This window comes from Juglans microcarpa x Juglans regia, chromosome 2S (assembly GCF_004785595.1).
Source record: "Juglans microcarpa x Juglans regia isolate MS1-56 chromosome 2S, Jm3101_v1.0, whole genome shotgun sequence".
NCBI classification, from domain to species: Eukaryota; Viridiplantae; Streptophyta; class Magnoliopsida; order Fagales; family Juglandaceae; genus Juglans; species Juglans microcarpa x Juglans regia.
This window is the reverse complement of record NC_054597.1, coordinates 14,283,737-14,427,915: the sequence shown is the minus strand read 5'-3', so window position 1 is coordinate 14,427,915 and position 144,179 is coordinate 14,283,737. Positions and strand designations below refer to the sequence as shown.

At 37.5% G+C, this 144,179-nt stretch overlaps 5 protein-coding genes across 5 annotated transcripts in view; 2 read left to right on the top strand and 3 right to left on the bottom strand.

The window, feature by feature from the left end:
- The first annotated feature begins 5,876 nt into the window (after window positions 1–5,876).
- On the top strand, window positions 5,877–6,311 carry LOC121253392. The gene has a single exon (XM_041153410.1). The coding sequence runs from the start codon at window positions 5,877–5,879 to the stop codon at window positions 6,309–6,311; it is 435 nt and encodes a 144-aa protein (XP_041009344.1).
- A 10,242-nt stretch (window positions 6,312–16,553) lies between these two features.
- Window positions 16,554–17,725, bottom strand: LOC121251421 (MLP-like protein 423). The gene is made up of 2 exons (XM_041150673.1): window positions 17,455–17,725; window positions 16,554–16,961 (listed from the first exon to the last, which is right to left on the bottom strand). The coding sequence occupies exons 1-2, from the start codon at window positions 17,624–17,626 to the stop codon at window positions 16,678–16,680; spliced, it is 456 nt and encodes a 151-aa protein (XP_041006607.1). The 5' UTR covers window positions 17,627–17,725; the 3' UTR covers window positions 16,554–16,677.
- Window positions 17,726–77,263: 59,538 nt separating this feature from the next.
- On the bottom strand, window positions 77,264–131,204 carry LOC121251847 (two pore calcium channel protein 1A-like). Its single transcript, XM_041151233.1, has 23 exons — window positions 130,841–131,204; window positions 129,652–129,795; window positions 129,435–129,542; window positions 127,802–127,897; window positions 118,552–118,682; window positions 114,298–114,358; window positions 113,430–113,596; window positions 110,390–110,495; window positions 109,923–110,000; window positions 99,807–99,868; window positions 89,880–89,952; window positions 87,577–87,642; window positions 87,332–87,475; window positions 85,210–85,267; window positions 83,681–83,788; window positions 83,365–83,428; window positions 82,076–82,244; window positions 81,528–81,592; window positions 81,218–81,308; window positions 80,175–80,261; window positions 78,983–79,057; window positions 77,615–77,652; window positions 77,264–77,523 (listed from the first exon to the last, which is right to left on the bottom strand). Exons 1-23 carry the CDS (start codon window positions 130,964–130,966, stop codon window positions 77,436–77,438), a joined length of 2,205 nt encoding a protein of 734 aa, XP_041007167.1. The 5' UTR covers window positions 130,967–131,204; the 3' UTR covers window positions 77,264–77,435.
- Window positions 131,205–134,999: 3,795 nt separating this feature from the next.
- LOC121253391 lies at window positions 135,000–137,378 on the top strand. The gene is made up of 4 exons (XM_041153409.1): window positions 135,000–136,418; window positions 136,536–136,601; window positions 136,675–136,914; window positions 136,992–137,378. The coding sequence occupies exons 1-4, from the start codon at window positions 135,000–135,002 to the stop codon at window positions 137,376–137,378; spliced, it is 2,112 nt and encodes a 703-aa protein (XP_041009343.1).
- A 5,929-nt stretch (window positions 137,379–143,307) lies between these two features.
- LOC121253121 (callose synthase 12-like) overlaps window positions 143,308–144,179 on the bottom strand; it is an 8,725-nt gene continuing 7,853 nt past the window's right edge. Inside the window, exon 2 of the mRNA XM_041153044.1 lies at window positions 143,308–143,739. The gene's annotated coding sequence lies outside the window, so the exon portion shown is untranslated. The remainder of the gene's footprint in view (window positions 143,740–144,179) is intronic.

Here is a 144,179-nt window from a genome sequence, read left to right as displayed (position 1 = left end):
ATTTTAACACGAAACAATACTATTACGATATTTGATTTTCTATGATCCACAATAATAAATAATAATAGTTAAAAAACGTACCTCACTGCACATAAGTTTGATAAAGAATCTGATTTGACTATGAAAGAATGATCACCCTACCAACTTTACCTTCGAGTGTCTCCTGATGGCTAGAGGCACAAATTATATTGTAGGTGAGAACCCTTAACCCCTCAGTACTATTTATAGACTTCTGACAATTATGAAATCTAGAGACATTCGTATCTCACCATGACTAGAATAGAGGTATTCGTGTCCCACTATGACTCATTAATTAAGTGAGAATATTTGAACTAGTTTAAACCCATTAGGATATAGGTATGTGAGACATAGAGTTTTAATAAAATTCTTACATTTTGCCACTTGACTCATATGCCTATAAAATAACTTATTTCATTCATGGATTTATTACAGGAAATTAATCATATTGCGCACGTTTATTTCTAGAAAACTTTCATAGCTCAAATCCAGTACATGAGTTCCGTAATATCAATGTTAAATTAGCTACCATGCGAGTCATGGCGGTCCTCTGTTATATAACCAACAAATTTCATTTCGTGTACCACAACAGTAGTAACTTAATTTAACATGACTTTAATTTGGACAATTAAGGCTAATATTGTAATGCCTTGGATTCTAATTCATGCCTATTTTAGACATTATCTTGTCATCATTCCTGCACATCATTCAATGTAGATATAAAGTGGAAGACAAGACAACAAAAATAACTATAATAGATATCTCTCAATGTCCAGTAACAAAATACTCAATATATCAATGATCTTTTTAACATGTTCACATCATGGGTTGTATAAGCATAAGACTCATATTTTCAATATGTTCTTTAAGGTATAATCATTAACGCAATATTGATATGGACATTATTTGTTTATGTACTTTCTCCATAACAGTTAGGTATTTAAAATTTAATTAAATACTCATCATTCGGAGAAAAATATTTTGAGAAATTCCTGTTATACATTCTTAGTAGCTTGGCTATAAAGTTGACAATTCCAAGTCCTAAGATAAGTTTCATCAGTCATATACCATACACGTGGCCCCAAAGCATACCATAAACTCAGCTTGTATTGCACATGAAGCAGTAAGAGATTTGTTTCATACTTTTCCATAAAATAACTCTACTAGATAGCAAAATACATAACCATAACTATATTTTCTATCATTAATGCAATCATGCCAAATAGAGCTTGAATATCCAATTAGCTAGAGAGTATTAGTTCTTCTAAAGGCTACAATATATTCTTTAATTTCTCGCGAATAACTTTGCACTTTTTTCACAGCTTTTAGGTTAAACATCATTAGGTTATTTTGGCAACAACCAAGTATGTCAACTGTAAAATTGACGTCCGACCTTATACAAGTTGTGCAACCATCAAGTTCCTTATAACCATGGTAAAAAAAATTTATTTAACAACTTAATCAATTTGAGGATACTGTAAAATACTAAGCATGTCGCATTTTATTTTTAAAGCAACTATTGACCAACAATTCTTCATGCAAATCTTTCAAAAATCTATGCAATTATATTGAGACAATACTAACAGTCTTCGTCTTGATCTTAAAATTCAATCCCAATTAGGAATGATGTCTCATTCATAAATTTCATTTTTAAAGTTCTTTAGATACATAACTTTAATGTCATACTACAAACCATACTCGCCAAAAAGTCATATATATGCATGATCATAAATACAAATATGCTCACACTGACCTTCGAGAATATACATTAACAATAAATATTTTTCTTAAATCCACAGTATTGTTAGTATCAAAATTTCAGATATTAGTTTCCAAAAAATCTTTTATCGTTTCTAAGTAATCCTTTTATTCGTATCTTGTAAACTTCAAACTTTCACTCTACAATTGTTTCCACATCCATTTGATATAACTCTAGACCATAATGAGCTACTAATGCCATAGTGATCCTTAATTAGTTCTTTTAGGTTTATTAGAAAATCTCTCTCTGATCAATGCTCATTTATGTGTAAAATCATTGATTACAAGTTTGGCTTTATATTGTTCAACATTGCCTTTAAAGTTAGGGTTTTGTCTCCAAGACCCATTTATATTTGACTTTTTATACTTTTAAGATAATTAGATGAAATTATAGACATTACATTAATTCATAGATTTCAATCACTCTTTTATGTATCGATCTTTTATATAATCACTTATTTCTATAACTTGAGAAAACATATGTAAACTTTTATTTGTTTCTATGTCAAATCCAAATTTTGAATATACACCATGTAGCCTATCCAAATAGAAAATCAAGAAGATTATATGAGGTTACCTGTTTTGATGTCTCCATGGCCAATTTTCTGCGGTATTTCTCTAATTAGGTGCATAATCATTTGCTTGTTGTTCCATATTATCATTGAGATAATTAGAAAAAATGAACTATAAACATTTTTGAAGGTACAAAAATGCATTTCACGACAATCACATCTATAGTTTCTATGCTCCCACTGATTTTGCCTACTTTAAGGAATTTGACATTCTAATTTCCTCAAAATTCAAACTATGAATAGAAACAATACAGCGTAAATAATTTGAATCTCATTGAGTAATCAATAATGTACCCATTAACTGTTATACAATCAAACTTCTTTTCACTTGGATTGTAAAGTCTTATTTTAGATTGACTATTCATACATATATATGCCTTAAATCGGGTATCATATCACTTCACAATTCAAAATGAGTCTCTGAGATTACTTACTAGGAATACAATATAAAATATACATCATTGTCTTTAAGAATTTTACTGCACATTTGTTTCAAGAAGTTAATGAAATAGGTCAAGGTTATGGCCCAACTTTTAATATTTTTCATAACACTACTTCAATTCAATTTGATGATTTTCACTTTTCTATCTAGCTGTATTTCCTCTCCATGAGAAGTACCTCAAGAATTACCAATGATTTGAAACCTCTCATGTAACAGATAGATACAACCATATTATAAAAATCATCTACGGAAGTAATGAAATACTCATATCTATAAAACATTATTGAGAAAAAGGTTTAAATGCATGTGTCTATATATATGCATTATCTCAAGAAACTCTATATTTATTGTGGCATATTTTCTTGATATGTTTGATTTGTTTTTATTTAATATAAATCGACACACAACCTGAGATTAGAAAATCTAAATGCGGAAAATATTTTCTTTGCTCACCTCTGCAACTTTTCTTGGAGATATTCTCCAAACTTTTATTCCACAAATTATGTTTCAAATTCTATGCCACAAATTGTAAAAGTTTTTCATAAATCATTTTTCCTTTGGTTCCAATATATGCCTCATGAGTTAAAAACTTTTAACAAAAACATTATTAAAAAAGTATGATAAATAATGATTTTATTGGAAGGAAAAAATGGAACCAACATAAATGACAGTTTGAAACAAGTTAAAACATGAACATTTGTGCTCAAGTTCAACCTTAAGTATAAACATTTATAAGATTTGATTCGAAAGTTATAAAAAAAAAAAAAAATTTACCCTTCCCTTCGAATCAAGTCTTATGCTTAGGGCACCTAAACTTTTATGTGTTCTTGTTTCTTTCAAAATTAAATTGATACAATTCTTAAATTATCATGACTACAATTTCCTTCATTTTCCAAAATATACAATTATTTTTCAATATAAATTAACAAAATAAATGCGTACCAATCTAAAAACTATGCTATCAACTCGTTCATATTTCATTACTTCAATGAAATAATAATACATCTGGAATAAACCATTATATACAAAATAAGAGGATTTCATTATTACATTTCTAAAGTTCAAAGTTTGATATGTAGTAATTAATTTCATCTTCTTAAACATTGTGCCTTTCTGACCCTTACCACTATTTTCAATAATAATTGATTTTAGACTTAAAATAAGTAAACCAGGGTTGAGAAGTAAAGTCATTTCCAAACGAGGCCTTAGTGAAAATCTGACATGCTCATATTTCTCTATACTAGAGTCATTATGTACAGGAAATCATGTAATGATATTCATATACTTATTGCAAGAAAAAGCATTTTGATCACATTAATGTTTTGAGTTTGACACTCATAAATAATAAGAGGATTTAACTTATTGTGTATGAATTTAAACCATAATGAATGAACTTAGTGCCATTGAGACCCCTCATTTGGGAGTAAATCCCATTACACAAAATGGTCTCTCCATTTTTAAATTATGTAGATAAAATAATTGTATCATCAGAATTCTTTTTTGGGAGTGAACTCTAACATATAAAGTGTTCCCTCCAATTTTAAATTATGTGCATGAACCAGCTGAATTATCATAATTCTCCTTTGGGAGTAAACTCTTACATACAAATTGTTCCCTCCAACCTTATTTTGATGGATGAACTAGTAGTGTAATCAAGATCTTCTTTTGGGAGTAGGTCTTGACATACAAATTATTCACTCCAAATTTACTTTAATGGATGACCTAATATTGTCATTAATATCCTCCTTTGAGAGTAGATCTTGACAGACAAGTTGTTCACTCCATTATATCCACATTTACTATGGAGTTTAATGGTTTTTCCATCAAAATTAAGAAAAATCTTATACCTTTGGGCAACCAATTTTTTCCTTAATTTTGGTGCAAACCATTTACCCCATATGGGATAAAAAATTATATATGTATGGCCAACCAAACAATAAAAATCATAAAACCAATAATTGAGAATTTTATAACTAATAGCTATAATTCAAGTCCAAGTAATTCATACATTTATTTGACTTACAAATCAATAAAATTGATAGAAAAAAATAATTAAGAATTTTATAACATATAGCCATAATTCAAGTGCAAATAATTCATATATTTATCTTGCCTACCATAGAATAAGATTCATAAAAAACAATAATTAAGATTGTTATAACTAATAGCCATAATTCATACATTTTTTAAACAATCAAGCACATGCTTTGAGAGAGAAGAGAAAGAAAGAATTATTTTTTGGATTTTTTTTTATTTAGTTTTACTTTCGGACCCTTATTACCATTAATTTCCTTGGACTGGGCCAAAGCCAACAACCCAAACCCTTATGGCATTGTTGAAAACCATACATGCCTCTTGTTTCTTTCTTCTTTAGTACTGAACTGTCGTCGCATGAGATTGTTTTCAATCTTCCTTCGCTCGATGAGGAGAGGCCGGCATGGCATCCCCTGCCTCCTCCCACCGTCGACGCCCACCTCCTTTCTCTGTTCTCCATTTTTTTTTTCTTTTTGATTTTACAAAAACCCATCTCACACTCAGGCCACCAACCAAAGAGGGTCTTCACGGTGGCGACAATGGTTTTCCATCCCTGGGTACCAACAAGGGCACTTTGACCACCTTGGGCCGCCCCCTCCCGTCCCCACTCAGTGGCGCCATCTCATTGTTCTCTCTCTTCAACCCAGTACAAACAAAAGGGGAGAAGAATAAGGTAAACTCAAGTAAAAATCGAAACAGAGGCATGAATATCACTTCGAAGTTCTTCATATGAGAACCTAAAACAGTCACTTAAAATTCTCAAATACAACGTAAATCTATTTCTCAGACCAAAAAGAGGACACTGTGTTTTCAATCAACCAAAACATATTAACAAGCCGAAAGAAACACACAGAAAATAAAATAGGCATTTATTCCATCTTTACGAGATATTTTATTAAGATCATAAAATATCTACAACCTGGCTTTGATACTACATCTTAAATATTTTAACATGAATGAATTTAATGGTCCTCTCCTTGGTGGTTGAGGTTTTCTCTCTAGCATAGAGGAGAGTTTCTTAGGCTAGTCTTGGCTAGCTTGAAGAGGGTGTTATGGAGGAAGAATTGGCAAGGCAGTGGGAGGGGTTAAGTCTCATAGAACAAGAAAGAAATGAGGTGGTTATACCATTTATTACCATGGAAAAGGCAGTGCAACAAGGGCAGTTATGTTTGTTGGCCTTGATTATAGCAGAAAAGGTTGTTAACAAAGAAGCATTCAAGAATACAATGACTAAGATATGGAGGATTGAGAGATGGATCCAATTTTATGAAGTAGGCTTCAACATGTTTCTTATAGAATTCAATAAGGAGGAGGATAGGCAATGTGTGATCAATGGCAGGCCATGGTCTTTTGATAGATGGCTCCTGTGCCTACATGTCTTTGAAGGTAACATGCCTATCAACGAGGGTCAATTCAATAAGAAGGCATTCTGGCTTCAAGTCCATAATATGCCATTTGCTTGCATGACTCAAGAAGTGGGATATTAGATTGGAGGATGTGTGGGGAAGGTGTTGAAAGTTCATGCAGATAGGAGAGGGATTGGCTCAGGGAAGTTTATGAGAATAAGAGTGGAAGTTGACATCACAAAAGCACTTATGAAGGGCACATTTCTAGCTATGGATGGCAAGAAATCTTGGGTTCAGTTTAAATATGAGAGATTGCCTACTTTCTGTCTCAAGTGTGGAGTAATTAAACATCCTCAAAAGACTTGCTCTTATGCATCGAACGAAGTAGGACAACAACTATATAGAGTTTGGTTAAGAGCCCCTACAGCAAAAGATAGTGAAATTAGTCAAAAGAGGTATGATGATGTGGAAAGTCAGCAGGCCAAAGATGATAACCAGTCATGGAAGAATGATGGAGAGGATAGGGATGAAGTCAAAAAAAGGTAATGTTGATTTTTAAGAGAAGATTCAGGATCCTGTTAAAGGAAGTGAGGAATTTTTGGATAGGGTATCTAAGATGGAAGGAATGCAGTTTTTAAGAGAAACTGAAGGTCAAAAACTTGTGTCTAAAAAGGAAGGGGAAGTATATACCCTAAAGGAAGTTGCCATGAATAATTATGTAAAGGAGGGGACGTGTAAGATACTTCCTCAAAAAGGAAAGGAACTGTCACAAGCCAAACATGATCTGGTCAGATTACGCATCACAGCTTGGAAAAGGGTCTTAAGGTTGAATTTGATCTAATGGCTCAGATTATCGCTCTTGATCAATTCCTTACTAATCAATTCAGGTTTTGGAACATTCTAAAAAAGGGCCAACTGGAAAAGAAGAGCTAGGGACAAATGCTTCGTTACTTTAGTTAATGATTCAAGGGAGATATGTGCAGGGACTAAAATAAGCAAAAATAGGAAGTGGACATTAGTCTAATAGAGGGAACTTTAATACAGTGGCAAAGAAATCCAAAATTGAGAACATGAAAATCATGGACTCACACACAGAAGAGATGGTGGTGGCTGGTGCACAGCCCCACCATATGCAATGAGTTGTCTAAGTTGGAACTGCTAAGGGCTTGGGAACCCTCAGACAGTTAATGATCTGCATCGTATGGTGCAAAATAAGATCCCATCCTTTTATTTTCTTGATGGAAATAAAGTGTAAAAAGAATAAGGTAGAACTTGTCAAAAGGAGACTAAAATTTGAAAACAACTTTGTGATTGATTGTAAAGGCCAAATGGAGGGATCACTTTCCTATGGGGATGAGGTAGAGTCTGAAGTGAGCTCATATACACAGAATCATATTTCCCTTCTTGTTAAGGGTGTTAAAGATGGGAAGAATTGGATCCAAACAGGGTTCTATGGAAATCCTAACATACCTAAGAGACAAAAAAGTTGGCAGTTGCTCCAGGCTTTAAAACCTGAGGATTCTAAGGGGTGGTTATGTGTAGGGAATTTCAATGAGATCCTTAATCATGGAGAGAAGCATGGTGGTGCTATGAGAACCTACAAACAGATAAAGGCATTTTGAGAAACTATGTATAAGTGTGGTCTTAGTGACATAGGGTTTGTTGGGAGCAAATACACTTGGTCAAATGGGAGGTTTGGTGAGGCCTTTACCAAAGAAAAGCTTGATCAAGCCTTTAGTAACAATGTTTGGTCAGAGGTTTTCCCTAGCTCTAGAGTTCATATTCTCCCAGCTCATAGCTTAGGCCGTAGTCCCATTCACATTACTATGGAGCAGAATCTTTTTGAGATGGCCAGAAATGCAAAACCCTTCAGGTTTGAGGCGAGCTGGTCACTAAGGGATGATTGTTATAAGATAGTGGAGGAAGAATGGAGTAAACCCAAAATGGCTGATAACAAGCTGAGCTACACTATTGAAGGCCTAAATAAATGTCAGGTGTAGTTGGTGCAATGAAGTAAAATGAAGATTGGAAACTCAAAGAAAGATATTAATTCAAAGTTGGCTCAGATTTTCCAATTTACAAAAAGCCAATAAGGGACATTTGAATGTGAATATCAAGCATCTACAAATAGAAGTGGACAAACTTCTTGAAGAAGAGTACATTAAATGGAAGCAAAGAGCTAAGTAAAGGTGGTTGAAAGAGGGAGACAAACACTAAATTTTTTCATTAATGTGCCTCTCAAAGGAGAAAGACTAATTCAAACAAAAAACTGCTTGATGATAATGACCAGGAAGTAATGTCTAGATAGGGCATAAGTGAGCTTTTTCAAAATTAATTCAAGAATCTTTTTACCTCTTCTGATTCTAGGTATATAGAAGATTGCCTAGTTGCAATGGATTCTCGAGTAACTGTAGAAATGAATCTAATGTTCACCAAGCCGTACTCTCATAAGGAGGTTGAAGATGCCCTTTTCCAATAAATGGTCTCAGCTCACCAGGCCTAAATGGCTTCCCTGCAACTTTCTACCAAAAGCACTGGAACATAGTAGGAGCACAGGTTTGTGAAGCTGCTTTATTTGTTCTTAATTCAAATGGCAGCCTTCCTGAGATTAATAATACTTTCATCACTCTTATTCCTAAGAAAAAGTCTCCCACTAAAGTGTCTGATTTTAGACTTATTTCTCTTTGTAATGTGATGTATAAGATCATATCTAAAGTAGTTGCAAGCAAATTGAAGAAAATCTTGCCACACATTGTTTCACTAACCCGATCAACTTTTGTTCCATAAAGACTAATTACTGACAATGTTATTGTGGCTTTTGAGGCAATGCATACCATGAAGTGCAAAATGATAGGCAAAGAAGGGTACATGGCTTTGAAGCTTGATATGAGCAAGACATATGACATAATCGAGTGGGGTTTTCTAAGATCAATGTTGTGCAGAATGGGGTTTAGCCTTCAATGGGTAGAGTTGGTGATGAAGTGTATTGAATCTGTCTCCTATGCAATTTTGGTTAATGGTGCTCCTCAAGAGGCTTTTCATCCAACTAGAGGCATAAGACAAGGTGACCCTCGCTCACCTTATCTATTCATTTTTTGTGTTGAGGCTTTGAGCAATTTGATTGGGAAGGCGGAATAGAGTGGGCTGATTCATGGGGTCCCAGTTGCTAGAGGACAACTAAGGATTTCTCATCTATTATTTGCGGATGATAACCTTTGATTTTGTAAGGCAAACTCTATTGAATGGGGTAGGTTGTTTAACCTACTTAGAGTTTATGAAACTACTTCCGGCCAAAGATTGAACCTTGAGAAGACCTCAATTATTTTCACTAAAAATACATCCAAGGCAGCTCAAGATTATATACTCTCTATTGCTGGGTTGAGGACTGCAATGCCTTATGAAAAGTACCTTGGTTTGCCCTCTGTAGTAGGAAGAGCTCGATACAAGTCCTTCAAATACATATTGGATAAAATCAGAATAAGTATTAGCAATCATAAAGTGAAAACTCTATATCAAGCAGGGAAGGAAATTTATATCAAAGTTGTGGTTCAAGACCTCCCCACCTACTCTATGAGTGTTTTTAAAATGCCTAACACTTTGTTGAAAGCCATCAATAATGTAATATTGAATTTTTGGTGGGGCAGCAAGATAAGGAGCATAAAATTCATTAGGTTTCATGGAGCTTGATGGGCAAGGCCAAATCTGCAGGGGGCATGTGCTTTAGCTACCTCGAATGCTTTAATAAAGCCATGCTTGCCAAGCAGTGTTGGAGGTTGATCCAACAACTTGAATCTCTAGCAGCTAAGGTGATGAAAGCCAAGTATTATCATGATACAAACTTTCAGAGTGCTAAATTGGGCTCTAAACCATTATATATCTAAAGAAGATTTCTTGCAGCCAGGCACCTCATTGAAGTAGGTTCTTATTGGAGAGTTGCTACTGGCAAGGATTTAAGTATTTGGCAAGATAAATGGCTAAACCAATCCAATCTAGTTAAGATTCTAAACCCTGTAAAGATGCTGGACAGTAATGCCAAAGTGGCAAAATTGATTGAGTCTAACTCTAAGCAATGGAAGATTGACCTGGTACAGCAGATTTTTGAACATGAGGAAGTTGAGACCATTATGAGAACTCCCATCAGTACTCTAAGCAGTAGGGACAGACTAATTTGGAAGGGTTCTCAAAATGGATGTTTTTCTGTGAGGAGTGTATATCACTTGGAGAAAACCATGGTATTGGCAGATAAAGGTCATGCCTCGAGCAACAACCACTTCAAGGAGGTTTGGCAATAGATATGGAATCTTAGAGTCACACCAATGGAACAAATTTTTTACGTGGAGGGCTTGTCTTGAAGCCCTTCCTACTCAATCCAACTTATTCAAAAAGAAAGTTGTGGAACACCCTTTATGCCCTATCTGCTACTTGGAAGAGGAAACTGATGTTCATGCTATATGGAGGTGTGTGTCTGCGAGGGATGTTTGGAGCCAATGTTCGAAAAGATTACAAAAATGTCACTCGCCACATTCTTCAATGTTGGAGCTGTTTGAGGCTTTAACAGATTCAATGGAAATTTAGGTATTGAAAGAGTTTGTAGTGGTGGCTAGGAGGATTTGGTGGAGAATGAACTGTTTTATCTTTAACAAAAAGTTCTCACATCCAAACTCTATTGTTAAGGAGGCTCAAACCACACTTGAAATGTTATCTAAGGAGGAAGTGACAAGGTGTAACAAAACTACAGCAGGAAGCACAACAATAGATATTTGGATCCCTCCCCCATCAAATTGTTTTAAATTGAACTGGAATGGGGTAGTAGACAAAATTCAAGGTATGATTGGAGTTGGTGTGGCTATGAGGGAAAGTGAGGGGTAGATCATTGCGACTATGAGACTAAGGAAAAGCATGTTTCCTAATCCTTTACTAGCTGAAGCTTTTGGAGCTCTACAGGCGATCAAATTCAGACTGGATTTAGGCCTCAGACAGGTTGTCATTGAGGGGATTCCTTGCAGGTGATCAATGCAATAAAGAATAATAAAGAGGATTGGAGCAGTGCTGGTATGTTTGTGAATGAAGCAAGACAGTGTTTGAATAATTTTGCCAAGTGGGAAGTTTCTCATGTTAGGAGAAATGGTAACATCATAGCTCACTTATTGGCAAAAGATGCTCTTTTCATTCCATATGTTATTATAACAATTGAGGATGCTCCTTCTTGTATTTCATCTTTGTTATAATGGAATGTTACAAGAGTTTCCTTCTAAAAAAAATATAAGTTAACATGAAACAATAATATTAGGATTTTCGATTTTATATGATCCACGGTAATAAATAATAATAGTTAGAAAACGTATCTCTCTCCACATCACCACATCAATTTGATAAAGAATCTGACCTGACTATGAGAGAAGGATCATCCTAACAACTTTATTTCCAAGTGTCTCCTGATGGCTAGAGACACAAATTATATTTTAGGTAAGAAACCTTAACTCCTCAGTACTATTTATAGGCTTTTGGCCATCATAAAATCTAGAGACATTCATGTCTCACTATGACTAGAATAAAGGTATTCATATCCCACTATGACTTGTTAATTAAGTGATAATATTTGAACTAGTCTAAACCCATTAAGATATGGGTGTGTGGGACAAAGAGTTTTAATAAAACTCTTACAGGCATATTCTGGATGCATTTTTTCTTTGGTTGAGATGTTGGTTGGATTTTCTTGATGCTGAATCTCAAAAGGATTATCTCTTCTACTATTGTTATTGGTGACAGAATATGACCTAGATTCCCGCATGTGTAACAAAATTCAGACAGACGCTTGTTTTTAAAAGGGATCCTAATTGTTGCTCTATTTGGACGAAAAAGATCGAAGCCTTCAAGAAAAGGGTTGTTAACATTAATCTCCACTTTTATCCTTTAGAATCTTCTCAGTGCCACCCCATAAATAGAAGCAAAATCGAGCTCTATGAGATTCCCCAAGACCTGCCCTATTTTTTCTAGTCAGAAATAAGGTTTCCTTGAAAAACTTTTATTGCTCTTCTCAATGTTGGCATAAATAGCCACTGTACATGGTAAGATCCTGAAGTTAAGGATCGTGATAGACTAATCTAGGAAAGCAATAACTACCTAAATAATTACAGAGATTCTAGTCTATTCTGTACAACTTACAACAAAGGAAAGAAATGAAGAAAGGAAATCATCTTTGATCATTAACAGAAGTACACTAGCTTGGAAATAATCACTCAAGAAATGTCAACACTCCCCCTCAAGTTGGTGCATAGATATCACTCATGCCCAACTTGTCGAGACAACTGTTAAAAGTTTGGTTGGACACTGCCTTGGTCAACACATCAGGAAGCTGGTCTTGAGACCGAACATGAGGAACTTCAATAAGTCTTGCTTCCAGCTTTTCCTTGATAAGGTGCCTTCAACCTCAACGTGTTTAGTTCAATCATGTTGGACTGGGTTGTGGGCAATATCACATGCTGCCTTGCTAACACAGTATAATTTCATAGGACTTGTCTACTCAATGTGTAGCTCTTGCATTAGATTCTTGATCCATAATAATTCACATACTTCCTTGGCCATTCCCTGTACTCAGCTTCAACCGACGATCTAGCCACCACTTCTTGTTTCTTACTTCTTCAAGTAACTAAATTTTCACCTACAAATGTTAAGTATCCAGATGTAGATCGTTGATCCTTTATTAACCCAACCCAATCAGCATCAGTATAACTTTCAATATTCAAGTTGCTTTCTTTTTTAAACAAAATTACCTTTCCTGGAGATGATTTCAAGTAGCGCAAGATACGAGTGACAACATTCATATGTTCTTCACTTGGAGAGTGCATGAACTGACTAACCACACTTAGCACATAAGCTAAATCAGGTCTGGTATGGGCAAGATACATTAACCTCCCAACTAGTCTTGGGTAACGTTCCTTGTTAGCATGGACTTGATCTGGATGTGTACCTAGTTTCATATTTTCTTCTATGGGAGTATTGACTGGACTACATACTATCATACCAGTTTCCTTCAACAAATCCAAAGCATATTTTTGTTGAGACAGAAAAACTCCTTTCTTTGATCTTGACACTTCAATTCCAAGGAAGTATTTTAAGTAGCCGAGATCTTTCATTTCAAACTCTCGAGCAAGATGACTCTGCAATGCTTTCTTCTCTTCAGGATCATTCTCAGTTACTATCATATCATCGACGTATATAATAAGAGCTGTGATTGTTTCTTTGTCAAATTTCAAGAAGAGAGTATGATCTGAGTTACTTTGCTTGTATCCAATAGACTTCATAAAGTTGGTGAACCTTCCAAACCACGCCCTCGGGGACTGCTTCAAACCATATAGGGACTTCCTCAGTTTACACATTTGTTTGCTTCCTTTGGTTTGCATAATACATCCAGGAGGTAATTCCATATATACTTCTTCTTGGAGATCTCCTTACAAAATTACATTTTTTTACATCAAACTGGTATAAGGGCCAGTCAAGATTCACGGCTAGAGATAGTGGAATACGAACAGTATTGATCTTGGCTACAGGTGCAAATGTCTCCATGTAATCAATCTCGTAGGTTTGAGTATATCCTTTGGTGACAATTCTTGCTTTGAACCTTTCAATGGTACCATTGACTTTGCATTTAATGGTAAATACCCACCTACATCCGACTGGTGTCTTTCCTACAGGTAAGTCAACCACTTCCCATGTTGAATTCTTTTGGAGGGACCTCATTTCTTCATTCATAGCTTCTCTCCACTTAGGATCTTTCAACCCCATTTTGCTGAGGGGTGTAAGGACAAGTAGTTAGATGAGTAATGTCATGATCATTCAGATATTGTTTCAAATCTTGATTAACAAATTCTCCACCATTGTCATTGCGGAGGACTTGTATTTTAGATTGATACTAAGTGGCTATCATTTTATGAAGATGTTTGAACAATGAACTAACTTCACTTTTTGATTTCATTAAGCAAATCCAAGTCATACGGGTGTGATCATCAATAAAGGGAACAAACTACCGTTTATCACTAAGAGAGGGGGTATTTGCTGGACCCCAGACATCAGAGTGAATAATCATAAAAGGTGCTGGACTTTTATTCATACTTATGGGAAATGGAACACGATGGCTTTTAGCCAATTCACACACATCACACTTAAATTCTGAAACAGATAATTGAGTAAAGAGTTTTGGCAACAATTTCTTTAAATATCCAAAGGATGCATGACCCCAACGTCTATGACACAACCAAATTTCAGAATCTGCAAATTTATTCACTAAGAAAGCTTGAGCTAATTGATGAGAACTTGCCGGCATTAAATTAAGGTAATAGAGCTTTCCCCTTCTAGTACCATAACCAATTTTCTTTCGAGTTCGGATGTCCTTAAAAACATAGAGGTTAGGCCAAAAAATCACAACACAATGCAGGGTGAGTTATTTGAGCAATCGACAATAAATTATGATTGAGAGTTGGAACAACTAGTACAGAATCGAGACTCAGATTTTTAGTGAGTGTGATAGAACATTCTCCAATAACAAGATAGGAGTACCGTTTGCTGTTGATACTATATGTTGTTCAGATGGTTTCATAGATTGAATATATGATTGTCAAAGGTCATGTGATTAGTAGCCCCAGAATCAATTATCCATGCACTACTACTACTAGGAGTGGAAATATGAAGAACCTTACCAGATGTAACAATTAAAGCTGAGGCATCCTTAGGAGTATTGGTGGTGGAAGGTTCTATGACTGCAACTGAGGCATGATGATTTGGTTTAGAGTTCTATTTGCGGGGTGCCTTGGCAGGATCCCACCATTCTGGATACCCAGTCAATTCATAACATCGTGACTTAGTATGCCCAGTTCCACCATAGTGAGTAAAATGCATTCCGATTTTGCTGTTCCAATCTCATAGCTACGATTCTAAGATCCTGATGACCAATTTTGATTAGTGGTAGGACCAGTTGATCGATCTGGTTTAGGCTTAGCTCAGCATGCCACCATTGCAGATGACTCAACATGATGAACTTCACCATTTAGTGTGGTTCTACGAACAGAGTCACGACGTATGTAAGCATAGGCTTCTTCAAGATCCAGTATCGGGTCCTTCCTGAGAATCTCACCTCGGACTTGTTCAAATTCTGCATCCAATCCATTCAAGAAAATGTGAACACGCAGTCTTTCAACTAATTTTATGTAGGCAATAACATCACCGGGATCTTTCATTACAATCTTATCACGATGATCCAGTTCTTGGAAAATTTCCACAAGATTACCATAATAGATTGATAGAGGGCAACTATTCTGTTTGGTAGAGAAAGCTCTCTAATTTAGTGCAAAAAGTTGTGATTCATATTATCCATCATAGAAAGCTTTGGCAAGAGCACTCCAGATTTCATGTGTGGTACGTAGTCGAATATAGCGCTTCATAATATCCGTCGACATAGAGGTTAACAACAACCCCTTGACCTTTTGATTTTCAGCATACCACTTTGCATAGGAAGCATCAGTATCCTATGGAAGTGGTTTTTTGCCCATAATATATTCAAGCTTCGTACATCCTGCAATTTGCATCTCCATGATTTGGGACCATACATCCTAGTTAACTTCAATAAGAATGACACTAGTTGTGAAACTAGAGTTTTTGGATTGAACATGAATAATTGGTGTTGATTCAGTTTTGTCATTCGACATGGTGCAAAAGAAAAAAAATATATATATGAGAGTTTAGCAGTGATCGAAAACACTCTGATACCAAGTCAGAAATAATGTTTCCTTGAAAAACTTGTATTGCTCTTCTCAATGTAGGCATAAATAGCCACTGTACATGGTAAAATCCTGAAGTTAAGGATCGTGATAGACTAATCTAGGAAAGCAGTAACTACCTAAGTAATTACAGAGATTCTAGTCTATTCAGTACAACTAACAACAAAGGAAAGAAATGAAGAAAAGAAATAATCTTTGAGCATTAACAGAGGTACACCAGCTTGGAAAGAATCACTCAAGAAATATCAACATTTCTGCCTTCATTTTTTTCAGCATCTCTAGAGGTAATCTATATATTTGTATCCAAAAGATTGAGTAATGTAAAGGGATTTATTGGATACTAAGGAGAACTCATGATCTGTAGAGAGAGTTGGAGTACTCAATAGCTAATCCTTTCACTACCACTAATCGGCTACAATAATAATTCCCATTTTTCTTTTTCCTTTTTTTTCCCTTTTCAGAAAGCCCACACATACAACTCTGTATATTTTGGGATATCAGATTCTCCAAAAATGATCACACGTATGATGAAATTGTTTATCAGCAGGCAAACATAACCAATCATGACAGGACCACATCATCGAGTACTTAATTCCCCACATGCATGGAGTGTACTTTAACATTTATAGCTTTTGATCATTAAGAAATTTTTATGATCAGAGTCGTAATATAAAACACAAAGTAGCACAGTACATGTTATAGTTCTACATGGCTCATTTATTCAAGGTGGCTAGCTAGAAGCATGGCTCAAACTTGTCAAACCACTTGAGGAAACCCAGAGCTGCATCCCTCGCCTGTTCTGGTGGAGGCGTTGCCGGCGTCAATGCCTCAAACTCAGCCCTCCACTCAGCCACGCACATCTCCTTCTCTTTTCCTTGCACTGGTATAAATGAGAAGGTAACTTTATATGGTTCATACATCCTATTTAGATCACCTCCAATTACACTATATGTTACCGACTTCCCTTTCTCCACCTTCTCTATCTTCTGAGTTGATTCTTTCACGTATTTGCTGACACCTGAAAAGTACAGAACATTTTGCGTGGTTAGTTATTAATTTCCTTTTGGAATCTCAATACCCAAAATTATGCTACTAATATTGCCATGAATGCAATGGGTTTTGTTCTTTTTTCGTTTTCTTTTTTGGCTAGATCGGTTTAAGAAATAAGGTCGATAGAATTTAGGACTTGAACTCAAGTTAGAAATTGTCATTCTAGGGAGCTTTTGATGACTGAGAGTTTGGACATCGATCCTCAACTTGGTCAAGTATTTTTTTGTTTTTTTATTTTTACCTATATGTAGAGAAGTGTTCTTGTTTGCTGAAAGACTCTAAGATTTATTATCTCTACCACTTCAATTGAGCTGGAACGAGATAGGGTAAGATATCAATCATGCCAAACGGAAGTGCATGTATATATATATATATATATATATATATATATATATATTTATATATAGAGAGAATAAAGGGTGACTCGCAGATACTCGAGCTTTGAGAGTGAAAGATACTACCAGGGCCGAGCTTGAAACGTCTAAGACTCCCGGGGCTGCCATCTCCTTTGATGTATTCAGCTTGGGCAAGCATTTCCGGATTTATTTTGCTAATAATTTCGTTGTCTGTGTACATTTCCCAGGCCTTCTCGGCAGGAACATTGAGCACCACTTCCCCTTTCATGCTTCTCATCTCTCTCTCCTCTCTCTCTCTGTGGTATGTTTCAGGATGAGAATGGGGACTTTATATACAAGGACACGGGGAAAGAGATGCTCTCTCCAGGTGGACATTTCTTTCATCGAAGGAAAATGCAATCAAGCCACGTACTATCTCTGTCTCATCTCTCTGCTTTTATTTGGTTTTTGCTTTCTTTATTTTAGAAGAGGTCTTTGAGTTGGTTGATGAAATATTTAAAATATAGGATCATGTCTGTCTATTATCATAGCATGCTTAAAATACAACAAACTGCCACTTGGAAAGCAAAGTTATCCACGCATAAATTGAATATGAACTTGCATTCAAAGAACACAATCAAGCGCTAAGATTAATCCTTGCAGTCCGCACAGTTCTAGACATCAAATCCGAAAAAAAAAAAAATTATACCCTAAAGTCCACCGGTAACCCAAAACCTCATATACTATAGTCTGCAAAACCTCAAATCTAAGGCTCTGATACCAACTGAAATGCCCCGTCCCCATGGGTCCGGAGAGTTAGCTCATGTTACCTAAAATCATCTCTAATAACACATTAAAAATAATCCAGAGACTCCATAAAATTTTAACTTATTTGTTCAACACAAATATCTATGTTCCTCCATAAAGACACAAAAAAAGTACCTCAATAAAATACATTAAAATCTAAACAAAGACTCAAAAATATCCATGGCTCAAAATATCAAAGCAACATAAAATAATAACACTAACAATTAAGACTCTCCAAAAACAAAGTCCTTATACCCTATGGCACTTAATCTTCTATGATCATCAAAACTTGCTAGTACTCCATATTCTTGACTTCTAGCTGATGCATCAAAATTATCTTAAAAATGTTGTAGAGATAAGGGGTGACTTATCAACAACTCAGTAAGTAAAGAACATATACTAGTGTGTAAATATGAGCATTTATAGAGCTCAAAATGTAGAACAAAATATAATTATTTTTAGAATGCAGAATCAAAACATGATATCAAAAATAACAGAGCGAAAGTTCAAAAATATTCTTATTTAAAATTCTTTTGGCACATTATAACTGGAACATCACATCAGAACATAATTCTATGTTTAACTCCCGTGATAGGGTTGTCCAAACCTAGGCGGCCAACCGAGCAGAAACAGAATGTGAAATCTTCTCCTTATTATTCTCGGCGCCCCGAGTGTACACATAGAAAAAATCACGCATAAAACCACTTTGCTTCCAAAGTGGATGCACCTGAAATAGAAAAGTTGATACCAACCCAAACAGAGGCCACAGTTTTACACTCATGGTAAGGTCAAAACGGAATAGAAACAGAATGTCATGCAAGAAGTTTCAGAAATTATATCATATCATATCAGAGTACAGAACATCTTCAAAAAATAACATAACCAAATCACAAAGATATAATTTATGCACAAATTTTCATATTCGCTCTCTTTTGCACAGTTCAAAAATAAAATGTCAAAATAGCTCATGTCTGCATCAATCATGCTAGAAAATACTTTATTCTTATACAGAATTTCATGAGTAATGCCGAACAAATAACTGAGGTTGTTTCAAATTTATTTTCATAACAAAACAAGCATATCTTCCAAAATTTACTCCAGTTCATTTCTTTGATGCAAAGTTTATCATAGGAACTCCACTTACCTGGACTTCTTAACTTTTTCATAATTTTTTCACAACAGTGCCGAGCAAATATTAATCGTCATCTATAAAATAGTCACATAGCTTTTGTAAATTTTTTATCGAACGTATTTCGATACTTAAACCTGAAATTCTAAAATAAGCTATTTTTCCTAAATATCTAAAATTCTCTTAACCCTAAAATATTATTACTTCCCAAAGAAATCAACATACACTTGATTTCTCCATCTAACACCCTAAACTCTAAATGATTTTCTGAAGAAATAGATTGTATGGCTAACATATTCATTCCATTAAAAGTAAGCTGGCCACGTGCAAAGACACATCCAACTTAATATTTACTTTACATGATCATAACGAAGTCTATTATAGTAAACAACAATGCTTCATTTAATATAAAAATTAGACTTAATCATATTTACAATGTAAAAAATAAAATAAAATTAAACATTTACTTTTGAAAATTTATTTATAAAAATTCTAATACTAAGTAATATAATTTAAAATCCTAAATATCTTCTGTAATATTATTTATACTTAAAGCGAATCCTTCACAGAGTAAATGAAAACCAAGCCCAACGTATCACCAGCCTGCTTACAAGGGTATTTTGGGAATATATATAAGTATGCTTGGGTTGTTTGGGAAAACTAAGATAAGCCATGACTCAATACACACTCAACCCAAACTGTGTACCAAAAAAGTGTCCATACTCATCGAGAGGGAAGGAGAGTCGCGACGGGCAGTGAGATGGGTGGAGGTCGAAGTTGGTCGACATGGCGGCATGGGACTAAGAGAGAGATAAAGTGATGAGAGAGAGAGAGAGAGAGAGATGAGCGAGAGAGGGAGAGGACACGGTGAGAGAAAAAGGCGTGAGGGGGAGAAACAGAGAAGATGACAATAGCTTACCATGAGGAGGAGGATGGACTTGAGGTGGAAACGGTTGGCAATTTCTGTGGGGTTTTCGAGGTGGTTGGGCTCTCGGTAATAGTGGTTTGCAGGGGCTCATAGTGGAGAGTGGGTCCTCTATGTTTTGGTGCAAGAAACAGAGGCTTTTGGTGTTGGTTCCTGGTTGCTGGCCAAGGTCCTCACTCTGTGGGTTTACAACAGTGCAGTTGGCTATGGTGGTGCTCTGGTGAGGGGCAGCGACTAGGGTGAATTAAGAGAGAGCCATGCTCTATTTTGAATGTGGAAAAATAAGGGCTTTTTGGTTGTTTCCGACGTGTAGTGTGCTATGGAGGAGCAAGGGAGGTGGTGGTGGTGGTGGTGGTGGTGGTGATGTGGGTGCGTGGGTTCTACGGTTTATAGGGAAAAAGTTAAGGTGGTAGCCGGTTTTCACATGGGCTGGGCAGTGGGCTAGTGGCTTTTGTCAGCACCTACTTGGAAGAGTTGTTTCACCAAAAACCCAGGCGGTGGCAACCCTAGCATAGGTTGAAGATGATTTATGTAAGGTGTGTGAGTGAAATGTATAGCATGCGTTTGTGTCTCTGTGTGTGTGTGTGTGTGTATATATATATATATATATATATCAGGTGATTGAAAACCCTAGAGAAAGAGGAGACATGCATGGTGTGGAGACTAAACCTTGGTTCACCCGGCATGGGTTTTGGGCATACTAGGTTTGGGCTTTCTCAGTGAGTTATAGGCCTCGACTTAACCTCTAAAAATAATACAACTTATCCTATAAAAAATTTTCAGGCCAATTCTCACTTGGCCCATTAAAAGATTTTAATCTAATTATCAAGCCTAATAAAAAAAAATTTGATACCTGCAAAAAAATAAAATAAAATAAAATTGGGCCCATAATCTTTTTAAAAAAAGTTTCTCGTTAGTATCAAATGGGCTTTTCATACACATAAACCCAAAAATATTTAAAAAGCAGACTCAGGCTTGGCCTGGGTGTTACAGATTTGAATTGAATTGAAGTTGAAAATTGACCGAAATTTCAAGTCACAATAAGTAAGTTACACATCCATGATCAGATGTAGAATTGATCAAGGCTTCTGCAAAGATTTCACTAGACAACTTGTGAGATGTTTGATCGAGTAAAAGCTATATATTTTTGTTCGCTAGACACGTGATAAAAAATCATTTGAAACTCTACGGGGTGTTTCATTAGACACGTGAAAGATGTCCCAATCAAGAAAAACGACTTGTTAGAGTGCATGAGATATATGTCTTTGTCGAGCAAACTTATATATTGGAAAATGATGGTGATGATCATGATCTCCATGATCATCAGCTGATGTCCACTGATTCAATTGGTGATGAACTCATTTTACAAGATGGCCCTCGACTCAGCTTACAAGATGAAGACTAGCCATAGGCTTTTATGTATTTTTGTTTTGTTAGTTTGTTTGTTTGTCCTTTGCTGAGCTATTTGATGAGGTGTGTAGTTTTAGTGGTAGAGTTTGTTATGTACAGAGCTGTGAATATTCATTTTGCTCGAGAGGTAGGTTGTACAGAGTACTCCTTATATCCATTCTTTTGTAACCAATTCATTCATTCAATCATTCAAAAAGAATATTCAAAATTCTTCTCAAATCTGAATTTTTCTTCTTTTGAATGTTTCTTACTACTTTCTTACAAACTAGGCTAGCTCAAAATTTTAATAGTTTCTGAAATCCTTAACTCTGATTTAAGCCATATATTCCAACAGTACGGATGAGTCTAGAATGATCTAGCCCGAATTAGATCTAAAATTTTGGACGGTCCAAATCAACAAGAGCAGCAGGCTATCTGGCACGTGTGATGCATGTGCGGGGGCAAGGGCGAGGACAGCACTGTGTGCACGTGGAGGAGCTTTGGAGCATGGTGGTCACACGTTGGTCAATGCTAGGGCGCATGGGGGCACGTGGGGACGTGTGGTCACACATCTTCTTCCTCTAGAGTGCGTGGGGGCATGTGGGCGCATGTTCTGCACTCATCTTCAACCTCTGGATGACCGTTGGCACATGGATCACATGCTCCAATCTTCTCGAGGAGCATGTGGACTCCTTGTCAAGACCCCATCAAAAACCGCCCTAGGACATGGTCCTAGGCATGCATGGGCCAGCCAAGGCCACCAAGGCCAATGTCGCGAGCCCCTATGGGTTCCACACCACTATCACTTGTTTATTTATTTATTTATTTTTATTTATCAAGTGACCTATTAGGGTTTCCATTTGTATTCTCTATAAATAGGCATTTAGTTTACTTCTTTTGAACATTTGGAAAATTTCCTAAGTGGGTAGACTTGTTCTTGAGATCATCCTTCGGTGCTTAGCACTTGGGCTACTTGGGTGCAATTCATGAATCCCTAGTAGAGGATCATCACCTTGCAATTCGTGAATAGGTGTGATTCAACTTATCTTGTTCTTGCAACTTGGTGCAATTCGTGAATCCAAGTTGTTGTTATCTTTGTTACTTTCAAGTTTATCAATAAAAATGTTTATTTCATCTATGTGCAATTCGTGAATCTTAGTTGAATTGGCTATCTTTTGTTTACTTTGTTCTTGAGTGTTTATCACTTGTTCATCATGTTCTTCATTTGTCCTTGATGTTCATATCTTTTCTTGCATATCAAAATATCCATATAAACCAAAAAGAAAGTTTTCGTATTCCTTTGTTGAGTCCATTTATCCTTTGATTATACTCTTCCATCTTGTTCATTCATATTATTCATCCATTTTGTTCACCCATATTGTTCATCCATCTTGTTCATGCGTGTTCATCCATATATTTCTATTGCTCCATTCAGTCTATTCATACACTATAATTCAATCACTATAGTGTTTGCCCTAGTTGTCCATATCCAATATTTACCTTTCATCCATCATAGCCATTAGCCCTAGCCGAAATCCACTTAGCCTCCATCTTGCCATACACAAATCTTGCCTTATGTGATAACCCTAGCCTTCCATAAGGATTTCCTAAACTCTAGGAATCCTAACCCTAGCCATCTTTCATCCAATCCATTGACTTAGCCGAAATTTCCATGCCACCATCTTTCCATATTAGTCACTTACCATACCTAGCCATCCCTCAAGAGTCCCACTTGGCAACTTCCTTAATCTTAAGAAAGTTGACTCATCCCTAAAATCACTCAAACCACCCAATCCCTTGATCCTAGGAAATTTCATTCCATCTCTTATGCCTTAAATCTCTCCATCCACCTAATCACTCAATCAATCCCACAAATCACTCATCCCCTAGAATTACTCTAGTCAACTAAGACCTTCTTCACTTACCAAAACCAAAACCATACCTTTCCTTGATAGATTCCTACCACTTAGGAATCTTCCCTCAATCATCTCTATCTTTTCAAAATCTTACCAATCCCTAAATCATCTCCTACAAGTTAGGAGCTCATCTTCCATCTTCCAAGTAATCCAAATTCGAAATACAGCCATTGCCTTAGCCAATCCCTTAATTCGAGGAACTTCCCTAGAATCACTTCATCCCAAAAATCTCTCCATTCTTCCAATCCATCTAGTCAACCAAAGACTTCCAACCTCTTGCCATATTCAAATCTCATCTTCCTTATCTTATCCTAGCCAATCCCTTAATTCTAGGAACTTCCCTAGAATCACTCAATTCTTAGAATCTCCCAAGTCAATCAAAGACTAACATCATCTTGCCATATCCCAATCCTATCTTACCATATTTAAATTTCATCTCCAAATCCCTAAACTCTAGGAACAACCCTAGACTCATTCAAACACCATCCATCTTCATCCACTTACCTTATCCAAATCCTATCTTCCTCATCTTATCTTTAATCAATCCCTAAAGTCAATGAGCAACCCTAGACTCATTCAAACACCTTCCAACCCTAGCCACCAAACCCTGGCCTCATTCTTCCACATCATTCCAAACCCTAGCATCTCATCCTAGACTCCAACCCTAGTCCATCTCTTCCCAATCTCGAAATCATCCTTAGCCACCACACAAAACCCTAGCTATACTTCACCATACCAACCCTAATCATCATCCAAAAGGTCCCAATTTCAAGGGTAACCTTCAAGCCTTTCCACTTAGCATCAAACACCCATATTCATCACTTAGATCACCCGAACTCATCATCATTACCATTTTGCCATTAAACACCATACCTTCATCAGCCTAGGAACTCATCATTACCATCATACATTGCCGTTATTGTTCAAAGTTCAAGCAAGAGGGCTAAGGCAATCGGTCATCACAAGAAGAACCAAGGCGAGGAGAACCCAATGTTTAGGGACTAGACCGAGGTCCCTAACACTCCTCCAGCATCGATTTTCGATGCCGTTTACGGCAACGTGTTTGTCTTGTCGAGATGGACCTCCTAGTGTGGTCAAAAGTTGATTTCGATCAACTTGAATTTTCTAGGTAGCATGAACCGAAGCTCTGATACTAATTTATTGTGCCAGAACCACCCAGAAACACACACACAAGATAGAGACAATATTTAAGTGGTTCGGCAATTTGCCTACTCCACTGAAGTGAAAACAACTGATTTCAATCTGTTTGTACAAAATTACAAACGCTCGACAAAACAACCTCTCTATCTCTCAATTGGCCTCCAGATGAGCACAAGGCTCCTTCTTATTTCCCCATGCGTTACATTTGTCCCAGCACCTCTTGCCTTGATCACTCACCTATGTGAGGATATCTTACACCGTTGCAACTCCCTCCATTTATAGGTCAAAGCTTCACCTTTGGATGGTCTGAACACAAGCCAATTTGTTCAATATTTTGGCATACTTTTGGCTAGGTGGTTGGCAACTTTCAGTGGGAAAGTTGGCAACCCACAGTGCTTGGTTGGTTGCCCACATGGGTGTGGACCAAACCAACAACTGCTTGGAAAAATAAGTTCTAACTAATCTCAGAAAAGGCATAGGTCCTTGACAATGCAAGTGTACCTCGAATAATTTAAGAAAAAATTGTCCCCATTCAATAGTTTCAAGAGTTTGGATGGAGATGGATAAACTAGAATCATTTGAGATTCTAATTATTTGAGATTTTTGGTCATCCTGCTTAATATCTTGTGATTGGGGATGGATTCATTTTTTTTAAACCAATCAACTTTCATTGATAAAGACCACTACAAAAGAGAATGAATACACTGTGGAGTTTCCTCTGTGTCAACAATAAAATCAAGAATGTCTAAAGCATTCTTTCCCAAAGTGTGAGCAACTACATTTGATTCCCTATTGATATGTCTAGCCGACCATTGGGCATAACTTTGAAGCTTATATTTGACATCGGATATGAGCATTCCTATGCAGTTCAAATCTACCACTGATCCTGAAATAGCCTTTACCACTTTAATTGCATCTCCCTCTAGTACTATTCTCCTCAGTCCCAAATCAATGCTGAAGATTGTTGCTTGGAGGGCTGCACAATTCTTTCCTAACAGAGGATCTTGAAACAAATCTTTCTTCTTTCTCATTGTTGCCATAACATTGCCCTCCCAATCACGAACTATAATCTCAATTCCAATCTTTCAGTACTAGTGCACCCTATCTATTGCAGCATCCCAAATGATTTTGAAATTATCCCTTGGGGAGCTTTCCATCCACCTATCTGACTATTAGAAATTGTTGCCTGACTAGTAGCCTTACATTGAGAGTCTCTAAAGTCTTGCAGTAACTAGTGTATATGATGCAACAGAGAATTTGGGTGGGTGAGAACTTCGTTAAAAACATAATCATTTCTTCTTCCCTAGAGTTACCAAAGCACTACTGTCATTTCTTCCATCTCCTCCTTGTTCAACTTCTCAACATTTCTTCCATAGTTTCCTTAAGTTTGATATTGATAACTCTCATCTTTTGAATCTTCTTTGAACATTGCCCTCACACACCAGCAACACATTTCCATAATGCATGTTCAATAGATTATGGGTCTTGTAAACAGAAGGGCAGTAACTATTTTCTTTTTAAAAAAATTTAGCTTAGTAGACAACACATTTAGGCAAGCTCTCCATAAGAAAACCTTTTTTGCATTTGGGATTGTCAGCTTCCAAATCTTAGACTATCTTTCACCTTTTGTGTTGCTTTGAGAAGTTTGGCCTTGTAATTTGCTCTGCACTTCACCTTGAAGATGATATGCACTCCTAATTGTGAAGAATCCATTTTCTGTGCACCTCCACCTTATTTGGTCCGGTGTTGTGACTTATGGGAATTTGACAAATGATCTCTACTTCAGCATTTGCAAAAAATTCTTTGACCAAATTGAGATTCCAACTCTTTTGTTTGCATCGATAACTTCAACAACTTTAGTCTTTGCATCTAGAAATTTCACTGCACTCCGAGTTCTGAAAGAATTTGGTTGAGGAAACCATTTTTCTGACTCGATTCTTACATATTCTGAAAGAAAGGATCGTGCTGATAATATGCTTCTCCAAACAAAATATGGATTGCTAACTTTGCTTGAAGAAAATCAACTTTAGGGAAATATTTAAGTTTGAGAACTCGAGCAACAAGTGAATCTGGGGTTTGTAGCAACCTCCATCCTTATTTTATTAACATTGCAAGGTTAAAATTTTCAAAATCTTGCAATTCCAACCAACCTATCGACTTTGCCTTCCTTATTTAGTCTCATTTAGTCCAATGAATTCTTCTTTCCTGGCCTATTTGGTTCCCCCACTAACCTTGCATAAGTTTGTTAATTTCTTGCAGTAGGCCTTTGGGAAGTTTAAAAACTCACGTACTATAGGTAAGGATGGCCTGTGTTACTAATTTGATCAGTATCTCTTTTCTAGCTTAAGAGAGAAACTTTAGCTTCCAGTTGCTTAATCTACTCCTCAACCTGTCCAAAATACCTTTGGAAGATTTAGATCATGATCTTCCTACTAGAGCTGGTGAACCAAGATACTTTTCATAGGAACCTATGGATCAGATGCCTATAATGCTAGTGATTATGCCTTTTGTTGCTTTCCTAGTATTGAAGCTGAAGAAGATCGATGTTTTGTCTTTGTTCAATCTCTGGCTAGATGCTTGTTCATAAACTTTCAGTAGACTGAGTAGCCTACTCAATTCCAAAGATCTAGCATGGCAAAACAACAAACTGTCATCTGCACAAAAACAAGCTATTAATGTGGAGCTATCCTCTTACCAAGGTAATGCCATTAATTAGACCAATTTCTTCAGCTCTACTCAATAGTGTGCTAAGAGCTTTTGAGTATAAGATAAGCAGGTAGGATGATACAAGATCACCCTACCTAATTCCCTTTGAAGGTTTGAAAGCTCTTTGTGAAACTCTATTTAGTAATACTGGATAAGAAACAGTGGAGACACACCTCATAATGAGACCAATCCATTTATTGGCAAAACCATCCTTTCCATAATAGCTTTAAGAAAGTTCCACTCTATCCTGCCATATGCTTTACTCATATCCAATTTCAAGACCATGTATCCAACTTTTCCTTTCATTCTACTTTGCAATGTGTGCATAGATTCATAGGAAACAATCACATTATCAGATATTAATCTCCCAAGGAAAAGGCACTTTGGGTGGAGGAAATGATCATTGGCATTAAAGTTTTCAATCTATTGGCCAGCTCTTTTGCAATGATTTTGTATATGACATTGCAGAGACTTATTTGCCTGAACTTAGAGACTTTTGTGGGATCTTTTGTCTTTGGAATCATAACTATAAAAGTCTCATTTTTTTCATATGTCCATCTATTAGAGTTTAGGGATGCCAGTTCTGCATCACAAATATCTTTGCCAACTATGTTCCAATTTTCTTGGCGCAAGAGAACTTAAAGGATTCATTTTGAAAATAGCTTCTTCGATATCTGCGGCAGAAAATTCTAGAAGCAACATTTCTTTCATTTCCTCAATAACTAATGAAAGCATAAGCTGCAAGCATTCTACAATTCCTTTAGGCTCAGATGTAATGAACAACTCTTGGTAAAAATTCTGGAAAAGTTGACTTATCTCCTTTGAAGAGGTAGTTTTATTGTCATCCCCATCAGTGATACTATTGATAGTGTTTGTATGTCTTCTTTGAGAAGTATATTTGTGAAAACATTTTGTATTTCTGTCTCCCTCCTTTAGCCATCTTCTTTTAGCTCTTTGTTTCTATTTCAGATCATCTTCTTCAAGCAGAAGAGCCATTTCTTTCTGTAACTATTTTGTTTCCACAGTATGACAACCAAGGTTAGATTCTTTGAGAGATTTAATCTGTGCTAATTTAGCCTTAGTAGCTCCCTTCAAATTTCTTTGTACTTCCTTGCTCTATTTAACCAACCTAGTTTTGCACCTATTCAGACCTTTTGTAGCTGCTTTCAGATAATTATTTGACCTTGGATAGCAAACCCAAGCTTACTTCATTGATTAAATCACTACATTCCCCTCTCCTACCCTAGCTTACTTCATACCTGAAAATTCTTCTATTCCTTCTGATAGATTCCAGTCCATTTCTTATCTCAATTCCAGCCCATTTCTCATTGAGATAAGAAATGGACTATGGTCTGAGCTATAAACTACTAGAGTGCTGACACTTATTTCAATAAAGAGGTTAAGCCACTTAGAATTTCCCAATGCTATGTAAAGTCTTTCTTTGGTGAAATCATTCCCCTCTCTATTATTACTCCAAGTAACTATATCCCCTTTGTAACCCAAGTCACTTAAACCACAATCCTCCATGGCTTTTCTCAATGATTCCATCTTAGCATAAGGTCTGGCAGCTTGTCCATATTTCTCATGTTGATGAAGAATCTCATTAAAGTCCCCCGCACATAGCCATGCCCTATTATACGAGGGTTTTAACTCTCTAAGCAATTGCCAATTTCCTAGTCTTTTAGTAGTAACAGGGTTGCCATAATGTGACGCCCCCAACCTCCACATGGGATTTGACGGAGACTGAAGTATCGGAACATGCAACATATGGTTATATACTCCCGTTCATGACATATAATATGCAATGCACCTAGTATGCTTCTAGCAATATGTAATAATCGCAGTGAATTTATTTTTTGTTCAATCAATAGTTGCACCAGAATAGACTAATCCCAAAGAAAAATTCTACTCATCATCCCTACACTACACATTACACATGATTTTTTATTTTATTGTTTTATTTTTCTTTCTCTTGGCAAGTATGTGATATAGGGATGATGAGTAGAAGAACTCAATTAGTTTAGCATGAAAAAAAACAAAACAAAATAAAATAAAATAAAAACAAATGTGGTGTGTGGTGTGTGGGATGATAAGGAACAAAGCTCAATCCCAAAATACCGTTCATAACATTAATACATAAATAGGTTCATCTACCATCCAAACATAACCTTAACTCAAAGGAGACATAGTACCGGAGTATGAACTCATTAATTACGGATGACTACATAGGTTCTTAACTACTAGTTGAGCGCCTCACGCATCTCGGCTCTCAAAAGTAAAATAACGTTACAAAAATAAGAGGATAATCTCCATTAGGTCCTCCAAACTTAGCCTTTCACTAATCGATCTTGTCGAGGCTGGTTCATTTGTCTTCATGGTAACTTCATACAACTTCTACCATTCAGGGTGGGAATAGTAGTTGTGACTACCATAGTGAGATTTTACAATTTCAGCAAGTTATGTAACTAAGCTTCCGTCAGTTTACAAAGTATGCATGATAATAAACATGGTGTATATGCATGACTCACATGAGTTTGCTTTTACAAGAAAAATAACATCATCTACATTAGAGCTTCATACTTCATAACATGCTTGCTTTCTTAAAAAGATTTCGTTCATTCTTATTTTTGTTCTTACAGATGGTGGACGCCTCAAGGTTCCCCATAAACCATGTGCTCCTGGTGTTTACCGTATCACATCACAAGTTCATCCACCAGCTGGGAATACGTCAACAGAGTCTTACCTCATGGCAGTTGGAATTAACCATTACCATGAGTCTTAGCAGCACCCACCAACGTTAGGTGCCTTTGACTTCACTCTGGGAATCGTTTTAACACATTTGAAGCGTGTTGACGGTTCTTTGTCAACCTAGGAGATTCCACTCCATTTTATTCACTCCAGAGTGGATATGAGAGTTCCACTAGGATAATTCTCCATCCTAGCTTTAGGTTCAGGATTTAAACTTAATTTTATGCTTAGCTTAAAATTCGTGACAGACTCGCGTGCTTCATGACAGATGTTAATGCTATGTGACAAATATTCATGCTTATGACATATGGCATCAACGTATAACATAAATGTTTCGAACATTGAAGATAGTTTAAATAAAACATGGATCACTGAGCATGGTATTTATTATTCAGCATACTAGCATATACCGATAGTAAGTTAGAAGCTAACCTACAAAGTCCTTGCGTTTAGTAAAACAACACGAGATGAAACAAGAGATATACCAAGGTCAGTCACTATTAACGAAATTTCCAGAATCTGACACTCTTAGAGCACTATTTGCAAATAATTCCTTGGACTTTCAATAATTACAATTCAACCCAAACTTCACCAAACTTCACAAATCTCATGTGTTTTCAATCCTAAATCCATTTTTTAACTTAGAATTTAATGAATCATGCAAGTACTACAAGAAATCCACCAAGGCCGAAATACATGATACACTATATTTTCACTAACTGTGATTTAGGCCTAAGATAATATTGAAATCCCTTGATCCGCAAGTTTAACACTTAAAACATAGACTAAAACAAAGATTAACAACATGTCGGCATCCTAGGTTTTCAATCATAACCGAATCTCCATCATACAATAAAGATAACATAGTCACAAAACACAACCTGAAAGTTAACACGGTGTTCTTAGCTTTTCATTTCCAAATGAACACTAAGAACTTCAATAAACCATACATCCTAATCTCTAAAATGCTAAGTACTCATTTTTAGATGGCATTACACAACACTAAGCATCTAGTTCATGATATCAAAGAGATGGAATACAACTCATACCACAAACCCTAAAACCGAAACATGCATGTCCTTTACTCTTGAATAATTGACTAAATCTTTATATAGCATGTTGATTTTCTTGAAGTAACTCACCCATGATCATCATCGTCAAGCCTTAGCTAGGATTTAGCACCATTTTAACCATGTCATAACCAAGCTTCAAGATTAAACCAAGTCAATAGCTAAAACTTCAAAGCTGGAACCAAAATCATGTATCCATAAACATACATCACCAATTCAACTCAATCACAAGTTTCATGTTTCAAATCAAAGCTTAACACATAGATTTAACTTCCATTAAAAAGGGTTTAGAGGATCCACTCACCAAACCAAAACTTTAGAGTCAAGAAAAATCAACTAACCAAGAAAGCTCACACTAACTTTCAATTTCACTAATCCTAAGTGATTCTTGCAAACTTTTGAGTGAGAGAACATGTGTTGCAAGCTCAAACCAAGATTTGATACAAAATACAAGTCACCAACTTCATCAAAACTGAAATCAAGTAAAGCCTAAGCCTATATTGCACTCCAGTTCACAACTCCAAACAACATACAACCATGCTAGCCGAACTTGAGTACTCAAAATAGAAAAGGAAGGGATCGGGAAATGGGATTACCAAATTTGTACTTGGAGAATGAGACTTGTTCTCTATCATCCTCTCTCTCACTCACTCAATATTCCTCTTTTGGAAAGTTTGAAGTGCTTAATCTTATGTAAGTTAGGATGACCAAATAAGGATGAGTGAGGGGTGGATGTGGGAAAAAAAAAGGACTAGAGATGGGGATTGATGGCTCAGTATAGTGTAGGACAATGGGCTTTGTCACTTGTGAAATAAGACTTGTGCTAAAAAGAAATTGGTGAAGTAACAAGAGGCATGTGAGGGGCGGATTGATTAAGTGGCAAGGCGAGTTGCTAGCTGGAAAAACTTGGTACAAGGGTAGGGTATGGTGTTGTAATAAGCATGGGATAGGTTGCTTGCAAAAATATACTTGCGTGTGTGCATGTGTGTGTGAAAGAAAGCCACCTGAGTGTGTGTTGTGTTGGGTGGTTGGGATGTGAAATTCAGATCTGGAGAAGGTTATGGGAACCAGGTACAAGGCTATAAAGGCAGGGCATAGTGCTCAAAAAGTGTGTTAGGCTTTATAAGAAAAGCATGGCCTTGTCTTGTTTTACACTCAAGCTCATTACACAAATGTACCAAGCTTAATATAGGTAAATGAGGTTCAGATAGAGGGTGGTGATGATGCCATGTGTCAATGAGGTTTCCTAGTGTCTCTTGGTTGACTTGGACATCCTACAAGGCATGGTGATAGCCGGTTAATGGCATGGCATGCTAGACGCCACATGGCGCCATTCGATTGGACTTTTTGTGACTTAAAATCATGAAAACTTTTATTACAACAAAATCCTAAACAGTGCAACCCAGTCATCAGCTTCAAAATTCAAATTCCTCCTTCTGTTATTGGCATAGCTCTTATGCCGGCTTTGAGTTACCTTCATCCTTTCTCTAATCCATTGGACTTGGTCCTTTATTTCTTGTTGTGAGCCTTTGGTTCAATATAGCGGGGATCTGCACTTCCTTTCGTACAAGGCTTTGTAAGATGCCATTTGAATGGTGGCCTACAAACTATTGTTATAAGCGAATTCAGCCAGAGGTAGTTGCTTCTCCCAGTTACCCTCGTGCTCTAGGACACATGCTCTAAGCATATCCTCCAGAGTCTGTACAATTCGCTTGGTCTGTCCATCTATTTGAGGATGGTAGGCACTACTAAATTTCAAACTTGTGCCCATCAAGCTCTACAGATTTTGTCAAAACTGAGATGTAAAACGAGTTTCTCTATCTGACACAATAGTCCTTGGCACTCCGTGCAATCGTACTACTTCTAACACATACAACCTGGACAACCTTTCCATAGAGTCGATGTTCTTGATAGGTATAAAGTGAGCATTCTTAGTCAAATGATCAACTGTCACTCAAATAGAATTATTTCCAACAGCGGTTCTCAGTAATCCCATTACAAAATCCATAGAAATATATTTTTACTTCTATTGTATGATCGGTAGTGGTTGTAACACTCTTGCTACCTTCTAATGTTCTGCTTTGACAACTCTACACACCAAATACTTTGTTTATGAAATCCACCACGACTCTTTTTATTCCTTCCCACCAAAAGTGCCGCTTTAAATCCTGATACATCTTTGTGCAATCGGGATGGGCTATGTAGGGAGTATGATGAGTTTCCCTCAAACTTCCATCCCTTAACTTTAGGTCAACTAGGATCACTCTACAATCCGTATACTACAAGGTAACATCTTCTCTGATCCCAAATTCTTTTGGACCTTCTAAGTTTTCTATCTTACGTATAATCTCCAAAAGTTAATTGTCCTCCCTTTGACGATTCTTCAATTCCTCCTAGTCCAAAGTTATAGTCTCCTATACTGAGGCCAGAACATGATCCTATTGATGGTTTCCAATCATCTGACTCCTCATACTACTTAAAAGAGACTCCATCTCTGCTGATGAAACTGAAGAATTTTCAGTACGAATCTTTCGACTCAAAGCATCAGCCATGACATTTGCCTTACCCGAGTGGTACTTGATGTCACATTGTTAGTCACTAATCTTTTCAAGCCATCTTCTCTGCCTCATATTCAAATTCTTCTAACTGAAAATATATTTGAGGCTCTTGTGATCCGTTAATACTTCATACTTTTCACCATACAAGTAGTGTCCCCAAATTTTCATGACAAATACCACTGCAATTAACTCCAAATCATGAGTAGGCTAATTATGTTTGTGGATCTTCAACTGATGGGAAGTGTAAGTGACTACTCATCCTTCTTGCATCAGCACACATCCAAGGGCCACCTTAGATGTTTATAATTATATACTACATAAGGCATATGTGACTCCGGCAAAGTCAAAACTGGTGTCGTTGTCAACCTCCTCTTTAATTCAAGAAAACTTTGCTCGCATTTCTCACTCCATACAAACCTAGCATTCTTCTTGGTTAGTGCAGTAAACGGTCCGTTAGTTTGGAAAAGCCCTCTATGAATCTCATGTAGTATATGGGCAGTCCTAAGAGACTCCAGATCTCATATACATTGGTCGGCCTCTGCCAACTCATCACCGCCTGTACCTTACTAGGATCAATAGCTACTCATTCACTAGATATCATTTGTCCCATGAATTTACTTCTCCGAGCCAGATATCACATTTATTGAGTTTGGCGTACAACGCCCATTCCTTAAGTTTGGTCAGAGCAAAACCAAGGTGTCTTTGATGCTCTTCCTTGCTCTTCGAATAGATCATAATGTCATCGATGAACACGACAACAAAGCTATACAGGTATGGCCTGAATACTTTATTCATCATATCCATGAATGTCGCAGGAGCATTGGTTAACCCAAAATGCATAACCAAACACTTGTAGTGGCCGCATTTCATCCTGAAAGAATTCTTTGAAACATCTTGCTCTCTGACCTTCAGTTGATGATATCCAGATTGCAGATCTATCTTCGAGATGACTGAAACTCCTTGTAGTTAATCTAATAGGTCATCGATTCGAGGCAACGGATACTTGTTCTTTATCATCACCTTGTTCAACTCCCTATAGTCAATGCACATCCTCAATGAATCATCATTCTTCTTTAAGAACAATTCAAATGCACCAGAGGGCAAAGAACTTGAGTTGATAAACCCCTTCTCCAGCAACTCTTCTATTTGTGCCTTCAACTCCTTCAACTTCCCTAGAGCCATGTGGTATGGTGCCTTGTAAGCCGGAGCCATTATAGGCTCCAATTCTATTCCAAACTCTATCTTTTCATTTAGCAGTAACTGAGGAAATTTGTCCACAAAGACTTCAGGATAGCCCTCTACCAGAGGTATTCCCTGAACCTCTCCATTCCCAACAGACTTCTCAACGACCATCACTAAATACGCCGATGCACCTTCCGCAATGCATCTTCTAACTTGTAAGGCTAAAATTATGAGAGGGGTAGCTCTAACTAACCTTCCTGCATAACTAACCTTAATATCATTAGTCGACTCAAACGCGACTTCACTTTTTTTACAGTCTATCTTAGCATAATGTCTGAAGAACCAGTCCATCCCCAAAATCAAATGGAACTCCATTAGACAGAATACCATCAAATCAGCCTTTAATATTTTTCCTTTCACTCCTTTAGGGCACTCCTTAACTACTCAAGTACAAGAAACAGTACTCCCATCAAGAATCTTTACTTCTACTTCTTGGGGCAACATCTCAGTTTGCAAACTGCATATTTGTACAAACGTTACAGACACAAAAGACTACGACACTCCCGAATCAAACAATGCACAAGTTGTAAACATCAACAGTTTGACATTACCTAACATCAACAATAATGTAATACTACTATTAACCATAGTTCAACTAATCTAAACTAAGGTTAATGGCTAAGAGGTCTACAAAAATATCAGTGATAACTCTAGCTTCTTTAGTCTCTAGAGCGTTGGCATTCACATCTCCCAAAGTGACAACATACACTCGAGCTGTTATTTGGGCCTGCAACTTTGGTTTGTTGTCTATGTTGATGGCAGCTCCACTTTTGTGAGCATTATTGGGGCAATCTCCAATCATATCTCCTAGCCGGCCACACCTAAAATAGGCCCTCATGGCATATCTGTAATTGTTTCCATGTTAACTAGCTCTTGATAATTATCGATTCAGAAGCAGTCAACTTGGCTGCAGATTCTCAGCTATAAGCCCCCTTTTTTGCTTGCATCTTCAACGTAGAAATCAAGTGAGGTGTGAATCTCCCCAATTCCATAGATCTGGCAGCATACTGCTTAACTGACATGCTCCCCTTTATTAATGATGCAAATTCATACACCTTCTATTGCTTAACTAATTCTGGGAATAATCTATTATCAAATTCTTCCTTGAACCCTCCCTAGGTTAATGCAGCAATGTTTCCCAACTCTCTCACCAATAGTTGCCTTATGGTGTCCCACCAACTATCGACTTCATGGGTCCTTTAGTGCCCATGAAGTTTAGGTATCTATACACTAGAAACTTTTCATAGGGGCAACCTCTAGGCTATACTTGTGATGATTCCGATCAGTGCCTTTATGCTTGTTGTTCCTGCATTTGTCTCTAAAACAATTGCAACTATTCCCTCAGCATCTCCATCATTTGGCAAATAGCCTCTGCCATGGCGTGTCCTCCATCCATGAGAGGATTCTGCTCCCTTTGATCATTGTCTCTGATTGGATTTCTAGGTGGTGTACCACAGGTCATATGTCTCTTCTTGATACACATAGGTTCATGTGTAGCACATTAAAAATCCAACTCAATACTTCTGTAATTCAAGCCTATACAAGACACTAGTAATAAAACTTGGGATTTGACAGAGACTGAAGTGTCAAGACACACCACACAAGGTTACATAACCCCGTTCATGACTAGGAGTGTAAGAAAAAATCGGAAAACCAATTGAACCAAACCGAACCGGTGGGTTTGGTCCAGTTTGTAACTGGTTCGGTGCGGTACTGGTTTTCATATTGTGAAAACCAGTTTAAACTGAACTTGACCAGTACATATATATTTTTAATTTTTTATATTATATATAATTTTTATATTATTATTATATATATTATATGCTACATTTCTAATTAATATAACATGAAATTCTAATCTTATTATTCAAGTCTATTAATCTTATAACATAAATTTAATATACTAGTATAATTAGACACTAATTATACTATTTTAATCTTATTATTCAAGTTTATTAATCTCACTATTAGGTTAGACGCTACTTATATTATACTACTATAATTGAGCATTAAAGAATTAGTAATTGTTAACAATAAATGTTAAATTCTCACAATTAAGTTTAGTATTAAAAAATTATAATATTAAACATATATAGTGTCACATGTGTAAATGGTAAACCGGAACAGACAGGACCAAAATCGAAAAAATCTATAATTTCGATTTTGGTGATGAATCGATCCATATCGGTTTTAAATTTTCAAAACCGGTACACACAGTTCAGTTTTAAAATTTCTCAAAAACCGTACCCATTACACCCTTATTCATGATAGATAATACGCAATACACCTAGCATATTTCTAGCACTATGCAATAATCGCAGCAAAAATATTTTTATTTTATTTTATTTTATTTCAATCATAAGTTGCACCAGAATATACTAAATCCCAAAATACTCTTCATAACATTAATACATAAGTTGGTTCAACTTCCATCAAAACATAACCTTAAATCAAAAGAAACATAGTACTGGAGTAGGAACTCATTCGTTATAGTTGACTACATAGTTCCTAAGCTACAAATTGAGTTGTTCGCGCATCTCGTCCAATAGTAAAATGACATTAAAAATTTGAAGGATAGTCTCCATTAGATCCACCAGACTTAGCCTCTCACTAATTTATCTCGTCGAGGCTGGTTTGTCTTTCTTCATGATAATCTGGTACAAGTTCTACCATTCCAGGTGGGAATGGTAGTTGAAACAACCACAGTGAGGATTTTACACATCTCAGCAAGTTATATCACTAATCTACCATCAATTTACAAAGCATGCATGATAATAAATATGACATCTATGCATGATTGACATGAGCTTGATTTTACTAGAAAAGTAACATCATTGTCATAAGAGTTTCATACCTCATAACATGTTTGCTTTCGTAAAAAGATCTAGTTCATTATAGGTCTTGTTCTAACAGAGAGTGGAAGCCTCACAATTCCTCATGGACCGTGTGCTCTTACTGGTTACCGCACCACATTACAGGTCCTTAGACCAACTGTGAGTATGTCATTAGAGTTTTTCCTCATGATAGGTCGAATTAACCATTACCATGAGTCTTCATGAAACCCACCAGTGTTAGGTGATTTTGACTTATCTCCGGGAATCTTTTGACCTCATTCAAAACCTGTTGACAATTCTTTATCAACCTAAAGGATTCCATTCCATTTTATACACTTTCGAGTGGACAAGAGAGTTCTACTAGGATAATCCCTCATCCTAACTTTGGGTTCGTGAAAAAAAAAATTAATTTCATGCTTAACTCGAAATTCATTACATACATTCATGTTTCATGATAGATATTCATGCTTCATGACAGTTAGCCATGCTTCATCACAGATGGCAATATGATTTGACATAAATATTTTAGATACTAATCAGAACTAAAAGTAATACATGAATCACTAGCACGATATCTATTATTTAACATACTAGCATATACCGAGAGTAAGTTAGAAGTGAACTTACAAAATTCTTGAGTTTTATAAATCATCATGGGCAGAAATAAGAGATATATATCTAAGGTTAGGAATCACGTTATCAAAGGCAATTACAGAATCTAACACTCTTTGAGCACTCTTTGCATATATGCCCCTAAACTTTAACTATTTGCAATCTAGCCCCAAAATTCACAAGACTTTACAAACCCTATGTATTTTCTATTCTAAATCTATTCTTGAACTTATAATTTAATGAATCATGCAATTACTACAAGGAATTCACCAAAACTAAAACACATACTACACCATGTTTCACTAAGTGTGATTTAGTCCTAAAATCATATTGAAATCTCTTGATCTGCAAGTTTAACACTTATAATAAACTAAATCAAAGATTATCAATATTTTCGCACCCAAGGTTCATGTCATAACCAAATATCTATCACATAATATAGTCAACATAGTCACATATCACAACCCGAGACTTAGCATGATGTTCCTATCTTTTCTTTTGCAAGTTGATACTAAGAACTTCAATGAATCACATATCCTAATTTCTAACATGTTGCATACCCATTTCTAGATGGTATTACATAACACTAAGCAACTAGTTCATGATATCAAAGAGATAGAATTCAAATCATACCACTACCTACAACCCGAAACATGCATTTCCTTCACTCCTGAGTCTTTGACTAAATCCTTATGTAGCTCGCTAATTTTCTCGAAATAGCTTACTCATGATCATCATATTCAAGCTTTAGCTAGTTTTTAGCACATTTTAACTATATCATTACCAAGTTTCAAGATTAACAAAAGCAAATAGCTAAGAACCTCAAGGCTTGCACCGAGATCTTGAATCCATAAAAGTACATCACAACTCCACTTAAACACAAGTTTCATAATTTAAATTAAAGCTTAACACAGTGATCTAGCTTCCATTGAAAAGGATTTTGAGGATATACTCACCAAACCGAGACTTTAGAGTTCAAAAGAATCAATTCACAATGGAAGCTCACACTAACTTCCAATTTCACTAACCCTAATCAATTCATGCAAAGTTTTGAATGAGAGAACTTTTCTTACAAGCTCATACTAAGATTAGACTTCCCATACAAGTCACCAAACTTCATCAAAACTAAATTTATTAAGCAAATCCAAAGACTATGTGGCACTTCAAGTTAAAACTTCAATACAACATACACTCAAGCTAGCCGAATTGAGTATATCCCAAAATTATCCAAGATCAACCATTTCAGTTAAGAAAAACATACTAACATGTTCCTAACTTGAGTATCAGAAAAATAGAAAAGGAAGAGTTGAAGAAGAAGGGCTTACTAAAATTAGTTACTAAGAGAAAGGCTAGCTCCTTTCTTTCTCCTCTCTCACACTCAGCTTCTCTCTTTTGTGAGAGGTTTGATGTGCAAGTTTGTGTACAAGTGAGAGGGAATGATGGGGGACATGTAAAAAAAATAAATTGACATGAGAGGATATGAGGGAAAGGGTTTCGGTTAATGGCAGGGCATGGGTTGAAATGCTCTTGCTTGTGAAGCTAACCAAGTGATGTGATGCAAGAGTTGAAGTGAATAAAGTGACATAAGGGAAGGCAGCAGTTGGCTTGAGTGAGGAGGTGGGTTTGGTGGTTGAAAAGTTGGTACACGGCAAGGCATGGGCTGTGCATGTCATGGGATAGCTTGCTTGCAAAAGAAGCAAGCTTGTGTTGTGAAAGAAAGAGAAAATTGAGTGAGTGTAGGGGTATGCATCCAATGGAGTTGTGTTGCTCGATTTTGGGGTTCGACTTTCAAACCCAAAGATAGGGGGCTAGGCAGGTGGTACATGGCTGGAGAATGCGAAGGTCTTATCTAACGTGAAAGGGGACAGACCATTCGTGGAGTTGAAGGAAAGGTAAAAACGAGGAGCACTCCAATGGTCTTAGGAACTAGCAGCAAGAGGCACCAAGTGCAACTAGTCGAACATCTGGGCAAACAAGTGCCACGTGGGAATCTAGCTGATATGTCCAAGAGCAAGGTAGAGATGAGGAACTCGGCCACGATAGACAAGCTAGAAAATTCATCTCTCGTAAGGACGAGAACGAGGAGCTGAAGGAGTTGATGAGCTAGGCCGAGTTATAAGGTACCTACCCAAGGCGAGAAAGGACTACTCACCAAAAAGGAACTACGGACAACAACTGACACAACCAATCATGGAAATTTTTTAGGATAACACATAAGAGTTCGGTGAAGTGTCAACAACAAGTGCAGAGGCCCACACTCCATCTGAGAGGTCACATCCGGAGTGACTCTGCAATTAAAGGTGAAACCTCGACAAATCGTGTCGTCAGGACCCAGTAGTATGGCCCAATGACCAGGGTGTGCGAACCATACCCTGGTCACCTGTCTTTGTCATCCGGCAATATGACAAGACAATGAAGAAAGACTCTTATCCAAGCATATATGCAGTCAGTGATACATCAAAAAGGACATCAGACATTCCCACTCTATTTAAAGGACCTAGACGTGGGACAATATCTCACTTTTGAGACCTTATTCACTAAAGAGCTCGAGAAGGCAATACGGAAAGCAAGAAAGCAACGAGAGGACTTCCAACGTAGGATGGTAGGTTAGCTTCTAAAACAGTGCTAGGTAATATGGGGTGAATGTTGTGTGTGAGAGACATTACATCACTTCTGTAATCTTCTCTTCTCTTTCTACAAGCATAAATAAATATTTCCAGCACTATGTTTCTAGCTATATTTACTCATTAACTTATGATGCTTTCAATGTTTTTTATGCTTAAACTATTTTCTACTTTTAATGAGATGTCTTGAATGGGAACTCTAGATGCTAGTGTGTGCGTGTGAGTATCTATTGAGTCAATGAGAGTCTATAATCATGGTATGGGACAGAGAACTTCCGGGGACCATTCCATGTAGCTTTCATGTAGCATTACCATGTACATCACACGAGAAGGAGAATGCCTTGTGGAGAGTGGGGTGAAATGATGTCCTATATGGCCTCACCTAATAGTCTGGATGTAGGATCCCCCGGCGTATCACGTGCTAGTAGAGTAGCATACCTAGGGCAACAAGTTTCAGTGTGTGCCTTGAAGCAATTGAATGAATGAATGCCTATAAGCAAAGAACAATAATTTGACCCAATACTAGTTTTACAGATTTTCTATTATATGGAGATGGGCAACTCCTCGCTATAATAGTACTATTGAGTTTTCATTTATTTGCATAAAGAGAGGGCTACGTCTCGAAAGGTTGATTCCTCGCCATGCTTATATATATGTTTTGACTAAGAGGATGACTCATCGCCAGGTTTTGAGGAATGCATGTAGTTGCAAGGAGAGAGGATGATACCTCCCATGCACTTGCGTATTATTCTAGTATTTACATGAAATGCTTTCATTGCATCCCGATAACATTATCTTTCATTAAAGGACTTGTCTTAGTTGCTAATCTATCTATGGTTTCATTCTCGAGACCATAGACTTTGATGCAAGTTTAGACCCTTGCTTGAGAAAGAAGAGTCAATCACTCTTCAAATAGATAAGAATTTCATCGATGAGCATGACAACAAAACTATCCAAGTATGGCCTGAATACCCTATTCATCATATCCATGAATGTTGCAGGAGCGTTGGTTAACCCAAAGGGCATCACCAAGAACTCGTAATGGCCATATCTTGTCTTGAAAGTAGTCTTCAAAATGTCTTGCTCTCTGACCATCAGTTGATGATATCCTGATCACAGATTTATCTTTAGGAACACTGAAGCTCCTTGTAGTTGATCTAGAAGACCGTCGATTCTAGGTAATAGATACTTTTTCTTTATCATCACTTTATTCAACTCCCTATCGTCAATACACATCCTCATCAAACTGAATCTCCATCAAACAATAAAGACAACATAGTCACAAAACACAACCTGAGAATTAACATAGTGTTCTTAACTTTTCTTTTGCAAATGAACAATAAGAACTTCAATAAACCACGTATCCTTATCTCTAACATGCTAAGTAGTCATTTGTAGATGGTATTACATAACACTAAGCAACTAGTTCATGATGTTAAAGAGATAGAATACAACTCATACCAGAAACTTGAAAACCAAAATATTCATGTCCTTTACTCTTGAATAATTGACTAAATCTTTATATAATATGTTGATTTTCTTGAAGTAACTCATGTATGATCATCATAGTCAAGGCTTAGCTAGGTTTAACACCATTTTAACCATGTCATAAACATATAGCTACGATTAAATCAAGTCAATAGCTTAGACTTCAGAACTTGAACCAAAATCATGTATTCATAAACATGTATCACCAATTCAACTCAATCACAAGTCTCATGTTTAAAAATCAAACCTTAACACATAGATCTAACTTCCATTAAAAAGGGTTTAAAGGATCCACTCACCAAAACAAAACTTTAGAGTTCAAAAGAATCTCACCAAAAAAGCTCACACTAACTTTCGATTTTACTAACCCTAAGTGATTCATGCAACTTTTGAGTGAGAGAACTTGTTTTACAAGCTCAAACCAAGATAGATACACAATACAAGTCACCAACTTCATCAAAACCGAAATCATCAAGTAAAGCCTAAAACTATATGGCACTCCAATTCACAACTCCAAACAACCATGCTAGCCACTATCTACATATCCCAACATTACCAAATATCAACCCTTTCACTTAAATAAAATATTCAAACACACAAGCTATCATGCTCCTAACTTGAGTACTCAAAATAGGAGAGGAAGGGATGAGGAAAGGGGCTTCTGAATTCACTCTCTATCACTCACTCCACTCAGTTTTCCCCCTTGTGAAAAGTTTGAAGTGCTTAATCTTGTGTAAGTGAGGATAACCAAATGAGGATGAGTGAGGGGTGGATGTGGGAAAAAAAAAGGGACTAGAGATGGGGACTGATGGCTTGGTACGTGAAGGACAATGGGCTTTGTTGCTTGTGAAATGAGACTAGTGCTTAAAAGAAATTGAGGCATGTGAGGGGTAGATTGATTTTGTGTAAAGGTGAGTTGTTGGTTGGAAAATCTTGGTACAAGGGTAGGTTATGGGGTTGTAAGAGGCATGAGATAGGTTGCTTACAAAAATAAACTTGTATGTGTGTAAAAGCAAGCCACCTGTGTTGTGTTAGGCGGTTGGGAAGTGAAATTCAAATGTGGAGAGGGGTGTGTAGACATGGTACAAGGCTGAAAGGGCAGGACATGGTGCTCAAAAAGTGTGTAAGGTTTTGTAAGAATAGCATGGCCTTGTATTGTTCTACACTCAAGTTCCTTACACAAGTGTACCAAGGTTGGCATGTGTAAATGAGGTCCAAATGGAGAGTGGTAATGGTGCCATGTGTCAACGAGGTTCCCTAGTGTTTCTTGGCTGACTTGGGTGTCCTACATGGCATTGTGACAGTTGGTTGATGATGTGGCGCGCAAGACGCCACGTGGCACTCTCCGATTGGCCCATTTGGCAGTCGAAAATCATGAAAAATTTTATTGTAACATAAAATCCTAAAAGTTCTCACGAATCCAACGATGCAATCAATTTTGTCTAATTCTGATCCTAAATGCCTAAAAAATCTAAATGGCATTACATTCCCTTAGCAAATCATAACTCGACTTTCCTATTAAACCAAAAACCTAACTTGTTTTTAATCCATGAGTTTTTTCTAAATTTGCATGACATGCCCAATGTCTAGATAAAAGAAATTCTTTCCATCAAATTTATTTTGGGGCATTACACATAAAAACCAATAATTAGTCATTCCTCCCCACTTTCATTTTCAGTGACTTTAATAGAGATATGCCTTCTAGTGAAAGCATCCAATTTTACCTTCATGGTAGACTTCCAAAATTTGCTAAGCCACCACTCCATCCTCTACTATCTACCACAAAACTTTGATAAAATTCAATCTGAATTCCAAATTTTCCACTCTTTCCCTACTACTTTTTGTTTCTGTAAGAAAAACTATGACACTTTGTCTTCACCAATAGATGAAGTTCTCTATCTGTTCGAGGGTTTCCAAGCCATCAGCAGTTCTAGATTAAGTAAATAACAACAACCTCCAACATTTCATCCTTAGTTATGCTCCTTTTAGGATTGAGCTTGGTTTTGGACTTTTTTGGAGAATTGTCCAAAATAACTACTGCACAGTCAACCCTCCCTCTCTTCTTCACTAATCTATCACCACCATTTGGCTTCGTACTAGTCAAAGATATTTTATTCTAATAGGTGAGCCCCTCTTGCTCTCCTCTTCCACCCAATTTTCTTTGTAAATTTAGCAGCAATAAAGTTAAAATCCATAATAGAATTTTCAATAATACTTACTGGATCGGTGCACAAGCTGGGACTCTCAACGGGGCTTTAAGAGAGCCTGTCTTTAATCACACCAAGCTCCATGCTATCATATGGCTCCTTATCCTCCATTTCTTTTGACTGCCCTTTTACTCTGGTAGCTAAATCAGGGTGACTTACCATATCAAGATCAATACCATCTGGGGAATTGATACGATCAGCTGGAAATGATCCTTTCTTTGTATTTAGATTATTAGCCTCCTGATGCTTCTCGAGGTAATCTTCAAAATCTAGCGCAATTTCTTCCAATTGTGATCAACCTACCTCAATTGGATGGTTCCTTATTTTTTCTATTGTACACGCCCTCTCCTTATGCTTAAGGACACCATAGTGAAAATAGAAAATTGGCAACTTTTCGTGCTTGAAGTCAATCCATAGTTATTTCCCACCAATGGTTAATAGTCTCCCTCGTGTCGTGGTTTTGTAATTTCAATATGAACTTTGATCCTTAAGAATTTCCCCCGTCCAATTCCTTCCCTATCAACATCTGCTACTATAACTTCACCAATAGTAGAGCCTATCCTTTCTCCCCCTTCTTTTGTCATAGCAGCCAAGGGCATATTGTGGAGTTGGACCCAAACAAGTTGTGTGATAAACTAAATATCATTAGGAGGAGTATTACTTTCAAACTCCTAGATACATACCACATGTCTAGCAAAGGACCATGGTCTACCAAGTAGTACTCTTTCTTTATTAGCCCCTTTTCTAAAACGCCAACAAAAAAAAATTCTCCCCCACTTCATTGAAGGATAACCCTCCTCCTCTAGATTTTTGATAGGCTAGACCTGAAGGCTTCTTTATTTACACTTTTGTCCATAATAATGTGTAACAACCCGATCCTAAGATTAGGTCATAAGATAAGTTTTATGTTTTTTTTCTCATATAACTATTATTATTATTATTATTATTATTATTATTATTATTTTATCATATTTTACATTTATTAATAATTACTATTATAATTTTATTTAATTTTACTAGAGCTTTGAATTATTATTAATTCTAATAATTATTACTAGATTTTATCAAATTTTACATCCCACTAGAGTTTCGGTTTGAATTTAAACTTTATTTCTCCCTATCTCCACCCATAAGCCTCATTCCAAGTTGTCCACCATCGCCAACCACCACTGTCTAGGACACACCAGTGCCACCTCAAGGAAAACGGAACCACCCTCCGCCACAGAACACGCCGACCAGCACAACCCCATCGCACCCACCCCATCCCGGTAAGCCACGGTCGTCCGCCATTCTCTCTCTCTCTCTCTCTCTCTCTCTCTCGGTTTCGGTAAACATATATTCTCTCTCTCTAAACTCTTTCTCCCTCTCTCAATGTCGCACCACCATAGAGAAGCCTCCAGTTGTGCCGCCTTCACTCCCAGCCACCCAAAGCCGCCATCCAGCCCATCTCCGTCGTGTGCCCCTCTCGGTGAGCCCTCTGTTTCTCTCTTACGCACAGCCAATTCCTTCTTTGTTCTGTTTCCGTTTGCTTTAAATTCCCAAGAGTCTTTGATTCATAACGGGCCTTGGCCCCAAGCCCATACGACCAGTATTTTTCCTAAGACAAAGAATGTTGGGCTTACTTTTAAAAGGTCTTGTAATTTTAATTAGGCTTGGACTCTTGTGGGCTTGAATTTTTTATTTGTTGATGGGCTGGGCTTACTATTTTAAATGTGAGTTTTTACTTAAGTAAATATATTAGTCAAATGCTCATTTTTGTAAGAAAGTGTTGAAAGAATTTGAAATATATTTTAAAGTACACTATTGAGCCTAATATTTTGTTAATATTCCCTTGTCTTTTTAGCAGAATTTTAATAAAATTATTATGTTAAGAATATTTAAATAATATTAATATTTATTAGATTTCATATAAGATTGAATAATTAAGTTAAGAAAGGAAACCTATTTTAAGAATTGGGATTTTTATGACTTATTTTAAAATAGCCCAAGTATCCTACTAAATTACAATATGTTATTAGCATTTAAATAATTTAAATACCAGGATTTATTGATTATGGTGTTAAACAAAAGATTTATTTGACTATCTTTTAGATTGTAAATTTAATCAAGTAGGATATTAGTACATATTGTTCCTAGATAGATTTAGTGATAGTTAATACTGCGTATAGGTGATGAGTTGTGAAGTGATATTCAAGAAGAAGCGCAGCGAGATAAGTAATTTGATCACAAATTAGGATTATCATAGTTCAGTTTATATATAAGTATTATTCAAGCCAGTTCATTGACAGCCATTATTTATGCACCACTCGTGTCATATGCAAACATGTCATCCAGCATAACATACGATCATGTCATTCCGCATCATGTTCAAATTCAAAGATTAAAATTATGTATGTATTATGTCATGCATCTCATGTGTATTAGCACCTAAGCTATCTTAACTTTAAGTGCAAGATAAGATAAGATCAGTTAATTAGATGGTCATTCAAATGCATGGTACCAATGCAATTACAGGGTGGATGTGCAAGCCACGGACTCAAGCGTGGTCCACCATAGTATGCTAGAATACTATCAGTGGCTCCCCTTGTGGCCATCGGACATGGGGTCGGTGCACAACCTCGCACACAGGGTTAAGTGTGGTGGCTAGTCAGATCAGTTAGTTAATTCAGATAAATTAGTCAAATCAGTCAGTTAATTCAAATAAATCAAATCATGCATAGCATAAGTATCAGCATGAATAGTCATGACTTTAAGCTCTCAGCATGAAAACTTTTATGAAAACCTTATGTTCATTATGTTTATGTTGTGATGGATTTTTTGCTGAGTCTTCAACTCATTTTAGTTTATTTTCATGTTTTTAACCACTCAAGTGAGGATTATGGCGCCCCCAATCCCTCCTATAAAAATACACAGGGATCGAGACGCCAGGATGGTGACAACACGGTCACACATCCCAACGAAGTGCCAGTGTGTGTAAATGCAACAGTGTTCAAATAAAATAACGCAGCGGATAGTCAACTAAGTACCAGAATTTAATTACAATCAAACATCAGTAAAGATTTAAATAGCAGTTATACAGTCATCCATAAAATAATTTACAATAGTTTAAAGCTACAAACGAGTGATCCCAGATCACTCCTCAGGCGGAGCCGTCTCCTCAGGCTCGCCCTCCTCCTCCTCATCAGCATCAAAATCTGCGACACCACCAAAATGGTCTCGCAGGTAAGTATAACCCAAACAACAACGTAATACAAAATGCATTAAATGCAACTAACATGCATGCACATGAAAACATGCATTTTTCCACAAAACATCATTTTTCCGAAAATGATAAATTTTTCAACACACACCAAAATCTCATTTTGGTCCAAATTATCCGTAAAACATTTTCCCAGAAAATGATTTACCCAAAAATCAACTCGCACTATTTTCCCAGAAAATAGTGCATTAGTACCAAATGCACCATGCATTATTTCCATATTCACCATGGTCTCCCCTATGGACCATCCGCACGTCCTGGCTTCGCAGCGGTGCTCAGTTCCGCGCCCAGCGCGTACGTGGCCAAACACTCACACTACGCAACGAGCGATGCCCAGTTCCGCGCCCAGCGCGTACGTGGCCAGACATCCTCTAGTCCCCGCCAGCAGAAGGACCACGGAGTCGGCACGAGACCATCTCGTCCGATCCCATTGTCGCCCGGCGACAATCCAGGGGACGTTACTCAGTATATTCCGCTCCCGAGTAACCAGAGGAGCTCCACCGAGTTAATGCCCCATCTCGGCTTGGGGTCGTGATACACACGCACCAAAAATATCATCACATAAAATCATAGCTTTTCAAAGCACATGAACATGAATGCAATACACGAAAACCCAGTTTTCTTTTACAAACATGATCATGCATGAAATAATGAAATGCACATGTACCAACACAATGTCCAAACCAACAGATACCAATCCAATCAAATCCAACTAAACAACTCCAATCACAAATCCATCCGACCCCCGAACTCCTCGGACTCAGTCCGGCATGCCACAAACACAGTGAAATGGGTTAGTGCAAAAATACATTTAAATTACGAAAGTTCTTTGGAGAAATACTTACAGTGCAATATAATAATTTTCCGAGGATCGCAAAGTTGAAAAAGGCGACGTTTGAGCAACACCACAGTGTAAAATACACTGTGGCCGTGGGTCACAATTACCAACTTTTCAACGAGAACAAACGAAGACCCAAGATTGATAGGGTAGGGCCTAGGGAGGTCGGTGAAGCTAGTGGTGGTGGTGGTTTGCCGTGGGTGGCGGCGCAAGGGGTGGTTTTAGGCCAAAAAAGTGCAAATCGGAGATGGACTTGGTGGGGCTTCACCGGTGACGGATCGGAGCTGGGGTTGGGTCCAATGGGTTGCCAAGAGGCCGGGGATGAAGTGGTAGGAAGATGGTGGCCGGAGGTGGCGCGACGGCGGCGCAATGGAGGAAAATGTGCCGCGGCGTCGTGGGTTTCGTGGGCTTCGTGGAGGCTAATGGCGGCACGAACGGCGGTGATACTGGTGGGGTAGGACGGCCGGCGGCTGGGGAGTCTAATGGGCTGGGCGGTGACGACCACCGCCGGCGGACGGCGGCGCTGGGAGTGGACGAGGGAAACGGGCGGAGGAGAGGAGAGGAGAGGAGAGAGATCGCGCGGGAGAGGAAAAAGAATAAGGAGAAAAAGAAAAAAGAGGAAAAGAAAAGGAGAGGAAAGAAAAAGAGGGAAAAAGAAATGAGGTCCAATCCTCATAACTTGGGTCACAAAAATGATCCAACGAAAACGATTTTAAAACCACAAGTTAAATAAAATAATTTAAACGTAATGGTAAAGTCAATTTGAAATAATTAAATCCCACGGTAATTAATTTAAATATTAAAAGCAATTTAAATGCATAATAATAAATAAATATTTGGAAAGCACATAAAAATAATTTTCACCAAATAAAAATCATAGAAATAAACTCACTAAAATCCAACCAATTTTAAAATAAGAGAAATTATTTTAATTACATAAAAATAATTCCTTCAGTAAAAATACACTAAAATACGGGGTGTTACATCCTCCCCCCCTTAAAAAAAATTTCGTCCACGAAATTGGCAAGGTCAAATATTGCACCAAGACAAGATCAAGATTCAACCAAGAGAATACTTAGAACATACCGTCAAAATCAATCAAACAAGTATGGATATTGCTCCCTCATGTTGGCCTCTCTCTCCCAAGAGAAATCTTGAGCCAACGGATCACCCCATGCCACTTTCACCATAGGTATTACCTTGGACCTTAACTCTTGCTCTTTCCAATCTACGATCTGGGTCGGGGCAACTTCATAAGTAAGATTGGGCCGCAGTTGAATGCGTTCGGGATCCACAAAACGTGGCTCTTGCTGTCCAAAACTCCTCTTCAATGAGGACACATGAAACACGTCATGAACATCCCCAAAATAATCTGGCAAGGCAACTCTATAAGCAACAAGCCCAACCTTCTCTACGATCTGAAAAGGGCCAATATATCTTGGACTAAGCTTTCCTTTCTTACCAAAACGCTTAACCCCTTTCATAGGAGAGACTTTAAGATAAACCCAATCTCCTTCTTCAAAGGATAAGTCTCTTCTTCTTGTATCTGCATAACTTTTCTGGCGACTTTGCGCTTCAGTCATCTTCTTCCTGATAAACTGAACTTGATCCTTCATTTCTTGAATTAACTCAGGCCCAAGCAATTTGTTCTCGCCAACTTCATCCCAACATAAAGGCGATCTGCACTTCCGTCCATATAAGGCTTCATACGGGGCCATCTGGATGGAGGAATGAAAACTGTTATTATAAGAGAACTCAATAAGTGGTAAAGGATTCTCCCAACTTCCCTGGAATTCCATGACACAAGACCGCAACATATCCTCCAGAGTCTGAATAGTACGCTCTGATTGGCCGTCTGTTTGGGGGTGATACGCCGAACTAAACTTCAATTTAGTGCCTAATGCCGCCTGCAAACTCTTCCAGAAATGGGACGTGAATCGCGGGTCCCGATCTGACACAATACTCTTGGGTATTCCATGCAAACGCACTATCTCCTTGACATATAACCGAGTCAACTTACCCAACGAGTCAGTATTATTAACAGGCAAGAAATGGGCACTCTTGGTCAACCGATCCACAATCACCCAAATGGAGTTCTTCCCACTAGGAGTCCTCGGCAACCCTACCACAAAATCCATAGAAATATCATCCCACTTCCATTCCGGAATAGGGAGAGGTTGGAGTCTACCCGCAGGTCTCTGATGTTCAGCCTTCACCTGTCGGCATGTGTCACATTTCTCAATAAACAGGGCGATGTCTGACTTCATTCCTTCCCACCAGAAATTCTTCTTTAAATCCCTATACATCTTTGTGCTTCCTGGATGAACCGAATAAGGAGCTGCATGAGCTTCTGCTAAAATTCGCTCTTTAAATTCAGAGTCTCGGGGAATCACTCTACGATCCCGAAACCTAAGAATGCCATCCTTATCCAAGCTGTAATGCAAGGGTCCTCTAGACTTTCTGACTCTTTTCCTGATAGCCAACAGATTAGGGTCCTTTCTTTGAAGAGTCTTTAATTCATCAAAATCCACTACTCGGACATCCAAGACTGAAGATAATAATTCTTCTTGCTGTGAACTCTCGATAAGAAGTCTCCTCATTCCACAAAGGAGAGAGTCCACATCTGAAGATTCCGCTTCATCCACTTGTTGTGACTTCCTACTCAAGGCATCAGCGACTAAATTTGCTTTTCCTGGATGATACTTGATTTCACACTGATAGTCGCTAATTAGCTCTAACCACCGTCTCTGCCTCATGTTTAGATTCTTCTGAGTAAACAGATGCTTCAAACTCTTGTGATCAGTATAAACTTCACAGGCTTCGCCATACAGATAATGCCGCCAGATCTTAAGCGCAAAAACTATTGCCGCCAACTCCAAATCATGCGTGGGATAATTCCTTTCATGAATCTTCAGCTGACGAGATGCATAAGCAACAACCCGTCCCTCTTGCATAAGAACGCATCCCAACCCGAATTTGGATGCATCACTGAAAATCACAAATGGCTTGTGTGGCTCCGGAAGTGCCAAAATAGGTGCCGTTGTCAATCTTCTCTTCAACTCTTGAAAACTTCTCTCACATTTGTCAGACCATACAAACTCAGTATTCTTCCTAGTCAAGGCAGTGAGAGGTCCTGATAGCCGAGAAAAACCTTCCACAAATCTTCGATAGTAACCGGCAAGTCCCAAGAAACTTCGTATCTTACGAACTGTCGAAGGGCGAGGCCACGACAAAACAGCTTCTACTTTACTAGGATCTACAGCCACCCCTTCTTGAGAAATCACATGTCCAAGAAACTTAACTTCTTCTAACCAGAATTCACACTTGCTCAACTTAGCGTACAATTGATGTTCTCTTAATTTCCCAAGTGCCAGGCGAAGGTGACAAGCATGCTCTTCCAAATCTCGAGAATAAATCAAAATGTCGTCGAGAAACACCACCACAAAAGAATCCAAGAAAGGCCGAAACACCCTATTCATTAAATCCATAAAAGCAGCAGGGGCATTAGCTAAGCCAAAAGACATCACCTTAAATTCATAATGCCCATACCTCGTCCTGAAAGCAGTCTTGGGCACGTCCTTATCTCTTATTCTCAACTGATAGTACCCTGACCTCAAATCAATCTTCGAAAAGATAGCCGCTCCCTGAAGTTGGTCAAACAAATCATCAATTCTTGGTAGAGGATACTTGTTCTTAATAGTCACTTTGTTAAGCTCCCGATAATCTATACACATTCGGAGAGTACCATCTTTCTTCTTGACAAACAACACGGGCGCTCCCCACGGTGAAGTACTAGGCCGAATAAATCCCTTGTCGACCAGTTCTTGCAATTGAGTCTTCAACTCTTTTAATTCAGCCGGTGCCATGCGATAAGGTGCTTTATGCACAGGAGCCGCACCAGGTTCCAAATCAATAACAAATTCCATATCGCGAACGGGAGGCAATCCGGGCAAATCATCTACAAACACATCAGGAAACTCGCCCACAACTGGAATATCTACTAACGACTTATTCTCAGATGACGTAGACTCAACTTGGACCAAAAAAGCATCTGCTCCACGAGCTATATCTCTCCTAGCTTGAATTGCTGATATAATTGTTGGTTTTGCCTTCAACTTACTTCCCGCGAATTCCACATAATCATCATCCGAGAGTTGAAAACCAATTACCCGGCTTCTACAATCAATATTTGCTGAATATCGATATAGCCAGTCCATTCCCAAAATTATATCAAATCCCAGTAACTTGAATACAATCAAATCTGCATCCAGTGTCCTCCCTCCAAAATCCAAAGGACAGCCCAAAGCAACTTTAGAGCACCACACCATCTCACCATTTGGAAGTGCCACTACTAGAGTTTGCGATAAAGGCTCCGTGACCAGATTACACATCCGTGCAAAAGTGGCAGACACAAAAGATCGAGACGCCCCAGAATCAAACAAAGTACATGCATAGAAATCATATAGGCGAACTCTACCTGAAGCAAACACATCCACCAGACAATCCCAAATAATCCAACCATAACAAATATTAAATCAAATTAAAATGATTAAATGCATACCAGTAATAACCCCAGCATCGTGGGTCTCTGGAGCTCCGTAATCCACATCACCAGGGGTCACTGCATAAACCCGAGCTTGTACCAACTGTCTCTGGTTGCCCCTTCCAGCTCGTCGACCTCCTCGCGCTCCTCGCGCTTCTTGTCCTCCTTGAACTTGACCAGGACACTCCCGAGCAAAATGACCCGGCTGGCCACATCTAAAACACTGAATTCCTCTCTGGCCACACTCACCCTCATGGGCTCTATTGCACCTGTTACAAACTGGAGCTCGACCTCCAGCACGAACACCGGTGGTCGTCTGCGGACGAGCACTAGTCCTTTGCACGAACTTATGAGGCGACCCAGAACTACTCCCTTCGCCAAGGTAACTCCGCCTTTTCTGACCCGGAGGGGAACCTGCTCCAAAACTGTTTTCCCGCTCTGCAATGCTGGCTAAATCCACTAACTCTTGAAAGTCCTTAATCCGAAGGCAGGCCACTTGTTTACGTACCTCATGGCGCAAACCCTCCAGGAAGCGCTCGACCCGCAACTCCTCCGTAGTAATGAGGTGAGGAGCGAACCGTCCAAGCTCCATAAACTTTCTTGCATATTGCTCCACAGTCATGCCACCTTGGACCAAATTATTGAACTCCCGAGCCTTTTGCCTTCTCACTGAAGCAGGAAAGAACCGGTCATCGAACTCTTTCTTGAAACACTGCCAAGACACAGCAGCCAAGGAACCCAACTCCATTTCTAATAATGTCCGCTTGGTCTCCCACCAATTTGCCGCTTCACCTTGTAGCATATAACTTCCATATAATACCATCTGAGCCTCCGTGCATCCACAAACTTCAAATGTTCTTTCCAAATCTTGAATCCACCTCCTAGCACGCATTGGGTCCTCCTCCCCAATGAAGGCAGGGGTCCTATGCGTTAGGAAGCGCTCATAGGGACACCCCACTTGGGCTCCTCTACTTGAATCTCCCTGCGGCGGTCGGAAATTCTGTTGAAGAAATTCTGTCATTCTATTTAATGCTCTTGCCATAGCATAATTTCCATCACCTCTAGGTAACTCATCTTCAGGCACCTCAGCTTGCCTTCTTGGTCTCACCATAATCCTGTCATAGAACATTCTCCAACCCCGCTTAAATCCATATAATTTATACTCAACCAAAAATAAACAATAATTAAAGCGATAAATAAAATAATTTAAATAACAACAATTAACATAAAATGACATAGCAACAAACTCATAATATAAAATAAATAACTTAACTTACATAACTTTAAAAATTTAATAAAAATAATTTTCTGGTACTATCCTAAAGGACATGTGGTTTTACCCAGAGCCGAACTGCTCTGATACCACCTGTGGCGCCCCCAATCCCCCTTATAAAAATACACAGGGATCGAGACGCCAGGATGGTGACAACACGGTCACACATCCCAACGAAGTGCCAGTGTGTGTAAATGCAACAGTGTTCAAATAAAATAACGCAGCGGATAGTCAACTAAGTACCAGAATTTAATTACAATCAAACATCAGTAAAGATTTAAATAGCAGTTATACAGTCATCCATAAAATAATTTACAATAGTTTAAAGCTACAAACGAGTGATCCCAGATCACTCCTCAGGCGGAGCCGTCTCCTCAGGCTCGCCCTCCTCCTCCTCATCAGCATCAAAATCTGCGACACCACCAAAATGGTCTCGCAGGTAAGTATAACCCAAACAACAACGTAATACAAAATGCATTAAATGCAACTAACATGCATGCACATGAAAACATGCATTTTTCCACAAAACATCATTTTTCCGAAAATGATAAATTTTCCAACACACACCAAAATCTCATTTTGGTCCAAATTATCCGTAAAACATTTTCCCAGAAAATGATTTACCCAAAAATCAACTCGCACTATTTTCCCAGAAAATAGTGCATTAGTACCAAATGCACCATGCATTATTTCCATATGCACCATGGTCTCCCCTATGGACCATCCGCACGTCCTGGCTTCGCAGCGGTGCTCAGTTCAGCGCCCAGCGCGTACGTGGCCAAGCACTCACACTACGCAACGAGCGATGCCCAGTTCCGCGCCCAGCGCGTACGTGGCCAGACATCCTCTAGTCCCCGCCAGCAGAAGGACCACGGAGTCGGCACGAGACCATCTCGTCCGATCCCATTGTCGCCCGGCGACAATCCAGGGGACGTTACTCAGTATATTCCGCTCCCGAGTAACCAGAGGAGCTCCACCGAGTTAATGCCCCATCTCGGCTTGGGGTCGTGATACACACGCACCAAAAATATCATCACATAAAATCATAGCTTTTCAAAGCACATGAACATGAATGCAATACACGAAAACCCAGTTTTCTTTTACAAATATGATCATGCATGAAATAATGAAATGCACATGTACCAACACAATGTCCAAACCAACAGATACCAATCCAATCAAATCCAACTAAACAACTCCAATCACAAATCCATCCGACCCCCGAACTTCTCGGACTCAGTCCGGCATGCCAAAAACACAGTGAAATGGGTTAGTGCAAAAATACATTTAAATTACGAAAGTTCTTTGGAGAAATACTTACAGTGCAATATAATAATTTTCCGAGGATCGCCAAGTTGAAAAAGGCGACGTTTGAGCAACACCACAGTGTAAAATACACTGTGGCCGTGGGTCACAATTACCAACTTTTCAACGAGGACAAACGAAGACCCAAGATTGATAGGGTAGGGCCTAGGGAGGTCGGTGAAGCTAGTGGTGGTGGTGGTTTGCCGTGGGTGGCGGCGCAAAGGGTGGTTTTAGGCCAAAAAAGTGCAAATCGGAGATGGACTTGGTGGGGCTTCACCGGTGACGGATCGGAGCTGGGGTTGGGTCCAATGGGTTGCCAAGAGGCCGGGGATGAAGTGGTAGGAAGATGGTGGCCGGAGGTGGCGCGACGGCGGCGCAATGGAGGAAAATGTGCCGCGGCGTCGTGGGTTTCGTGGGCTTCGTGGAGGCTAACGGCGGCACGAACGGCGGTGATACTGGTGGGGTAGGACGGCCGGCGGCTGGGGAGTCTAATGGGCTGGGCGGTGACGACCACCGCCGGCGGACGGCGGCGCTGGGAGTGGACGAGGGAAACGGGCGGAGGAGAGGAGAGGAGAGGAGAGAGATCGCGCGGGAGAGGAAAAAGAATAAGGAGAAAAAGAAAAAAGAGGAAAAGAAAAGGAGAGGAAAGAAAAAGAGGAAAAAAGAAATGAGGTCCAATCCTCATAACTTGGGTCACAAAAATGATCCAACAGAAACGATTTTAAAACCACAAGTTAAATAAAATAATTTAAACGTAATGGTAAAGTCAATTTGAAATAATTAAATCCCACGGTAATTAATTTAAATATTAAAAGCAATTTAAATGCATAATAATAAATAAATATTTGGAAAGCACATAAAAATAATTTTCACCAAATAAAAATCATAGAAATAAACTCACTAAAATCCAACCAATTTTAAAATAAGAGAAATTATTTTAATTACATAAAAATAATTCCTTCAGTAAAAATACACTAAAATACGGGGTGTTACAAGGATGATGAATACGAGCAGGCAAGCCAGGATTAGAAAGAGCAGTTGATTTAGTTTCAGACTTTCTAGAATAAAATTTATTTTTATGACATTAATTTATTCAATTTATTCATTTAATATTTTTAGAAGACATTTTATTAGACATTTTTTTCTACAAAATAAATTCTAATTTCATTTATGAAATATGAGATCTCTTGCCATGTTTATTTTATGAGAAATATGTGGCAATCCTAGCCCATCGAATGGGGTGTTACAATTTGCTATCAAAGCCGGTCGAGAGATTCTGTAGACTGCTCGTGAATAATCGCGGTTTGTTTTTTTTATGGTTGAATACTTTATAGCTCTTACTAGTTACAACCATCATTATAGTTTTTTTTATTATTTTACATTCTTATCAAATACTAGTTAATTGTTACTATGACATCTTGACATAGATTATGGCCCCCAGCACTAGAAATCACCCAAATCGAGAGGGATCTTCTGGATCTAATCAGAATGATAACCTAGACCCTCTTGTCGTAGCTGCTACCCAATTTTTCCAATCAATGGTTAGTGGCCAATTTACAGCGTCTAAAGCTCCACAGGCCAGTTGTACCTTGGAACAATTTTCCCGCTAGCATCCCCCTACTTTCGATGGCAAATTGAATTCCTTAGATGCGGAAAGCTGGATTGAACATATGGAGCAGATTTTCAAAGCGCTCTACTGCACAAATGATCACAAGGTGAAATATGCTACTTACCATTTGACTGCATGGCAAACAAGTGGTGGAAGTTGACACGGGCATTGGTTCAATTGAAATTAGGGGAAGCCGTCCCCATTTCTTGGGAACATTTCAAGAGAACCTTTCTAGATCACCTTTTTCCCACGGACCCTTCGTGAGTCAAGAGCTCGCCAATTTATGGACCTCACTCAAGGAACAATGACGGTAGCATAATATGCTACGAATTCATGGAGCTTTTCCGTTTCACTAGTTACTTAATTCCAGATGAGGAAAATAAAGTTGAAAAATTTGAACGTGGACTGGATCGTAGGATTCAAGAACGTGTACGCATTCTAAGGATTCGGAGTTTCACGGAGCTACTCAACAGAGCTACTGTAATACCCTGCTCATTCCTTCTTACGTACGCTTCTCTCTTTCTGACGTACGTTCCCTCTTTATGACGTAAGCAAATCCTGAGGGCAGAGATTATGTGATCTGTCTGCCCCTTCCATCTAACGACTACGAGCCTTGTCATGCGTACTGAACCATGATGGTGTGTTTTAAAAGATATTAGGTGACTTCTAAGGCACGCCCAGTGTTTTAAATGTACTGAAAATATTTATAAAGAATATTTCCAGTGTTATTAAACTAAACTTGATTTTAAATATGACAATTATAATATTCTTGAAGAGCTCCAAAAATATTATAATTGTTGGAAATCATTTTAATATTAGAATTAAAATGATTTCAGCTATTTAAATTATTATGAGATTTAAATTATGTTGAAAGCTTTAATTAATTAAATGGTTTTATCATTTTAAATATATTAAATAAGACTTCATCATTTATTAATGATGAAAAATATTATTTTATAAATTAAAGTTAGTTTAAATAATATTCTACCTTAATTCCTCTAAGTGCTTTTAATTAAGTTAATGTTTACGCATTTTCAAATCAGTGTTTTAATACCTCAACGTTAGATCATTTTGAGGATCCCCAGATGAAGGGACTGGATTATAAACCCAGACCCTCTCTCTTTCTTCCTCACTTTTCCCTCCCCATTCTCTCTCCTCCCTCTCCCCAGCGTATGTGATACGCGGCCTCTCTCCCCCACCGAATGCTCCATGCCTCAGCCCAGTGCCGCCGTGCGTCAGCAGCCCTCACCACCTCACTCCGACGAGCTCAACCAGCCCAGCCTCTCTCTCTCACACTCGCTCTCTCTCCCTCATGGCAGTGCACAGCCCGAATGGGCTTGATGCACGGAGTGCCGCCGTGCGCCGCCCAATGGCGCCACCACCTCCACGACAGCTTCCTCTGCTGCCGGCCATCACTCTCCAGCGAGCTTGGCCCCCCTCCATGCAGCCACCTTTCCCGTCGCATGCATGAAGAGACCCACGCATGGCTTCACCGTGCACGACCTCTAGCACCGCCATGCACGGCACCCACGGCCACCAAGTGCCTCCCCTGGCCACCATAGCTCCTCCCCTTCCTCCTCCATGTGACCCACGACCCGTAGCCCCTTCTCCACGCACGGGCTTCCCTCCCTCTCACGCATGGGTTTGACATCCTCCACCGCCGTGCGCCGCCACCCACGCCGTGTAACCACCACCTTCGGCCTCCTCAGGCCACCATCAAGCCAACCCAACCACCCACGGCCCCGATCTGCCACCCATGCACGCACACTCTCTCTCACTCTCCCATGGCTTCTCCTCCACTATGCGGCCAGATCCGCCGCCGTGAGCCACCGTGGCGCCACCTCGACGCCACCACGAGATCCACCGCACCTCCCTTAGCAGAGCCCTAGGTTCAAACCACCACTTTATATGGTGGGTAACCACTGCACATGATGGATAGTCACTACGCGTGGCTGACTGCCACTGCACAAGGCTAGAGCCGCCATGTTATGCCCCTCACCACCATCACGAGGCCATCACGAGCCTTGCCAAGACCACACCTAGCTATCAAAATGACCAAATGATCCTCGTACGTGCGTAGCCGCCCCATACGTCCTTTCCGACATCATCAACTATGACGATCAACGGGCAACGCACGGGTTATCCCGTCGATGGTATAACTCTCTATCCCTTTTAATTATGTTAGATGTTAATTAGTGGACTAGGTTGTGGACTGTGCTGTTAGTATTAGGGGAATGACTGTGTAGTATGGAGATGTGCTGTGTAGCGAAGTGATGGGCGTTTTGTGATGTCTTGTGTTGTGAAGTGTTGGGCATATTGTGTAGTAAGCTGTGAAGTGTTGGGCGTTCTGTGTTGTGAAGTGTGCTATGAAGTGTGATTGTGGAGTTTGTGCTATAATTATGGTGTGGTTGTGCCGTGTAATGCGGTTGTGGAGTATGTGTTGTATTGGTGACGTAGCATGTGGAGTGGGAATAGTACACGCTAAGTGTACTCTGTATGTGTGTGTGTGGCGTAGTGTAGAATAAGGAGAGTATATGTAAAATATACTCTCCTGGCGTATTGTGGAATGGGAAGAGTACACGTAGAGTGTACTTTGTATGGCGTGGTGTGTGAATGGAGTACCCATGAAGTATACTCCATGTGGTGGAGTGACAGACCATATGGCAGGAATGCCATAGTGGTGATGTGGCGTAACGTGTGTGAAAAATGTACACGTGGAGTGTACTCTATGTGGTGGAGAGATGCACCATATGGCGAGTATGCCATAATGGTGATGGATCGTAGTGTGTATGAAGGGAGTACACGAGAAGTGTACTCCATGTGGTGGAGTGATGCATCGTATGGCGGGTATGTCATATTGATGATAGGTTGTAGCATGTGAAAAGGGAGTATACGTGAAGTGTACTCCATGTGGTGGAGTGATACACCATATGGCGGGTATGCCATAATGGTGATGTGGAGCAGTATGTGAATGGAGTACACGTGAAGTGTACTCCATGCGGTGGAGTGACGCATCATATGGCAGGTATGCCATAATGGTGATGTGGCGTAGTGTGTGAATGGAGTATACATGAAGTGTACTCCATGTGGTGGAGTAACGCACCATATGGCAGGTATGCCATAATGGTGATGTGGCGTAGTGTGGAATAAGGAGAGTATATGTAAAATATACCCTCCTGGCATATTGTGAAATGGGAAGAGTACATGTGGAGGGTACTTTGTGTGGCATAACGTATGTGAAGAGAGTACACATGGAGTGTACTCTATGTGGTGGAGTGATGCACCATATGGCAGGTATGCCATAATGGTGATGTGGCATAATGTGTGTGAATGGAGTACACGTGAAGTGTACTCCATGTGGCAGAATGATGCATCGTATGGCGAGTATGCCATAATGGTGTGTGGCGTAGTGTGGGATAAAGAAAGTATATGTGGCATATTGTGGAATGGGAAGAGTACACGTAGAGTGTACTCTGTATGGCATGGTGCGTGAATGGAGTACACGAGAAGTATACTCCATGTAATGGAGTGACTCACCATATGGCTGGTATGCCATCATGGTGATGTGGCGTAACGTGTGTGAAGAGAGTATACAAGAAGTGTACTCTATGTGGTGGAGAGATGCACCATATGGCGAGTATGCCATAATGGTGATGGGTTGTAGTGTGTATGAAGAGAGTAAATGTGGAGTGTACTCTATGTGATGGAGAGATGCATCATATGGCAAGTATGCCATAATGGTGTGTATGAAGAGAGTACACGTGGAGTGTACTCTATGTGGTGGAGTGATGCACCGTATGGCCAGTATGCCATAGTGGTGATGTGGCATAGTGTGTATGAAGGGAGTATACGCGGAGTGTACTCCATGTGGTAGAGTGATGCATCGTATGCCGGGTATGCCATATTGATGACAGGTTGTAGCGTGTGAAAAGGGAGTATACGTGGAGTGTACTCTGTGTGGCATAACATGTGTGAAGAGAGTACACGTGGAGTGTACTCTATGTGGTGGAGTGATGCACCGTATGGCGGGTATGCCATAGTGGTGATGTGGCATAGTGTGTATGAAGGGAGTATACGCAGAGTGTACTCCATGTGGTAGAGTGATGCATCATATGGCAGGTATGCCATATTGATGATAGGTTGTAGCATGTGGAAAGGGAGTATACGTGGAGTGTACTCCACGAGGCAGCGACACTCCATGTGGCATGTCGCAGAGAAAATGATGGTTGTGTGGTTGATGGGCGTAGAACGTGGTGAATAGTGTCGGGAACTGTGGAATAGTGTCGGGAACTGTGGAACAGTGTCCCGAAATAGTTATGGTGCAGCCTGTAGTCTGAAGTGACAAGTGTCACCGTGATGGACTTATGGCTAGGAGTATGCGTGAAGTAGCAGAATAAGTGTAAGAGTACACAGCGGAAGCATGACTGGGCAACGTTACGAAGTGACGTGGTTACTGACAGTCGTGCTTATGATGGGTGAAGAGTTATTGTAGAAATGGCGTAGCAGGAACGTGACGAGATGTCACGATGTGACGGGAGTACGTGAGGAACCGTACTCGTGATGAGTTAAGGGTTGATGTAAGAAATGACGTAGCGAGATGTCAGGAAACGTGACAAGGTCATGGTGTAGCTTGGATGTAGTCTCGAGTTATATGACATCACATGAGGCGTGGTTGTGAATGGAGCCTTCTCATGTTAAGTGTTGGGATGAACTGTCATAAGGGACGGATAGCATGAAGAGTCATGCTAACCAGGTTAAGAGAAGGTTGGTATCGGAGTATGGCCCTTATCCCTACAAGCAAGTGATCAACATATTATATGTTGATCTTAGGTGATAAAGGGGTGAGGTACATGTGTAATCTGGTTAAACACATGTGCCGGACGGATTCACCATAAGTGATGGGTAATATGTCCTGAGCGCAGTTACACAGTGCCTAAGCCTCAGAGTTGGCTTAGAGCCGTGTAGCTTGTATGGATGGGGATGAGGATTTAGTACGGGCTAAGGTGCATCGAGGTAGTGATGGGTGTATTGTTAGGATTGAGATGCGTAATTTCATCGGTCGGAATCATGCGTCGAATGTGGTTAGTAAGAAGAGTAAGACTAAGGTCTTAGTGTCTTAATCCTAAGGTGAATCATGAGTTCACTTTAGTGGATGAGCACTCAAGGCAAGACCTTGAGTTGGAAGATGTGGTGACCGTAATGGTCCCCGAAGGGTTTAACATAGTGAAGGGCACGTAAGTGCACGGGATATAAGGAGAGTGTTCTAAGTAAAGCGTAGTTCTATTTCTAGTTTAAGTTGATTATGCATTAGATAGAGAATGACGTTAAAGTTATGTGTGTGCATGTAGGTTGCCATCTGACACGCACATGAATGGACTGCATGATATGCAAGTAGCATGGAGTCCAGGTAAGTGTTACATTCATATCCTTCTAGAGTCTTTCTAAAATATATAAAGAAACGAAAATGAAACTCTTTTCTTCACAATGCTTTAAGAAAAGACGCGAAAGACGTTTTACAAAAGAAAAGGCTAATTGTTTAAAGGTATAAGTATGTACGGCCCTCCTTGGTAGCCCCTTTTTACGCAACGAAAGTATTAATTGTACGCATGTGAATGGATAACTATACACTGTATCTATTGTATGTATTTTCTAAAAAAATTCACGAACTGATAAAAATGCACGAAAAGCATGAAACTGATGCTTTTATGAATCCTACGAACCGACGCTTTCATGTGCGCCATGAGGTGATGCTCATGGGTGCCATGAAAGACGATGTTCAAGGTGATGCTTATGGATGCCACAAAAGCTGACGTTTAAGCCATGTATGTTTTTAAATGATGTTTTCCACGAACGAACTGTTAAATGAAGGATAGGACTGAAATGAACTGAAAAAGGAAAGATGATTTTCGGGCTTACGCCCCAAACGATGTTTTCTCATGAAAAGAAATGCTTTCTCATGAAAAGGAATGTTTTCTTATGAATGGACTGTTAAAAGAAAGAAAGAACTGAATGAAAGCTCCAGCTCTTTAGAGCTGACATGAATGAATGAACGAAAAACATGAAAGACATGAAAGCATGAAATGTATGAAATGTATGAAGATACGTAACGGCCACATGAATGAATGAAAGGGGTACCAATGAATGGGCAGATTGCAATGCAGGGTAAGTAGTACTGGTAGTGCACCCAGTGCTGCCCCCTGACTGAAAAGGAATTCCCAACCCATGGCCACTGGCGGAGTTCGGGTCAAAAGGAAGACCGCTAACCCCAACATACAGGGCGTAACAGTGTGTACTGGCCTATGAAAGTGATAAGAATGAATGTATGTATGCATGTATGCATGTATGCACGTAACGCACGAACTTTTAAGAAATGAAGGCACTGATGGGGGAAACGTTTTACGAAAAGAAAGTCCATTTTCAAAGGAAAACCTCGTCCAGTGATGTTTTCGAATGAACGCACGATGCAGAAATGAAGGCACTGACGGGAGACACGTTTTAAGAAAAGAAAGTCAATTTTTCAAAGGAAAACCTCATCCAGTGACATTTTCAAAAGAACGCACGTATGTACGTAAGCATGCACGTATAGTATGTATGAATAATGAATGCATGAATAAAAACCTATGTTGTTATATTTTAACTGTATAAAGTAATGCTTACAAGTCTTCGACTCATTTTAGTTTTTATGCATGTCCCTTCCCCCCTCATAGAGACGGAATGAGAAGTACGCATCAGGACAGACACGGCCAAGGGAAAGAGCACGGAAGTCTAGGCATGGGTTTTAATCGTACGAGGGACCCTTTTATTGTAAGATTAATGTTTTCCGCTGTAAACCTCTTTTATTCTAAAAGTACATTTTTATGTCATAAACGTAGAGTCTTGTACCCTGGGTATGCAAGTAAAAAGTTTTAAATCGAACGGTAATTCCCGTCGTCCTTTATCAAAATATTTTATAAAAAGTCTCACCACAAGGACGGGCATTACAACTACCATTGCTGAGGAAGACCTCCAAGATAACATTAAGTACAACAACCAAAGGAAGCGCCAGCAATAGTAGCAACAACTCCAATCAGCATTGCATAAGGACAAAAAGCCTCATATCGAGAGTCGTCAAGGGCAACCACCAGCAAGACAAACTTATCCCACGTGCACAACATGTGGGAGAAGACATATGGGAAAGTGTATGTATGGCTAGAACGTGTGTTTCAAGTGCGAGAAGTTGAACCATCTGGCCCGGGACTATCCAACAAAGAGATCCAGGGAATCAGGAAGGAGCGAAGGACAAAAGATGACAGCTACGAGAAGAGTATATTCCCTCACCCCTGTTGATGCTAAGGCTTCAAACGATGTAGTCACGAGTACCTTCCCTTATCCTAAATTTAGATATGTATATAGTACGATGAGTAAATAATATGATCCTGATAGATTTAAGTTGTTATGACATAGATTTACATATGGTATTTGGTATTTCACAATATCTGATGGAAGGTATATTATAGCTGATATGATTCTCTCGCCTAGCATAAATAGTGGACAAAAGATTTTAGTAGAAATCTCATATGTCACGAAGTTAGGTAACAATAGAGTTATAGAAAGAAATTGTGGAGTCAATAGATTTTGAGGCGCGAGAATTTAAGGTTACGAGTAGAAAATGATTTAAGTACACGTATGCCTTAGACATGCACATTAAAGTTTTAATAATTAGGTCGACATTATTAGAGAATGTCACGAGATGTCGAGGTGATCTAGAAGTTTAATTGATGTTTCTATGCTTATAATTGGAGATGTAGGCCCATAACCATAGGCACGTGATCATTGTGGTATTTCATTTTTAAGAATTTTAGAATCAAGATATTTTAGAGACTCCGAACTTAGAGAGTTGCTATTTATCTGAGGTTATTAATATATGAGGAGATTTATTTATCATTTTATGCGAAGAGTTTAATTATTATTTGGAGACAGTTACTTACTATTAGTTGGAGAAAAATAATAGTTTGAGTGATATTATCAATAGGTTTTTTATCAATCTTGTTGTCAAGGTATACACTTTAGGCTTGTGTTGTAAAGCATGTGATCATTGATAGTAAGTGCACGTGTAAAAGGATTAGGAAAATATGCGAGATTTAGGAATGAATAATTGAGGTTTAAAATTTTGAAATTTAGGCTCGACTAAATGATGGAAGATCTACAATAGAAACATGAAAAGAATGCGATGGACAAATATGTAGGTTGCTTGAGGTATTAGCAAATTCTGATGACAGAATTTTTATAAGGATGGGAGTTTGTAACAACCTGATCCTAAGATTAGGCCATAAGATAAATTTTATGTATCTTTTTTTTCATATAACTATAAATATTCTATTATTATTATTATTATTATTACGAGCCTATGACCTGCGCAATGTGCATACCATTATTTATGCTGAATTTTATAACTCTAAATGGTTCATTGATATACATAATCAATTCCACAACTATAAATAAAATGTATATCAAATATATATAAAATGGAGCGTGCACGTATAAAAGATTTACTTTACCAATAAAGATTTCACGGTTAATTTACAATATTAAAATTGCAATACATATATATATATATATATATATATATATATATATATACACATACATACTGTTGTTCAATTTAGAACAATGTAAAATAGATAGAATTAATATGAGACACGATTTTTCAATTAATATTTTTTCTTAATTTTTCTCCTCTTAGATGATGTAGCCTATGATTTATGATCATCTTCCTTTCCATTTGAGTTAACGTCGAGATCGATGTTTACAATAGATTCCTAAAATATGTATTTTAATCATTATATTTCTAGCTGTACCTATGTACCAAGACTCATTTATGGATGGTGAGCAAGATGCCCCACGAAAAGGTAGGCTCAAAGAGAGATGCCTTATGTATATGCACGTAAGATATTCTCTAGCAGAGTTCAAGGACACTAATGCGGTAATGATAATTATGAACAACATACATTGATAATTAAACTTATATGATTATCTGTAAATTTGAGGTCCAAAGACACTAATAACGTGAAAAATAGATTTACATTTATTTTCAGCTTTACTCGTACTCGAACTTCTAGAACAGCCAACAATTTCACTCTTGATTCAATCCACACTCCCTTAGTAAATAATCTCATTTTGGTGTCGATATAGTTATTGCTTACCCTTTGGAATTTATTTCTCATTTCTTTTTTTTTTTTTTTTTTTTTTTTTTTTGTGTGTTCATTGCTAGATCATTTAGTTTAATGCTTTCTTATCTTTTCAAAATTTATTGTCACCACAAACGGTAATATGTTGTCTTGCGAATATGAATTGTCTGCTTAATTCATATTGTTCCTGTGAAATCCATCTTGGGATTTACCCTTATATTACTTTGACAGCTTCTACGCTTGGAAGTCGAAATTAAAAACTGATCAATTGATAATTAAACTTATATGATTATCAGTAAATTTGAGGTCGAAAGACACTAATAACGTGAAATTAATGTTTCATTGAACACTTCTTTACACTATATATGGATCCAATATTTTCATAGTATATATATATATATATATATATATATATATATATAATCATGTCAAATCCATGGATTAATGATAATCTTTGTTGCATTAGGTTATAAAATCGTGAAGCTTGAAATTTAGGTGATCTGGAGCCACTTTCAAGTACTCGTGCTTATGTGTGTGAGCAAGTATTAAGATTTCCTAACCCGTCAAAACTGTAGTAAATATTTAGCATCATAGAATGAGTGAAAAATGCAAGAAAATAAAATACTGAATCAACATTAGGAAATGACCCCATACGAAAGTTTAGAAATTTCAAAAATTTTCAAAACTTTTCAGAAATTTTCACTGCATTTAGCCTCCCCATACGAACGTTTTGAAGGCAATTTTTCTTGCATTTTCTTTCTTCCACATTCAGTTTCAAGAGAGGAATTATGTCATAAATTATCATTTACTTTCATCAGAAATATCTTAATAAAACACATACCAAACTGCCACCCAAAACCCAAACCATTACAAACTGGAAAAGTTTTCAAGGTCGTTTATATGTTTAGAACTAATGAGCATATCAAGATCTCCCGGGTTACTATGATTGTCCCTGTTTCAAACGGTCATATACCTATCAATTTAAGACTTTCTAAGACCAAACTTGCATTGATTTAAACAAAAAAAAAAAAAATGAGACGGGTAGAATGGCTTGCATGAAAAAAAGTATGAGAGAGAGCGTAAGAAAAGAAATGTTAGGCATATGACCAGGATATACAATGCACATAAACACATCTATCAACTTGTTTGTAGAATAGGAAATACCAATGCATTTGCGGAAAACAAAAATATCATGTTGGAAAATAATAAATCACTGACCAGGATCTGAAACCAAAATTCTTGAGAGGAGGTCACGCACCTCCACAACCGAAACACGGTTGAATGCAAAAATATACAGTCGCTCGTCGTCTTGGTCGAAGTGGCATTGATTTGAGAGAGGGCGAGCGGAGAAGAAAGTGAAATAAAGAAATGTGACTTTCCAAAATATATACGATCGAAAGTGTGAAAGAAAGAGAACCGCTTCGTATTTGCCTCTTCATGTAACGGTTGCCTCTTCGGTAGCAGTTTTTTTTTTTTTTACAACGGTTGCCTCCTCCCTTAATTTTTCACGGTGCTCACTTGGTGCAACTCTCTCTTTGCAGCCTTTCAATTGTAACTCGCCTTTTATCCAAAAACCACTGCAAGTAGAAAGCTCTGCTGTTTACCCACAGAAACAAAGGATTTTCTGCACCGGATCCCAACAACGCCCGTGACCCTCCACTCCCAGAAAACTTCGGTAGCAGTTTATTTTTTGGCTTTTGTACGTGCTTCAGCTAGTAGTGAAGGACCTGCGGCTTAGAGTACTCTCGTTGGATTAGTCAAAGTTAAAAGGATATTTTTTATGAATATAAGAGAAATGTAACTTTTGGCTATTTCATTCACATAAATTTTCACATTGAAATAATTATTTTTTTATTATATAATAATAAAATAATATAAGATGAATTTGATTTTGATTATTTACATCAAATCTCCATATTAGATTATATATTGATTTATTATATAGTAATGAATAACTAATAATTTTAAAAATATTTAATTTTTTTAATTATTAATTTATTTTATTTATCATATTTTACTATTCTACCTATTATATATTAATTAATAATCATATTTTTATTAAATTAATATATCACTAATTCAAATTAATATATCAATTGTGATAAAAGATATGATAGAAAGAAAGTGAGAGAGAAATAGTTAATAAAATATATATTTGATGTATGTACAGTAACCTTCAAATTTAGAAAAACTTTTGAAAGTCACTGTAGCTAAATTTTAGAATTTGGCTAATCTAATGTGATTATATTTTACTTTCTAATAACTAAATACTCATTGAATTTAACTTTTAGCTAATCTAATGAGAGTGCTCATACACGGCTTGTTTGTTGTTGTTATTGACTCCATTTTTATTTTGTTTGTTGTTATTGTGTTTTAACACCTTCCACTTTTTTTCTTCTTTTCTTCTTTTTTTTTTTTTTTTTTATGATCTGAAGAGCATATTATATATATAGCGTTTGGAAGTACAATGCAGTGACCTCAAGTGATATTTCAATATATTGGGTGCTGCATCTGCATGTCTTTCTCCGTGACACAGTGGGGTTGCCCAGTGGTTAGGCCAGCGGCAGTATGTGCCTGATCACCCAAGTGTCTTCTTCCAGAATGGTTTCTGCATCACGTTCTACGCACATCATCACCCAAGTGGCTCTTCAGGTACGCTTTCTACTTTTGGCCTGCATTTCTGCGTCTTTTCCGGTCTTTTGCGTTGTAAACGTTAGTGGGTATTTCTCCGATTTCTAAAATATTTTCATTCTTGTGGGTAGCGTCGAAGTGTAAATTTAAGCTTTTAAGGTTAGTAGGTCTTTCGGATTTTTAAGCTTTGTTTAACTAAAGTAATTGAAGTTGCAGCGTTTCAACTGAAGTGGTAGCGTTTTAACTGAAGTGCGAGCGTCTAAATTTAACACCGATTAATGCAGTATGAATGCCAAGTCAGGAAATCAAAACTTGGCTTTTATATAATTACATAGATTATTATTATTGTTATTATTATTATTATTATTATTATTATTATTATTATTATATCAGATTTTACATTTATTAATAATTACTATTATAATTTTATTTAATTTTACTAGAGTTTTGAATTATTATTAATTCTAATAATTACTACTGGATTTTATCAGATTTTACGTCCCAGTTTTGGTTTGAATTTGTAGATGTAAAGTTTGGCTAGGACTAGGTGACTAAGTTAATAAGTTTGTATAGGATTAGGTGACTAAAATGATAGAGTTTATCTTATCAATAAGTTTGAATTTGAATGAATGTAAAATAATTATTGATTTTATTTTAAGAGGTTTGTATTCGCAATTCATCTCAACTCATTTCAACTCATCTCATTATTATTCATTATTATTCATCAACTTCAACTCACAAATCTCACTACTATTCACAACCCATCTCACTATTATTCACAACACATCTCAACTTATCACAACTCATCTTCGAATCCAAATAACACAGTTTATCTAGGAGTCTTTAAGGTTGGTTAGATAAGTCAGCAACATGAAATTCGAATTCAAAAAGATCTGCAATTATCTAGAACAGAAGTTGAATACAGTTCAGTAACTACATAGAAGAGTTATCACGACATGTCAGCAATCCGTCAGGAGACGTCTTCACGACAGATTCTGCCCGTCAGTAGAATCCTACTTCAACTTGGATTTTTTTCAGATTGTTTATTTAAATAATCATACTGGTTAGGATCCATAGAGATTCATATCTACATATTTTCTAGAGCACTTTCTAGTGCATTGTTTAGTGAGAAAATTCCTTAGTGAATTTTCATATTTGTGATCTCTCTTTGAGTGTGATCGTGCTTCGAGCATGGAGGATCGTGTGATTGGACTTCAGCCCCTAGAGTTTTAGGAGAAAAGGCAATATTTGAAGATCTCCAGAGGTTCTGGCTGCTACTGCGGTAGAAGACAAACGGGTCATTTGTCTAGGCAAGTAAGAGAGTCAAGTTGTAGAGGTTTTGTAATTGATGAGTACTTGTAATTGATTTTCAAATAATAAGATTGACTTTTCTGGGTTTGGCTGCCTCGTAGGATTTTACATTTAAAGAGTTCTTTAAAGGGTTTCCCTTCAATACCAATCTTAGTGTTATGAAATTTATTTATTTTATGTTATTGTTTAATTATTAAATTAATTGCATGATTGAATACTAACCAATTTGTTGAGTGAATTGGTAGATATTTCCGTTGCATTACAGGAGTACTTGGGTAATTTCAGAATTTAAACTTTATTTCTCCCTATCTCCACCCATAAGCCTCATTCTTATCTCTTGATGGATAATCCTAATCTCATTTCGTTCTTACCTCCTAGTTGATCATCTTAATGGGAAACCAACTTTGAAATCCTATCACCAATCATTATTTTTCCTTCTATAAAATCCTACGAAGCCCTCTTAAATAAACACAAGAAAAGCTTTTAAGCCCTCCTATCAGTCCCCTGCAAGCTACCCGTAAGCTTTGTTCTTCAGAACCACGCAGCCAGCCTACTTCACAGCCCTTGCCAACCACCGTTGAGTAGCCACCAAAAAAGCAGAGAAACCATAGCCCCACTAAGAGCTCCTCCCTTTGCCAGGAACTACCCCGGCACCAACCATCACCCACGGCCAGCTATCACAGTCCATGAATAGAATAACATAGTCCATGGGCCTTGGGCCAGTTTATCTTCATTTACTTTAATGCTACATGTTATTTAGACTACAATAGAGTTAATGGGCCTTGGGCCTTAGTTTGATTTTCTTATATGCTTTTAGTGTGTTAGTCTGGGCTCATGTAGGGGTCATCTCCTTTATGTAAGAGCCAAGGGCTCTAGGGTTCATTATCCAAAATCATTAATGAAAATCTTTTTCTATTCTCTTTTCTCTCTCTCTTGGAGGCTAGGTCAACCTCGAATCTGACCATTTTTTTTACATTTTTTCTCATATTTTCTAGTTATCCAAACACTACTTATCAGGTGTGTTACAAATGGTATCTAGAGCCGGTCTTTCCTTGGCATTAGTTTCATCGATCGGTGAAAATGGAAAATATTATCTCATCTCTACTTAATATCAAAGAGCTACTGGAACAAAATCTTCAACGCTTTGACGTTCTCCATCAACATTTGAAGGATTTTTGTGAGAGCCACAGCAAAATACACCATGTATTTCAGTCTTTGGACGAATTTGCTAACAACTTTGAGAATTTAAGCTATTTGGAGCAAGTTGGTATGATGCAGGAGAAAGAAGACGAAGAACAAGCAACAAAAAATTCCTCATCCGAGGGCATCTTTGAACAAAGCTACCTCTCTCAGATCCCGGTTAGTGACGATCCCTCTGCTAATCACCACCATATGCCTCATTTGTTATCCGAAACAACCCAAGTAGCAGCCAAACGACATCGCCCCCAGTCCCTCCAAACCAAACATTCGATAGAGGTTGATGCTAGACAAATTTTAAGCTACCAAAAATTCAAAGCAAAAGCAAAAATGGGAATCAATGAAGAATTTCTGGACGACAAGGTTAAGCGGATGAGAGATCTGTTCTCGAGATTCTCCTTCACCACCATTTGGAAAATTCAAACCCAAGCTTCAAGCTCAGATTCTCAGATTTGGAATTTTGACCCTGGAGGAGTCACCACCATTTGTTTATTCACAAGCTCCCAACTACGTAAAAGCAACCATTCCGCAGAAACGATAATACCAACACGATCATTATATTTCATTCGTAAGTCCAATTCCAGTTCTATTATGTTCGAAACAAGGTCGGCGTCCACGACGCTCACTTTTGCTTCACCTTGATTCGGAGTGAAGCCATCTGAGGAAGCTTCTTTCAGCAATGATGACAGCAAGAGCTTCGAATTAGAGCATGGGGCCTATAGTCATCTCCGCTTGGTGATATTTGACTACAATGGATTTGCACTGATTGCGATGGTGGGAAAGAACTGCTTCGCCATTGCAAGCGACTGTAGACTCGGAGTTCAGCTGCAGATCATCGCCACCAATTCCCAAAGAATTTATAAAATTAATGATCGTTTATTCCTTGGTCTCTCCGGACTCGCTACGGACACTCAGACTATGTATCAACGACTGGTGTTTCGGCACAAGCAATATTAGCTTCGTGAAGGGAGAAACATGAAGCCTGAAACTTTTGCAAGCATGATCTCTGCTGTTCTTGATGAGAAAAGTGGGTGGCTCGATAGCGAAGCAGAAGGCCCATAACAGAGGAGTTGCTAAGGGCGTCACTGACGCCTTGGTTTTCACAGCAATCAAACCGCCCCTATTGGTGGAGGCTACTAAGGCGAGCAACGCCATTCAGTTCTTCAAGGCTGCATTACAGTTGCCGAAGAATCTCCTAGAGCTCCAGCCTTTAGTGTTTAAGAGTCGGGGTGAGTGGGCTTCCCTTATTACCGGTTCTGAGGAAGGGATATGTGCTTGGGTTGTTGCAAACGGTGCCCTTGGAACTCTTGGAGGTTTTTCTCAACAGACAACTAGGATTATTGAACCAGAGGCATGGGCTCTTGATGAAAAATATCCATTCATGCGGCCAGAAGGTGGAGAAACCACCATGTCGGGCTTCTCATTCGGTGGAACAGTTATGTGGGGTTACACTTCAATGGGCGGCGCTGTGAGATTAGCCAGAGGAACTGTTGCCTGGGAGTTGTTTGATGAAAGGGATGAAGGGACCCTAGCTTATGAAGCTAGAGTTCTTTGTGCAACAATGATAGCTTCGAATCTAAGTGATGAGAACAAAAACTCGATTCAGAGGGTGGACCGCAACAAGGTTGAAGCTCTTACTGGGCCAAAGAACGCACACGTCATACCTGCAACAATCACATATATTCAGATTCAAAGCTTAACATGGCCTGGAGTTCTTACATCAATGGGCGATGTTGTGGATTGTAGGAGCAGCATCATTCAAAGTCCAGTTACATAAATTTTCTATAAAAGACGGTGCTCCCAAACATCGAAAGAGGAACATGAGAATCTAAGTTATGAAGAATTACAGTCTCTGGATGATTTTGAATTGGCAAATGTCATGATATTTGGTATGGTTGAGGTATATAAAGTCCTTTCTACCTTGCTTGTAATCTGTGGTGGAAAAATATTCATGGGTTTGTAAGTGTTAGTAGATACAAATCTTGCTCCTCAACTGCTTGATTTTTTGCCACTCAGAAGTGTTTTTTGGCCCTTTGATAGAGGAAGGGAAATAACTTCCACAGAAATTAATTGTGATGGCCTGGACGCTATTAAGATTCAGATGAACCCCTCATATGATGTGCAAGTGGCAGCACCTTGGGATTATTTAGCATTCACTCCTCTGCTACCCAATATTACATATAGTACAAAGTGTCATTTTGCTATTGTTGGTGGTGGTTCAACTAGCCTGGGGTTTTCTACAGAGCTTCATGGGAAGTTTGTTTCAGTTCACCTTGAAAATATAGGCATTGATAAGCATTCACTCAAAGCCTTCACATTCTTTGAAAATGGGAACAACGAAACCTCCAAAAGCAGTATAGGGGTTTGCAAACTTGATGGGTTGCTTAATTATCAAGCATTTGCTGTTGCTTGGGCAACTTACCAAGATGTCTCACTTGTCAGGCTAGATCAATATCTACTGAGGTATACAACAACACACATTGATGGGGTTATTATTGTGAAACGTGAAGTGGTTGTTGGTATAAAGAAAATTTTTGTTTTTGACCCAGGTGGCTGGACAAGGATACCGCATCTTGTGGACAAGGTGCTTCTATGGGGGATGGTTTGTCACAGTCCATGAATAGAATAACATAGGCCATGGGCCTTGGGCCTTAGTTTGATTTTCTTATATGCTTTTAGTGTGTTAGTCTAGGCCCATGTAGGGGTCATCTCCTTTATGTAAGAGCCAATGGCTCTAGGGTTCATTATCCAGAATCATTAATGAAAATCTTTTTCTATTCTCTTCTCTCTCTTTCTCTTGGAGGCTAGGTCAACCTCGAATCTAACCATTTTCTTTACATTTTTCTCATATTTTCTAGTTATCTAAACACTACCTATCAGGTGTGTTACACCAGCATCACCATAGCACTTCCCTTCATTCCAAGTTGTCCACCATCGCCAACCACCACTGCCCAGGACACGTTGGCGCCACCTCAAGGAAAATTGAACCACCCTTCACCACAGAACACGCTGACCAGCACAACCTCGTCACACTCACACCATCCTGGTAAGCCACGGCAGTCCGCCATTCTCTTTCTCTCTCAGTTTCGATAAACATATATTCTCTCTCTAAACTAACTCTCTCTCCCTCTCTTGGTGTCGCACTACCACAGAGAAGCCTCCAATTGAGCCGCCTTCACTCACAGCCACCCAGAGCTGCCATCCAACCTATCTTTGTCATGTGCCCCTCTCAGTGAGCCCTCTGTTTCTCTCTTATGCACAGCCAATTCCTTCTTTGTTTTGTTTCTGTGTGATTTAAATTTCCAAGAGTTTTTTATTCATAACAGGCCTTGGCCCCAAGCCCATACGGCCAGTATTTTTCCTAAGACAAATAATGATGGGCTTACTTTTAAAAGGTCTTGTAATTTTAATTGGGCTTAGACTCTTGTGGGTTTGAGTGTTTTATTTGTTGATGGGTTGAGCTTAATATTTTAAATGTGAGTTTTTACTTAAGTAAATATATTAGTCAAATGCTCATTTTTTTAAGAAAGTGTTGAAAGAATTTGAAATATATTTTAAAGTACACTATTGAGCGTAATATTTTGTTAATATTCCTTTGTCTATTTAGCATAATTTTAAAAAAATTATTATGTTAAAAATATTTAAACAATATTAATATTTATTAGATTTCTTATAAGATCGAATAATTAAGTTAAGAAAGATAACCTATTTTAAGAATTGGGATTTTTATGACTTATTTTAAAATAGCCCAAGTATCCTACTAAATTATAATATATTATTAGTATTTAAGTAATTTAAATACCAGGACTTATTGGTTATGGTGTTAAACAAAAGATTTATTTGTCTATCTTTTAGATTGTGAATTTAATTAAGTAAGATATTAGTACATATTGTTCCTAAATAGATTTAGTGATAGTTAATATTGCTTATAGGTGACGAGTTACGAAGTGATATTCAAGAAACACAGCGAGGTAAATAATTTGATCACAAATTAAGATCATCATAGTTCAGATTATATATAAGTATTATTCAAGTCAGTTCATTGACAACCATTATTTATGCACCACTCATGTCATATGCAAACATGTCATCCAGCATAGCACGCGATCATGTCATTCCGCATCATGTTCAAATTCAAAAATTATAATTATGTATGTATGATGTCATGCATCTCATGTATATAAGACACATAAGCTATCTTAACTTCAAATGCAAGATAAGATTAGATCCGTTAATCAGATGGCTATTCAGATGCATGGTACAATGCAATTTCAAGGTGGATGTGCAAGCCACGGACTCAAGCGTGGTCAACCATCATATACCAGAATATTATCAGCGGCTCCCCTCGTGGCCTCAGGGTGTGGGGCCGATGCACAACCTCGCACACAGGATTAAGTGTCTTGGCCAGTCAGATCAGTCAGTTAATTCAAATAAATCAAATCATGCATAGCATAAGCATCAGTATGAACAATCATGACTTTAAGCTCTCAACATGAAAACTTTATGTTTATTATATTTACATTGTGATAGATTTCTTGCTGAGTTTTCGACTCATTTTAGTTTATTTTCATGTTTTTAACCACCCAGGTGAGGATGATGAATACGAGCAGACAGGCCAGGATTAGGAGCAATTGATTTAGTTCCAAACTTTCTAAAATAAAATTTACTTTTATGACATAAATTTATTTAATTTATTCATTTAATGTTTTTGGAAGATATCTTATTAGACATTTTTTTCTACAAAATAAATTCTAATTTCATTTATGAAATATCCGGGTTTATTTTATGAAAAACACGTGACACTCCTAGCATATGGGAAGGGAGTGTTACATAATGAGTGATAGAAGGCATTGCTTTCCCCTTAAAATAGAATTTTTAACATCTTCTTCCGGTAAAGAAATCTCCACTCTCTTCTTCTGTGAGTTTTAGGCCTTTCCACAACTGAGATAATTCTTCCTCCATATTGAGAATCAACAATCACCTCTTCAGACGAGTCTAAGAGACAAACCTTTGCAACCCTCTAATATAACCTGTAGCGGTAGAACAAAAACTTGCAACCCAACTAAAAGAAAAGGCTCTAGAAATTGGGATAACATAGAATGTGCATGCTCACCGATTTTAAGCACCCTGCAAAAACTGGGAACAAACAAAGTCAATTATGGTGGGTCCACGGCACCCTAATTGAAGCAGTTACATGGCTCCTTCCCACAACCAGTTAGTTCCATCGATACTTTTTGCTTCACAAATCACTGAAAGCCCTAGCTGCAAATGCCTTAATTTTTTTTCTCTATAGTTTAACAAAGATAATAATGGCCAGGATAGCAATTGCAAGGGCTAGCACATACAGAAACCATGCAGTTTTGTGAAGAAGCCAGTAGCCAAAATCTAGGTTTTCAAAAGCAAATACGAGAAATTTATAAAGATCTGACTTCAAATTTACAATACCAAATCCATGGGACAACAGGATGTAGGTTTGTAAAGTCTCGTAAAGTAATTAAATCTTCTGAATCAAAGATATTAATAGGCAAATTCACTTCTAAAATTGGAATGAAGTGAAGCTATGGATTGGAGGATTGCGACAGCTCGAGCTCTGCACTCAATATATGATGAAGAAGAGCATCAACCCTCTGGCTTCGTGATTTTGTGCTGCACCAAGCCAAAAGAATGAGGCCAGGCTACTGTTAACATCCAAAATGAAACTAAACGTGAGGTTTGAGTAAATAGTTAGCAAACATACCCAACAGTTCGTCGACGGTCCTTTTCTCCATCCGCATCCTAGATTGAGGAAGTAAAAAATTATTAAGATTTAAATGATTAAATCTTGGTAGAACATCAATTTATATGCGTGTGCACGTGTATATTAGACATGACTCAAATGGAAAGAAAAACTACCACACAACAAACAAGGGTAGAAGCAAGAAAAGCTCTCATTATATCTCAAAAAGACCCTGCTCTATTTGAATAGTGGTTCGAGATCCAGGCCACTAGTAACAGAAAGTGTCTGATACCAAATACCTTATCAAAAAGAATTGCAAAAATCTAGATACAAATAGCTTTCAGAACATATACAGGTAATGCTGACAAATTTATGGCAGAACTCCATCTTAAGCTTTTCAAGAGCCTGAAGAGCTTAACCTAACATGGCCACTATTAACAGAAAGTGTCTGACTATCTCTATAAACTCTTGGCACAAGAGTAAGTCAACAATCAAAATTAACAGGACACAAAACAAGGGATGTACTTGGCTTGTGTGCACTGAAACTCAAACCCCTATAACTTTTAATGAAGTTTCAAGCTACAATGAATTTAAAGTGAAATGACAAATTTTTGTTTCTTGACATTCAAAACCAGTGTTGGTAAAAGCACTAGGCACAGTTAAGCAGAAATGCCGTCTAGTGCCTAGGCACAAAGTGCAAAGCCCGAGCAAGCGCTTGATTGAAGTAAAGCGCATATTTTGAAAAACAATGTATATCAACAAAAAAATCCATAAAATACAATAAAAAAATTTTAAAAAACAAGATGGTAATATGTTTAGCTTATTAACGTAATTTATTAGAGTATTATGTAGCATGAAAATCAAGTAATCGTCTAATTATAATAAATTTATACAGCATTTTATGTAACTCTCTTCTGCTTTACTCAATATATGCATCTATGACATTTGGTAGCAATCATCAAATTAAAATATGATGTTGAACCAAATTATGCCGAAAAGGGCATGACCAATCATTGTTGGTCATGACTTCTATGCCAGCATAAGCATCAACTAAACACTCAAGAAGGTTTGAATCATTTTCTGGGTCTGGAACAGATTATTTATTTTGTTTAAAAATATTTACAATCTTATTTATTTTCTCTCTTTAAGCTCCCCAAAAAGCGCACTTTGTAAATGCGTTCACTTTCGGTAAGCAAAGTGCTCAAGTCTTGGCACTTTGTGCTTAAGCATGCTCCTACCAACGCCGTTCAAAACCCAGCAGCATGCTCCTCAAAGAATCTTTTTATATCATAATTACGTATTAGGGAGACCCATCATGATCACTTTTTCACATATGGACCTGGCAGTATAATTTTCCATTGCAACAAAAACATCAGAAAAGCTACCAACCTTGTCCTCTTCACTTTTTCCTGAATACTCGATATCCATTTCAGCAAAGAATGCCTCTAAGACAAAAGCTACAATCTGAAATTACATGGAAAACAAATATTCAAGTTAAATTTTACCCATACAGAGCAATAAGCTTTACATTTCCAATAAAGACAAAACAACCACAGCAGTGAAGGCTGAAGAGTTCATAATCCAGACTCCTAATACAGAGACCCTTAAAAGTTATTCTCAATGACCCTGAAGACAATCACAGGTAAAATCCGGAGAGCAGAAGCAAGGATCCTGGCCTAATTAATCAAACAGAAACTAGTGGTATGGGTTATCAGTTATGGGTTGACACCCATGTCAAGTTAATTTCGACTAGTTGTACGGGTTCTCAGTTATGTGAAATCAGGCAAACAAAAATGCCGACATTTCAACTTTCTGGTTTTTAGTGCAGAAAATGTGTTTCTGCATTGTATATTTCAAGATGCAAGTCTCTCTATCCCCCAAAATTCCAAAACGGCAGGCATTATGCTGTTGCAACAAATAGATAACCAGCCATTAAGTTTTAGCTTAAATGACATCTTCGCCCCCTATATGACTTCAAATTGGTTGCATTTATGTGTAACAGCCCGCTAAATCCCACAATTGCATCACAGAAGTATGGTAGAAGTGAAATAATAATGATGCATTGACTGCCAAGTACCACATTGGTTCCTTACTAGGTATAATTGAGCTATATAATGATTATAAGAGTTTGAATTGTAACATTGACCTAGTCCCACTGGAGTATAAGCCCAAACGTAGCTTGCGTCTCGTTACAAGTGGTAGCAGCACTGACCTAGTAACACTATGTATTGCTAAGGCACTTAGTGTGGTATGGTTTATGATGGGGATATAAGAGATTTTAGTTGGGGAGTTTGTAAAGCCCCACTATGTCCCATATTGGATGGCAAGAGTATGGCAAGCAATAAAGGTACATTACGTGCCAAATCACACATATTGATTATCTTACTAGGTGAACTGGACTTTATAATGATTACAACGAATGCTAATTGTAGCATTGATTAGTCTTTTTGGAGTATAAGCCCAAATGTGATTTGGACTTTCATGGGTAATCACATTATGACTTGCAAATATAAGAAAACATACAAATAACAAAATTAAGAAAAGAAAATGAAACATCGTAGTGGTAATGAATAAAACTCACCAAATTCAAGAGCAGTAACACAGTTATTAAGTAGAAGCTGACAAAATAAGTAAGGGTCCATGAAGTTCCCGTTAAATCCTTGTAGCTCTGAAATAGTGAAGCTAAAATCAATTAATGACTCGAAAGTGTAGACTACAATTACATATCAACTTTACCAACCAAGCCATAAAATTAACAGTACACTAGCATTGATGAACTACTGAAAACAACTTAAGAATGCTTGAGCATCTTAAATATTCTGAATATCAGCTGTATGCACTACATGCAGTTCACTAACAGTTTTACCGTACAGATTCTCTCTAGAGAAGCCTGATTAAGACAATTCCTTTTTGCTAAGAAAGTAACTTCAATGAATCAAAACGGATTCTAGCCTGGTATTGGGCCTGGCAAAATGATCTAAATCCAGCCAAAAGAATAGAATGTCTAAATGATAGGGAATTCGAGTCAGGCTCAACGCTTTCCTATTATGCTTGGTGTACATGTTGTAGATGTGACAATAAAGGGTTGACTTTGTATCAAACACAAAACCGCAACTTGTATGAACCAATTGTCTGAGTGACTATGCATTGAGTAAGTTCCCACAAGATCAGGTCCCATATACTACTACTCCTGACATACAGAACTAGATTATACATTAGGTGGGCCTACATGATTCCCCTGGTCTTGATTGGGATCAGCAGCATGCATGCATGAATGGTCTAGATCCATGCATGCATGGCAGAAGATATGGTCATAGTTTTCAGACTGCCTACTAATCTTTGGGTGAGGTTGTTTAGAGTTGCCAAACTATTACCAGCTCGCTCACAAGAAGCCACCCAACACTTCCATCACTATCAGTGTAGAATAAAAAAACCCAAATGCTCATAATCACGTGTGAAAATATGTAAGACAAAAAGGTAGTAGCTAAAAAGTGCCCTGCTAGCATTTCGTGGGAACATACATCATAAGAGGACATCTACACTTAGAATACCATTTATCATGTAGAAAAAGAGGATGCACAGCATAATATTCAAAATTTATAATTAATAGCATCGCAGTCATACCTGCATCCATACTTGCCAATTTCCCATGACTAGTAGATTGAAAAGTGTCACCATCCCATTCGGATAGTCATTGAAATTGAAAAGTAGATAGCTGATTTTGTCAAGAATATTGATCAAGGAAATTGGCATTCACTCTCGAAGTAGAAACTTTGCAGGAGCATTAAACATGTCAGAAGATGATTGAAAATTGATATCTAAAAGAATTTTCCTAAATTTAGCTTTTTCGTCAATATCATACAGAGATATCACAGTTTGTACACTGAATGGACTAAATCAAAGCCAAGGAAATTCTTCAGTAAATCAAGGATACTCATTATCATAAAGATCTGTTGCTTCCAAACTAGTATTTCCAGCATTGACAATCCCACCAAATATCTAAAATCAGATGGAGAAAAATGTGATGAATGTTGTAACAATAACATAAAACGGGAAACGTTTCAGTTTTACACATGGATTTAACAATCGGCTGTCTGAAAGATATGTTGTGCTGAGTAACAAAGATCCATTAATTACAACTGTCAACGTGCAAGATGTATATGACATGGAACCTATAACACAATGACAATCAATTATCTATATAGACAGCCACCACATTGGGTTTTAACTTTAATCTGCAAAATAAATAACTAAATGCAGATTTGGGACAGTAAAACTTGAGTATTTTCAAATAGTACAGGTTAGACGAGTTTCTTATACTCCCCCAATAGGGGAGCACAAATTAACAAAAAAAGAAAAATAGTAAAAAAAAAATCATTATTCGACAATTTCTTTTATATTTTCCAAAGGGAAGCTCAAATTAATGAACAAAGAAAGATGGCCAAAAATATATCTTTAGCCAAACAGGTGAGAAACATTTACCTGTACGCCAAGAGAGCAATATATACATAGGACACAAAATACGGTCCCAAGGTATGGCATCAAACTTGGTATAAGGGTTAGGAAAGTGGCAATGAAGGCACGGTAACGCTGAACATACATCAGCAGCCTTATCAACCTTAACATTCTTGCAAGAAGAAGGTAGCGGATCCTGTTGACATTAAAGCAGAATAATTAATTGAAGAGATGTATTCATAAGTGAGCAAGTACTTAAAAAGCCGTGATAACCATAAGAGTAAACTCTAAATTTTTAACTTCACACTTAGTGCACATCAGAAGAAACCAGCATAAAGATTAATGGAACGAAGATAGTATCTAATTCTAATTGTGCTGTCAAAGCTTAAGCCAAGTCAAGTAATCTGAACGAACTCAACTAAGCTTAATCCCCATGAATAAGGATTCGTAAATCCATTTTCAACTAATTAGAGTTAACCACATTTATCTTTTCTGTCACTGTTTGCACCACGTGTAATAAAACATTAGAAAAATTAAAAAGCATAAAACATTAAAGTTTAACAAGTAAAAAATTATAAAAATCCAAAACTAAAAAAAATTAAATAAAATAAACTTAAAAATTAAAAATATATATATAAAAAAAAAAAACATCAAACTTTAAAATAGTAAACTAAAAAGACCTAATATTTTTTATAAAAAAAAAAAAAAAAAGCATATACGAAAGTTAAAATTATATATGTCAAACTATGATAGGTGCTGATGTCATGTTACCAATGGTTTAGTAATGTAATTCCGACGGATGCACCAAGTTGATCTTTCTTAAAACCACAGGGAGTGAAAAAGTCAAATAAAAACAGAAAATAATATGATTTCAAGAAAAGCCACAGGAACCATATTTGTATTTAACCCTAAATATAAACTTCGATCCAGGTGGAAAAGGTTTACCAGTATCCAGAGCACTAGTGTTCCTGTATTCAAGAAGTCTTCTTCTTTGTAAAAGTTATCCTTTGATTTTAGAATTAGAAGCTACTTTGACCCCAAAACATCAATATATCCCACACCACTTTAATACTTCCATCAGAAAATTCTAAATATCCTTGAGAAGTATCTTACGCTCAAAGCAATTTGACAACGATAATGGGAGGTAATTTATGATTATCCCTAAGAATTTTCATCATTCTATACCAAGAAACTCCTATTCTTCAAAAGATTTTAGCATCAGATAAAAAGCTTAGTAGTAAAACAATAGGGCAAATACAGCAAGGGACAATAAAGAATTTTCATGTACAGAAAACTTAAAACAAAAATTTCCCTACCATTCTCCATTGGAAAGAAATGTTAAACCTTCTGGGGACACAAAAGTTAAGGTTTCTCCAATAACTGCATAAGAACAAAAATGAAAAAAAAAATGATTTTAGAATGTAATAATCAAACAATGCTTGATTACAATAGCAAACGAAGTTTCTATAAATATTTCCATGAATCAAACAAAACTAATGAAGTTACGACTTTCAATTTTCAGCTATCGCTATTCTACTGCCTAGAAAACTGACTCAGTAATTGTTAATTTCTATGGAAAAAAGTTGTAATAAGTAGCACTAGAAAAGAGCCATGATCTTCCGATACAATTACCTATTACCCATGTCACCACAAAATCAAAGCGATTTTGGCCATCCATCCAATAATTCTCAAATCCAAATGAATATACTTTTGAAGCCATTTCCAGTACATATATCCACCCTGTGAGACCAACAAAAAAACTTATTTATTTCAGAAATAGAAACCAATGTCAACATACAATATAAAAGTTTGAGTAACTAGACCAAATGCATGCAGATCAAGGAGTTAATAAGTAAAACAGCTCTGAAGAAGTCTCATATACATGAGTGTAAAGAGTGGAACAACAAGTTGATTCAGATATATTGAGAATTATGACCTCAACTTAGCCTCTGTAACCAAAATTTTAAGAGTTTCAATCACTACTAGCTACAACACTACCTGAAACTTCAAATCATAAAACAGGCATCACTGAAGAAGACTGATGAGACATTGCTAAACATGAAAGAACAGATATTGAAAAGGAAAAAGAAGAAAAAGGGACCCAATATTTTCAGTTAATTCCCTTTCTGCCAGTATGCACCAATATGTCTACAAGTCAATCTAGCAACATAACTAACAGCCAACAGTGCCATCAAAAGTTTTGCTTAGGTAATCAAGAAGTTTATTCATAAAAGAAGGCATAGCCCAAGTACACAAGAAGTATACATGAGAAGTACCTAACTAGGGTTTACAAGTAGAAAATCATGGATATTTAGTCCATTAAAATCAATGGCCCTCACCCATAAGATCAAGGTTTTAAAAAAAGTAACTTTAAGCTCATCCATTGTCCTCTCATGATCCTTGAAGCTTCTATCATTTCTCTCCCGCCAAATGCACTTGTGGATTACATTGGAGGCCTCTCCAGCTTGCTACGAAATCTACCAGCCTAAGAGGCATGACCCATGATAATTCAATTTCCACAAAAAAAATCATCCCACCATCCCACGTGGTCCCAGCCACCTTGCAATGTAAATGCAGGTGATCAATTAATTCACCATTCTTCTTACACATGCAACACCAGTCCAACACTATTACCCGATGTTTCCTCAGATTATCTCTGTCTAATTATTGACACTAGCATTCATGTGTTCTGCTCTTCCTCCCACACAATGAATTAACCCTAAGCTACATTTTAGTGCCCGTAAACATACCAATGTTCAGGAGGGAACAGATACAATTCCAAGCATCATTGCTGATGGTTAGAACAGCAATTGACCATCTCATGAAGTATGTATTCATGGGTATGAGAGCTTCAACTCAAAATCCTTGGGCAGATCATTCCCATATCTAATCACTGACTTAAGACATTCATTCAATAAAACCTAATTAAACCATTAAGCTTAAGCATTTATTTGACATGTGGAACAGGACCATTTTAGCAGCCAACCATAACTGGTGGCAGAAAAATCTATCTTGGAAAACTAAATTGTCTGAAGATCTCCAGATATGAGAATGTTAGGCTTGAAGAAACTCAGACGCTCACCATAAACATCTCTTGACCATAACTTAGTTAATTCACATGTGTATAAATAAGGAGAGGTTAATCCTCAACAGGCACTTACCAAAGACAAACTCTACCTCTTGCCACACCTGTTGAGCAGAATTGTTTTCTATATCAAGCTGCAATAAAATAAATATCCCACATTAGCTTTACCCATCATCCAGTCAGGATACAATTTACATGAGCCGCCTGGATATCAAATGTACAGGAACCACCAGCCAAAAAAACACAAGCACAAACTTTTAGCACAACAATTATAGGGCTGATACATGTTTTGTGTGTACATTGATTGAGTACCAAAATCTTTAAGAAAGAAACTTAAATATGTCATTCTTTGTTCTTTTGGATTTTCTTATTTGTCTAGAAAGTACCATGACCACTATCTCCACTTGTGGAGCATTGACTAGAATTACTACCTCATCCCTTTCAAGACTGCAAGAGGGAAGCACCACATCTATTTTCATGACAAGAGAAGCTCTTGTCAAGAGTTAAAGGTTCCTATTTGTGGCCTCTCCTCCCTTTTGCATCATGAGAAAGAATGGTCAAAGGTATTAAAGTCTGAAATCAAATAGATTGGAGGTCAGGGGTAGATGTATCTCTAGTTTTCTCAATCTACAACCTAAGTAAAGACAATAACATGTAAAGAGGGTGCAGACAGCTGCTCTTATGGTAGGTAACTAGATCTGATATTGGATGTGCAATTAGAATTCAACAGGTCTCTTTGTAGGTTAACATGGAGAAAGAAAACTTGTCACAAGGCTTGATTGTGGTGTGGTCTGTGGTTTAATCATGCAGCATGTCTTTTGGAATATCAAACCCTACTGCATCCTTTGTATAAAAAAGGGGAAAGAGAGTGAGCTAGCACTGTAATTGTGGGTGACTCAAGCAGTGAACTTGTCACAGCCTAGCCAAAAATGATGGCACAATACAATTTATCAGACAGTTATGTGGAAAAGTGGCGATTTCATTGCTTGAAGATGCGATGTTCATTCCAAGTCATGTTTAACACTTGTTTGGACACAAAGATTCACCAACTATCCTATAAATTGAAGAACCTTTAGGATGCAATGCATTTAAGCAAAGACAATTACACATTATTTTTATGATGATATTTCTTATCACCCACGGTTATCCTGCAAATATATAAATCTGTAAATTATATATTCATGTTCATATTAATCAATTCACAAATACAATGTATATACACGTCCCCAGGACTAGATTTTGTAAGTTGACATGTCCAACATCCCATATCCATAATGAGATCAATGGTTGCATCTATCTCCACAAATTAATAATTTTTTCTCTGTCAAATTGTGCTGCTATAGATCCTGTAAGCTGCTGCTATTGATAAATGTTCTGAACTGAACTATACTATTTCATTCTCTGATTTTATAACAATTAAACGACGCCCACCAGTCATGGATTGGAGGTAGGGAACAGGGAAAAATCTAATCAAGAAACAATGGCTAGGAACAACCCAATTGATGGAAGTCGTGAAAAAAAATCCTAAACTGAAGGTGGCCGGTCTGCAGAGTAGGAACTACCAAGCTGAACTGACTTCCGACCAGGAATTCGGGTCAGAATGCAGAAAAGGCCAAAACCACTGGCTGACCTTTTTCTAGGCACAAAGAAGGGGCTTTGTGCCCCAAATGTGCACTGTTTTGCATATTATTTTAAAATTTCTCCGCATTTTATATATTTTATTTTTATTCTTTATATGTGCAGGTCGGATCGAGGCGGGTCTGTGTATGTGTGCTTCAGCCTTTCAATCTGACAGAAGTCATAAATGACCAATATCTTCTGCCATCCTAATCAGTGGTTTCGGATTCTGATTTTTCCAGTCAGCTTGGGTTGGGATGGAATTTGTACTGCCCTACAAATGACAAATCTGACACACAATTATTACCATTTGAACTTTATTTTGTTATGATGGAAAAAAGTTATGCCATAATAGCTCATCAGCTTTAACAATGAATAGCATCCAGAAATTGCATCCTCATTGAGCAAATGCAAGTAGATTTATGGCACCATACCATACAAATAGTGTTAAAAGACGAGAATATTAAAGCTGAACTTTTATTAAAAAAAAAAAAAATCAAAACAAACCTTACTTAATCAACTTTATAAGGTGATCAAAATAACAAAATTAAAACACGAAGTTCATTTAATAGAAGTCGTACCGTTGTTTCAACAATAACAGCAAACAGATTCAGTACCAGAATGCAGGATATAACATATCCAAATATGGGACTCCGTACAAAGCCTTTAAACTTTTCAGAGAAGCGTGAATGGTAGAATGATGGACATATTTCGAAGCAGGATGGCTGCAACCAAAACTCAGAGTATCAAAACTGCAGAATAAAGCTCTTCATCACTAGAAAAAAGGAGCTTCCAAATAATTCAGATCCTGACAATGTGGACTTACAGACTCCTCCTTCTGGAATTTTAGGGGAATGGCATTGCAAAGGTCAGCAAACTCGTCCATGTTGATCTAGAGGTGAAAAAGAGGACATCCGGCAGAAAAATCAGAGAAATATATATATAATGAATGATAGTAACCGCACATAAAATTCATCTGCAATATCCATTCCAAGTGAAAAAATAAAACAAAAAGCAAAAACAAAAAACATGAAAAGAAAAATCAAGATTGTCACCTTTCTCTCTAACCATCAAGTTGCATCACAAATAATCATGTTTACCATATAAGCTTTCTATATAAGAAGGAACCACAGAGACCGTGCAAATGCAACTTGTCTTTTTTCCAGCTATATTCCGCGTGACGCGCAGTAATAATATAAGATATCAAAAATAAAAATATATTTATTTCAAAATATTTATATGTTTAGAATGTTTTAAAGATGTATAAATGTTTTAGATTCATTTTATACCCTCCACTGCAAAAACAATTAAAAAAGGTAGTTGAGGAACCCATCTTTGTGAACAACCCCTTTTTCCTGCAATATCATTAGCTGATGAAGTTAGTCACATCTCTATACTCTTTCTCATATTCATTTTTCAATTTAACAGACGCATTTTGAAAACTAAAAGATTCATAATTTTCAATAAAAATTAGTAACTGGATAAATCAATTATTTTCCATTTAGAAATTTAGTTTTAAATCAAAATTATTGATTTGATTAGATGTATTATTTTTAATTAAATTTAACTTAACTGCATGTATTATTTATTTATTTTTAATAATAACGCACTTGGAAGGATGATGTGACTTTAAAAGAATAATTAATCTTAATAAAATGAGATAGTGGATGAGGTGGCTTCATTAGAGCAAGGCTAATGTGAAAAGAGAAAGAAACATTAAAAAATTCATATTTTCGTGTAGTAATTACAATTGAAGTGGAACCCGAAGGGTCTTTTGGGAATTGAAATCGAACTGTTCCTTAGAAATTGAAAGTCAAAAGGTTTTTATGCAGTAAATGATAATTTAAATAGTAGGGAGAGTATAAGAGATCTATAACTGAATGATCACAATGGGTGAAGTGGAAAGGTTAGTGTTGTAATTGAGAAAGTAATAAAATTAAGGAACCAGTGAAATAGTAAAAAAACTAAGATATTTAGAAAAGAGAAATTCTATTTACAGTCTCCACTTGGGGACTGTATATGCAGGCCCTTTATTAAATGAGAAAAAACATCATTTTAGGAGGGATAGTTTTATAATTTTAAAGATAAAATTGCCTAGGCTTGCATTGCAGTCTCCAAATGGGGACTGTACCTACCATTGCTCTTTAGAAAATTGCTGAGGTGGCTCAATGAATGAAGGAGAAGTGTTTCTGACCTTGAAATTATTTAAATTTATAGTCAGTTATTTTGAGAAGTAGAAACTAAATGGTCTTGTTAAACTAAGAACCGAATGGTCTTTTGCATTAGTAAAAGGTAAGGGAGTTATGCTATTGCAATTAATGAAACAATAAAATTTAATAAAATGACTATAGGTGAGGATTAAAAAAACTAAGAAAAAAAAATAAAAGAAAAAAAACCTAATTAAGAGGAACAAGGTTATTGGGTGTTCATTAGAGGAAATTCATGCGACTTCCTACAAATGGAGGCACGATTATCATGCTAAAAATGGCGTAAAAGATGATTATTTTGAAATACAAGAAGCAACCAATATATAGAAAATTTTGGGCTACGTGATGTCACGTCAAATTTCTATTAGATTATTAAATGGAAATTTGGCAAAGAGTTTTTATTGAAAAGATCACAAACACAAGAAGTGAAATGATAAAATTGGAACTGAGAAACAAGAAAATCATGCAAAATCCAGGAATTGTTTTTGCACCAAACCCAGAAACTAATATTGAATGCTTGTGCCTCAGCGAGTGTTGTATGTAATTGTAAGTAGGCATATCTAGAACAAAAAATACATATGACAACTTCTTCTTGTTGGTGTTTTTTTTTTTTTTTTTTTCCAAATTAAATGGCGTTGTGGCTGCAAGAGGAAGAGGGTAACAGATTCGTAGTGGTGACATTTGTTCTGTGGGAAATGGGTCCAGGGCAATTGTGCTCTCCCTAAGGGTTAAAATCATCATAATTTAGAATCATAATGATAGGATAACAATTTCTAAACCACTGACTGATATTTCAGACTGATGGCAAAGATTAGTTTTAAGTTCATAATTAAAAAGAAAATATTTATGCATGCCTGCATGTATATATGTACGTAGGTTACCAGAATTTATTCTAACCAAAAGCTTAAGCAAATCGGTATACCTTGAAGTCGTGACTATCATCAAGCTCATCAAATATCAACTCAAATTCTTCCTTTGATATTTTTGGCAAAGTCCTACATGAAATATGCATAAGAAATCCTTCAACCTTGGCAAATATATATCACAAGCTATAATTAATATAAGAACATACATTTCGTTCGTTAGAAATGCTGATATCTTGTGGAAAGAACCAAATCAATATAAAGAAAACACATTAATTGTTTCTTTCCTAGACCTACATCCAGTATTGACAAGACAATTAAAATGATGGGTGGTTCACTGAAGTTTCTGTAGACTCCATTCTAAAAATCAGGATGTCATCACCAAATAGAAAAAGCACATGGCTGTGACATTTCTGCCTTTAGGCTGCCTCCTGAACCATTTCTCAATCTAGGGTGGCCTCTCCCTCTGTCAGGGCCATTTTTATGTCCAAACTTCATGTAGCAGAATAAAAAGAGAGAAAAGAAGATTTAGTGAATGGTGAAAATATAAATCTCCTTTACAATCTAAATGGTTTAAAAAGAAGGCTTCCCAACAACAACAACTAAGAAAGCAACTAAGATGCTGCCTGAAAGTTCCCTTGAGCATATTTAATTCAAAAAGCAGCAATATGAAAGTAACAAAGGGTAATGATGACAGTGATTATTGACAATACGAAAGGATTTAAATTGAAATTTCATATTTCAGAGAAATCAGAAATAGATGACTAGGCGTAGTAAGGAAAGCAAAATTGTGCAAGAATTTCAGTCGCCACAGGCGAGTCTGCATGAATCGTTTTGAAAGTGCAGAAAAAGAAAAAGTAAAACCTCCAATAACAACTACTCAGCACTTTCTGACTTCTTGGATAAGCAAGTTACTAAGAACTACAAGTGTATAAATTCAAGTATTAATTTCTTTTTTAAAAAATAAAAAAATAAAATAAAAAAACACTGAAAAAACACTTCATAACAAGGTCTCCCGTTTTAAGAAGTATAATCTACTACTGTATTGCATTATATACTTATTGGAAACAGGGAGGTGACAATACTTACGAAAGCAAAAACCAAACAACTGTATTACATTACGATGCCACAGAGAAAGCTATTCTTTGAGGTTGCCATTGCTTCCTGAAACCCCTTTGGAGTTAAGATAGAAGGCAATCTTGCTTGGTCCCAGAAATAAATTCATAAAAGGAAAAAAAACCTCCATTCTCACAGGAGCCTTCCATACTCATCGTTCTATTCACCAGCAGGATTTTTTTAAATAGGAAAAGGGGTGAAAAGATGCATAAGTTCATAACCCCCTCAAACTACCACGTAATTCACAATTACCCCCTCTAAACTATCAATTTCGGAAATCACGGCCCAAACTACAAAAAATTGCAATTTGCCCTACGTAAAAAAGTTGATGAAAATACACTAATAAATAAAAAATTGAAAATTTTATTTTTTTCTCTTGTGGGTCACTTTTTTAATTTTCTTTTTAATTTTATAGGAATCTGTCTTTTTTAAAAATAAAAGTTGTATTTTGACTTTCTGAAGGAAAAGGGAGTACAATTACAATTTTTTGGCAGTTTGGAGGGTGATTGTCAAAATTGATAGTTTAGGAGAGTGATTGTCAGAATTAGTATTTTGGAGGATGATTGTCAAAATTATAGTTTAGCTAGTTATGTGCATTTTCCAAAAAAAACATGTCACCATGCACAATAAGGGAAAAGTAATTTGACAGTGTTTCAAAGGTTAGATTTTGAGAGAACAAAGAAGAGGGAAACTGATTTTTTTGAACATGTGTCCATTTCTTGCTGTTTATATATACTACAACATATAATTGATAATTATGCCCTCTTAACACTCCCTCACAAGTTGAGGCATACTTGTCATATAAACCCAGCCTGGAACATATAAGTATTAACAGATTATACAAGTTGATCAGCAGACTTAACAAAAGGTGTAGAAATATCACCACTCAATATCTATCTCAAATGAAGTGTCAATTAATCTCTATTTGCTTAGTCCTCTCCCGAAACATAGGATTAGAAGTAATATGCACTGGAGCTTCAGCATCACAGAATAACTAAAGAGGAACAGAAGCTTCAGCACCAATCTCTTGAAGGAAGTGTTGCAACCATGTCAACTCACTAGAAGTGTGAGCCATTACCATGTATTCAACTTCAGCACTAGAACAAGTTACTTTTGTTTGTTTCTTAATCTTCCATGTAACCAAGTTACCTCCCACAAAGGTATAGCATCCGGTAGTGGATCTTCTATTTGAAGGTGACCCTACCCAATCAGCATCTAAAAAAGCTTCAACTTTAAGGTATCCAAGTGACCTATATAACAATCCAACGCTAGGAGCTCACTTAAGATTACAAAGAATATGGATTATAGCATCCCAATGTGAGACCCTTGGTGTTTCTAGAAACTAACTCACTACACTCATTGCATAAGAGATGACAAGTCTAGTGATAGCAAGATAATTCAATTTCACATGTTGTCGATACCTACCTAGATCTTCAAACAACTCTCTTTCACCGTTCAAGAGATTACGATTCAGATCCATAAAAGTGTCAATAGGTCGTGCACCCAACAAACCAATTTCTTCCAATAGGTTGAGTACATATTTTCTCTGAGATAGACAATTACCCTTTTTAGACCTGTCAACTTCAATCCCAAGAAAATATCTAAGTTTTCCCAAATCTTTTGTGTGAAACTAATCATGCAAAAACTGCTTCATCCTACCAATCCCAGCTGAGTCACTCCCAGTAATTACAATGTCGTCCACATATACTACCAACAAAATAAAACCTACATTAGCTGTATGTCTGACATCTATGAAGACCAAATGCCAATACAGCATCAAAAAACTTTCCAAACCATGCTCGAGGGGATTGCTTCAAACCATATATTATCTTTATTAACTTGCATACAACACCTCGATTTTAGCCTTGAGTAACCAACCCAGGTGGTTGCTCCATGTAAGGGAAATCTAATATTTTTATTTACCTAATTTTTTCCTTCCCGTTGATTCCCCCGACAATCAAGCTGCACTTCTTTCTAACAAGTGGCTAGGAGTTAGCAAGCAACCTTGGCCTCTTGGCAGGAGGTTCGTTGCCCCCTTCCTTTCTGGTCCGGCAGTGGTACGACACCTGAACTCGAAGCTACGATCAGATCCGTTCAGATTCCACAGATCCAGCCGATTTGGTCTAGTCCTATTTGACCCAACCCCAAAACTTAAACGGCCGGCATGTTTTGGAAGGTAGAGCGGGGAGAGGGGAAGTTGTGCCCATTCTCTCTCCGGGCACGAGTAGAAACATAAAAATTTAAGACCAAATACGACGGAAAGACATTAAAAAATATATGATTTGATTTTATAGGTTGCCTGCATAAATAGTTTAATGACCACATAACAATTCATTCTTGTGTGTAATATCAAATCAATCGGTAGATCTCACTTCCCTTCCCCCATACCTCAACCGTAAGGGATAGCGTATCTATAGAAGAGAGAGTACGGGTCCTTACCCTTAATTTAGTTTAGATGCAGCTCGAATGCCTTTGAGTTTGGATGTAGGTTGTTCTCTATGGCTAGAGAACAGTCGTCTCAGGAATCATTTAGAGTGTTAGCAGATTGCCTTGGCGATAAAAAAAAGTGGGAAAGCCATGTAGTGATCATCCGCTCACTCTCACTAGCTGGCACCACGTTTTCATCGATCGCTTTCCTCATTTTCCTTTTGTTTGATTCATTAATGAAGTCATAGTCTCTATTCCTCAGCAAAATAAAGTTGCAATTCCAAAATTTTGGAATTGCTGCTTGGATTATCGTAGAATAAGAGGAGTCGTCTTAGGAAATTACTTAACTTAAAAGATAGATGTCGCCGCTGCGAGGCGAGGGAGTAACTTGTTTGGTCTTGTACCCACACCCGTACTTCCTCATGCAAGTCTCCATGTAAAAATGCATTTTTAACATCCAAGTAGAATAAGGGCCAGTCTAGATTAGCAGCAAAAAATATCAATACTCAAACAAAAGGTATTTTGGCAACCAGAGAGAAAGTTTCCTCATAATAAATGTCGTAAGTTTAAATATAACCCTTAGCAACCAAGCGTTCTTTCAAACATTCTACAGAACCACCAGGAAGGAACTTGACTCTGTAAGCCAATTTACGGCCAACAAGTTGTTTATTAGATGGTAGTGGAACAATATCCCATGTCCCATTATAGTGAAGTGCATCCCTTTCATTCTTCATAGTTGTCCTCCACCCCGGAGATAAAGCATCCTAGACTGCTATAGGAATAAATAGCTTTGAAATTTGAGAAGTAAAACTTTTGAAATTTGACAATAAACAAACTGGTAATTGGGTATTGAGTAACAAAAGAACAAGTACCTTTTATAAGAGCAACAAGGTGAGAATCTGATACTAGGTAATTAGGGGTTGTTTGGAAAACATAACTCATCTCATCTCATCTCAAAATTTCTCATAATTTTCTTCACAAACATCATTCAAATACAAACACTTTTTAATTTTAAATCTTCAACTTTTTCATCTAATCATTACCTAATCATTACACATTTTCCAAACTTCCAAACAAAATACAAAAACAATTCAACTTTTTCAAACCCCAAAACAAAAATAATATTCTAACAATATTTTAAATCTATAATATTTTTTATTCAACTTTTTCTCTCTTCTTTCCCAAAACCCAATAAAATCTTAACTCAAACCATTTCACTATGTTTCACAAAATTCTCATCTCATCTCATTCTCCAAGTATCCCCTAAGGATTTGAAGATGAGACAAGGTTGGTGGAGGCATGGGAGCCAGTAGTCTCAAGCGATAAGAACAAACCTATAAGGAACTGTCTAAGGTATCAATGATGAGTGGGTAAGGGTGGCTGAGGGTAATGATGGAAGCATAAAGAGTGGGTAACAAAAGACATGGGGAGGATGATGGTACAAGATCACACTCACCAATCGAAGATGTGTCCAACAAATAAAGTATTGACTAAAATAATGTGACATCGACACTAGTGAAATAGCATCGAAGAATATGATTATAGCAGCGATATCCTTTTTGAGTCCTAGAATAACCAACAAAAACGCATTTGGTAGCACATTGATCAAGTTTTCCAGAACCTAGGCCAAGGTTATGACCTTAAAAAACACAGCCAAAGATTTTAGGAGAAAGAGCAAATGCATGAGATGTAGGGAACAAAATAGAATAAGTAGAGGCGCCATGGAGGACTACTAAAAGCATGTGGTTAATAAGGTGACAAGCAATAAGGACTCCATCACTCCAAAAATGTTTAGGAAAAATATATGTGAAGTAAAAGGGCTCGTGTTACATCTAACAAATGACGATTTTTGTGTTCAGCACACCACTCTATTGGGGTATAAAAACCTGAGGTTTGATGAAAAATTCCTTTATTTCCTAAGTAGCAAGGGCACTAGATGGATATACTTTGGCATTGTCAAAACACAAAACTCAAAATTTGTGTCCAAATTGGGTTTAATTTATCCTCAAAAGATTTTCAATATGAAAAGAAGTTCATATCATGCCTTCATAAAAAAAAAACCATGTCATACAAGATTAATCATTCACAAATGTGAAAATAATGAAATTTGTTTGACTCAATATTGACCCGTCCCCATACATCAAAGTGAATCAATTCAAAAGGACTCGAGGCACAATTATCATGTCGAGATACAAAAGACACATTACGGTGTTTGCTAAGTTAATATGCTTCACAATGAAAAGAATATGCATTTCCAAGATTCCTAATCTAACATTTCAAAACAAAAAGGGAAGGATGGCCAACGCGACAATGTCATTCAAAAATTGATGATGATGAGGAGGTGAGAGCTCAAGTGGGTGAAGGCTTGAAATCAAGATAATATAGGCTACTAGTGTCACACCCTGTTCCTGGGGTAAAACCTTTTAACCTGAAATCCACAAAATATAAAACTTAGATACAATAATCCTCCAAAATAAAATACCTCCAAAATCCTTTCAAAGAAAGTAAACTTGACACTACTACATATTCTCTAAAATGTCACAAATCCACTAATGCCACCTAGCACTTATCTCACATTTCTCTTATAATTCTGTCACATACTATCTATTCCAACTGTCACAACTATCAAAGTCATTTGAAAAAAAAAATAGTGGAGATCAATGGATGAGTCCACGGACTCAGTAAGGAGTGAGCCTATACTAGTGTGTAAACATGAGCTAATTACAGAATGCAAAGCAAAACAGTCTCAAAAATAGCAAAGCGGTATTTCAAAAACATTTATTTATAATAATATTATAGACAAAAGACCTTTGGCATAAGTATAACTGAAACGTGATCATAATAGAATAGAGGTCATGTTTACCCCCGTGGCAGGGTAGTGCTATCCCCGAATGCTAATTCGGGCATAAACAAAAGTGAAATCTCCCCCTTTTAAACTCGGCGCGCCAAGTTTGCACACCGGAAAGACCCATGTAGAAAACCACCTTGTCTTCAAAGTGGGGCAATTAGGGTCCATTTGGAAACACAACTATTCTCAAGTATTTTCATATATTCTCAGATATTTTCTTCCCAAACATCACTCAAACACAGAACAATTTTCAATTTCAAATTTCAAATTTTCAATTTTTTCATCTAATCATTAAAACTTTCTCAAACTCCCAAACAAAACACAAAAAAAATACAACTTTTTCAATTTTCAAAACAAAAAGACTAATAAAAAATTATATTTAAACATTTTTTTAACTTTAAAATATTTTTACCCAACTTTTTCTCTCATTTCTCAAAATCCAATAAAACATCTTAACCCAAACTATTTCACTAATATTCATAGATATACAGAGATATTCTAAGTATCCAAAGAGGGCCTTTGAAACAGAGTTTCTGGTACCAACGTAATAATGAAGGCCACAGTTTTACACCCATGGTCAGGTCATAACAAAAGCAGAAACAGAATGTCATGCCAGAGGATTTTCAGATGCAATACATCTCATAACAAAGTACTAAGCAAATAAATATCATACAATCATATAAAGATTTGAGACATCAAATTCACTTTTTATGCAGTTGAGAATAGAGTACCAAAAATGCTCATGTCTACACCAAAGACAGAAATATTTCATTTTTTTGTTTAGATACAATGAATAGTGTAGAAAATGTCCGAGATTGTTTTTCATAATAAAATATGCAAGTTTCTCATAAAATCAACCTCAATCAATTTTTTGCAAAGTTTAGTATAGGAGCACCGTTTACCTAACTTTTGTTGTGTACTATCTAAGGCTTCGAAACCGAATAGTAGCAGTGTCACAACCAAGACCAAAAATCATCACTAGTATATTAATAACTCATAACATCATTAAACCAACATAAATAGCATAATTCTATAGTTCGGACTATTGCTCAACGAGAACCAACTCTTAAGCCCATAGACGACCCATTCAACATCTAGTCCGCTCAGTTCCTCAGGTTTATGGTTGCCTAACTACCATGTGTCCCAAGAATACAACCCCGCCAAATAGTCAACCAAACCTTCGTCTAAACTCCATACAAACCCACCATCACAATTCACATTCACACCCGGACATATTTGAATACCAATTCAAGGTCGAAAATCACTTCCTCCTATGTCCATGATATCTCAAAACTGACCTCCACTCAAACCAACCCGATTAAACCAAATTTCACAAACACAATCTTAATCCACAAAATTTCTCAAACTATTTGGAGAACTTAACAACCCAAGTTAGCATAGATGGACTATCATATACCCGATAGAGAGAGATATCAGAAAAACGCTTAGCACTGTAGAGTGAGGTGGAGCGGTTGGACGTGGTGTGGCGGTTTCCACTAAACTCAATGGTCGGCCCAGCGGATGGTAGCAAGCGACGGAGCAACATTAGTGTGGCAGAGAGAAGAAAACAGAGGGGGTTAGAGAGAGAGAGAGAGAGAGAGAGAGGGACAGAGACAAAGTAAACAAAGACTTACCAAAATTTAGGCAAAGAGGGAGTGTCAGGGTCTGGGGGGAAGAAGAAAAACAAGGGGTTAAGGGCTTAGGCCATCGAACACACCGTTTTGGGTTTCCTTTATTTTTTTTAAAGTCGGGCTGGCTGGCTTAGGATCTTGGGTCTGAGCTTCTAGTGGCCTGGGTCATTACATTCCTCCCCCCTTAAAAAAATTCGTCCTTAAAATTTGCTCAACATGACCATCGGTAATCTCCAAGGACCAATAAATAGTTCAGTAATCTCTACCTCTACTTCCATAGGTTCTTCCTTTATGACCATAACTAGTTCCATAAATAGCACATCACATCTAAACTCCTAAGGTGCCCATGCAGTCCAATATATCCAATTCCACAAAGACATATCCTACAATACCCAGATCTTAATTATTAATACCATCACATTTTCGACTGCGCTATCCACGATTGACCCATCGCTTATGTTTGGAATGATTCAAGAACCCAAAAATCCATACACTAAGTCAAGCCCATGAGGTGGATAATTTAAGCGGATAGAAAGGACTAGGTTTAAACCAAATCAAAGTGTCAAGCACTGAAATTTACTCGTATACTTCCTATCAGTAAGAGAAAACTAATCCAATGAATGAAGTCACATTTAGGCACCAAAGGTATGCTCCGCCAAGTGACTAAGAAAGAAATTGATTCGCAACGGAAATGGGGAGGTCACAATGATAGTAACTAGGTTCAAGGTTGGTCCTTCCATTGAAAAATGTTTTGAAAAAAACAATACAAGTAAAAGTCTAACAACTCGTCAAGATAGTTACCATTGAGCATATGTAGGACTACTTGAATCAAGTTTTGTATCAACGAAATGGCTACAAACCCTTTGCCCTGCAAAAACACTTCAACAGATTTCGCCCAAAGCACATAGTTCTTTCCATTCAACTTTACCGAGCTCATCGACACATTAAAGCTTGATGTAAAAGACAACGACTCAAATTTAATAGACATGAGAGCTGAAAATACTACACAATCTAACCCAAAGGTAACAAACCATTACACAATATGGATGAAAATCAAAGAAACCAACTTGAGCCCGATCTGAAAAGTATAAATCCGAGTTGAAGTTATGTGAAAAACACATGAAACAGACCTAAAGAACCAGGTTTCAGCCTGTACCGGTTGATTATTGGTAGATATCGACGAAAATAGCTGAATATCAGTAGTTATCAGCTCCAAACCAGTATGAACCAGCTAGTATAAGATCTAAACCGGTACATGTCAAGTATGTACTAGTACAAATCAGCCTTGTAATGGATCCGGCTTGCAAACCGGATTTGATAGGTCTTAAACAAGAATAAGTGGGTTACCTTATTCTCGTTGCCAAACAACGCTTGGTCCCTTAGCTTAAACGTTGCCAGCGACAAATGGCCTGACTGGCAGCCTTCCACAACAGGAAAGTCACCAGACGGAACAAAAGACAATGATGAGCTCAACTTCAGCAGCTGATACCGGACACAATGCCGGAAAAAACAAGAAACAACATTAAACACATTGTAATGAGGGAAAAATCAGTTCCGGCCTCACCCATGGTTGCCACCACCACACCACCAACCACTACAGAAAGTGCCGACAACGACAACCAACCCCTACCAACTAACAACCAATGGCATTAGTGCAGTCAAACAACCATCACTATCTGGAAGGCTACTCTTTTTCTATTTTTTTTGTTAATATATACACACAAACAGAAGCAAAAATCACAGGAAAATCAGGTATTAACAATCTAGTAAACTCTCTAATACCATGTTGCAAAGGTTAGATTTTGAGAAAACATAGAGAAGAGGGAAATTGATTTGTTCAAACTTGTGTCCATTTTTAACTGTTCCACTAGACATATTACAGCATACAATTGACTATTGTATCCTCTTGGGGCATACTTATTAAAATTATGTTAAGCAAGTTAAAGATTGTGTTCATTTAATACCTGTATTTGTTCAGTTCCTCAAACAGTTGAATGCATTGTTCTTTGTCAATAAATCCATGATTCTGTTAAAAGCACAAAACAAGGGGCTCAAAAACAAATAAAATTTACTTTAGAAAATAATAAGTGTGACTATATATAAACACAAAAATATCTAACCTATATCAACATATAAAAGATTAATCGTGATGCCAGGAAGAGAATAACTACTCTCTTACCAATAACAAGAAATGTTAACAAAGAAAAAATGCTGAGAACATGAATTATAACACAAGGGCAATATTCTGACAAAAGCATGCTACATAACTCATTCCAGATATGCACATAAAAACCATGCCCATACATACTATAAATTCAAAGCACCTTTATGTTGATTTAAATTGATGTGCCAATAGACTCAAATGGTAGTATCAATCAGGTTTTAAGAGTAATACAGGAAGTTAAATGGATAAAGGGTTTCATTTTTAGAAACTTCCATCAATTTGGAGAACAAATGAGTAATTGAAAATCAATTTGCATATATTTCACGTTTATTTTTTGGAGAGGAAAATTTAGGAAGGTCATGGTTGGTTCCGGTGAAACATGTGCCCAATGTGGCAAGCCTAATCTGTTGGGTTGCAACGTATCACATCTGCCTATGATGTATCTTGGTATACCTCTGGGAGCCTCATTCAAGGCAAAGTCCATATAGGATGGCATGACTAAGAAGATCGAATGCAGATCGGCTAGTTGGAAGAGGATGTTATGTCTAAAGGCAGCGGGATAAATTTAATTAAGAGTACATAATCCAACTTGCCACTTGTCCCTTTTTTCCTTTCCTACTGGAATGGCAAAACACATGGACAAGCTACAATAGGACTTTCTATGGAGTGCGATAGGTGAAGAATTTAAATTTCATCTAGTAAATTGGACAAAGGTATTCTCATTGATTTCAGAGGAAGGATTGGGTATCCAAAATCTTCTTGTATTTAGTTACGCTTTACTAGGGAAATAGTTGTGGCAATATCAACTTGAGAGGGAAGTTTTATGAAAGGCTATAGTGGACTCCAATTACGGTGGTGCTTGGGTGTAGAGCTGTGGAAAAACGTCAGAAGAGGAGGGTAGTCTTCACTAGATATACCATATTTGAGACGGGCGACAACTCTAGGGCCAGATATACCTTACGGAAATTTTCCTTCAGTTGCTGACTTATTGGCACTTCCCAATGGTCCCCTCAATGGAAAGTCAATTTCCTTAAAGAGGCACAAGACTGGAAAGTCAACACTTTCACAGACTTTTTCAATCTATTGTACTCTATGAGAATAACAGTCGGTGGGGTAGACAAACCTCTATGGAATCCTTCTAAGAAAGGAAAGTACACCGTTCCCTCATTCAATCAAGTCTTAACTACCCAGGATATGAACTCCTTCCCATGGAATATGGAAGATTAAGGCGCCTCTAAAAGCAGTTTTCTTTGTTTAGACAGCTTCTTTAGGGATGATTCTCACCACAGATAACCTAAGGAAATGCCATATTATCGTTGTGAGTTAGTTCTGTATGTCCAGAACAGGTGGAGAAATGTAGACCATGTACTACTTCACTGTCAGTTTGCTAGCAACCTGTGTTATGATTTTTCTGGCGAAGTCGGTTTAGCATGGGTTGTGCCTAGAAAAAAGGTAGTAGATCTCCTTGCCACCTGGAGAGAATTAGGTGGAAACAATCGAATTGCAGTAGTGTGGAAGATGGTCACCATTTGTTTACTGTGGTGCATCTCGAGGGAAGGGAACACTTAAAACTTCAAAGATTGCGAACAGTCACTGGATGAACTTATAACTTTCTTCTACAAAACTTTGGTCCTTTGGGTGTTATAGCTATAGATTTTTTTTTATAGGTAATCAAGAAGTTTTATTCATTAAAAGTAGGCAAAACTCAAGTACACAGTCACAGGAAGTATACATTAGAAGTACCTAACTAGAGTTTACAACGGAAAGTAGAAACTCATGGACATTTAGCCCATTACAAACAACGGCCCCTGCCCATAAGAACAATGATTTAAAAAGAAAACTTTAAACTCCTCCATTGTTCTCTCACGATCTTCGAAACTTCAATCATTTCTCTCTCGCCAAATACGCCAACACTTACATATTGGAACCATTCTCCAAATTGCTACCACTTGTGAATTACCACCGGTCAAAGAGGCATGACCCATGATAATCCAATTCCCACAAAGAAAGCATCCATCATGGTCCTAGCCACCTCGCAATGTAAAAGCAGATGATCTACTGATTCCTCATTCTTTTACATGCAACACCAGTCCAACAACATTACCCGACATTTTCTTAAATTATTTGTGGTGAGGATCTTGTCCAATTATGCTATCCAGAAGTAAAACGCTACTTTTGAAGGAGCTTTCGTATGCCATATACTCTTACATGGGAACATGGTCTTTCTAGGGCTCGTTAGAACTTGGTAAAATGATCTGACAGTGAATCTACCTTTCTTGGAGGGGCTCCAGTTCATCTTATCTATGGTACCCTCGGTCATGCTTACGAAATACAATGCCACATAGAACTCTGAAATAGTCTCCAACTCCCAATCTTGGCCTACCCTAACGAAATCTGCATTCCATTGAGGGGAGCCACTAGAAAAGACCAAGAGATCATCTATCGTTGCATCCTTTGCTCGTGCAAGCTCAAAAATGGCAGGGAAGGTGTCTTGGAGGCTTCATTGACCGCACCATTTGTCATACCGAACTCTAACACGAGAATCGTCACCACCACAATATGTTCATGTCTTCGGAAGATTTTCCAATGTCACCTAATGTATTTCCACAAACCCACCGCATATGGGCCACGTACCTCATTCGAGCACCATCCTCCCCAAGCCTCCCTAAACTGTGAATCTATAACGGACTTCCACAACTCCCCTATTTCCACAAACCCACCGCATATGAGCCGTGTACCTCATTCAAGCACCATCCTCCCTAAGTCTCCCTAAACTGTGAATCTATGACGAATAAAAAAATTAAAGAGGAGAGCGGGCCCCCCTATTTCAAACCATGGGAGGAGTTAAAGAAACCCATCGGTGAACTATAGAGATGCAAAACTCTACCCAATTCTGTCATTTCTCCCCAAAGCCACATCTTACAAGTAAACAAAGTAAGAACTTCCAATTGACGTGATCATAGGTTTTCTCCATGTCTAATTTGCAAAGTAACCCAGATTCTCTAGATTTGAGTCATCCATCCAAAACTTCATACTTCATTTGCAAGTAAGACCGAATCTAGGATTTGTCCACCTTTGACATGCATTTTGCAGCTTCGAAATTAACTTTTTTATTTGCTAGCACTTCAGAAAGAATCTTGTAAACCCCATTCACAAGGCTAATGTGGTGGTAGTCTCTCACATCCATGGACCTCAACTTTTTAGGAATGAGTGCTAAAAAAGTAGCATTAAGACTTTTCTCAAATTTGGCATTAGTATGAAAATCTTAGAAAAAACTGCATAAGGTCACCCTTGATCACGTCCCAACAAGCTTGGAAAAAGCCCAAGGTAAACCCATCTAGGCCTGTAGCCTTGTCACTAGCCATGCCATGTGATTCTTGATGACGAGCTGATTCTTGATGACGAGCTGATCCGTGGAAACTGCTCCATCTACCATCAACATGTCAATAGCATTGTTCCTCCTATGTGAATTAGCCACTTGAGCCATAGCGCCCTTGAGTTTTGTCTCCAAGAGATCTCCTCCATCAATGTTACTCTTTCAAGTTTTATGATTACCTAATGTCAAATTTGGCCGAATACCTCTTTGAGGTGCTTCCTTCTCATTATATAATAAATAGTTCCAGAAATAATTACAAAGATAAGATTGAGAATTCAGTTTGAATCTCAACAAACTACATCTTTATCTTTATCTAAACTAACCTGACTTTATCCTATCTAACTATGTACAAGTTTAATTTAAATACAAGATAAGATTAGTAAATAAATCCTAATCTATTTGAAATTCAGTTATGTTGTATCCCAGTAAAATAGGAGATTAGTTGCCATGTAACCCTAGCCACAACCCATTAAAATAGGAGATTACATGCCTAGCTACCGTATCTTAAAGAAAACCCTATGTTTCCTTTGATACCCTCCCTTAAATTGATGCTAGTGAGTCGACTAGCAGCAGTTTGCTAACTAGGTATTGATGTCGTTGTCGAGTCAAAGCTTTGGTGAAAATATCAGCTACTTGGTGTTCAGTGGACACATGAGGGAGAATGATAGCTTTAGACTCATAGGCATCTCGGATATAGTGACAATCAACCTCGATGTGCTTCATACGTTCATAAAAAACTGAGTTGGCTACAATTTGAATGGCACTTGTATTATCACCATGAAGAGGCATGGGATGTGCCTGTGCAAAGCCGAGTTCTGAAAGAATACCACGCAACCACATAATTTTCAAACATGTAGCAGACATTGCCCAATATTCAGCCTTTGTGGGGGTCTTCTCTCGTCACTCACAAGTATGCTTACGAGATAGGGCTAGTATCAAATTCGTTAGTAGGGGAACAAATGCAGTGGAACATCAATTTTGGCCCCGCGGCAAATGATTGGGAAGTGGACAGCTTTGCAGCCTTTTTCAAACTTTTGTATTCTCTCAAACCGAATAACCAGCATGCCGACTCATTGTGGTGGATACCTTCACGTGGTGCATTCTCAGTTCGCTCGTTCTATAAATCCCTTTCACATGAGCTCCCTATTCAGTTTCCTTGGAAAAGAATTTGGAGACATAAAGCACCTCTCAAAGCAGCTTTTTTTGTGTGGACAGCTTCCTTGGGTAAGATCCTCACAACGGATAATTTGAGGAAACGAAGAGTGATCATCGCAGATTGGTGTTACATGTGTAGGAATGGGGGTGAATCCGTGGACTATCTTCTACTACACTATGAAGTAGCTCGAGGGTTATGGAATGAGGTATTTAGAAGACTAGACTTGGGTTGGGTAATACCTGAGTCAGTAATGGCAGTTTTGGCTAGCTGGACAGATCTAAGAGGAAATCGGCAGATCAAGGCTGTATGGAAGATGATTCCTATTTGCATCATGTGGTGCGTATGGCAGGGCGCAATGAACGGGCGTTCGAGAACAAAAAGAGATTGATGGAGGAACTTATTGCTTTCTTTTTTAGAACCCTTTGTACTTGGCCTCTTCCGTTAATTTTAATGGACAAGACTTCCATGATTTCCTTGTATCTAACGTCCCTACGTAGGTAGGGCATTCTTTGCACTACACATGGCTTTGCCTATTCTTTTATTAATACACTTTGATTACTTATAAAAAAAAAGGAATGTTGTAATACCCAAGCCCAGACCCAGGCCCAGGAAGAGCCAGCCATGGAGGCCAACACAACATCGTTTTAGTATGTCTTTCTTCCCATTTCAGTTTTCTCTTCCCCGATGGTTTCTTCCCCACCCCCCCCCCTGCGGAATCTCCCTCGTCCCCGTTGGTTCTCTCCCCCATTTTCTCTTCCATGAATCCCACTTTTCCCCCCACGCATCTTTAGTTTCCACACCCTCTAGATTTCTTTTTCTCAATAGACCCTTGCATTCCCTCTCCCTCTCCTATGAAATTTCTAGGATTTTTGGTGCTATGTTTTCGTGAGCCCGTGGAATAGTGTTGCCGTCGAGCCCCATCATCGGAGACGTTATCGATCGCCGGTAAGTGTTTCCCCACTCCTTTAACTCACCCTGTCTTTTGTCCATCCCTCACCTTTCACCTCACGGATTTTATCTCTCACAAAGCATCTCCATTACCTCCCCGCCGTGCAGCACCATTGCTATGGACGCCGTCGCCGATCTCCCATTCACACAGATAACACCATATGCCCTTCAACTTTCTGTTGTACACTATGCTCCCCACCCATCACGATTTTCACTCACTCTCCCTCTCTTTGAACCCTTTATTTCAGTGGGTATTGTTCGGTAGCCCTTAATTGTCGCCATTGAGGACCCCGTTGTCATACACTACCACACACCTCCACAATGGTAAGCACCTCAGTTTATGTTTCAAGATATTTTTACATCTCTCTCTCTCTCTCTCTCTCTCTCGATATATAAATACTCTTTGTTGTTGGACACAAAATGTCAACACACATTCGTGGGATCCTGTCGCCGATGCCTCTGTCACTACTACGTGCCAGTGAGTCTCTATTGGTGGTATCAATTTTTCCTACCTAGATTTGATTTTCTTGGTTAATTGCCTCTTTCACTCGTTGCTCTCTCTAACAACTCGGGTCTTGCCTTCCACAGTTGCATTCTTTTTCTCTAGGAGTTAGGCAGTGACCGATTGAAGCCACCAGAGACAACCTCTCCAAGGTAATGCCTTTTCCGCATGAACTTATTTTTAGTGTTACTATTGGAGTTGATGTTGGCTATCGGGGTTGTTTTATGGCTGGTTGAGTGATGAAGTGGGTTGGGCTGGTGATGATTGCGTGGTAGCATAGTCTTTGAAATGGTTGAGTGATTTACATGTCGGGAGTAAATGGGGCTGGTTGATTGTTAGATATAACGGGTGTTGGGCTGTTTATAAATTTAACTGCTTATAGGCTTGTTCTATTCCATTCTTAAGATGGTGGAATTTTGTTTGCTCAGTTTATGTGCTGGTATGGGTTATTAACATGTGTACCAATATTTTCTGATTTGGGTCATCGTGACACGACTAGATTACAGTCCCAAAACGTAGAGAATACACTACCAGAGTTAGACAAGCGGAGTTTTTATGCTAGACTTTGCATAAAAGAAATGTATTGAGATTGATTTTAGAAAAATATGCATGTTTTGTTATCAAAAGAAATTTGAAACAACCTCAATTATTTGTTATGCATTACTTATGAAATCTGTATGAAAGAAAAAAGTATTTATGTCATTATTGGTGTAGACATGAGTAATATTTTTGGCATTCTGTTTCTGAACTGTGCAAAAAGAGTGAATATGAAATCTGAAAATTTGTGCATGATTATGTGAAGATGCTCTGAATCTGTTTTACTTTGTGAAAATGATATGATTCCGTCCAATACCCTGTTTTGATATCATGTGACATTTGAGAACCTTTGGCATAACATTCTGATTCTATATCTGGCTTTATTTCTACTCTGCTCTGACCTTACCACGGGTGCAAAACTGTGACCTCTGTTTGGGTTGGTACCAACTTCTCAGTCTCTGAATGCACCCACTTTGAAAATAAAGTGACTTTTTGTGTGGTCTTTCCTTTGTACACACTCGGAATAGGCCACCGGGGATAGCACAACCCTACCATAAGAGTAAAACATGGCCTCTGTTCTGATATGATGCTCTGATACGATATGATATGAGATGATATGATGATGATGTTCAGTTATACTATGCCAAAGAACTTTTGAATATAAGTACTTTATGAACTATCACTCTGATATTTTGATTATATGTTTTGTTCTTGCATTTTGAAACTAAATATTTTGTTCTGCATTTTGAACTCTGTAAATGGCTAATGTTTACATACTAATATATGTCATTTGTTTACTAAGTTGTTGATAACTCACCCCTTATCTTCACAATATTTTCAGAAGATTTTGATGATTTAGCTAGAGATTAAGAATAGGAAGTGTGGGCAAGAATAACTGAGGATAGGGAGTTAAGTACCTAAGGGTACTATTGCTATTAGAGGATTTTGATTTGGTAAGACTGGATTTCCTTATGTTTATTTGGTTTGTTGAGACTTGTGTAATTGCTAGTTCATTATGTCGAGGTTATTAGGAGATTGTGGAATCGTTGATTTATTTTATTGGATTATTTCATTGATGACCTTGTAGAGGAATTTATGCAGTTGGTTGAAATAGATGAATTTATGTTTTATTTTGGAGACTTTGGTAATTATATTTGTATTAGGAGACATGATTTTAGAGGACAGGAGCCAACTCCCTGGACCTCTAGGACCGAGGCGTTACAAATGGGTTCTTCCACCTCCACAGATGACCGGCCCCTCCCTGCATCCTCCCTCCCTTCAACCACCATCTTTGGCAACTATTGTATCTCCTCTCCTTGTTAGACTCATAAAATCGATGTTCCTTCCATTTTGACCTCCCCCCCTGGCCCACACACGCAAGGTTTCACCCACTGATGTCGCACTCTTCAAACAGTGTTTCTCGGCTACAAAATCATTTTCCGACATTGGAATAGTCAACTGCACGGCACGAAGGTCAACCATTGGCACAAAAGTCTCCAACAAAAATTTTTGTGGCACCCTCCAGTGCTCCTGACCTCCCGGTGATGCTACCACCCTTTCATCTACAGAACGGTGAAGCATAGTCTCAATGTTCGGGAGTCATGGACATCATCCTCGCAGCAATGATGATGGGAGGCAACCCAGAGAACACCAGTGCACTAGCCTGTGTCACCCCATAGTATAGTGGCCCTCCTAATGTTTCACAATTCAGCATCGGCAACCTCATCTACACAATCTTCTCGATAGGTACCAGCACAAGTGTTGTCGGAAACAAACCCAAATGGTGCCAGCACAAAGATCTGTGGCACCCCTGGCCGGTGTACTGCAAGAGGCCGAGATGTGGATGGTGTTTCACAGCTCAGAGTTGGCAACCTCGTCTACACAGCCTTTTTGGCCGATACCAACACTAGGTTTTCGGTGCCGGTTTTGCCAGAAACAACACCAAATGGTGCCGGCCCAGAGGACTGTGGAACCCCTGGCTAGTGTACCACGACAGGCCTAGACGTAGAACCCTTTTCGAAATAGGAATAATGTTGGGCCTAAGTGGATGTAGGACCCATCCGTTTTAGACGCCATTTCATTCTGGGTGAGCAAGTTGGGCCTATCCGGCCCAAGCCAATCTTGGCTTTTCCTTTGTTGGGCCTAAAGGGATTCGGCCCATTTCCAGCCTTGGTTTTTCCTTTATCAAAATAACGTTGGCCTTGGCCCAGGCCAGGGCTCAAGCCCATGTCCACTTTATATGAAAGAGTTTCTACCGCTTCTTCAACAATCCAAGTTCCTCCTTCACACCAACAAGTTCCTCTTTCAGCCCAAACAGGACCCCTACTTTTCAATTTCAACTGAGCAAACATAGGACAAACCTCCACCCCCTCTTTCCGGTACATCACTCTCTCCAGTGGTACTCCCTACTACACCTCCCTTTTTGTCCTTTTCTTTATTATGTAACGCCAAGGAGTGGCCCATACCACCAAGCACTACCACCATTTTCCGTGTGCCACCCATCACTGCCTCTACATACAATTTGACCAGCCTCCCAATCTCCTTCGTGTGGTCTATCACTCTATCCAAATGTTGAGCCAACACTGGAGCCCTATTTTCCAGAATATGCATGGACAAAGCATGCTTCATCTCCATAGAAAGGCTTTCCAACCCCTTCCTTTCATTCCTTCCGAGATCACTAGAGGTCCTCAACGCCCACTGCCACCGTAGTCTGTTACTTCCAAGTAACGCCCGAAAGTATTAGAAGCAAACAATGTCGTAGTCCCATTGCAATACGTCTTGTAAAAATCTTTCCTTCCCTCCAATAAGCACTCTTCCACTATATTCACCAGCCAACAAGCACTGCATGGCTGAGCACCATCTCCTTGATGAGCTTCCTACTCCTCTCAGTGATACGAAAGTAGCTTCCCCCCTCCAGCGATAAAACAAACACCTTTGTTTCTATTAGTAGTTGTTTTAGAAAACCCATCCTTGTCAAGTAATGGTTGAATATCAGAAAATGGCTAAAAGAAAACTGGTTCCAACAAAGATCACTAGAACAATTCTCCCATCATAAGTATTCAAAGAGAAGAATACTAGTGTGCAGAGAGAGATCCATGGATAGCTATAGATTTAATGGACTAAATCTCCACGATTTCCTTGTATCGGATTATAGATTTATGGATTAATATCCATGATTCCTTGAATTGGTTTCTAATTCCAACTAGGTGTTTTTAATGTATGCAACCTATGTACTTGGGCCATTTATACCATTCATAATAATATTATCCACTAGCAAATGAAATGCAGCTATAATAGAAACATTTATTCTCCATGATGAGTAGATCAAGAAAACTGCAAAACTTGTCACAGAAGCATGCCAAGAGTAGATTTAGGGGTCATTGAACGCCGCACTTACATCTTCATCTATGAGATTAAAAGCTTTCTCCAAGATACGTCTCCTATTACCATCCATCTCATAAACTTGTTTCGCAAGCTACAAAAAATCAATGTAAACATGTCCATTTATGTTATCGAGAACACGAGCAACACTAAACTTAGTTTTATATGAAATATTTAGGCCTCATTTGGTTACACAAACAATCTCATCTCATCCCATCTAATCATTATAAATTTTTCAAATTCCTATACAAAATACAATAAACAATTCAACTTTTTCAAATTTCAAAACAAAAATTATATTAAAAAATTATATTCTAACAACATTTTATTCAACTCTCATCTCATCCCATCTCATCTGTCTAACCAAATGAGGCCTTAGAAAGCAACATACTAGCAGCTGACATTAATAGATGAACAAACACAATAGTTATATCTCAAAGTTCCTGCTTATAAGAGCAACTTAAACGATGAATCAAACCATACCTGACCTTTGAAGCTGTCATATACAACGGCAAGAATCAAGTTGGTGACGAAGTAAACCCCCAATAGCACATAGAGAACAAAAAACAGACAATACCAACGCGAATCCCTTACAAGAAAATTAAATTTGTTGAAATATTAGATCCTGGTTAATATGTCATCAATAGAAATTTCAAGACTCCAAAAAAAGGAACGTCAACAAAGATGTGATATGGTTCTAATGAAAATCCCTGAGGAAATTACAGAAATGTGAGAAAAGAACAACTCTACTTAATGAATAACTGAATAACAATTGCATAGCCTGAGGTTACCATGATAACTACCACTCCTTCTGACCTGTCTCATCTTAGGTATTTATAACTCATTCTACTCCTGGCCATATTTAATGAGTTATGTCACTAGGATGTAACTTTTCCAGGGCATTCATTACTAGCATCTTTAGAACCATATCTGCCTGATAACTTTAATGGACTGGGGGCAAATGATAAAAAGTTATTAAAATAATTAAGGTACAAGTCAAGCATATGAAATATCCCCTACGAAGATAACAATCCTAAAATAAAAATCCTAAAATTCCAAAAAAGTATAAAAAGGATACTGCACAAAGTAGACAACAAATTAAACAATGATCTCAGATACAAAAAGAAAAATTTCTTTTTTATTAGTAAGAAATTTATTAAAAAACATAATTAGGCATAGCTCAAATACACAAGAAGTGTACAAGAGAAAGACACCTAATTACAAGCTAACCCTAAAAAACAGTACGAAATTCATTAAGACTATTCACATCCAATACAATAACCAAAGCCCAAAGCAGCAAAGTATGAAAAAAGAAAGCTCTAGTCCTTTCTACCGATTGTTCTCTATTCTCAAAACAGTGCCCATTCTTCTCATTCCAAATACACCACATAAGACAGAGGTACCATCTTCCAAACGGTCTTGGGGTATCACTCCCTTAAAGGTCCAAAGTTCAACACCTCATAGATGCAAACAATTCTTTGGAGTCACACCCCCTGGTGAAAAGCCAGCGATTTAACCAATTCCGTGTAGGGAAACTTCCGAGGGTGCGATGCACGGGACCGGGATTTATTTTGCAGGGGTGGGTCCAAAGGGCCCTACCTTGAGAGGTTCCCCGACATAAATTAAAAAAAAAAAATGCCAAAAGGTTCACCACCCTCTCAGGCATCATCCAAGCAATTCCCCCACCTTAGCAAAGACCTCTCGTCCCACAAAGCCTTCGACACATCACAATGAAGAAGAAGATGATCCACCGATTCACCACATCTTTTGCACATAAAGCACCAATCCATTGCAACGATACCACGCTTTCTCAACTTATCAATGATAAGAATTTTCCCATGAGAAGCCAACCACCCAAAGAAAGCCACCTTAAGAGGCACCTTGCATCTCCAAATATTTTTCCAAGGGAAATTTTAAGCTTATATCCGGATTATATAATTTTACAATACCTTTTCATTGAAGGAAAAAATGCCCGCAGTATTCTAAGATCTAATCTTTGCCAACTTAATGAGCTTCTCTCACATGTCGATATCACATCATTTAATGCTCGAACATTAGTCACATGAAAAACACAAGTCAAAACATAAGCAATCATGAAGTACATGGGCTGTCTGAGTTTCTTACCAAAGAAAACTCTAAATGTTTACTCGAGCATAAATAAGTTAATAACTCAAAAGTTCTTAAGCTAAAGTCTTATCAAAGATAGAGAGAATACACGATGCAAGCTGCCAGAAGCTCGGGGAAAGCAAGTCCAAAGACCAAACAAATTTAGAAAGTTGGTTTACAATTGATACAGTGCCTCTGTAGGGTTTTCTAGTCTTGTAGTTGTATCTTTTATCTTATGTTTCCTTTGGGGTCATAAGTTGCTGGTTATATAGTTGTTGGAATGCTCTGTAGCAGTGGACATGATTCTTAGGGGTTGTTTGGATGTTGAGATGGTTTCATCTTATCTCATCCCATCCCATCCCATCCCATCTCAACATCCAAACAACACTCAAACATACACTTTTCAATTTTAAATCTTCAACTTTTTTATCTAATCATTACAACTTTCTCAAACTTCCAAGCAAAGCATAAAAAAATTTAAAATTTTCAAATCCCAAAACAAAAACAATATTAAAAAATTATATTCTAACAATATTTTAACTTTATAATATTTTTATTCAACTTTTTCTCTCTCATTTCCCAAAATCCCATAAAACATCATAGCTCAAACCATTTTACTACTATTCACAAACTTCTCATCTCATCTCATTCCCCAAGCATCCCCTTATTCTATGTCACTGTGTCATTCCTTTGTTTGAGATGTCCTTTTAGGAATTAATGATGCAGCAGCTATTGAAGCTTCTTTTGAGGGCATGATTTAGTTCCTAGGAGTAATGACCTCAGATAATTTTGTCCATCCTCTTGCCTCTGTTAGTGGTAATATATTTGCAAGCTTGATATACATTGTTGGCTACTCCCTAATAAGCTTTGGAAACTGGTAGTTCTTAAAAGGGTATCAGAGCCTTCAAGAGATCCATGGTTCACTGGTAGCCTCCATTTGTTAGTTTCTGCTGCTTGTTCTGCACTGTTAGGCATGCAATTTGCTCAGCATTATAGGGTAGACCAATCCTAAGGAAAATCTTCAGGTTATTAAATCTTTGAGCTTTAAACATTACTGGCCTACTCTCTAATAGCTTAAGATTTTGGCACTGATGTTACTAAAGCTTCCTTTCCACAGAGCTCTGAATTGCTGCCTGCCGCAGACCAGGCCTGAATTATTTAAACCCATCCAAATTAATAGTTCATATTTTAAAGCCAACCATTTCTCAACCTGTTTTGTATTAAATCACAACCAATAAATCCTAATAGACCAACTAGTTATACAATCACGAACAGAAACTGTCACATGGCAGACACATGTACAATTTGAACCTGAAAACAAGATTGTTTACCCATAGCGAGCTGGAAGTTGAACACTGCTGGAAAGAGAAAATAACTATTTTAAAACATCTTAATGAATTTTGAAGCTCCCGCTTACTTGTATGCAGGAATCCAGACATCTGGATTGTTGGATGTGGTGAACAGAACAAACATCTGATAGAGAGTGGTACCGTATGAAGTAAATTCTGCTCTTCCCTGTTGGGTATCTTCAAAAATAACATAGGCTAACCAAGTGGAAAACAGAAGAAACAACAGCCCTAAAGCCTGCAATTAAACAAAATCAGTAAGATATTAGTATGAAAAGTAAAAGAATTACACAGTATTTTAAAAAACAAGACAATGGATTAAAATGAAAAAGATGCAAATGAAAGCGCACCATTCCTAATTTCCTAGAGTTACATACTGAAAAAGAGACATTTTTCGTTTTAATATGCAATAAAGTTTATTGCAAAGAGACCCTCAAATAGAGTAAGTATAAAAAAGAGTGCCCTAATGAATCTTTTTTTTTTATTGCCACCGGGTGCCCAAGAACAAAGTCCTGACTAATCTCAGGGGTGCACAAGCCCTCGGCAAGGAGTTTCCCACAAGTGCACCACGGATAATTCAAGGGAAAAATCCCTTAGTCCGATGGCCCCTAGAGATTGTTTGCATCCAAGAGGATTCGAACCAAGACCTTAGAGGGAGCATACCACCAAGACCAAATCCTTTACCACTTGAGCCAACCCCTAGAGGTTTGCCCTAATAAATCTTACACTAATGAAGACACCAACAAGGAGGAGAACTCTGGCAAACAGCAATACACCACTCGTGAAGTAAGACACACAACTAAAAATATTTTCTCAACCTGAAAAAAAAAAATGTGCAACAATTCTTTCTCTATAAAGAGTGATACCATTATCATTCAGAAACTAAAAAGATTTGCAAGCTGGGCGGATATAGGTACACTTATAAGATAGTGAACATACCAAGACATTCAAGAACGTGCCAAGCATTCCAGCCAGGATGAGGATGGTTGCTCGTAGTTCCCTGATACCAATATAGAATGAGAAAACATCAAGCTAATGTACTATAAATTGTTTAGCAGTAAAAAACTGTGTATGCCAAGCATGTACGTCATCATTTATAGGTACCTACAGTAATTAAGCAAGTTCTAGTCCCAAAATGTTTTTGCACCATCCATTTAATCATTGTCTAAGCCCTCAGACCTTTGAGACTTGATTTATAGCCTCTGATAACATATCACTGGCCCAATTCTTCTAATCAGGTAGTCCTTAGGAAATAAAAAGTTTTTTTGTCCCAACACTGTTAACACTCTGTGCATAACTCAACCTGAATTGCCCTTGTACCCAATAAAAAATTCCAATTTATTTCCAAAGTTTTAGTCTGGGTTCTGATAATGATACAGGAAAATTCCCAATTTTCCACCCTAGCAAGACACTTGTTTTTCCAATAGCTAAAATGAATTCTTTATGTACTGCTTTCTTTGACAGGAAACTCAGATTGCCCATTTAGCAGTTTGGAGTGATGAATTCATTCTTTTATGGAGATCTAAAGTGCATAGGAACTTCCTTTTGGCCCTCAATTATCATCGGGCCAATTATCATCAGCCAATGGTAAAGTATGTAAACTAAAGAAAACCCTATATGGGCCTAAAACAATCTCCTAGAGCATAGTAGTGCACATTTGAACAAGTAATTTGATAGTTGTACCAGCCTTCATGTTTGACCTAACAGTTTTATAACACCTTACATGCATGGATGCTTTGTCCAACAGACCTTAAGCATTTCTTTTTTAAACCCCTCTATCATAGGATGATTGCTCATTATGGCTTTCTAGTTATCAGAACTACTTTACTCGTTCATTTTCTTAGGTATTTCTCATATATACCCTCTGGTACTTTGGTAGCATCAATTTTTTTATCATTAATAAAGTTTATCTTACCTTCAAAAAATTACTTGAAGACCATGATAAAAATAAAAATAAATAAAAATAAAAATAAATTACCCTAAGAAATTACAAACAAATTTTTTAAGAGCACATAATGGAGGAAAGAATCACAATGAGTACTGCCTACAATCCGCATCTAATCATGCAAGGATTTTATAAAAGTGGATGTAGTGAGTTTCCATTAACCCTTCGTACATCAGATGTTTTTCTCCTACAAAAGTGTCCTCACAATACAAAGTGAAGTGCCCTTTAAAACCACATTACTAAAGTTGCAATATTTCCAACTTGCTTACATCACCACAAAACTGGACATCAACCATTACACCTCAAATAAAGACAAAATAATGAGCACAACTAACATGCCACAATAATAATCAAACTGGACACCTCGGGGTTGACACAAAATGGTGGTAAAGAATCTTGGTCTTTGCAGTATGCACTCTCTAGGTCTATGGTTCGAACCCTTGGGTGCAAACAATTTCTAGAGGCCATCAAACTGAGGGCATTTCTCCTTAAATTACCCGAGGTGCACTTGCAGAAAAATCTTTGTTGAAGGCTTGTGCACCGACAAGATCAGTCTGAACTTTGTTCCGTACACCCAGTGCCAATAAAAAAATAATCAAAAAAATCACAAAGAAGGCTAGGTGTGCTCACCTACGCCAATTTGTTTAGAAATCATCTCACACAGTAATTCTAACTTAGAAGGATAAATGGTTACCATATAGTGCCTATCAAACTCTTTATAATAATAACTCTTAACTCTTTGAAACAATATTTTTATTAGTTATGAAAAGCTTCTTCTAGATTAAGTGTGCACTTCTGAAACTATGCTAGAGGAAAAGGCGTTAGATGTTGAAGAAAAAACTAGTAATGAAGTGAGGTGTAGAGACTTGCCTTTTGGAAGATATTTGATGGAGACAAAGATAAGGGATTTGTGGTTAAAGGATGCTGAAAGGTATACCAAGTTTTTCCACAAGGTAGCTAATTCTTACCTGCATAGCAACTCTTTTGACTCCTTTAACATGAATGGCATATAAGTATCCCACCATCAAGAGATTAGTGAGCACATTACGTAGTTCTACAAGAGGTTGTATATAGAAAAGTTCAGATGGAGACCTAAGATGGATGTTTGGCTTTTAAGCCTCTGTGAGTGGAAATGCTATTTAAGGAAAATGGCATTTATGAGGTAGTTAAGAAATGAGTGGAGACAAGGCCCCAGGACCAAATGGATATCCTATGGCAGTTTTCAAAACTTGTTGGGAGGCAGTAACACATGAAGGCTCTCCTCAATCGTTGGGGCGAAGGACAAATCGCTGAGAAACAATTTACAGATATCGGCTCTCCTCAATCTAAAGAGGAGTTTATCCACGTAGCAAAAGATTGGGAGGTGGGTTGTGATATTTGCCACCTTGTTTCCATTTTAAAAGAATTCGAGTGAGCATAAATTGAGTGCACTAGCAAAGATCCGCATGGAAGACCAATTGGAATAATGCTCTTTTGAAAGCACCTTTCTTTTTGTAGATGGCTGCATTAGCAAATATCCTTCTATTGAATAACCTATGGAAAAGACACATTATGGTGATAGATTTGTTGTATGTGCAAGCAAAATGGAGAATCCGTTGATCGTCTTTTACTCCATTGTGAAGTGGCTAGCTCATTATGTCAAGTTGTTCTTAGTCTTTTTGGTCTAACTGGGTGATGCCTAGATGAGTGGTTGATCTGCAAGAATCCAGGAAAGGATGGTTTGATAATCATCACAATGTTTCCTTGTGGAAAATGATCTCGATTTGTTTGATGTGGGACTGAGGGGAAAGTAATGGCTGAAGTTTCATGGATAGAACAAGTGCCATGGAAGGCCACAAGGCTTTCTTTTTCAGTTCTCTTTATCATTGGATGGCAGCCCACTTGTGTCTTTCCAGCTTTAGCTTCCAGGATTTTGTTTTTCTCTTTTATCTGATGTATACTCCATGTCTACCTCAATAATGCCTTAAGTTCTTTTGCATGTGTCAACATTAATGACTGAAGGAACAAGAGGTTCCTTTGGACAAAATATAACTGATCCATTTACCTAGGATTCACTTTAAAGCACCATAAGCAGCAAATCCTTTGAATACTTTATGTCAACACCCAAACTTTGGGCGACATGTGAAGGGAAATCCTATAACTAAATTGCATGCACCTAGAATTCTTAATGAAGTGCTTCAGTTTCTGTGACAGTGCTACTAGTTTAAGGGATTACTGGCAGAACGAAGTAGAATTCAGTAAGATCATGGAAGGCTGCTTCACGGTACTTAACTATGTTTTTTTTTATAAGTACAGTACTTAAGTATGTTACTAAAGATTGCTATATTTTTTTATGAAGTTATTCCTGCTTAAGTAAATTTAAGTATTACCTTAGGATATAAATATATATATATATATTGACTAGGAAAAGTTATAGAAGTTTCCCACTTTTTCTAAGATCTTATATAGACGATTAATGGTCAGGTGTAATGCACAAACAGCCTTAGTTATAAATAAAAGCTGAAGAATATTGAAAAAGCTTTTCTTTTTTTCTTCTCTCTTTTCTCTCCCTCCTCTTCCCTCTCTTCATGTGACCAGCATAGAATAGAAACCGAAGTTGAATTGTGCCATCCTCTCATCTTCATAGTATTATCTCTTTCTTATTCTCTCATTCTCTTTCTGTAATGCCCCAAGGGAAGGCCCAAGCCATATCTAAGCCATACTCCAAAAGGACTAGTCAATATTACAATTGGAGTCTCTTAGAATCATTATAAAGAGCATGAACATTCCCCCCAAGCAATGTGGGATCCCATTCACAACCTATACTCACTCAATATGGGGGTATCATAATCTCCACGGCCCCTTAAGACTCCCAGCATCCTTGTTGGACCATTCCAATTTCCATCATAGGTGGCATAACTCAAATCCCACATTTCTGGTTGGGATAAGCTCTAATACCTTTTATAACGCCCTAAAGGAAGGTCCAAATCATATTTGAGCCATAATCCAAAAGGACTAGTCCATGGTACAATTGGAGTCCCTTGCAATCATCATAAAGAGAATGAACTTCTCCCTCTCAAGTAATGCAGGATTCCATTTACCATCTATGCAATATCATATATCAAAGCATAATTTTTTCAAAACCCAAGTTCATAAGACAAACATCTTCAAAATCAGTGTGCACGCCTACATTTCCTGAATTTAAGCATATAAGTGGATAGTTCACATGAAAAAGAAAAAAAAAAACCTACCCATTTATCACATATTACCTAAAGTTAAGCATGAAAAACACAATCCTGATATACGGTGCGATTCTGAAAGGAAGATAGTCAAAGGCCACCGGAGACAAATAGATGGCATAAACCAATATGTCAGCAACCAAAATTAACAAGCAAGCCACCTGAAAAACCATAAAAGGGAACTGTTTAAATCAGACTCAAGGAAGACATCATAACATTATACTTTCAGAGGATAAATCAGATATGTCAGCTTGCCTTTACCTCTGATTAGTATAACAGACAATTTTTTCTACGGATTTCATACAAAGACGGAACTTATCAATTGAACCAAAAACTGAAAGATCAAATGATTTGTAAGATGCAGAAATACTTATTCTGACTGCTCATCCTTATTCTTCATGATGCTACAGCTGCCAATGCTCTAAATGATTCCAAACATCAGTCGCAACACACTTTAGGAAGGTCCATTTTTTATCCTATAAAGGATGTTTTGTTACTTGAACTTCATGAGACATTGTTTTCATCAAGATTATTCATTTATATCTGTACAGTTTAGAATACTAGACCATTTCTGTAGGCCTTCTAAATCATAGAAAATTCAACAGCATAAGAATTTCCAATTTATTGTTTCTTAGTTTACACTTCATTAATGATGAAATAAGCTGCTGCTCACGGTAAAAAAAAAATGTGTTGCCTGAGTATGCATTGCATAAACAAGTAACACCAATCAAGAAAATGAAAGAAGTGTAAACAAGCCCATAAAAGAACAGAAAAAACAAAATGAGTATGCATCCAAAGATAAAGGGTTTTGAAAAAGAAAAATCCTAAAAGTCTGCCACCATCTTTTCCTTAAGCTCAAAGCTCTGTTTCTTTCTTTCTCTCCAAATACACCACAACAAACAACCCAGGATATCTTCCATGTGCACTCTGTGGACAATAAAACCTCCCTTTCCAATATACCAAAAGCTGCACCACTTTACAAGGCATAAACCAATCTAAGCCAGCAAAACCGAGAATGGCAGTTCCAAGAGCACTAGACACCTAACAATGCAATAATATTCTGGATACAACAAAGCATAGGATGATTTTACATCAAAAAACCCCACACTTTGAGTGGGCCCAACAGATATAATCCTCACCACCCCTTATAAGCCTCATCAAATTCAAGGGATCCAAAAGCAATCCCAGTCTTATACTGCTCCGATAAACTACATGATGGGAACCAAGATGGGCCTACTCTTAAAGATCATTTGCAAGTTCCAGATGGACCAATTACAAGATCCCATTCCCGCGGGTTCATATCACTGCAAGTGATCCGCAACTATAGTTCCCACAAAACAAGCAATGATAATACAAGTGGTCACCTTCCAAGAAGGGGAGATTTACTGTACAGTCGTACTATAAGTCTCTTATGACACACTCTACAAGAAATTCCCATGGAAGAACATATGGAAGACTAAGGCACCCCTTAAAAGCTTCTTTTTTTTTTTATAAGTAATAATCTTTATTGATGGGAATGAAACTAGGCAATGCCCTAGTACACAGGAAGTATATAAAGTGAGACACCTAATTACATTCTAGTAGGCTAGAAAGAAGATAAAAACTCATGAACATTCCCTCCCTTCAATACAATAGCAGAAAACCACTGGAAAAGAGAAAATACAAAAAAGTTCCAGATATCCCCTGTCGCATGCTCCTTGTTGTTAAAGCACATGTCATTCCTTTCCGACCATAAACACCACATTAAGCACAAAGAAATCATCCGCCACACAGCTGCTAATTGGACACTACTATGAGGCCTATTCCAGCATGCTAATAGATCCACCAGTTTCTTAGGCATAGCCCAACTCAGCCCGGCTCTACTAAGGATACCAGCCCATAACTCTCCAGCCACCTCACAATATAAAAGCAAGTGATCTATCGATTCCCCACTCCTTAAAAGCTTCTTTTTTTGTATGGATAGCTTCGTTAGGGAAGATTATTCACCTTAGATTATCACCTTATTCAAAGCTCTCATTACCTCAAAGACTCGCTTCCCTCGAATTTTCTCTCCAGCCACTTTACATCATCCTCATCAAGGGACTCAAAAGAAAGGTTTTCCAATTTGGGCTTCCGGTTAAACTACTTGGTATACATATTTGTATAAAATTGCACAATATAGTCACCAATCTCAGCTTGAGTGGAATAAACAACACCATTAACAAACAAGGATTCAATAGAATTATTTATACCGTTAGATGGCTACACAGTTAAAGAACTTTGTACATCTGTCATCCTCTCTCAACCAAAATGCCCTAGACATCTGACAACACACCTCCACCATGAGCGCAACCCTTTCCAATTGGTTGATAACATTAGTCTTTGTTATCTTGTCCTCCTCACATAATATTCTCACTTATTCTAAGACATCCAAGCCTTTAACCTAATTTAGGAGAAGTTTTTTCTGATTATCTTCATTGCCAAACATCTCTCACTCCACAATCTTAAATCAACCATTAGCACTTTGAGTTTGCTCTCCAAAATAAAGCTTGGAGAACCAAAGAAACAATAAGAAGCCCGCCAGTACTTTACTCGTTCTACACATCCGTCAAACTTCAACCACATAATTTCGAGCTCCTTTTACCACCAGAAAAAATCCCACAATCAAGAAGAATAGGGAAATGAAAGCCATGGTAGCCTTCTTTGTGAAGCTCTAGAAGCTGCGTTTTCCCAATCTAAGGAAATGAGAAAACTATCATTTTAATACCATGAGGGTGAAACTTGATTATTGGCTCAAGCGAAACTTCCAGCAACTAAACAAAGATCAAAGAGATTTCATTTAATAATAAAATTCAAGAATTTAAACATAGCTTGACAGAAATGTGCTTCACATGATCCCCTTCTAGGGAAGAATTACATTAAGTCCCAGCTAATACACCATTGTAGCTTCCACCAACTCTGCCAATTCATCCATAAAAACTCCAAATGAAAGAACATTCAGTTTGTCTTACATGATAGATACTTTTATTAAGCCCCCATCAAATGAAGAAAGAAGACTTTTTTTTTTAACATGTGATGATTTTGTTAAAGTAGGTGTACCCTAATATATGGGAATTCTACAAGAGAAGTGCTAAAAGTTATGACAACAGTTTATTAAGGTGCAAAATAGCCAGTCGAAAAGCAATACGTAGATCAAAAAAATACAATCAAAGTAAGAATATGAAGATGGTCCTAGTTGCCATTACTAGTTGTAATAGATTTTTTTTTTTTAATAGGGACTAGTTGTAATAGATTAAATATAGAGTAAGAACTATTTTTTTCTCTCCATACACTACAACCCGTTTCGTAAACTCACGTCACCGATGGTGGTTGTGGGCACTTGACGGTGGGTTTTCTGGAGTATCTCTAGAAGGAAAATGCCTCCCGCGAGATGTCTAGCTATTGAATCGAAGGTGTTTGAGGTGAGAAGAGATGGGCGTGATGTGCTTATTACTGAGAAAGGTTAGAAAGTAATGAAAAACTTGAGGTTGGGGTTAACACTACCCGATGGGTTTCAAGAGCGCTGGAGGAATGTCTGAAGATTGGGAGCAAGGGGTATTACAATGCCCATCGGGAAGGGGACAGAGGTTTCATCACGCAGCGCTACCAACTCCTGTGGTATTTACATGGTTCTGGTGGAGTATGGTGGGGCAGGTCGCCGGAGTTTCATCTTCATTCCTGGGGATAGGGATGGAATGGGGTGGAGGAAGCTAGCGGCAGCGTTGAGGGATGTTGGTAGAGAAGGTGATCAGGGGAGAATTTTACCACCAACGATGGCGGCAGCCACCTCGTCGCCTCTGTCGTACAGGGAGGTCTTGGAGATACCTTGAGACATGTGACAATCTGCTATGGCAGGCCTACAAAGGTCAAGCAGCGCATCCTTTTCGACAGCTGCTCAGAGTCGAGGGGGAGATGGCAAGGAGGTTGCTGGGCAAAAAGAGGAAAGAATTCTGAAGGAGTTGCTTGTAATGCAGAGTATGTTGGATGAGATGTCTGATAAAGTGAAGAGATTAATACGGTGCGTTGAGGGTAAAGATGAGGTGGGTTTGGGCTTGGGCTACGGTCTGGTTTCAAACCAAATGAAGAGAGGGTCGGGCTTGCTGGAGCCGTTGGGTTTTGGTCAAGGGCCTAAAGGGAAGGGCCAGGCCTCGGTTCAGTCTAGCCCAGGTGATGGGCTTCAGCCCATGGGGAGGCCTGAGTCCATTCAACAGAATGCCTAGCAGTATGACCCATTCTGGAGGAAGAAGCAGTAGCAAATCGTTGGAACATCGGCAAATGGGTTCGTGCCACCGTCATTGGCGAAGCCTCAGGTGACCTCGCCGAAGGTCGTAGAAGCACCGACGGAAGCCCCGCCGTCGGCTGTAGTACTATCGGAGTTTGGAGGCGCGATTTCAAGTATTTATGTAGTATCTTTAGCCCTCGATGCCTCGGTACCTGCACATACCAGATCAACAGAGGCCGCCGGCGCATTTTAGACGACAACCTCGTTGAGAAAAGAGGAGCTGTCTGTGAGAAAAGGCAAGGTTGCTATCAATCCCGATATTTCGGTTGTCTCAGCCAACTCTAATGATACTGTTTTGGCACTGATTCTTGAGCTGACGGCTCCATCCATGGCATAGAAAGTCCCGATAGATATTGTAGAAGCTTTTGGAGGGTTAGAGGTGGTGTCTTAGGCACCGACAATCGAGGAAGGGGAAATCGTGGATAAAAAATATTTTCTGGTTTCTGCGGGTAATGAGACAAGTCTGGTGGATGAGGGCACTAGGTTGTTGAAGCATTTCTTGAATTTTGAGGGAAGTAGATAGTGTGAGGTGGATGCAGATCTTCATGTAGAATCTGAGAATGAGTTGTTTGACATGGAAGAGAAAGCGAGGGTAGACTCTGACCTACAGATGGATGTAGTTGTTGTAGATAGTGATGAGGAGGAGATGGGTAGTCCGTCACCTTTACAGATGCTTCCCCTTCAGATTGCTTCTAAAGAAATTTCAAACTGGGTGTTAAAAAAAGTGAAGGAGATTCAAGATTGAGTGGGACTATCTTGTGATGGTTATGAAGAACAATTCATGGCCCTCCTAGTAGCCATTGAAGCTGGTCATTCCACGGCCATGAAGTCAACTGTTAGAAAGGAGAGAGAGTTGAAACGATTGCAATGCTCTATCAATTATGACAATAAGGAGGGAACTTTGGGGAGGGATAGATTACAAGGGGGGGATTTTACTTCTGTTAATGAAGCCTAAAATACTGTCTTGGAATGTAAGGGGCATCAATGACGTCAATAAACATCTTCGCATTAGATCTATCATGCATAGTTAGAAGATTGATGTTGTTTGCCTCCAAGAAACCAAACTGGATTTTGTTGACCGGAGTATAATTTGTAGTTTGTGGAGAGGTTCATTTGTAGGTTGGACATATTTAGCTTCTTCGGGTGCTTCTAGTGGAGTTTTAGTAATGTGGGATAGTAGGGTTGTCGAGATGGTAGAAGATTGTATTGTTGTTTTCTCGGTGGCCTGTGTTTTAAGAAATTTGGAAGATGGGTGGACATAGGCATTGGCAAGTGTATATGGACCCAATAGGGATCGGGATAAATACTTGTTATGGGATGAAGTGTCAAGATTTTATTCTGTGTGGGAACTGCCTTGGTGTATTTGTGGGGATTTTAATATACTTCATTTTCCAAGTGAGAGGGGGGTTTATCTTCTATGACTACAGCTATGGAGGATTTTTCTCAGCTGATTTTTTACTTCGAACTGCTGGATTTGCCACTAGTGGGGGTTGAATATACGTGGTCTAATTCTAGAGGTGGTTCAAGACTGGGCAGATTCTTAGTCTCGTCTTCATGGGAGGCTCACTATCCAAAGTTATGCCAAAAAAGATTGTCAAGGGTATGTTCAGACTACTTTCCCATTGTATTTGATTGTGGGGGTATTCATGAGGGTAAACGGTATTTTAAGTTCAAGAATATGTGGCTTGAAGTGAAGGGTTTCGTTGATAAGGTAAGAAGCTGGTGCCTTCTTATCATTTTGAGGGGACCCCTAGTTTTGTTTTGGCAAGTAAACTTAAAACTTTGAAAGATGATTTGAAGAAATGGAATAAGGAAGTTTTTGGGAATGTAGAGCAGCAGAAAAAATCCCTTTGGGATGAGCTTCAATCCTTGGAGGCTGAAGGGGAAAGTGAGGTGACTTCGTCTAGGAAAAAAGAAGTGATGGCAGAAATCAAGAGGGTTCTTTTGAGGGAAGAAATATCATGGAGGCAAAAATCGAGAGTTACATGGCTTAAAGAGGGGGATAAGTGTACTAGCTTTTTCCATAAAATGGCTAATTTTCACAGGCGTTACAATGCCATTGAATTGTTAAGAACTGAGAACGATTTGCTATCCACGCCTGATGAGATTCAAGAGCATGTTGTGCATTTTTATAGTTCTCTCCTAAGTGAGATGAAAGCTTGGAGACCCAAAATTGATGGCTTGAACTTTGAAGTTGTGGATGCTTTTTCAGCAAACTGGCTAGAGAGGCCTTTTGAAGAGCTTGAGGTGTATGGGGTGGTTTGTGGGATGAGGAGAGACAAAGCTCCTGGTCCGGATGGTTTTCTATGGCATTTTTCCAAGATTGTTGGGAGATTGTGCGGGAGGAGGTGAGGAAGGTACTTCATCAATTTTATGAGTTTCAAAAGTTTGAGAAGTCATTGAATGCCACTTTTTTACCTTAATCCCAAAGAGAGTGGGTGCTTCAGAGTTGAAGGATTTACGTCTTATTAGTTTGGTTAGTGGTGTTTTAAGATTATTTCAAAGGTTTTAGCAAATCGAATGAACAAAGTGATAGAGAATATCATTTCTAAACCTCAAAATGCTTTTGCTAGAGGTCGACAAATTTTAGATTCTGTGCTGATTGGGGGGGGGGGGGGGGGGGGGTTCTTTATAAGCTGGACATGGAAAAGGTGTACGATCATGTAAACTGGAATTTTCTTTTATACATGCTTAGAAGATGCGGTTTTGGTGATAAATGGTGTGGCTGGATAAGACGTTGTATCTCAACTGTTCGGTTTTCTGTTTTAGTTAATGGGCAGCCTTGTGGTTATTTTCAGAGTTCAAGAGGCTTGAGGCAGGGGGATCCATTATCTCCTTTTTTATTTGTTCTTGTTATGGAGGCTTTGAGCCATATGGTGGAAGCAGTGGTAGGAGGAGGTTTTATTTCAGGTTTTTCGATGGGATCTAATTCTAATGGTTTCATTTCCATATCGCACTTGCGTTTTGCTGATGATACTCTTATTTTTTGTGATGCTGTTGGGGAACAGATTCAAGCATTGAGGGATGTCCTGTTATGTTTTCAAGCCATCTCCGAACTAAAAGTGAACTTAAGTAAATCGGAGGTAGTCCCAGTGGGAGTTGTGCATAATATTCATAACTTGGCAAAATTACTGGGGTGTAAAGTTGCTAATCTGCCCATGAAATATTTGGGACTACCATTGGGGGCGTCATTCAAGGCTAAGCATATTTGGGATGGGGTGGTTGAGAAGATAGAGAAAAGGTTGGCAGCGTGGAAAATAGTTTATTTATCTAAATGGGGTAGAATCACCCTTATAAAGAGTACCCTTTCTAATATGCCAACTTATTTCCTTTCTCTATTCCCTTTACCAGTCGGAGTGGCTAACTTGTTGAGGAAATGGTTATGAAGATATCATGGGGAAGAGGAAGCATTGTGGAGGGGGGTGATCGCTCGTAAATATGGCAGTGATTGGGGGTGGTTGGTGCACCAAGGAGTGTAGGGGTTCTTATGGAGTGAGTTTATGGAAGTTTATTAGGAAAGGATGGGATTATTTCTTGAAATAAGTCAACTTTGTGGTTGGCGATGGTTCAAAAGTTAGACTCTGGTTTGATGTTTGGTGCAGAGAAATTGAATTGTTCAGAGCCTACCCGGTTGTTTTCAGATTGGCTGTTAATCAGCAGGCTTCAATTTCAGAGATGATGAGCTATTCTAATGGAGAGGTGCTTTGGGATGTTAGTTTTTCCAGACCTGTTCAGGATTGGGAAATTGAGGAGGTTACTGGTTTTTTCAGATTGTTGTACACAGTGGATACTAGAAGACATGGCAAGGATCAATTGTGTTGGAGACATACAGCTTCTAACAAGTTTACAGTTAGATCATTTTATAAGTTGTTGATCAATCAGCAACACATTTGTTTTCCTTGGAAGAGTATATGGAAGGCTCATGTTCCATCAAAGGTGGCTTTCTTTGTATGGACAGCTGCAATAGGGAATATTCAGACAATAGATAACTTGAGAAAGCGTGGAATGATTGTTTTGGATTGGTGCTTTATGTGCAGAAAAGACGTGGAATCAGTGAATCATTTATTTATACACTGTGATGTGGCTAAAGTGTTGTGGGATGGTGTGTTTAGAAGAGCTGGACTGATCTTGGTTATGCCAAAAGCAGTGGTCGATTTACTAGTAAGTTGGACCAGTCTTCATACTTGCTCCCAAGTGGCAGCTGCATGGAAGATGATGCCTTTGTGTATTATGTGGTGCATTTGGTTGGAAAGGAATGAGAGGTGTTTTAATAATAGAGAACGCAATGTAGATGAACTCTGGAAATTTTTTATAAGTTCTTTACTTAGTTGGTTTTCTGCTATTGTACTCAATGGAGGGGCTGTCAATAAGTTTTTGTCGTCAATTTTTTAGTTTTAGAATGTAACTAGGTGTTTCTTTTGTATACTTCCTGTGTACATGGGCTTCACCTACTACTATTTTGATGAATAAAATTTGTACTTATCAAAATAAAAAATTATGAAGATGGACAAATGACACTGCAAGTATGGATGAGAATATGACCTCAAAACAAAACAGGTCAGGCCCATCAAAAGATTTAGGGTGCGTTTGGTTACCAAACTCACCTCAACTCATCTCAACTCATCATTACAACTTTTTCAAATCCCAATACAAAATATAATAAACAATTCAACTTTTTCAAATTTTAAAATAATAATAATATTAAAAAATAATATTCTAACAATATTTTATCATCACAACTCAACTCAACTCAACTCACTTCAACATCCACACACACCCTTAGTTTCTTTGGTAAACTTCTTAGCTAAATAAGTCAATAATTTGAAACCCTAGCACAAACTATCGATAGGAGTTTCTAGCTACCTAAAAAAAAAAAAAAAGAATAGCTTCTTGGCAATTATATAAGATAAAAATCAGAAAATAACTTTCTTTTTTGGCTGGTCAAAAAATAACTTTAAGAAAGAATCTGGAGGGAAGTACCTTCAATCGATTTAGAGGATCTTTCCAATAAAGGCGATGCCCTTCATATGAGATTGGAAAGAAAGTATGTGCCACAAGTATGATGAGAGCTATGCCCTGCATAAGAACAGAAACTTATGCAACTTGCAAATGACTATCTATCTAAAAATCCCTAAAAGCAAACAGCTCTGCACTTTGAGGCATCCCCACAAGACTTGGGTACCACCTTAGCATCATTAAATTTCAGAACATAGCAACTACAATAAATAAATAAAACTTGACAATAAGGGCGCCCTTGAATCATCACTAACAGGAGAGCATAGAGTTCAAAAATGATCACCTAAACCACGATTCACCCCCCCCCCCCCCCCCCCCCCCCCCCCCCCCCCCCCCCCCCCCCCCAAAACACCCAATCGCCCATCATGGTCATACTTAAGAGTTCTGAGCAAAGTAGACAAACTGAGGGCTTCTTCCAATAAGACCAACCAAAAGAAACAGGAATCGGATTTATTGAATCGAATGATCCAAGACATATTTTGAATCAGGTATTTTATTCTTATAAAAATATTTAAAAAATACAAAAATGCAATTTAAGCATTTGAAAACATGTATGAACGAGTTTAATATGTGCCTTCATTGGCCAACTTCAACAAAAGTATAATATGAATCTAAATAGCATCACTATGAATGCAATTCATGAATATAGCCTTTGAAACACAATCCAAAAAACGAGGAATAGAGTCCTGAATTGGCTGGAGCCGGCTAGAAGTAGTCTGATCGGCCGATTTAACTAATTCGGTGGTGGAATCCAATCATGCAGTGAATATTGAAGAAGTTTCTCCAAATAACAGCTTTGTCAGCCAAATTCTAAAATTTGCATAACTTACTGCCCACTCTTGAGAAGCATTCGGCATTACTTCAGTATTATGTTAAGTAAATATTAAAATGTCATTCCAATCCAGGAAAACAAAAAGAATCCATATATCATTAATTTTTTTTCTTTCTGGAAATGCTAATTAAAATGGATTATTGAAATATTTTACTCACCATGGAGTACCTATTTAATATTTTCATATTATGCCTAGCATACTTTGCTTAAATTATACAATATACTTGAATCATGATGATAATTTTAGGTCTAAATCACACATCCAAAAGACAATAAACCCCAATCAAGTTGACTTATAACCTACCCACTTGGCACATAAAGATGGCAACTTGAAGGAACAAACGCTGACATAAAAGGCTTTGTTGGATAAATGTTAGAATCATTTTATCATCACATCACCCGTCATAGTGCAGCCAAGTGGTCAGAGGGTAGATGAGCTGTAGACCCAGACATTCTAGGTTCAGCTTCACACTAGGAGATCTCCAAGATTATCAAATACACGGTTATGGTGGACGAGGTTGTCATCCCAGGTTTACTCTTCTAGGGTGGTTCCAAATGGTTATCCCTCGGTGAGGTTTTACTTGGTTAGAAGAATTTACCATCACTCCCAACCTTTCATGATATCTTAAATCTTGTGTGGGTGCATCAGCACTCAAACTTGAAGTGAATATATTCATAGCACTTCTTGATAAGCACAAATGCATGCATGCATGCATGCATACAGAAGTAGGCAGAATATACTTTTTCTGAATATCTAACTCTTACCTCGTATACAAGAGATCCCACCCCAGTTAAGTAGGGCAGCTCCCCAAGATAAAAGTAGTCCCTGTTGTTGCAAGAATATGTAGAATAGTTGGTACACCACAAAGGTTTCTGCACACACATTGGCAAGTTAATAATAAACACACAATTTCTGTTTATGAAAGTGCATTGCTTAAGGCCTTAACCAAGCAACCAAAATTGGAAGAGAAAGTGTACTAACTTCTATGAAATTTAGGATTATCAATGCAAAATAATTGAGGAACCAAATGAAATCAAGTCGAATAAGCATGAAGTAGAATTTTGCAGCATTCTGGAAGTTTGATTGTTCAAGAATTTGCTCGGGTAAACCAATACCATCCTCAGCCTGCACAATGCATTTTAAAACAACAAAAACTAATTATTTGTTTGAAAGAAAATTGAGAATAAAAATTCTTATTGAAGTAATACGAAAAACTCACAAACTGTCAGTTTGTTGATGGGTTCTTTTTCTTTTCTTTTTTTTTTTTTTTTTTTTTTTTGTAAGTAAGATTTTACCAAAATTCAAGAAGGTCCAATCCATGTACACAGTGAGCATAGAAGATATACCCCTAAGCAATAAAAGGAAAAAGAAGAAAATCCTGAAAACTATGTACTGAAACAAAAGTTCCACTGGTTTCTCACAATCTTAGAAGTTCCAATTATTTGTTTCTCTTCAAATACACCACATTAAGCAAGACAGGGTCAATTTCCACAAAATTCGCAAGGGTGACTACCAAATTGCCCTTTCCAAGATACAAGGAGGTCCAGTACCACTCTTCAAGCAATCTACTCCAGAAAGATACAACATATAATTCCACAGAGCACTAGCTAATTCATAATGCAGTAACAGATGGTCAACAGATTCTCCTCTACTTTTGTAAATACAATACCAATCCAATACCTGGCTCTTAATTAGATTATCCGTTAAAATTATTTCCTAGAGCAGCCATCGAAAAAAACTACTCTCAGTAGTCTTATTCCTCCAAATACTCTTCCAAGAAAAAGAAATGTTAGAATAGGGATGAAGGGCTTTGTACAAAGATCTGACTTCAAAGACCCCATACTTGAAATGAAAATTATATAAGTATCACTCAGCAGTAAATTTCAAATAGGTTACACATGCCACCACTTACATTATTTGTAAAAGAAAAAATATATATGTCTATCTGCAGTAAATGTCAAACATATCACATATGCCACCATTTGTACCTTCTATTACAAATTAAAATTTCAAAATCACATTTATGATGAGAGCTCTCTCTCTCTCACACACACACACACACACATATAGCTCATCCAGAAGAACAAAAATAAAACTTGAAGGGATCAGCATTTTTAGGAAGTATGTCTTATATGACAATATTGCAGACGAAACAATAAATGTAACCAACCAGATCAACCAGCGCCGCAGCCTTTTCATAAGGCGATCCAAAAGCTATAGCATTAGACCGATTATGCCGCTCTCTCCGACGAACCCCAGTTCCACTGCTTTCACCGCCCAGTAAAGGCCTCTCCATATGTGAGAGAGGAAGAGAAAACCAGGGAGAAGAGAAACTAAAACCAACTCACTCTTTCAATGTAAACTCATATACAGAGAGAGAGAGTTACGGAAGAAGGTGGTGGCCAGGCACATACAGACTTTGACGAAATGAATTGTACTCAGAGCCGAGCCTACCGGTTATTACTTCGAATCGGACTACCATGAGGTAGCCCTCAAGCCTATCCATGCACTCTCCTTTAAATTTTCAGATATTGGAAGCCAAAATCAAAAATTAATATCAATTTTCACATGCATACAAGAGTAATGTATTATATAAAAAATAATCTTAGATATCACATTTTATCTTTATTTTTATCTTATCATATAAATTTGACACTTTTTATCACTATTAGATCATCTTATATAATTATATTAGAATAAATATATAAATAATTAAATTTATCTATTTCTATCGGTTTAAGTTTTTGATACAAATAGTGATTTCATATCTAATATATTTTTTATAAAAAAAAATATTCAAAAGTTGATAGACAATATCAACTTATCATATAAGAAAATATGATAAAAGTGTAATATGTAGAACTTTAATTATATAAAATAACGGTCTTTTACCAAAAAAACAAGTTGGAATTTGACATAAAGCTAGTGAATTTGATAATTGTAATAATAGCAACAACATATTTTAATTTTAAATTAGACATTAGAATAAAAATTTTAGAAATATTAATTAGTTATTATTGAAAGTGTCGTTGATTTTTTTTTTTTTTCTAATCAACGCATCCTAATAGGGAAAAAAATAACAAGTTAATATTTTTTGTAATGATTTTTGAGAAAAATAAAAAAGTAATAGTATACACAGAATATATTATATAACATATTATATAATAATATTATAAGATAGGATATTTTTATAAAATAATATTATTTTTATAAGATATTTTATAAAAATATCTCTTATTTAAAATATAATTATATAAAATATTATAAAAAATATTAGAAAATACTATTCTTACCGCTAATTTTTACCGTTAGTTTCTATCGTTGTGAATTTTTTATTTTTTTATTTTTACTTAATGATTAAATAAATATTTTTTAATAATATTATAAATTTTTTTATTTTTTTAAATATATTTAAATATGTTAAAAAATACATTAAAAAAAAAAAAAAAACACATTCCAAATGCACAGCTCCCAGCGGTGGGAGTAGCACCGCTCTAAATTATTTTTCATAAAATATAACGTCTAGATTCTGAAAGATCTGTAACACCTGTTGGCTCTTTACGGTACGGAAAGTCAGAAGCTATAAATATCATAAATTAATAATAATAATGAGATGGACCAGAGTATTGGAGGAGGGTAGCTCTTGGAAGTGCGTGCGTCCGCTTATCATTAAGAGAAATGTCTTCTTTTTTTTTTTTTTTTCGTCCTTATCAAGTCGTTTAATTGTTTTATTAAAATATTAGTAGAGAATTGCAAGAAGTTCAAAAAGTATTTTTTAATATATTTATCCTAGATATGTTAAAGAGAAATTATTAATATAATTTTAAAATTTGTAATTTCAGTGCATTTTTTTAAAAAACATAGAAAATATTTATCACTCATATGAAAAAATTAATTCTTTTACTATCACCTCTATTTTTTCAAGAGTTATCCTACTCTATCTGCTGTCTAATGTAAATTATATATTTTTTTAAATATTTTAAAAAAATAAAAAAATATCAATATACTAATAATCATTTTCTAAACTATTAAGAAAAAAAATTTTAAAAAAATAAATATATGAACTGTCCAAATAAAAAGATAAAATAAAGATTATTCTTTTTTTAAATATGCACATATAATTTTATTTATAATTTTTTCTTTGATCTTTCTTTCCGTCAACGTAAAGTATAAGAAAACTGTCAGTAATAATTCAGGAACATCCCCAAAGTAGTTATACTGTGGGAAACGCCTTTGATTCAACAGCAATGCTCCAATTACATATTGCCTACAAATTTTTGTGAATTATTCAAAGAGTTTTAATTAGGATAAAGAGGCTACGCTTGAGAATCTGATTCTGAACTCGTGGCCGGAATGCTTGAGCAAGACACAGAGTGAATGGCTAGAGATAAAGATGCAAACTTTTTGGACTTTATATGATATGAAATGACCCTCTTGTCCAAGGTAGTTGTGGATTTCCACAAATATTTATTTATTTTTCCTTGCAAAACAAAAAAGAGCAACCGAAAAAACATGTAAGCGAAGGCCAGAGATAATTGAGGAGACCGAAGGAAAGAAGGCACATCAGTACAGCTCAATATGGGCCCTTGGGAGTTCTGAATAGTTGAGAGAGCATTAAAAGAGGTTGAAAAATGAAACTGAACATAAAATATCTTTGCTATAGATTTATTGGTTGGACTAAATTGCTTCTGGTACACATCAGATCAAAATGACCCTACCACTGATTTCGGATTTAACTCAAAAGTACCATTGCTACTAATCAGATTTTGGACTAAAATGCCTCTATTACAAATAATGGTTAGACTAAAATGTCCTCCTCTGAATCAAACTAGACGATCCAACATAAATCAGATGATTCGGCCAATCAAACTAGACCACTCAAATCAAACCAACCATCCATAAATCAAGCCAAGGAACAAATCAAACAAACCAAAGGAGATGCACAACAACATGAGAATGAAGGATCCACGTCAATGGATCTGTGAAACCCACGACAGCGATGCGAGTTTGAGTCCTGAATTCATGACATTACCATGTGAATTTGTCGACCTACAATGATAGCGTTGTGGGTTGATAAAACCAAACCACATTCCCACGGCAGCTCCAAGGGTCTTCAATTAGATACTCGTAGCGCTGTTATGGGAGGATGTCATTGAATGTGATACGACGGCTGGAAGAGAAGAGACGCACGAAGGGACTGAAGGACTTTGGAAGTGAACTGGAAACAAGAAACCCTAAGTGTCTAAGTGTTGTCCTTTTGGTCGTGGGTTACCATAGAGAATGAAGGCTGATGGACCGGGCAGTGAAGAGGCCTGTTGGGCTTAATCATACGGAAGAGTCATGGGCTCATTTATGGGCCATACTATGTTATATTCTGTCAATTATCTAGTTTAATATTGTAAGGGCTTGCGGCCCAGTTAATTAGGGACCTTAGAGTAATTTACATGCTACAGTATATTAGGTCACTGTACGAGACTTGGCCTATCTCTGGAATATTTCTATTGTTCACTGTTCCTGTGGAGGCGCTTTCCCTTGAGGAAAGTATTGCTACTGTTGATCTATTACAATCCATATTTCCCTTATTTCCATATTATATTACAAGTATATTACAAGTGGTATCCTAGAGCTCAGATCCTGCTTCTTAAGATTCAATGGCTAACGGCACCAGGTTGAAAGATCAACATGAAGGTTTCACTGCCTTTAAGAAGTCCACCGAATCTCACTTTAAGAATACAGAGTCACAATTCCACTCCATTGGCGTTGAACTACTTGCAGTACGTAGGCAAATGGAATCCATGATGCAGCAGTTCACCTCTTTGGTGGCAGATCTGCAGCAAGCAAAACCAAACCAGTCAAACAATATGAATACAAATGGAGAAAATAGTGGAGAGCAGATGATACACCATCCTGGTGACATCCTGCCCAGATCTGTAAGGCTTGACTTTCCATTGTTTGATGGTGATGACCCACATGGCTGGCTTTATAAGGTAAAACATTTTTTTGCATTTCACAGCACATTACCTCAACACCGTTTAAGATTGGTATCTTTTCACATGACTAGGAAGGCTTTAGTTTGGTTTCAAGGACTTGATGAGTCTGGTTTGTTGAATGAGTGGGATGAGTTTGTCAATGCTCTCCTAATACGTTTTGGTCCAAGTACTTATGATGATCCTATTGAGCAACTCACTAGACTGAGACAAGTTGGGTCTGTGGAAGAGTACAAATATGCATTTGAAGTTATTGCTAATAGGCTGAGCCGTTTATCAGAGAGCGACTAGCTGAGTTGTTTTATAAGTGGATTAAAGGATGATATTCGATTGACCGTTAAAATGTTTAACCCTTCCACCTTGATTACAGCTTATAGACTCGCTAGAATCCAAGAAGAAAAAGTAACCCTCCATAAAAAGCCAAACACTCGACCTATATTTTCCCCATACACTGAACCACCAACCATTAAACACCATCCACCACAGAATCCTTCAACCTCAGAACCAAACCATTCCTACAACAAGGCTGTCGTACCTGTTCATAAGATCAGCCCAAACCAAATGAAAATGAGAAGAGAGAAGGGATTGTGCTATCATTGTGAGTCTAAATGGCATCCTGGCCATCGGTGTAATAGCCCTAAGCTGTATTTGATTGAAGAAGTTGTTGAGGAAAGTGAGGATTGTGGGGAAGACACTAGACAGCTTGCTGACCAGATTGAAGAACCAGACTCTAAGGTGGAAAAGACCTTACAAAACCCTCCAGAAATTTCCTTACATGCTCTGATTGGGTCTGTGGGTCCTAAGACCATGCAAGTCAAAGGGAGGATTGGCAACCAGTGGGTTATTATACTCATTGATTTAGGAAGTACCCATAACTTCCTGGATCCAGATGTGATTTCTCGGGTTCCTCTACCCATAGTAGCAAATGATACGGTTCGAGTTAAAGTAGCAAATGGGGAGTTAGTGGACAGCGAGGGAAAAGTCAAAGGAGTGCATGTGGGTATTCAATGGGCGATGTTTGTACTGGATATGTATGTCCTAGTGCTTGTTGGTTGTGACATGGTCCTTGGAGTGCATTGGTTGCAAGGACTGGGGCCAATACTTTGGAACTTTAAGGAATTAACTATGCAGTTTAATTACCATCAGTCTGCAGTGTTATTAAAGGGGCTCACGAGTCAAACATGGATTGAGGAAGGCCCCATACACAAGTGCAACAGCTTGGAAAAGAAAGGGGTAATGTTACAGTTTATTGAAAGCCTACCCAATACCACACCCAGCCCAATCCCACCAAACATACAACACCAACTCAACCAATACCCAGATATTTTTGCAACCCCAAAAGGCCTTCCCCCCACCCGTTCCCATGACCATACCATCACATTACAGCCAGGTACCAATCCCATTTCAGTACGACTCTATCAATACCCCTACTTTCAGAAGGATGAAATTGAGAAGATTGTGAAGGAGTTGCTGGAATCGGGAGTGATTCGACTCAGCCAAAGCCCTTATTCCTCTCATGTTTTGTTGGTGAGGAAGACAGATAGCACGTGGCGACTGTGTGTTAATTATAGAGCTTTGAACAGCGCTACAGTTAAGGATAGATATCCTATACCTGTAGTAGAGGAACTGTTGGATGAGTTACATGGAGCCAAGATTTTTTCTAAGCTTGACTTGAGGTTAGGCTATCATCAAATCAGAGTCAAACTAGAAGACATTCCCAAGACTGCCTTCCGGACCCATGAGGGACACTACGAATTCTTGGTAATGCCATTCGGCTTGACCAACGCGCCATCCACTTTTCAGAGTTTAATGAATCAGTTTTTAAGCCCTTCCTCAGAAAATTCATTTTAGTTTTTTTTTATGACATATTGGTTATAGCCAAGATGCAGAAACACACTTGGGCCACTTAAAGACCACATTGGAGACCTTGAGGCAGCACCAATTGTTTGCTAAACTAAGCAAATGCTGTTTTGGATGTGCGGAGGTGTCCTACTTGGGCCATTTAATTTCTGGATAGGGAGTAAGAGCTGATCCCGAAAAGCTTAAGGCTATGTTAAAGTGGCCTAAACCCCGGTCTGTCAAGGAACTCAGAGGTTTCCTAGGCCTTACGGGCTATTATAGGAGATTTATTAAGGAGTATGGAGCCATAGCTACCCACTTAACTGACCTCTTAAAAAAAGACAAGTTTAATTGGAATGTGAAGGCACAGGCAGCATTTGATAGCCTAAAACAGGCTGTTACACAGCCCCCGGTTTTGGTACTACCAGATTTTCACTCTCCCTTTGTGATTGAGTGTGATGCCTCGGGTGAGGCCATGGTGTGGTTTTAATGCAGGGTGGGAGACCCATAGCCTTTTTTAGCAAGGTATTGAAGGGAAGGGCTGTCGGGATGTCAACTTATGAAAAAGAACTGTTTGCACTAGTTTCAGCTGTGCAAAAATGGAGACCCTACCTATTGGGTCAAGCCTTTGTGGTCAAAACTGACCATCTAAGCCTCAAGTTCTTATTGGACCAAAGGGTGGGAACTACCATGCAACAAAAATGGATTTCGAAGTTATTAGGTTATGACTTTGTAGTTGAATTTAAAAGAGGAAGGGAGAATGTGGTAGTTGATGCCTTGTCTAGGCAGAGGGAGGATACTGAAGTGACATTATCAGTTATCTCTTTACCTAGTTGGGACTGGATAAATGAGATAAAAGGTCTATATGGGGAGGACTTATAGCTGCAAGAGTTATGGAAGAAACATCAAGAGGGTGATCTTAACAACCCCTATGCAGTCAAGAATGGAATGATGCTCTATAAGAACAGATTGTATATCCCTGCTAATCAAGGTTTTATTAAGAAACTACTAGAATTAATTCACAGCAGTCCTATAGGGGGGCATATGGGATTCGACAAGACCTTATACAGGTTAAAAAGGGACTTCTTTTGGCCTGGACAGAAAGCAGATGTGAAGGCTTTTCTTAAAGAATGTGACACTTGTCAGGTGGTGAAGGTAGACAACACCCTCCCTAGTGGCCTCCTTCAACCCCTACCCATCCCCTCTAAGCCTTAGACAGACATTACAATGGACTTTATAGAAGGTTTGCCGAGTTTAGGAAGGTTCAATGCACTATGGGTTATTGTGGACATGTTTACAAAATATGCACATTTTGTGCCCATTTGTCACCCATGCACAGCTAAGGATATAGCACAACTATTTCTAAAGCATATTTTCAAGCTACATGGTATGCCCAGTTCTATAATCTCTGACCGAGACCCGACTTTTACAAGCAGATTTTGGAAAGAGATTTTCTCCCTACAAGGAGTACAGTTGGCCTTTAGCACTACCTACCACCCTCAAACGGATGATCAGACAGAGGCCATGAATAAATTGGTGGAAAACTACTTACGGTGCTATGTTGGGGACAGACCTAAGGATTGGGTTAAGTGGATCGAGTTAGCTGAATGGTGTTACAACTCAAGTATGCATGCATCCACGAAAACAACCCCTTTTGAGGCACTGTATGGGTACAAGCCCCCTAAGCTAACAAGCTACGTGGTTGGGACAGCAAAAGTAGAAGAGGTGGAGGTTACCTTAAAGAGCCGTGAGCAGCTGTGGAACCTGTTGAAGCAAAATCTGGTTAGGGCGCAAGAAAGGATGAGGAAATATGCAGACCGAAAAAGGAAAGAACTGACATACCAGATTGGTGATTGGGTGTTCTTGAAATTGCAACCCTATAGACAATCAACCATTAGTCGCAGGCAAAGTCTCAAATTGTGCCCTAGGTACTACGGGCCGTATCAAGTAGAGCAAAGAATTGGAGAGGTGGCGTACCGACCTACAGCTTCTACCCACGGCCCAGATCCATAACGTATTCCATGTGTCGCAGCTCAAACCCAAGCTCAGTCAAGGAGTAACTCCCTTAGCCACGTTGCCGCCTGTAGATAACAAAGGAATCACCAAGGTTGAACCCGAAGAGGTGCTGAATCGAAGACTTAAAAAGGTAAAGAACAAACATTTAGTTGAAGTATTGGTTCGGTGGCAAGGTCAGTCCGCGGAAGAGGCGTCGTGGGAGATGCGCCACCAGCTCTGTGAAGACTTTCCCCACCTTGTGGGCAAGGTTTTCTGAAGGAGAGGGGAGTTGTGATACAACGGTTGGAAGAGAAGAGACGCACGAAGGGACTGAAGGACTTTGGAAGTGAACTGGAAACAAGAAACCCTAAGTGCCTAAATGTTGTCCTTTTGGTCGTGGGTTACCGTAGAGAATGAAGGCTGATGGACCGGGTAGTGAAGAGGCCTGTTGGGCTTAATCATACGGAAGAGTTATGGGCTCATTTACGGGCCATACTATGTTATATTCTGTCAATTATCTAGTTTAACATTGTAAGGGCTTGCGGCCCAGTTAATTAGGGACCTTAGAGTAATTTACATGCTACAGTATATGAGGTCACTGTACGAGACTTGACCTATCTCTGGAATATTTCTACTGTTTACTGTTCTTGTGGAGGCGCTTTCTCTCGAAGAAAGTATTGCTACTGTTGATCTGTTACAATCTATATTTCCCTTATTTCCATATTATATTACAAGTATATTACATTGAACCACATCAACGTCGTGGGTCAATAACAAAATCAAACCATCTTACTACATACTGTTGTAATATGAGAGTTATCATAAATTCACACTGTTCACGTGTATTTCACTTCCGTGCAACAATCCCCCAAGTATATATATATATATATATATATATAATATATATCATGGTTACAAATTAAACCTAAGCTTTGGAGTTATGTTTGAATAGAGTGTCAGACCACTTGTTCAGGGTTTATGTTCCCTTGAAAGAAGACATAAAGAAAGAAAATAATATCGCTTTGGATGATCAAACGGATTGAACTTTTCCTATAATTTTTTTTTTTTTCTATTCCAACCGTTTCCACAGGTTCAACAGAGATAGACACGTGTAGACCCTACTGCATTAAATGCTACCTGTGGGTTATGCGAACCCATCATTAAATAATTGGAAAAACTTCTTTGTCCGCTGATCAATTTTTTTTTTTTTTTTTTACTTATGATTAAAAAGTAATTTAAGTGTATTAATATATTTTTTTTATTTTTTAAAAATATTTAAATATATTAAAAAAATATAAAAATAAAAAAACATGAGCAGCACGCCCAGCACGACAGAGTAGCCTTACCCTAAATAATTAACAATGAAATTAGAGTAAGAAAAATGATAGATGTTTCGCTAGTAGCTCCCGCTCCTAATTTTTTATTTTTTTATTTTTTTTACTTAATAATTAAGTATATATTTTTTAATAATAATGTGATTTATTTTATTTTTTAAAAAAAATATTTAAAAATGTTAAAAAATACATATATGAAAAAAAAAATCCTAAGACTAGCGTTGGCTCCCAGCATGAGTTGGGAGCGGTGACTATAGAGAAGTGTTGAGAATGTTTGTGAATAGTAGTAAAAAAGTAATAATAAAATAATAATAAAATATTAAATAATAGTAAAACGTATGTGAAAAGTAATGAATAATAGAAAAGTATGTGAAAATTAATAATAAAGTAAAAAATAATAGTGAGAATACTTGAGATACTCTCACTTACCAAACACAGTAAAGTAATCAGTCTATCCGGCATAGTCAATGCAAATAAAGAGTTTCTTGCTCGACTGTTAAAAGCACCAAATCAATACTAACCAAATCTAAAAAAAAAAAAAATTCAAGTTAAAATGAATATCATTTTTAAGATTGATTTCAACGTAACCTTCTAAAAAAAATTTAGGATTTAATTTAAATATAAAACTTTTAAAAAACTATGTAGGTGTCAAAAAATGACTTTCTTTTAACCAAAATACAACTCATAAGAAAAACATAGTTATTCATTTTAAATTAAATTGATATTTGTTTTTAAGGTTTGTTAAAAAAATTTAAACAACTTTTTATTTTTATTTTTATATTATTTGTGTGATTTTTATTTATAAAATATGATGCACTCGTGTCAAGTATTTATTAGTGTTTACTTTATGCTTTTAAAATCTGATTAACAAATAGTGGCAGAAAGATTAATTTGATGAAATCGATAGCATAAAAAGGAAAAAGTTCAAAGATTAAAACTTTTGAGACTAATTTGTCTTAGAGGCAAAACCCAACGACTATTTTAGTATTTTACCTTAAATCTTAAAACCTATTTTTTATTGACGTGTCCAAGAACAGAGTCTTAACTAATTCTAGAGCTGCACAAGCTATTGACAAAGAGTTTTCTGTAAATCCACCTTGGATAACTAAAGGAAAAAATTCTAGAGTCCAATGGCCTCACCCAAGGAAATTTAAACCTTAAACTTGAGGGAAGCATACCCCAAAACTCAAGACCTTTACCACTTAAGACCTAAAGTGACAAAATTTAAATATGAGACATTTCTTTATTGGTATCGCACAGCTGGAACAAAGTTCTAACTAATAAAAGGGCACTAGTGCGTTTTGATGTACCGTTTTATATATATAATATTTATATGTATATATAAACTGATAACAAATAGAATAAATACATATATGTAAGAATGCATCATTAGGGCTGTAAAAATAAACTAGAGAACCGGAAAACTAGCCCACACTGGTTGGTTCGGTCCAGGACCGATTCCTCCATTTTTTAAAACCGGTCATAACTAGTTTAGTCTCAATTTTATGCTTTCTAGGATCGGACCGAACCAGTTCACATATTTATATTTTCTAATTAATTTTTAATATTATGTATAATATTTTTATATTATATAAAATTTTAATAAATCATAATTATATATGAAATAATGTTATATTATAATTTATAACATAAAATTTTAATCTTAAACATGAACATTTATTTGATCATATGTTTTAAATATAAAATGCATATTAATTACATTTTATGGCTTAATAAATTCTCAATATATTCCTTTTGATAAATATATTAGTAATACTAATATACATTAGTATATTAATTACTATATTATCACTAACATATAGTAATAGTACTATACCGATAGTATTAATATATACTAATAGTATTAGTGTATTACTAATATTTATATATATTAATATATATATATATAAGTATAAGAAATTAGAGATTTAATATATATTAAGAACAGAACCAAACTCGAACCGATAAAATCGAAAATATCGGTTTAGAAGGGTAACCGGTGCAGTATCGGTTCTCAGAAATATATAATCGATGTATACCGGTTCGGTCATAAAATTTATCCAAAACTAAATCAAACCAGACCGGTTACACTCCTATGCATCATGTATATGTGTATATAGAGAAGAATTGACGATTTATAAAATGAATATACGTTGAAAATATTAAAAAAAAGTAGACATTAGCGTCAAAATATAATATTAAAAAATCACAAATTTGAGTTAAGATAAAAAATAAATAAATAAATAAAGAGAGAGAAATGATTAAAAATAATTATATTTTAAAAAGAGAGAGATAGAGAGAATGGGGAGACATATTTAAAGTTACAAAAAAAAATTAAAATGATATAAATACCTTTTACATTTTAGAATTAATTAAATATAATCTAGATTTGAAATTTACAAAAATGTCATCCAAACTCGTAAAAATTACAATACTACCATTAAAATAGTCCAGAATAGAATAAGACTTGGAATGGCAGGAAGAGGCCAACATTTGGAAAACGAAACAAAGGTATAATGTAATGGATACTACACCGGAATGGAATATTCCAAACGAAATGGCCAGAACGGAATGGAATTGAAAACTATTACACAAAACCTAAACAACCAATTTCTTGCAAATGTACTTTAGATAATTCAATAAAGAATTCTCCCAATCTAATGGCCCTAGAAACTGTTTGCAACAAGGATCAACCTAGAGGAAACATGCCACCAAGACCAATACTCTTACCACTTGAGCCAATTCATAAAGGATTTTTCTTACTTTTTTTTTATTATTATTGGCACAATTCCGAGAACAACATCTCAACTAATCCGGAGTGCATAAGCAATCGACAAAAAGTTTTCCACAAATGCATCTCAAATAATTTAAGAAAAAAATTCACTAATCCAATATCCCTAGAGATTGTTTGTACGAAGGAAATTTAGACATGAATGAGCATACCCCAAGTTCAAGGACTTTACCACTTGAGCCAAGCCCAATGCCCTTTTCTTACTTTAAATGCTGATCAAATTATATTTCAATTTATTTTTATTCTATATTTTGTATTATCTTCTTGCCTTTTGCGAGGCAAAGTTACTAATTAATTTTATTTTTTAAAATTTCCTTCCACTTGTAATTATTTAAGTTAAAAACTTAGAAATCTGATATAATTTCTTTATTCAAAATTGGGTGTAAAAATCTTGCTTAATTATAATGAATTTTTCCTAATTTATTTTTTAATTACTATATGTCTCGAGTTAATTTAAAAAGTTAAAAAGTTTCAAGACCCAACTACTTTGGTCGATGGCTTGCCGAGCTAAACCAAGCCATCTAAACTCGAGCAAAGTCTGTAAAAACGGCTCGAGCTCTACCATTATGAGCCGAGTCGAGCTCTGACAGCTCTAAATTTATCTTGACCTCGGTTAAGCTTGATTACTGCTCTAAACGGATCTATATTGTTTCTATCTCTATCTGAATCATAAAATTTGGGCAAAAAAATTTAGAAAATCTGATCTGAATAGGCATGATTGGTGTTGTAGCCGGAACAAGAAAGTCAGGCTTAAAAGTATGAACAAACGTATACAAGCTCAATTTCTGACAAAAGAATAACAAATATTCCAACCTGAGCAAACTACCAAACTAGGCTCTATACTATGCAGAGTGCATACACTATGCGAAGAGCTCTAACTTTTGAAGAAGTGGGAAGTAAAAGCACAATAACTAAGAGCTCCCCTACCAAATATGAGTAAAAGATGAGAACATTTTTCACAAGCATTGATGAAGAATAAGAAAGTATGTTATGTATCGTCCTTTACCTCCCCGCTGCAGGAATGGAACATAATGGAATCTACACAGACGTACACAAAAGAACCTCCACGAAGATCCTGCCCCTCAACTTCTATCGTTCCTCTACACCACCTCACAAACCAGACCTGCAAAGCATGGGGCAGCAATCTCAGAAACGGGTGAAAACTTTCTATGCTTACAAAAATAAAAATAAAAAGGTGAAAACATACAATACACATCGTATATAATTGAAGTTAGCCTAGCCATTCTTTCAAAGAAAAAAAGGTTTACATGGAAAAGTATACTTCTGGTTGGGGTTTACATGCGCACCATATAGAACATAACTGATAAGTAAATCAAACTCCACAGGAACTTATAAACTAAGAGAGTTAAGGACGATTTTATGCAGTTACAAGAAAAACAGGCTCATCATTATGGATGCAATCTGGTACAACTGAAAGATGGTGGCGCACAACGAGAAGAAGCTGGGTGCTTTGGCAATGGCTTGGAATGAGAAAAAGTCACAAAAGGGACATGGAAAATGAATTTTGATGCTGCTGTGAGGTCGAATCACTCTGTGGTTGCA

Excerpts from the sequence above, each read along its gene's own strand:
- LOC121251421 (XM_041150673.1), bottom strand. The coding sequence starts at position 17,626 with ATGAGAAGCATGAAAGGGGAAGTGGTGCTCAATGTTCCTGCCGAGAAG. Across the intron at positions 16,962-17,454 it reads ACGTTTCAAGCTCGGCCCTG|GTGTCAGCAAATACGTGAAA; the intron begins GTAGTATCTTTC and ends TGTACTTTTCAG.
- LOC121251847 (XM_041151233.1), bottom strand. The coding sequence starts at position 130,966 with ATGGAGAGGCCTTTACTGGGCGGTGAAAGCAGTGGAACTGGGGTTCGT. Across the intron at positions 113,597-114,297 it reads GCACGTTCTTGAATGTCTTG|GCTTTAGGGCTGTTGTTTCT; the intron begins GTATGTTCACTA and ends GTTTAATTGCAG. Across the intron at positions 80,262-81,217 it reads ATTGGCAAGTATGGATGCAG|AGCTACAAGGATTTAACGGG; the intron begins GTATGACTGCGA and ends TCACTATTTCAG.
- LOC121253392 (XM_041153410.1), top strand. The coding sequence starts at position 5,877 with ATGGAGGAAGAATTGGCAAGGCAGTGGGAGGGGTTAAGTCTCATAGAA.
- LOC121253391 (XM_041153409.1), top strand. The coding sequence starts at position 135,000 with ATGTTTAACCCTTCCACCTTGATTACAGCTTATAGACTCGCTAGAATC. Across the intron at positions 136,602-136,674 it reads ACCTTGAGGCAGCACCAATT|GGAGTAAGAGCTGATCCCGA; the intron begins GTTTGCTAAACT and ends ATTTCTGGATAG. Across the intron at positions 136,915-136,991 it reads TTACACAGCCCCCGGTTTTG|GGTGGGAGACCCATAGCCTT; the intron begins GTACTACCAGAT and ends GTTTTAATGCAG.